Below are 105,000 nucleotides of genomic sequence, written 5' to 3' on the forward strand. Positions count from 1 at the left end.
AGATGCCTATATGACTAAGTGTCCAGTTCCTGTTGATGATGTTTCCTATTGAGGCAGTTAGATGCCTATATGACTAAGTGTCCAGTTCCTGTTGATGATGTTTCCTATTGAGACAGTTAGATGCCTATATGACTAAGTGTCCAGTTCCTGTTGATGATGTTTCCTATTGAGACAGTTAGGTGCCTATATGACTAAGTGTCCAGTTCCTGTTGATGATGTTTCCTATTGAGGCAGTTCGATGCCTATATGACTAAGTGTCCAGTTCCTGTTGATGATGTTTCCTATTGAGACAGTTAGATGCCTATATGACTAAGTGTCCAGTTCCTGTCGATGTGTTTTTGTTTTTGTTGGGACAGAATACTGTAGAGCAACGTGTACAAGCGAGGCCCTTAGTTGCCATGGCAACGCTGGCAGCTCACTCACAGGGATGTGCTGTAGCTGTGTGTCCATAAATTAGCAAAGCCCCACCAAAACACACTTTGTTTTTAATGAACAACGCAGCGCTGTCGGTAGTTCAGAGGGTCTCTTCACTCTCTCTATTGCTCTCTCTATTGCTCTCTCTATTGCTCTCTCTATTGCTCTCTCTATTGCTCTCTCTCTCTCGTTCTCTCTCTGTCTCTCTGTCTCAGTCTCTCTCTCTCTCTCTCTCTGTCTCTCTCTCTCTCTCTCTCTCTCTGTCTCTCTCTATATCGCTCTCTCTGTCTCTCTCTATCGCTCTCTCTCTGTCTCTCTCTCTTTCTCTCTGTCTCAGTCTCTCTCTATCTGTCTCTCTCTCTCCATGCTTGCTTGTTAAATGTGTTAAATGTTCAATTAAAAGCACTTTGTTTTGTACTCTCCAAGTGCACAGAATATATTTTGTATATCTACAGTATGACAACAACGCACTGCTTCTCTGTGAGGTATTTCTATGCTCTACTCTCCACGTGAACAAGAGATCTACTCTCCACGTGAACAGAAGAGATCTACTCTCCACTTGAACAAGACATCTACTCTCCACGTAAACATTTACATTTACATTTAAGTCATTTAGCAGACGCTCTTATCCAGAGCGACTTACAAGAGATCTACTCTCCACGTAAACAAGAGATCTATTCTCCACGTAAACAAGAGATCTATTCTCCACGTAAACAAGAGATCTATTCTCCACGTAAACAAGAGATCTACACTCCACGTGAACAAGAGATCTACTCTCCACGTGAACAGAAGAGATCTACTCTCCACGTGAACAGAAGAGATCTACTCTCCATGTGAACAGAAGAGATCTACTCTCCACGTAAACAGAAGAGATCTACTCTCCACGTGAACAAGAGATCTACTCTCCACGTAAACAAGAGATCTACTCTCCACGTAAACAAGAGATCTACTCTCCATGTAAACAAGAGATCTACTCTCCATGTGAACAGAAGAGATCTACTCTCCACGTGAACAGAAGAGATCTACTCTCCATGTGAACAGAAGAGATCTACTCTCCCCGTGAACAGAAGAGATCTACTCTCCACGTGAACAAGAGATCTACTCTCCACGTGAACAAGATATCTACTCTCCATGTGAACAGAAGAGATCTACTCTCCACGTGAACAAGAGATCTACTCTCCACGGAAACAAGAGATCTACTCTCCACGTGAACAAGAGATCTACTCTCCACGTGAACAAGAGATCTACTCTCCACGTGAACAGAAGAGATCTACTCTCCACGTAAACAGAAGAGATCTACTCTCCACGTGAACAAGAGATCTACTCTCCACGTAAACAAGAGATCTACTCTCCACGTGAACAGAAGAGATCTACTCTCCACGTGAACAGAAGAGATCTACTCTCCATGTGAACAGAAGAGATCTACTCTCCACGTAAACAGAAGAGATCTACTCTCCACGTGAACAAGAGATCTACTCTCCATGTAAACAAGAGATCTACTCTCCACGTAAACAAGAGATCTACTCTCCATGTGAACAGAAGAGATCTACTCTCCACGTGAACAGAAGAGATCTACTCTCCATGTGAACAGAAGAGATCTACTCTCCACGTGAACAGAAGAGATCTACTCTCCACGTAAACAGAAGAGATCTACTCTCCACATGAACAAGAGATCTACTCTCCATGTAAACAAGAGATCTACTCTCCACGTAAACAAGAGATCTACTCTCCATGTGAACAGAAGAGATCTACTCTCCACGTGAACAGAAGAGATCTACTCTCCATGTGAACAGAAGAGATCTACTCTCCACGTGAACAGAAGAGATCTACTCTCCACGTGAACAAGAGATCTACTCTCCATGTGAACAGGAGATCTACTCTCCACGTGAACAGAAGAGATCTACTCTCCACGTGAACAAGAGATCTACTCTCCACGTGAACAAGAGATCTACTCTCCATGTGAACAGAATAGATCTACTCTCCACGTAAACAAGAGATCTACTCTCCACGTGAACAAGAGATCTACTCTCCATGTGAACAGAAGATATCTACTCTCCACGTGAACAAGAGATCTACTCTCCACGTAAACAAGAGATCTACTCTCCACGTGAACAAGAGATCTACTCTCCACGTGAACAGAAGAGATCTACTCTCCACGTGAACAGAAGAGATCTACTCTCCATGTGAACAGAAGAGATCTACTCTCCACGTAAACAGAAGAGATCTACTCTCCACGTGAACAAGAGATCTACTCTCCACGTAAACAAGAGATCTACTCTCCACGTAAACAAGAGATCTACTCTCCATGTGAACAGAAGAGATCTACTCTCCACGTGAACAGAAGAGATCTACTCTCCATGTGAACAGAAGAGATCTACTCTCCACGTGAACAGAAGAGATCTACTCTCCACGTGAACAAGAGATCTACTCTCCACGTGAACAAGAGATCTACTCTCCACGTGAACAGAAGAGATCTACTCTCCACGTGAACAAGAGATCTACTCTCCACGTGAACAAGAGATCTACTCTCCATGTGAACAGAAGAGATCTACTCTCCACGTGAACAAGAGATCTACTCTCCATGTGAACAGAAGAGATCTACTCTCCACGTGAACAAGAGATCTACTCTCCACGTGAACAAGAGATCTACTCTCCATGTGAACAGAAGAGATCTACTCTCCACGTGAACAAGAGATCTACTCTCCACGTAAACAAGAGATATTGGGATACATATGTATATTTGTACAGACTGCAGTGACCATGCAGGTTTTATATTGCTGGCAGGTTGAATGTATCACACTGTCATAAGCTGCCTGCATATCTGTGTGAGATCTTGGTCTGGGAGACAGACAGCATATGTCTGTTCCCTCTGCTGGCACGGAACCCAGAGGCTTTTCATCCATCGGTCGGTAAAGATAGAGGGAGACGGAGAGATAAAGGAATTGAATAAAGGAAATCCCTCGATGAAAGAAACAGAGAGACCGAAACGGGGAGGACTGAGAAACGGAAACAGACCGAACATTGGGATAGGTAGAAAGAAGGCCTGAAGATGTGATCTGCGTGTGTGTTACCCTTGATGAAAGCAGGAGACAAAGCTCCGCTTCTGTTGCCTTGACGACGGGACTTATTAGGTAACTGAACTGTGTTGCCATGGCACGTGTCTCCACGGTGTGATGCAGCCCTGTCCTGACAACACCCACTACCAAACCAACACTCACTCACCAGCTCCCTGAGAGAGAACATGGAAGGAGAGGACAGCTCTACAGTAGAGTGTCTGGAACTCTCTCTCTGTGTGTGTGTGTGTGTGTGTGTGTGTGTGTGTGTGTGTGTGTGTGTGTGTGTGTGTGTGTGTGTGTGTGTGTGTGTGTGTGTGTGTGTGTGTGTGTGTGTGTGTGTGTGTGTGTGTGTGTGTGTGTGTGTGTGTGTGTGTGTGTGTGTGTGTGTGTGTATTTGCCTTTTTTTTCACAGACTGTGAACTCATTGAAAAATGTTTTTTATACCCTGTCACGTTCTGACCTTTATTTCCTTTGTTTTGTATTTATTTAGTATGGTCAGGGCGTGAGTTGGGGGGGCAGTCTATGTTTGTTTTTCTATGATTTGGGTATTTCTATGTTTCGACCTAGTATGGTTCTCAATCAGAGGCAGGTGTCATTAGTTGTCTCTGATTGAGAATCATACTTAGGTAGCCTGGGTTTCACTGTGTGTTGGTGGGTGATTGTTCCTGTCTCTGTGTTTGCACCAGATAGGAATGTTTTGAGTTTTCACATTTCTTGTTTTTGTTAGTTTGTTCATGTGAAGTGATTTATTAAAGCATGAATCAAAACAACCACGCTGCGCTTTGGTCCGCCTCTCGTTCAGATGAAGAAAACCATTACAAACCCATTCGATGTTCCCCACTGTCTGGTGGCACTAGATTTGTTTGGTTGTCCTGGCAGCAAGATCTGTTTGGTTGTCCTGGCAGCAAGATATGTTTGGTTGTCCTGGCAGCAAGATCTGTTTGGTTGTCCTGGCAGCAAGATCTGTTTGGTTGTCCTGGCAGCAAGATATGTTTGGTTGTCCTGGCAGCAAGATCTGTTTGGTTGTCCTGGCAGCAAGATCTGTTTGGTTGTCCTGGCAGCAAGATCTGTTTGGTTGTCCTGGCAGCAAGATATGTTTGGTTGTCCTGGCAGCAAGATCTGTTTGGTTGTCGTGGCATCAAGATCTGTTTGGTTTTCCTGACAGCGAGATCTGTTTGGTTGTCCTGGCAGCGAGATCTGTTTGGTTGTCCTGGCAGCGAGATCTGTTTGGTTGTCCTGGCAGCCAGAACTGTTAGGTTGTCCTGGCAGCAAGATCTGTTTGGTTGTCCTGGCAGCAAGATCTGTTTGGTTGTCCTGGCAGCGAGATCTGTTTGGTTGTCCTGGCAGCGAGAACTGTTTGGTTGTCCTGGCAGCCAGAACTGTTAGGTTGTCCTGGCAGCCAGATCTGTTTGGTTGTCCTGGCAGCCAGATCTGTTAGGTTGTCCTGGCAGCCAGAACTGTTAGGTTGTCCTGGCAGCCAGATCTGTTAGGTTGTCCTGGCAGCCAGATCTGTTAGGTTGTCCTGGCAGCCAGATCTGTTAGGTTGTCCTGGCAGCCAGATCTGTTAGGTTGTCCTGGCAGCCAGAACTGTTTGGTTCTCCTTTGGTTGTCCTGGCAGCCAGATCTGTTAGGTTGTCCTGGCAGCCAGATCTGTTAGGTTGTCCTGGCAGCCAGATCTGTTAGGTTGTCCTGGCAGCCAGATCTGTTAGGTTGTCCTGGCAGCCAGATCTGTTAGGTTGTCCTGGCAGCCAGATCTGTTAGGTTGTCCTGGCAGCCAGATCTGTTAGGTTGTCCTGGCAGCCAGATCTGTTAGGTTGTCCTGGCAGCCAGATCTGTTAGGTTGTCCTGGCAGCCAGATCTGTTAGGTTGTCCTGGCAGCCAGATCTGTTAGGTTGTCCTGGCAGCCAGATCTGTTAGGTTGTCCTGGCAGCCAGATCTGTTAGGTTGTCCTGGCAGCCAGATCTGTTAGGTTGTCCTGTCAGCCAGATCTGTTAGGTTGTCCTGGCAGCCAGATCTGTTAGGTTGTCCTGGCAGCCAGATCTGTTAGGTTGTCCTGGCAGCCAGATCTGTTAGGTTGTCCTGGCAGCAAGATCTGTTAGGTTGTCCTGGCAGCCAGATCTGTTAGGTTGTCCTGGCAGCCAGATCTGTTAGGTTGTCTTGGCAGCCAGATCTGTTAGGTTGTCCTGGCAGCCAGATCTGTTAGGTTGTCCTGGCAACCAGCCAAGTCATTGTGTGCTGGACAGCTGATGCCATTACATATCTGAGAAACTAGTGTTGTATAACCAACAACCAACTAGTGTTGTATAACCAACAACCAACTAGTGTTGTATTACCAACAACCAACTAGTGTTGTATAACCAACAACCAACTAGTGTTCTATAACCAACAACCAACTAGTGTTGTATAACCAACAACCAACTAGTGTTGTATAACCAACAACCAACTAGTGTTGTATAACCAACAACCAACTAGTGTTGTATTACCAACAACCAACTAGTGTTGTATAACCAACAACCAACTAGTGTTGTATAACCAACAACCAACTAGTGTTGTATAACCAACAACCAACTAGTGTTGTATAACCAACAACCAACTAGTGTTGTATAACCAACAACCAACTAGTGTTGTATTACCAACAACCAACTAGTGTTGTATTACCAACAACCAACTAGTGTTGTATTACCAACAACCAACTAGTGTTGTATTACCAACAACCAACTAGTGTTGTATTACCAACAACCAACTAGTGTTGTATTACCAACAACCAACTAGTGTTGTATAACCAACAACCAACTAGTGTTGTATTACCAACAACCAACTAGTGTTGTATAACCAACAACCAACTAGTGTTGTATTACCAACAACCAACTAGTGTTGTATTACCAACAACCAACTAGTGTTGTATTACCAACAACCAACTAGTGTTGTATTACCAACAACCAACTAGTGTTGTATTACCAACAACCAACTAGTGTTGTATTACCAACAACCAACTAGTGTTGTATTACCAACAACCAACTATTGTTGTATAACCAACAACCAACTAGTGTTGTATTACCAACAACCAACTAGTGTTGTATTACCAACAACCAACTAGTGTTGTATAACCAACAACCAACTAGTGTTGTATAACCAACAACCAACTAGTGTTGTATTACCAACAACCAACTAGTGTTGTATTACCAACAACCAACTAGTGTTGTATTACCAACAACCAACTAGTGTTGTATTACCAACAACCAACTAGTGTTGTATTACCAACAACCAACTAGTGTTGTATTACCAACAACCAACTAGTGTTGTATTACCAACAACCAACTAGTGTTGTATTACCAACAACCAACTAGTGTTGTATTACCAACAACCAACTAGTGTTGTATAACCAACAACCAACTAGTGTTGTATTACCAACAACCAACTAGTGTTGTATAACCAACAACCAACTAGTGTTGTATTACCAACAACCAACTAGTGTTGTATTACCAACAACCAACTAGTGTTGTATTACCAACAACCAACTAGTGTTGTATTACCAACAACCAACTAGTGTTGTATTACCAACAACCAACTAGTGTTGTATTACCAACAACCAACTAGTGTTGTATAACCAACAACCAACTAGTGTTGTATTACCAACAACCAACTAGTGTTGTATTACCAACAACCAACTAGTGTTGTATAACCAACAACCAACTAGTGTTGTATTACCAACAACCAACTAGTGTTGTATAACCAACAACCAACTAGTGTTGTATAACCAACAACCAACTAGTGTTGTATAACCAACAACCAACTAGTGTTGTATAACCAACAACCAACTAGTGTTGTATAACCAACAACCAACTAGTGTTGTATAACCAACAACCAACTAGTGTTGTATAACCAACAACCAACTAGTGTTGTATAACCAACAACCAACTAGTGTTGTATAACCAACAACCAACTAGTGTTGTATAACCAACAACCAACTAGTGTTGTATAACCAACAACCAACTAGTGTTGTATAACCAACAACCAACTAGTGTTGTATAACCAACAACCAACTAGTGTTGTATAACCAACAACCAACTAGTGTTGTATAACCAACAACCAACTAGTGTTGTATAACCAACAACCAACTAGTGTTGTATAACCAACAACCAACTAGTGTTGTATAACCAACAACCAACTAGTGTTGTATAACCAACAACCAACTAGTGTTGTATTACCAACAAACCAACAACCAACTAGTGTTGTATAACCAACAACCAACTAGTGTTGTATAACCAACAACCAACTAGTGTTGTATAACCAACAACCAACTAGTGTTGTATAACCAACAACCAACTAGTGTTGTATAACCAACAACCAACTAGTGTTGTATAACCAACAACCAACTAGTGTTGTATAACCAACAACCAACTAGTGTTGTATAACCAACAACCAACTAGTGTTGTATAACCAACAACCAACTAGTGTTGTATAACCAACAACCAACTAGTGTTGTATAACCAACAACCAACTAGTGTTGTATTACCAACAACCAACTAGTGTTGTATAACCAACAACCAACTAGTGTTGTATAACCAACAACCAACTAGTGTTGTATAACCAACAACCAACTAGTGTTGTATAACCAACAACCAACTAGTGTTGTATAACCAACAACCAACTAGTGTTGTATTACCAACAACCAACTAGTGTTGTATAACCAACAACCAACTAGTGTTGTATAACCAACAACCAACTAGTGTTGTATAACCAACAACCAACTAGTGTTGTATAACCAACAACCAACTAGTGTTGTATTACCAACAACCAACTAGTGTTGTATTACCAACAACCAACTAGTGTTGTATAACCAACAACCAACTAGTGTTGTATAACCAACAACCAACTAGTGTTGTATAACCAACAACCAACTAGTGTTGTATAACCAACAACCAACTAGTGTTGTATTACCAACAACCAACTAGTGTTGTATTACCAACAACCAACTAGTGTTGTATTACCAACAACCAACTAGTGTTGTATAACCAACAACCAACTAGTGTTGTATTACCAACAACCAACTAGTGTTGTATTACCAACAACCAACTAGTGTTGTATTACCAACTAGTCCAACTGACCAGTCTGTTAGCTCCAACTGACCAGTCTGTTAGCTGCAACTGACCAGTCTCTGTTAGCTCCAACTGACCAGTCTGTCAGCTCCAACTGACCAGTCTGTTAGCTCCAACTGACCAGTCTCTGTCAGCTCCAACTGACCAGTCTGTTAGCTCCAACTGACCAGTCTGTTAGCTGCAACTGACCAGTCTCTGTTAGCTCCAACTGACCAGTCTGTCAGCTCCAACTGACCAGTCTGTTAGCTCCAACTGACCAGTCTCTGTCAGCTCCAACTGACCAGTCTGTTAGCTCCAACTGACCAGTCTGTAACCTCCAACTGACCAGTCTCTGTTAGCTTCAACTGACCAGTCTCTGTTAGCTCCAACTGACCAGTCTCTGTTAGCTCCAACTGACCAGTCTCTGTTAGCTCCAACTGACCAGTCTCTGTTAGCTCCAACTGACCAGTCTGTTAGCTCCAACTGACTAGTCTGTTAGCTCCAACTGACCAGTCGCTGTAAGCTCCAACTGACCAGTCTGTTAGCTCCAACTGACCAGTCTGTTAGCTCCAACTGACCCGTCTCTGTTAGCTCCATCGGACCAGTCTCTGTTAGCTCTAACTGACAAGTCTCTGTTAGCTCCAACTGACCAGTCTGTTAGCTCCAACTGGCCAGTCTCTGTTAGCTCCAACTGGCCAGTCTCTGTTAGCTCCAACTGACCAGTCTGTTAGCTCCAACTGGCCAGTCTCTGTTAGCTCCAACTGGCCAGTCTCTGTTAGCTCCAACTGACCAGTCTGTTAGCTCCAACTGGCCAGTCTCTGTTAGCTCCAACGGACCAGTCTCTGTTAGCTCCAACTGACCAGTCTGTTAGCTCTAACTTACCAGTCTCTGTTAGCTCCAACTGACCAGTCTCTGTTAGCTCCAACTGACCAGTCTCTGTTAGCTCCAACTGACCAGTCTCTGTTAGCTCCAACTGACCAGTCTGTTAGCTCCAACTGACCAGTCTGTTAGCTCCAACTGACCAGTCTCTGTTAGCTCCAACTGACCAGTCTCTGTTAGCTCCAACTGACCAGTCTGTTAGCTCCAACTGACCAGTCTGTTAGCTCCAACTGACCAGTCTCTGTTAGCTCCAACTGACCAGTCTCTGTTAGCTCCAACTGACCAGTCTGTTAGCTCCAACTGACCAGTCTGTTAGCTCCAACTGACCAGTCTGTTAGCTCCAACTGACCAGTCTGTTAGCTCCACCAGATCAGTTTGTGTTGTCTTCTCTTAGCCTGGTCACACCAGATCAGTTTGTGTTGTCTTCTCTCAGCCTGGTCACACCAGATCAGTTTGTGTTGTCTTCTCTTAGCCTGGTCACACCAGATCAGGTTGTGTTGTCTTCTCTTAGCCTGGTCACACCAGATCAGTTTGTGCTGTCTTCTCTTAGCCTGGTCACACCAGATCAGTTTGTGCTGTCTTCTCTCAGTCTGGTCACACCAGATCAGTTTGTGCTATCTCGCCAACCCCTATTGTCTGGGACCAGGCAAGTAATCTCCTGTCTTGTTATCTGACTGACTGACCACTATCTCCTCTCCTCTCTCCTCTTCAGTCATTCGCCTGCTCTCCTGTGTGTGGAACGAACATGGAATGTGTCGGGACGGTTCTGAGGACAGACGTCAGACGTCAACCACAGTCCATTCCTGCCCTCGGGGCCTCTTCCGATTGGCTGTGGAGCTGGTCACTCAATGGCGTCGTGTGCTGTGAGAACAGGCGAAGAGAAGTCTACAGAGGACGTGGAGATAGAACAAGCTACACTAGTATGAAACTAGCGCGTTTGAGCTAGCTTATCAGGCCTGTACCCGGGCAACATGGCCGCTTCTGCCACAGATTCAAACCCAATGTCCTTTCTATTGTATTAGCTCTATGGCAGAGGAAAGCCAGCTGGGTTTGTGGCGTGAGAGTAATATGCATTGATAAGCAATGAATCATGGTAATTCAGTCTCTGAGAGTAATATGCATCGATAAGACATGAATCATTATAATTCAGTCTCTGAGGGATGTAGTCTCTGTGAAAAATCTGGGAGGAGGAAATTGTAAATGATGTCAAGTATGTGGGTTGAAGCTGAGCAAAATAAACAAAGCAGTAATAAAATCTTTTTTTTTTGTGGTAGGGGGGGGGGCAGAGTAACACAAAACATTATGCACGTTTTGAATTTAGTATGAACTGTAGATAATAATACCCTTTGTAACTTAAAAAAAATATATACATATATATGGATGGCACACTGCCTCAGTTCCAGGAGCCCATACACAGAAAGCAGCCTGGAGTAGGAGTGCTGATCTAGGATCAGTTTAGCCTTTTAGGTCAGAATTAATAATATTACATGGACTGGGGGGGGGGGGGGGGGGGGGGGGGTCTGTTCCCAGATCAGCAGTCCTACTCTGACCAGGTCTGTATTGACACAGTAAAAACACCCTAATAAATATTGTTGTGGTGAGTGATGTATAGTCGGGGACAGAAGCCAACATTTTTCCCACGCCGGGCCAGAGCAGCCCGTCCCATTCATGGATATGTCACATTCACAGGTGGCGAATCGCATCTCTGCATGTCTGGCAGACATATCAGTGTGGATGACGGATCACCACCTCAAGCTGAACCTCGGCAAGACGGAGCTGCTCTTCCTCCCGGGGAAGGACTGCCCGTTCCATGATCTCGCCATCACGGTTGACAACTCCATTGTGTCCTCCTCCCAGAGCGCTAAGAACCTTGGCGTGATCCTGGACAACACCCTGTCGTTCTCAACTAACATCAAGGCGGTGGCACGTTCCTGTAGGTTCATGCTCTACAACATCCGCAGAGTACGACCCTGCCTCACACAGGAAGCGGCGCAGGTCCTAATCCAGGCACTTGTCATCTCCCGTCTGGATTACTGCAACTCGCTGTTGGCTGGGCTCCCTGCCTGTGCCATTAAACCCCTACAACTCATCCAGAACGCCGCAGCCCGACTGGTGTTCAACCTTCCCAAGTTCTCTCACGTCACCCCACTCCTCCGCTCTCTCCACTGGCTTCCAGTTGAAGCTCGCATCCGCTACAAGACCATGGTGCTTGCCTACGGAGCTGTAAGGGGAACGGCACCTCAGTACCTCCAGGCTCTGATCAGGCCCTACACCCAAACAAGGGCACTGCGTTCATCCACCTCTGGCCTGCTCGCCTCCCTACCACTGAGGAAGTTCAGTTCCCGCTCAGCCCAGTCAAAACTGTTCGCTGCTCTGGCCCCCCAATGGTGGAACAAACTCCCTCACGACGCCAGGACAGCGGAGTCAATCACCACCTTCCGGAGACACCTGAAACCCCACCTCTTTAAGGAATACCTAGGATAGGATAAGTAATCCTTCTCACCCCCCCCCTTTAAGATTTAGATGCACTATTGTAAAGTGACTGTTCCACTGGATGCCATAAGGTGAATGCACCAATTTGTAAGTCGCTCTGGATAAGAGCGTCTGCTAAATGACTTAAATGTAAATGTAAATGTAAATGATATGATTGGGGGGGTTCGGGTAGATGGATACACAAGACACATACGTCTGGTACAAGTCCATACGTCCCTCCCCTGACCCCCCGTAACAAGTCCATACGTCCCTCCCCTGACCCCCGTAACAAGTCCATACGCCCCTCCCCTGACCCCCGTAACAAGTCCATACGTCCCTCCCCTGACCCCGTAACAAGTCCATACGCCCCTCCCCTGACCCCCGTAACAAGTCCATACGCCCCCCCTGACCCCCCGTAACAAGTCCATACGCCCCTCCCCTGACCCCGTAACATGTCCATACGCCCCTCCCCTGACCCCCCGTAACAAGTCCATACGCCCTCCCCTGACCCCCCGTACCAAGGCTGCATGTCAGATGAACAAGTCCATACATGATGCGTATGACCCTATGACCCCCCTCTCCCCTCCCATGTCTTCCCAGAACGTACTGTACGTCTAGCCCAAGTCCAATACATGATGCGTATGACCCTATGACCCCCCACTCCCCTCCCATGTCTTCCCAGAACGTACTGTACGTCTAGCCCAAGTCCAATACATGATGCGTATGACCCTATGACCCCCTCTCCCCTCCCATGTCTTCCCAGAACGTACTGTACGTCTAGCCCAAGTCCAATACATGATGCGTATGACCCTATGACCCCCCTCTCCCCTCCCATGTCTTCCCAGAACGTACTGTACGTCTAGCCCAAGTCCAATACATGATGCGTATGACCCTATGACCCCCCTCTCCCCTCCCATGTCTTCCCAGAACGTACTGTACGTCTAGCCCAAGTCCAATACATGATGCGTATGACCCTATGACCCCCTCTCCCCTCCCATGTCTTCCCAGAACGTACTGTACGTCTAGCCCAAGTCCAATACATGATGCGTATGACCCTATGACCCCCCCTCTCCCCTCCCATGTCTTCCCAGAACGTACTGTACGTCTAGCCCAAGTCCAATACATAATAATATAATATAATAATATATGCCATTTAGCAGACGCTTTTATCCAAAGCGACTTACAGTCATGTGTGCATACATGATGCGTATGACCCTATGACCCCCCCTCTCCCCTCCCATGTCTTCCCAGAACGTACTGTACGTCTAGCCCAAGTCCAATACATGATGCGTATGACCCTATGACCCCCCTCTCCCCTCCCATGTCTTCCCAGAACGTACTGTACGTCTAGCCCAAGTCCAATACATGATGCGTATGACCCTATGACCCCCTCTCCCCTCCCATGTCTTCCCAGAACGTACTGTACGTCTAGCCCAAGTCCAATACATGATGCGTATGACCCTATGACCCCCTCTCCCCTCCCATGTCTTCCCAGAACGTACTGTACGTCTAGCCCAAGTCCAATACATGATGCGTATGACCCTATGACCCCCCTCTCCCCTCCCATGTCTTCCCAGAACGTACTGTACGTCTAGCCCAAGTCCAATACATGATGCGTATGACCCTATGACCCCCATCTCCCTCCCATGTCTTCCCAGAACGTACTGTACGTCTAGCCCAAGTCCAATACATGATGCGTATGACCCTATGACCCCCTCTCCCCTCCCATGTCTTCCCAGAACGTACTGTACGTCTAGCCCAAGTCCAATACATGATGCGTATGACCCTATGACCCCCCTCTCCCCTCCCATGTCTTCCCAGAACGTACTGTACGTCTAGCCCAAGTCCAATACATGATGCGTATGACCCTATGACCCCCTCTCCCCTCCCATGTCTTCCCAGAACGTACTGTACGTCTAGCGCAAGTCCAATACATGATGCGTATGACCCTATGACCCCCTCTCCCCTCCCATGTCTTCCCAGAACGTACTGTACGTCTAGCCCAAGTCCATACATGATGCGTATGACCCTATGACCCCCCCTCTCCCCTCCCATGTCTTCCCAGAACGTACTGTACGTCTAGCCCAAGTCCAATACATGATGCGTATGACCCTATTGGGATATTATGTTTTGGTGATTTTGCCCAGCCCTACATCCATATCCACACACACACACACACACACACACACACACACACACACACACACACACACACACACACACACACACACACACACACACACACACACACACACACACACACACACACACACACACACACACACACACACACACACACAAGCTCCCTCAAGCTACACACAATACCCCATAATGACAAAGCAAAAACAGATTTGTAGAAATGTTTGCTAAAAAAAATATTATTCAGATCCTTTACTCAGTACTTTGTTGAAGCACCTTTGTCAGTGATTACAGCCTGAGTCTTCTTGGGTTTGACGCTACAAGCTTGGCACACCTGTATTTGGGGAGTTTCTCCCGTTCTTCTCTGCAAATCCTCTCAAGCTCTGTGAGATTGGATGGGGAGCATCGGTGCACAGCTATTTACAGGTCTCTCCAGAGATGTTCTCTCGTGTTTAAGTCCAAGCTCTGGCTGGGCCACACAAGGACATTCAGAGACTTGTCCCGAAGCCACTCATTTTCTTGGCTGTGTGCTTAGGGTTGTTGTCCTGTTGGAAGGTGAACCTTCACTCCAGTCTGAGGTCCTGAGTGCTCTAGAGCAGGTTTTCATCTCTCTGTACTTTTTCACCGTTCACCTTTCCCTCGATCTTGACTAGTCTCCCAGTCACTGCCGTTGAAAAACATCCCCACATCCCTATCCCTATGCTTCACCGTAGGGTAAGGTGCCAGGTTTTCTCCAGACGTGACGCTTGGCATTCAGGCCAAAGAGTTTAATCTTAGTTTTATCAGACCAGAGAATCTTGTTTCTCATGGTCTGAGAGTCCTTTAGGTGCATTTTGTGCAAACTCCGAGTGGTCTGTCCTGTGCCTTTTACTGAGGAGTGGCCTGATTGGTGGAGTGCTGCAGAGATGGTTGTCCTTCTGGAAGGTTCTACCATCTCCACAGAGGAACTCTAAAGCTCTGTCAGAGTGACCATCGGGTTCTTGGTCACCTCCCTGACAAAAGCCCTTCTCCCCCTGATTGCTCAGTTTTGCCGAGCGGCCAGCTCTAGGAAAAGCCTAGGTGGTTCCAAACTTCTTCCATTTAACAGTGATGGAGGCCACTGTGTTCTTGGGGATCTTCAATGCTGCAGAAATGTTTTGGTACCCTTCCCCGGATCTGTTCCTTGACACAATCCTGCCTCGCTGATCTACGGAGAATTCCTTAGACCTCATGGCTTGTTTTTTGCACTGACCTGCACTGCCAACTGTGTGACCTTATATAGACAGGTGTGAGCCTTTCCAAATCATGTCCAATCAATTGAATTTACAACAGGTGGACTCCAATCAAGTTGTAGAAACATCTCAAGGATGATCAACGGAAACAGGATGTACCTGAGCTCAATTTCGAGTCTCATAGCAAAGTGTCTGAATATGTATGTCAATCAGTTGTATTTCTGTTTTTTTATTTGTAATAAATTAAAAAGAGTTTTCACTTTGTCATTATGGGGTATTGTGATGTCATTATGGGGTATTGTGATGTCATTATGGGGTATTGTGTGTAGATTGATGAGGAAAACATTTATTTAATCAATTTTAGAATAAAGCTGTAGAGATCATACAGTTAGCAGAATATGCTACAATTTCGTTGTGTAAGTTTATCTGTGCAAGGAAATGACGATTTGAGACTGGTAGGGAGCTTAAAAACATTGATGACACTGACATATGAAATTATCAACATAATCGACCAGATTGACATAAAAAGAAGATGAACAAAGAACCTTCTTCAAAAAAGAAATCAACACACTGAAAAATGATGATGTGCTTTTTTTATTTCATTTTTTTCTCCACTATTTATTGTACAAGTCTGACTCTGAACTGGTCAGAACTGGTCTGAACTGGTCAGAAAACAATACACAGAAATCCTTAAACAACAAACCAGTTGAAATGATCACTGAAGGGAACGAACACCTTGTTTGTTTTTAATTAAATAACTATACGCACAAAATGTATGTTGTTCAAACCAAACACACACTGTTCCCGTGTCACAAAGCAGCATTTAGTGGCCTGTTTGTGGTGTTAATGATTCTGTTATAAAGGATTACTGCTGGGTCGTATTCATTAGAGCATGCAACGGAAAACGTTTCAAAACATTTTACAACGGAAACACATGTGGTTTTATCATTGGACAATGTGAAGTCCCTCCACGTTTCACTCTGTCTACTTCCGTTTGCTTCCTAATGAACACGACCCTGTTGTTTGGTCCATGATGGACACCATAGTTTCCTCCCATTGTGCTCAGTGAGTTCCATTGGCAGCCATTGGTCCAGCTGTGTTCTGTCAGGAAGCACATCGACATCAGTAGGCAGTGTTTTTGTAGTTGGTTTCATAAAAAAATGTTGGTCCCTTAATAACCACTGGATAACTAGTGTATTTAATATTACAAAGGGTGTAAATTGGTTGATAACACTTTTACTTAAAGCCTGCAGGTATAATGCATTATGACGTGGTTATACAGCAATGTCTTATCATCACTTTTACTTAAAGCCTGCAGGTATAATGCATTATGACGTGGTTATACAGCAATGTCTTATCATCACTTTTACTTAAAGCCTGCAGGTATAATGCATTATGACGTGGTTATACAGCAACGTCTTATCATCTCATTGTGACCAAATAAGTCATTTAGAGTGGGTTGTATATATTACACATACAGAAACACAAGATGGTATAAGCCTTATAATGAGACATTATAAAAGTGCATATATGCTTATAAAGAAGCAATGAAGTATTATCCCTGCAGACAGTAGGCGAAGTATTACCAAATTTATGTTTTTACAACCAAATGACTAGTACTTTTTTAAATGATTACTTTTTGTATGTTATTCACCTTTGAATGTCTATACACGTTCAGTTTGTTATACTGCCTTGCCTGCCTGTTATTATTTGTTTTGAATGTCTATACACGTTCAGTTTGTTATACTGCCTTGCCTGCCTGTTATTATTTGTTCTGAATGTCTATACACGTTGAGTTTGTTATACTGCCTTGCCTGCCTGTTATTATTTGTTTTGAATGTCTATACACGTTGAGTTTGTTATACTGCCTTGCCTGCCTGTTATTATTTGGTTTGAATGTCTATATACGTTGAGTTTGTTATACTGCCTTGCCTGCCTGTTATTATTTGTTTTGAATGTCTATACACGTTGAGTTTGTTTTACTGCCTTGCCTGCCTGTTATTATTTGTTTTGAATGTCTATACACGTTGAGTTTGTTATACTGCCTTGCCTGCCTGTTATTAGTTGTTCTGAATGTGACCCTAACAGTGGAACAGTTTGCTTCCAGAAGCTCTTCTATTATTACTGACCATCGACGTGACTGACAGCTGAACGACCACACTGACTGGACGATTCGATAAAACAGAGGCACTTTTTCACTACGATGAGCGACAATATTCTGGCTATGATTTAAGGTTAGGTTGGTTTTTACCTATTAAGTGCCCTCAAATGCTAAAAGTAAAAAATAAAATAAAAAAAACATTTAAAAAATGTGTGTTGCACATGATTGTCTGTTGAAAATGTAGGGTGACTGTAGCTAACTTGGTATTTTCATCCTACAGACATGACATTGAATAAGAAGATGTACTCGATGTTACTCAACTGCAATCTTATGTTGATACTTGATATGCATAAATGTGTGTGGCATTTTCTATCAGGAAGTTAGCCCTAAAGGGGGATTTGCTTAACCAGCAGATCTGGTCGCTGTAATGCCTTGGCTTAGTGATCAACAGAAGAGGAATTTGTGGTGTGTTTTTATTAATAATGATATTGAATGTTATTGTGTTTGGTCTCCTATGTGCATATACAGTATTTCATATATTGTGTTTGGTCTCTTATATACAGTATTTAGTTCCTAACTTTGATATATTCAATTATAATGAAAGGAATGTTGAAAGTTCACAGGCGCAACCAGTGCAAAAGGCTATTATTGTTGTTAATAATATTTTCATTATTGTTATTATTAATATTATCCTGATTGTTATTATTATTATTATTAATGGTATTATTATTATCATTATCGTTATTGTTATTATTCATATTCTCCCCATTGTCATTATTATTGTTATCATTAATAGTATTATTATTATCATTAGCGGTATTGTTATTATTTATATTAATATTATCCCCATTATTATTATGGTCATTATTAATATTATCATTAACATTATTATTGTTATTTTTAATAGTAGTATTATCATTAGTGTTATTGCTATTATTAATATTATTATCATCATCATTGGTATTATTACCATTATTGTTCATTGTTATTATTAATTTTAGCATTATCATTATTGTTATTATTGATTTTATTATTATCATTATTATTAATATTATCATTATCATGATTGTTATTGTTATTATTAATATTATCCCCATTCTATTATGGTCATTGTTAATATTATTATTAACATTATTATTGTTATTATTAATATTATAATTATTATCATTAGTGTTATTGTTATTATTGGTATTATCATTATCATTATTGTTATTCTTAATATTATCCCCATTCTTATTATGGTCATTGTTAATATTATTATTAACATTATTATTGGTATTATTAATATTATAATTATTATCATTAGCGTTATTGTTATTATTGATATTATAATTATAATTATTGTTATTGCTATTATTAATATTACTATTATTATCATTATCATTGTTATTATTAGCATTATTGTTAATTGCTATTATTAATGTTATCATTGTCTTTATTGATATTATTAATATTATTATTATCATTATTGTTAATAATATTGTCCTCATATTATCCTCATTTTGGGAGGCGGCGTAGACTAGTGGTTAGAGCGTTGGACTAGTAACCACAAGGTTGCAAGATCAAATCTGACAAGGTACAAAATCTGTCATTCTGCCCGTGACCATCATTGAAAATAAGAATCTGTTCTTAACTGATTTGCCTAGGTAAATAAATATGAAGACTTGCAGATCATTTTTTGGGGAAGGGGGGATAGAAATACAATCTCATTAAAGAATCTCATTCTAGAATCTCATTCTAGTTCTATGGATATATAAAGGATCTCATTCTAGAAGCTCATTAAAGCATCTCATTCTAGTTCTATGGATATAAAAAGAATCTCATTCTAGTTCTATGGATATAAAAAGAATCTCATTCTAGTTCTATGGATATAAAAAGAATCTCATTCTAGTTCTATGGATATAAAAATAATCTCATTCTAGTTCTATGGAAATAAGTCATTGAAGTAAACACGTTCTCTTTTAAAAAAACAGAAGCAGCACACAAATATTTGTTAATCACTCCCAAAAACATTTAAGAGTACGAGTAGTAGTACACAACTTCTGCACACAAAAGCGTATATACAGGCACATACACACCGAAAAATAGGCACAGAGCATTACAGCACATTACAGCACAATAACCAGTCACAGATACTGAGCTACATGAGGCTTGACGACAACACTCCCTCTGTACTACACCGATGCTGAGTTAGGATGTGTCTTAAAACAAAATGGCACCCTATTCCCTATGTAGTGCACTGCTTTTGACCGAGGGCCTGCATACAGTAGGTGGGAATAATCCTGTTCAAAAGTAGTGCCCTACATAGGGAATGAGGTGCCATTTGGTTTGTGATGTACATGTTGCCAGTGTAACACCCATTTGTTAAAAACTGCTAATTTTATACACACAACAAACAAGGCTACTGTATTATCAGATGGGGGGCTGGTGTTGCGGTGAGGGGGTCTTATTATGGGACAGACATATCGTGGTGGGAACACCATGGTTCATTACACAAACTGAGTCTGATGCTGCTGGTCTGCTCCGAGGCTGTCGCTGGGTGGTCTCTACAAACATATCAAAAACAAAACAACACAGACAATTATTACAACAAATGACATATTTGTGATGGAGATGGTTGATAGGTAGACTTGGATATCTCTACTAGAACAGTGTAGAGGACAGGTAGACTAGGATATCTCTACTAGAACAGTGTAGAGGACAGGTAGACTAGGATATCTCTACTAGAACTGTGTAGAGGACAGGTAGACTAGGATATCTCTACTAGAACAGTGTAGAGGACAGGTAGACTAGGATATCTCTACTAGAACAGTGTAGAGGACAGGTAGACTAGGATATCTCTACTAGAACAGTGTAGAGGACAGGTAGACTAGGATATCTCTACTAGAACAGTGTAGAGGACAGGTAGACTAGGATATCTCTACTAGAACTGTGTAGAGGACAGGTAGACTAGGATATCTCTACTAGAACAGTGTAGAGGACAGGTAGACTAGGATATCTCTACTAGAACTGTGTAGAGGACAGATAGACTAGGATATCTCTACTAGAACAGTGTAGAGGACAGGTAGACTAGGATATCTCTACTAGAACTGTGTAGAAGACAGGTGGACTAGGATATCTCTACTGGAACAGTGTAGAGGACAGGTGGACTAGGATATCTCTACTAGAACAGTATAGAGGACAGGTGACTAGGATATCTCTACTAGAATAGTGTAGAGGACAGGTGAACTAGGATATCTCTACTAGAACAGTGTAGAGGACAGGTGGACTAGGATATCTCTACTAGAACAGTGTAGAGGACAGGTGGACTAGGATATCTCTACTAGAACAGTGTAGAGGACAGGTGGACTAGGATATCTCTACTAGAATAGTGTAGAGGACAGGTGGACTAGGATATCTCTACTAGAACAGTGTAGAGGACAGGTAGACTAGGATATGTCTACTAGAACAGTGTAGTGGACAGGTGGACTAGGATATCTCTACTAGAACACTAGAGGACAGGTGGACTAGGATATCTCTACCAGAACACTAGAGGACAGGTGGACTAGGATATCTCTACTAGAACAGTGTAGAGGACAGGTAGACTAGGATATCTCTACTAGAACAGTGTAGAGGACAGGTGGACTAGGATATCTCTACCAGAACAGTGTAGAGGACAGGTGAACTAGGATATCTCTACTAGAAGAGTGTAGAGGACAGGTGGACTAGGATATCTCTACCAGAACAGTGTAGAGGACAGGTAGACTAGGATATCTCTACTAGAACAGTGTAGAGGACAGGTAGACTAGGATATCTCTACTAGAACAGTGTAGAGGACAGGTAGACTAGGATATCTCTACTAGAACAGTGTAGAGGACAAGTAGACTATGATATCTCTACTAGAACAGTGTAGAGGACAGGTAGACTAGGATATCTCTACTAGAACACTAGAGGACAGGTAGACTAGGATATCTCTACTGGAACAGTGTAGAGGACAGGTAGACTAGGATATCTCTACTGGAACAGTGTAGAGGACAGGTAGACTAGGATATCTCTACTGGAACAGTGTAGAGGACAGGTAGACTAGGATATCTCTACTGGAACAGTGTAGAGGACAGGTAGACTAGGATATCTCTACTGGAACAGTGTAGAGGACAGGTAGACTAGGATATCTCTACTGGAACAGTGTAGAGGACAGGTAGACTAGGATATCTCTACTAGAATAGTGTAGAGGACAGGTAGACTAGGATATCTCTACTAGAACAGTGTAGAGGACAGGTAGACTAGGATATCTCTACTAGAACAGTGTAGAGGACAGGTGGACTAGGATATCTCTACTAGAACAGTGTAGAGGACAGGTAGACTAGGATATCTCTACTAGAACAGTGTAGAGGACAGGTAGACTAGGATATCTCTACTAGAACAGTGTAGAGGACAGGTAGACAAGGATATCTCTACTAGAACAGTGTAGAGGACAGGTAGACTATGATATCTCTACTATAATAGTGTAGAGGACAGGTAGACTAGGATATCTCTACTAGAACAGTGTAGAGGACAGGTAGACTAGGATATCTCTACTGGAACAGTGTAGAGGACAGGTAGCCTAGGATATCTCTACTAGAACAGTGTAGAGGACAGGTAGACTATGATATCTCTACTAGAACAGTGTAGAGGACAGGTACACTAAGATATCTCTACTAGAACAGTGTAGTGGACAGGTAGACTATGATATCTCTACTAGAACAGTGTAGTGGACAGGTACACTAGGATATCTCCACTAGAACACTAGAGGACAGGTGGACTAGGATATCTCTACCAGAACACTAGAGGACAGGTGGACTAGGATATCTCTACTAGAACAGTGTAGAGGACAGGCAGACTAGGATATCTCTACTAGAACAGTGTAGAGGACAGGTGGACTAGGATATCTCTACCAGAACAGTGTAGAGGACAGGTGAACTAGGATATCTCTACTAGAACAGTGTAGAGGACAGGTGGACTAGGATATCTCTACCAGAACAGTGTAGAGGACAGGTAGACTAGGATATCTCTACTAGAACAGTGTAGAGGACAGGTAGACTAGGATATCTCTACTAGAACAGTGTAGAGGACAGGTAGACTAGGATATCTCTACTAGAACAGTGTAGAGGACAGGTAGACTAGGATATCTCTACTGGAACAGTGTAGAGGACAGGTAGACTAGGATATCTCTACTGGAACAGTGTAGAGGACAGGTAGACTAGGATATCTCTACTGGAACAGTGTAGAGGACAGGTAGACTAGGATATCTCTACTGGAACAGTGTAGAGGACAGGTAGACTAGGATATCTCTACTGGAACAGTGTAGAGGACAGGTAGACTAGGATATCTCTACTGGAACAGTGTAGAGGACAGGTAGACTAGGATATCTCTACTAGAACAGTGTAGAGGACAGGTAGACTAGGATATCTCTACTAGAACAGTGTAGAGGACAGGTAGACTAGGATATCTCTACTAGAATAGTGTAGAGGACAGGTAGACTATGATATCTCTACTAGAACAGTGTAGAGGACAGGTGGACTAGTATATCTCTACTAGAACAGTGTAGAGGACAGGTAGACTAGGATATCTCTACTAGAACAGTGTAGAGGACAGGTGAACTAGGATATCTCTACTAGAACAGTGTAGAGGACAGGTGAACTAGGATATCTCTACTAGAACAGTGTAGAGGACAGGTGAACTAGGATATCTCTACTAGAACAGTGTAGAGGACAGGTGGACTAGGATATCTCTACCAGAACAGTGTAGAGGACAGGTAGACTAGGATATCTCTACTCTAACAGTGTAGTGGACAGGTAGACTAGGATATCTCTACTAGAACAGTGTAGTGGACAGGTGGACTAGGATATCTCTACTAGAACACTAGAGGACAGGTGGACTAGGATATCTCTACCAGAACACTAGAGGACAGGTGGACTAGGATATCTCTACCAGAACACTAGAGGACAGGTGGACTAGGATATCTCTACTAGAACACTAGAGGACAGGTGGACTAGGATATCTCTACCAGAACACTAGAGGACAGGTGGACTAGGATATCTCTACTAGAACAGTGTAGCGGACAGGTGGACTAGGATATCTCTACCAGAACAGTGTAGAGGACAGGTGAACTAGGATATCTCTACTAGAACAGTGTAGAGGACAGGTGGACTAGGATATCTCTACCAGAACAGTGTAGAGGACAGGTAGACTAGGATATCTCTACTAGAACAGTGTAGAGGACAGGTAGACTAGGATATCTCTACTAGAACAGTGTAGAGGACAGGTAGACTATGATATCTCTACTAGAACAGTGTAGAGGACAGGTAGACTAGGATATCTCTACTAGAACACTAGAGGACAGGTAGACTAGGATATCTCTACTGGAACAGTGTAGAGGACAGGTAGACTAGGATGTCTCTACTGGAACAGTGTAGAGGACAGGTAGACTAGGATATCTCTACTAGAACAGTGTAGAGGACAGGTAGACTAGGATATCTCTACTAGAATAGTGTAGAGGACAGGTAGACTATGATATCTCTACTAGAACAGTGTAGAGGACAGGTAGACTAAGATATCTCTACTAGAACAGTGTAGAGGACAGGTAGACTAGGATATCTCTACCAGAACAGTGTAGAGGACAGGTAGACTAGGATATCTCTACTGGAACAGTGTAGAGGACAGGTAGACTAGGATATCTCTACTGGAACAGTGTAGAGGACAGGTAGACTAGGATATCTCTACTAGAACAGTGTAGAGGACAGGTAGACTATGATATCTCTACTAGAACAGTGTAGAGGACAGGTAGACTAAGATATCTCTACTAGAATAGTGTAGAGGACAGGTAGACTAGGATATCTCTACCAGAACAGTGTAGAGGACAGGTAGACTAGGATATCTCTACTGGAACAGTGTAGAGGACAGGTAGACTAGGATATCTCTACTGGAACAGTGTAGAGGACAGGTAGACTAGGATATCTCTACTAGAACAGTGTAGAGGACAGGTAGACTAGGATATCTCTACTAGAACAGTGTAGAGGACAGGTAGACTAGGATATCTCTACTAGAACAGTGTAGAGGACAGGTGAACTAGGATATCTCTACTAGAACAGTGTAGAGGACAGGTGAACTAGGATATCTCTACTAGAACAGTGTAGAGGACAGGTGAACTAGGATATCTCTACTAGAACAGTGTAGAGGACAGGTGGACTAGGATATCTCTACCAGAACAGTGTAGAGGACAGGTAGACTAGGATATCTCTACTCTAACAGTGTAGTGGACAGGTAGACTAGGATATCTCTACTAGAACAGTGTAGTGGACAGGTGGACTAGGATATCTCTACTAGAACACTAGAGGACAGGTGGACTAGGATATCTCTACCAGAACACTAGAGGACAGGTGGACTAGGATATCTCTACCAGAACACTAGAGGACAGGTGGACTAGGATATCTCTACTAGAACACTAGAGGACAGGTGGACTAGGATATCTCTACCAGAACACTAGAGGACAGGTGGACTAGGATATCTCTACTAGAACAGTGTAGAGGACAGGTGGACTAGGATATCTCTACCAGAACAGTGTAGAGGACAGGTGAACTAGGATATCTCTACTAGAACAGTGTAGAGGACAGGTGGACTAGGATATCTCTACCAGAACAGTGTAGAGGACAGGTAGACTAGGATATCTCTACTAGAACAGTGTAGAGGACAGGTAGACTAGGATATCTCTACTAGAATAGTGTAGAGGACAGGTAGACTATGATATCTCTACTAGAACAGTGTAGAGGACAGGTAGACTAGGATATCTCTACTAGAACACTAGAGGACAGGTAGACTAGGATATCTCTACTGGAACAGTGTAGAGGACAGGTAGACTAGGATGTCTCTACTGGAACAGTGTAGAGGACAGGTAGACTAGGATATCTCTACTAGAACAGTGTAGAGGACAGGTAGACTAGGATATCTCTACTAGAATAGTGTAGAGGACAGGTAGACTATGATATCTCTACTAGAACAGTGTAGAGGACAGGTAGACTAAGATATCTCTACTAGAATAGTGTAGAGGACAGGTAGACTAGGATATCTCTACCAGAACAGTGTAGAGGACAGGTAGACTAGGATATCTCTACTGGAACAGTGTAGAGGACAGGTAGACTAGGATATCTCTACTGGAACAGTGTAGAGGACAGGTAGACTAGGATATCTCTACTAGAACAGTGTAGAGGACAGGTAGACTAGGATATCTCTACTAGAACAGTGTAGAGGACAGGTAGACTAGGATATCTCTACTAGAATAGTGTAGAGGACAGGTAGACTATGATATCTCTACTAGAACAGTGTAGAGGACAGGTGGACTAGTATATCTCTACTAGAACAGTGTAGAGGACAGGTAGACTAGGATATCTCTACTAGAACAGTGTAGAGGACAGGTAGACTAGGACATCTCTACTAGAACTGTGTAGAGGACAGGTAGACTAGGATATCTCTACTAGAACAGTGTAGAGGACAGGTAGACTAGGATATCTCTACTAGAACTGTGTAGAGGACAGGTAGACTAGGATATCTCTACTAGAATAGTGTAGAGGACAGGTAGACTAGGATATCTCTACTGGAACAGTGTAGAGGACAGGTAGACTAGGATATATCTACTAGAACAGTGTAGAGGACAGGTAGACTAGGATATCTCTACTGGAACAGTGTAGAGGACAGGTAGACTAGGATATCTCTACTGGAACAGTGTAGAGGACAGGTAGACTAGGATATCTCTACTGGAACAGTGTAGAGGACAGGTAGACTAGGATATCTCTACTAGAACAGTGTAGAGGACAGGTAGACTAGGATATCTCTACTAGAACTGTGTAGAGGACAGGTAGACTAGGATATCTCTACTAGAATAGTGTAGAGGACAGGTAGACTAGGATATCTCTACTGGAACAGTGTAGAGGACAGGTAGACTAGGATATATCTACTAGAACAGTGTAGAGGACAGGTAGACTAGGATATCTCTACTGGAACAGTGTAGAGGACAGGTAGACTAGGATATCTCTACTGGAACAGTGTAGAGGACAGGTAGAGGATAGGTCTAGGATATCTCTACTGGAACAGTGTAGAGGACAGGTAGACTAGGATATCTCTACTGGAACAGTGTAGAGGACAGGTAGACTAGGATATCTCTACTGGAACAGTGTAGAGGACAGGTAGACTAGGATATCTCTACTGGAACAGTGTAGAGGACAGGTAGACTAGGATATCTCTACTGGAACAGTGTAGAGGACAGGTAGACTAGGATATCTCTACTAGAACAGTGTAGAGGACAGGTAGACTAGGATATCTCTACTAGAACTGTGTAGAGGACAGGTAGACTAGGATATCTCTACTAGAATAGTGTAGAGGACAGGTAGACTAGGATATCTCTACTGGAACAGTGTAGAGGACAGGTAGACTAGGATATATCTACTAGAACAGTGTAGAGGACAGGTAGACTAGGATATCTCTACTAGAATAGTGTATGGCGGCGGGTGGTGGAATGACAGTAAATAAAATGCGTTCTGCTTGTCATCATGGTAAAGGTGTCAGTTTGACCATGTATCTCACATGCTTGTCATCATGGTAAAGGCGTCAGACGGAGGGAGATGTACTGTTTGTTTCCTAAAGGCTGGATTGTTGAGAATGTTGACACTCATGCCCACATCATGCTGTTGTTGTGTCACAGGTTCAGTCAGTAGTTGCCATGCTTTGTTTGGACATTGTGTCATGCTCCCATGGAAGCACTGTTTGACCCCACACCCATGTACCATAGGCTATACAACGGCCTAGCTAAATGCTAACGAAAAGGTTACAAACATGAATGCATGTTTTGTCTGTTAAATAAAAAAACACAGTCTAAAACACTGTTGTATACAAAATTTATTTCATGCAATGATTTTTTAAATGTACATTTGGTATTTGAATACTTTTCTTTTGCATAATGTAAAATACATGCTCCCCCCCCCCAACCCCCCACCCCCCCAAAAAAACATACTGTACTGTACTGTACTGGACCCTTATATAATTGCATTACGTACGAACATATAGTTCACCTGTATCTCTTTTGATATTTAATCTTCACAAGGGTTTTAACAATTAACATCAAGCACCACCACAGAAGAGTCATGATCAGACAAAAGGAAATGGAAAGCCCAAATAAAGCAGGATATATCTTTTATTAGGATTTCATTTGTCTGATAAATAAGTCAACTCGAGACTTGATAAAGTGCTTTTTCTCTATGTTTTACTGCCTAAGTACAGGTGTAAACGATATATCATCATGTCTGCAGACTGTGTATCATTATGTATCGTTAAACTGCAAACCAGTTCATATTATCTCACTAGTAAATCTTAATGAAGTCTGGTATATTAAGTCAAGTGTTACTCTTTTGAAAGTAGGTTCCTATATAAAAAATGATTTCCTAAAACCACACAGTAAGTAAACAATACATGAATTTGGGAAAGGCAAAACATGGCAGCTACATGAATAGTTCTGCTATGAGTCTCTTGCTATAGGATAAGCTGCTTCAGAATGTGTATAATAGAAGAAGAAGAAGCTTTTGAAAAGAACGCAACATGTTTTTCCTACGTGTGACACAGTTAGCTTCTCGTTGAACATAATCTCATGCAACACATGCAAATGAAACGTAAAAGTTTAGTTTCTGTTGACAAAAACGCATCATCATCATCACTAGTCTCAGAAAAATTATCTTTATAGAATCATCATCATTCTAGATCTCTTCATTATTCTAGAATCATCATCATTCTAAATCTCTTGCTCATTCTAGAATCATCATCAGATCTCTACTCATTCCAGATGTGAAATCTACTCTCAGAGATATAAAGTCTTTGTCTCATCATACACATCCTGTATTCCGAACTTCACTTTGCAACAAGGAAATACTTAATGGGAGATACTCAACAACCTCCTGTGTCCCAAATGGCACCCCATTCCCTATAAAGTGCACAACATTTGACCAGGGCCCATAGGGTCTCTGGTCTAAAGTAGTGCACTATGTAGGGAATAGGGTGCCAGTAGTGCACTATGTAGGGAATAGGGTGTCATTTGGGACACCAGCAAACAGCAGGCAGCTGTTCGCTGCCAATAAGTAAAACCATAGCTTCAGCATCATAAACATTTTAAAGCAGGGGTTAAATACATCTTATGAAATTGTCTTTATTTCACAAGTTTTGTTATAAAAAAAGCAGATGATAAAGTTGTTAATATAGAACGAAGTATGAGAAATCAAAAACAACAGAGCAACAGGCAATGATAGAAAGGTAGAACAAATAGACAATAGGGGATAATATCCTGTAGAATCACATATCAGACTAGTATATCATCAATGCTTTACTGGAGCTATCTCTGCCTCTGAACTAGGCAATCCATGCAAAGAGGCCCGTGTGACAATGTACTGGAGCTGCTGAGACTCCCATGCTAAGACCTTGTCTTGGGAGCAGTTGTACCATTATTTCAATTTGGAGATAAATTGGAGACGGGAAAAAAAAAGAAAAGCAAAAAAGGAACGCGGGAGTAAGGGCAAGAGTAAAACCAAAGAGAGGAGAGAGCAGTAGAGAGAGGGGAGAGCAGTAGAGAGAGGGGAGAGCAGTAGAGAGAGGGGAGAGCAGTAGAGAGAGGGGAGAGCAGTAGAGAGAGGGGAGAGCAGTAGAGAGAGAAGAGAGCAGTAGAGAGAGGAGAGAGCAGTAGAGAGAGAAGAGAGCAGTAGAGAGGAGAGAGCAGTAGAGAGGAGAGAGAGGGGAGAGCAGTAGAGAGAGAAGAGAGCAGTAGAGAGAGGAGAGAGCAGTAGAGAGAGAAGAGAGCAGTAGAGAGAGAAGAGAGCAGTAGAGAGGAGAGAGCAGTAGAGAGGAGAGAGAGGGGAGAGCAGTAGAGAGAGAAGAGAGCAGTAGAGAGAGGAGAGAGCAGTAGAGAGAGGAGAGAGCAGTAGAGAGAGAAGAGAGCAGTAGAGAGAGAAGAGAGCAGTAGAGAGAGGGGGAGCAGTAGAGAGAGGGGAGAGCAGTAGAGAGAAGAGAGCAGTAGAGAGAGGGGAGAGCAATAGAGAGAGAAGAGAGCAGTAGAGAGAAGAGAGAGCAGTAGAAAGAGGAGAGAGCAGTAGAGAGAGAAGAGAGCAGTAGAGAGGAGAGAGAGGGGAGATCAGTAGAGAGAGGGGAGAGCAGTAGAGAGAGGGGAGAGCAGTAGAGAGAGGAGAGAGCAGTAGAGAGAGGGGAGAGCAGTAGAGAGAGGAGAGAGCAGTAGAGAGAGGGGAGAGCAGTAGAGAGAGGGGAGAGCAGTAGAGAGAGAAGAGAGCAGTAGAGAGAGGAGAGAGCAGTAGAGAGAGGAGAGAGCAGTAGAGAGAGGGGAGAGCAGTAGAGAGAGGGGAGAGCAGTAGAGAGAGGGGAGAGCAGTAGAGAGAGAAGAGAGCAGTAGAGAGAGGGGAGAGCAGTAGAGAGAGGAGAGAGCAGTAGCGAGAGGGGAGAGCAGTAGAGAGAGGGGAGAGCAGTAGAGAGAGAAGAGAGCAGTAGAGAGGAGAGAGCAGTAGAGAGGAGAGAGAGGGGAGAGCAGTAGAGAGAGGGGAGAGCAGTAGAGAGAGAAGAGAGCAGTAGAGAGGAGAGAGCAGTAGAGAGGAGAGAGAGGGGAGAGCAGTAGAGAGAGGGGAGAGCAGTAGAGAGAGAAGAGAGCAGTAGAGAGGAGAGAGCAGTAGAGAGGAGAGAGAGGGGAGAGCAGTAGAGAGAGGGGAGAGCAGTAGAGAGAGAAGAGAGCAGTAGAGAGGAGAGAGCAGTAGAGAGGAGAGAGAGGGGAGAGCAGTAGAGAGAGGGGAGAGCAGTAGAGAGAGAAGAGAGCAGTAGAGAGGAGAGAGCAGTAGAGAGGAGAGAGTGGGAGAGCAGTAGAGAGAGGGGAGAGCAGTAGACAGAGAAGAGAGCAGTAGAAGGAGAGAGTTCAGAGAATGGAGGGAGGGGGAGAGCAGTAGAGAGAGAAGAGAGCAGTAGAGAGGAGAGAGCAGTCCAGAGGATGAGAGGGGAGAGCAGTAGAGACATGCTGGGAGAGCAGTCCAAGAGCTTGGGAGAGCAGTTGGAAAGGAGAGAGCAGTAGAGAGAGGGAGAGCAGTAGAGAGAGGAGACAAGCAGTGAAAGAGAGGGAGAGCAATAGAGATGGGGAGAGCAGTAGAGAAGGGAGAGCAGTAGAACAGGAGATAGCAGTAGAGAGAGGGGAGAGCAATAGAGATGGGGAGAGCAGTAGAGAGATGGGAGAGCAGTAGAGAGAGGAGATAGCAGTAGAGAGAGGAGAGAGAAGTAGAGAGAGGAGAGAGCAGTAGCGAGAGGTCAGGTCACATAGTGATAGGATTTGTCCAGAAACAACCCCTAGAGATCTGAGAGGATTGGAGAGGTGTAACTACGCAATAAAATATGGTGACAACTCCACCTTGCCCTCTGATAGGCTAGGTGGCGCTATCACCATATTGCCTACACCTATCCAATCCTCTCAGATCTCCACAAGTGTCTAGTGGGTTGTCCGCGGCTACCGTTAGGGGTTGATTCTGGACAGAGCCAAAGTGTCCTGGTGAACCATGCCAGAGTTCAGAGAATGGATGGGATGGGGGAGTGGGAGTGCTGGATGAGACAGGATGGACTGCAGGGTAGCGCGGCAACGCAGGAGGACGACACTCCAGAGGTGTCATGGCCGCCCAGGCCACTCACGCTCATGCCAGACATGCTGTTTAGGGCGCTCCAAGGCTTGTCATAACCTTCAGTTGGAAAACAGAGAGTGTTTTGAGTACAGTACAGTGCAGCATGTTTTGAGTACAATGCACTGAAAGATTTGAGTACAGTACACTGAAGATTTTAAGTACAGTACACTGAAGGTTTTAAGTACAGTGCACTGAACATTTTGAGTACAGTACATTGCAGTGTTTTGAATACAGTACACTGCAGTGTTTTGAGTACAGCACATTGCAGTGTTTTGAGTACAGTACACTGAAAGTTGAGTACAGTGGACTGAAAGTTTAGAGTGTTGTACATTGCAGTGTTTTGAGTACAGTACACTGAAAGTTGAGTACAGTACACTGAAAGTTTTGACTATAGTACATTGCAGTGTTTTGAGTACATCACATTGCAGTGTTTTCAGTACAGTACAATGCAGTGTTTTCAGTACAGTACACTGAAAGTTGAGTACAGTGGACTGAAAGTTTTGAGTATAGTACATTGCAGTGTTTTCACGACAGTACATTGCAGTGTTTTCACTCAAGTACAAGCCAATACATTTCTGAGAATGTGTCAACATTTCTTTGTATTTCTTACAACCTGTTGCTTTCTTGTTTTAGTTTTTCTCCAAACACAAAAGTCAACAGATTTCAGTTAGTCAGTGAGGTCAACGAAAGCATTATTGTCCATGAATTACATGAGATAGTTTAGCTGCATGCAAAGTCTGGTACTGGAATGGTTTAGAAGAGCAGACAACAAGTTGACAGACACCTACGCCACTTGGTACTGGAATGGTTTAGAAGAGCAGACAACAAGTTGACAAACACCTACGCCACCTGGTACTGGAATGGTTTAGAAGAGCAGACAACAAGTTGACAAACACCTACGCCACCTGGTACTGGAATGGTTTAGAAGAGCAGACAACAAGTTGACAAACACCTACGCCACCTGGTACTGGAATGGTTTAGAAGAGCAGACAACAAGTTGACAAACACCTACGCCACCTGGTACTGGAATGGTTTAGAAGAGCAGACAACAAGTTGACAAACACCTACGCCACCTGGTACTGGAATGGTTTAGAAGAGCAGACAACAAGTTGACAAACACCTACGCCACCTGGTACTGGAATGGTTTAGAAGAGCAGACAACAAGTTGACAAACACCTACGCCACCTGGTACTGGAATGGTTTAGAAGAGCAGACAACAAGTTGACAAACACCTACGCCACCTGGTACTGGAATGGTTTAGAAGAGCAGACAACAAGTTGACAAACACCTACGCCACCTGGTACTGGAATGGTTTAGAAGAGCAGACAACAAGTTGACAGACACCTACGCCACCTGGTACTGGAATGGTTTAGAAGAGCAGACAACAAGTTGACAGACACCTACGCCACCTGGTACTGGAATGGTTTAGAATAATATCCTGGCAGCTACAGTATACTGGAGAAGATCCTGGCAGCTACAGTATACTGGAGAAGATCCTGGCAGTTACAATATATTAGAGAATATCCTGGCAGCTACAATATATTGTAGAATATCTTGGCAGCTACAATATATTGTAGAATATCTTCGCAGCGACAATATATTGGAGAATATGTTGGCAGCTACAGTATATTGGAGAATATGTTGGCAGCTACAGTATACTGGAGAATATCTTGGCAGCTACAATATATTGTAGAATATCTTCGCAGCGACAATATTTTGGAGAATATGTTGGCAGCTACAGTATATTGGAGAATATCTTGGCAGCTACAATATATTGGAGAATATCTTGGCAGCTACAATATATTGGAGAATATCTTCGCAGCGACAATATATTGGAGAATATCTTGGCAGCTACAATATATTGGAGAATATCTTGGCAGCTACAATATATTGGAGAATATCTTCGCAGCGACAATATTTTGGAGAATATGTTGCCAGCTACAATATATTGGAGAATATCTTGGCAGCTACAATATATTGGAGAATATCTTGGCAGCTACAATATATTGGAGAATATCTTGGCAGCTACAATATATTGGAGAATATCTTGGCAGCTACAATATATTGGAGAATATCTTCGCAGCGACAATATTTTGGAGAATATGTTGGCAGCTACAGTATACTGGAGAATATCCCGGCAGTCTGCTACAGTATATTGGAGAATATCCTGGCAGTCTGCTACAGTATATTGGAGAATATCCTGGCAGTCTGCTACAGTATATTGGAGAATATCCTGGCAGTCTGCTACAGTATATTGGAGAATATCCTGGTAGTCTGCTACAGTATATTGGAGAATATCCTGGTAGTCTGCTACAGTATATTGGAGAATATCCTGGCAGTCTGCTACAGTATATTGGAGAATATCCTGGCAGTCTGCTACAGTATATTGGAGAATATCCTGGCAGTCTGCTACAGTATATTGGAGAATATCCTGGTAGTCTGCTACAGTATATTGGAGAATATCCTGGCAGTCTGCTACAGTATATTGGAGAATATCCTGGTAGTCTGCTACAGTAAATTGGAGAATATCCTGGCAGTCTGCTACAGTATATTGGAGAATATCCTGGCAGCTACAATATATATTTTTTATTTTTTTATTTTACCCCTTTTTCTTGCGATAAGACAAGGATTTCCTGAACAGGCAGTTAACCCACTGTTCCTAGACCAGTTAACCCACTGTTCCTAGACCAGTTAACCCACTGTTCCTAGACCAGTTAACCCACTGTTCCTAGACCAGTTAACCCACTGTTCCTAGACCAGTTAACCCACTGTTCCTAGGCCGTCATTGAAAATAAGAATTTGTTCTTAACTGACTTGCCTAGTTAAATAAAGGTAAATAATTAGTAGTGCAGATATACAATGCAGCTACATACACCTTACAGCCAGTAAAAACACAAAACATACACAACAACACCTTCTTCACAAGCAAGCATTTTATTTCATGTAAAAATTATAAATTTGGGTTGTCTCGTCTTGTGCCTCTTGTTTTTCGTCATGAAAGCCTTTCCACCAAGAGAGTGGGGCTCTCTCTTCATCATAGCCGCAACGCCACCTCCAAAAGGATTGCGTTAAAATACAAGTGGTGTGCTTTATTCTATTCAATGGCAGGATGCTAAGACTCCCTCTAAGCATTTAACCCCCTTCAGGCCTGCCGAAGGGAATGTTACCGTCTGTCTTGATGTATTATGTATCTCATTTTTAAAAAGGCCAAGGGATCCTTGGTGTCTGATTACGTGTTCAAATACTGGGTATGCATCCCAAACTGCACCCTATTCTCCTTTTAATCGTGCACTTCTTTTGATCGGGAGCTCTGGTCAAATGTAGTGCACCATATAGAGAATAGGGTGCCATTTTGGGACACAGGACTTGTCCCTTTGCACCACCTGAATCTGATGGTCTCGTGGGCTATTCAATAATTCCCAGTAATGTCCTGCCCTGACGACCTAGGGTGTGGTGGGTGCTGCCCTGGGAGTTTAAAGAGTTGGTTGACGACCTAGGATGTGGTGGGTGCTGCTCTGGGAGTTTAAAGAGTTGGTCAACGACCTAGGATGTGGTGGGTGCTGCTCTGGGAGTTTAAAGAGTTGGTTAACGACCTAGGATGTGGTGGGTGCTGCTCTGGGAGTTTAAAGAGTTGGTTGACGACCTAGGATGTGGTGGGTGCTGCTCTGGGAGTTTAAAGAGTTGGTTGACGACCTAGGATGTGGTGGGTGCTGCTCTGGGAGTTTAAAGAGTTGGTCAACGACCTAGGATGTGGTGGGTGCTGCCCTGGGAGTTTAAAGAGTTGGTTAACGACCTAGGATGTGGTGGCTGCTGCTCTGGGAGTTTAAAGAGTTGGTTAACGACCTAGGATGTGGTGGGTGCTGCCCTGGGAGTTTAAAGAGTTGGTTGACGACCTAGGATGTGGTGGGTGCTGCCCTGGGAGTTTAAAGAGTTGGTTAACGACCTAGGATGTGGTCGGTGCTGCCCTGGGAGTTTAAAGAGTTGGTTAACGACCTAGGATGTGGTCGGTGCTGCCCTGGGAGTTTAAAGAGTTGGTTAACGACCTAGGATGTGGTCGGTGCTGCCCTGGGAGTTTAAAGAGTTGGTTGACGACCTAGGATGTGGTCGGTGACGACCTAGGATGTGGTCGGTGCTGCCCTAGGAGTTTAAAGAGTTGGTTAACGACCTAGGATGTGGTTGGTGCTGCCCTAGGAGTTTAAAGAGTTGGTTAACGACCTAGGGTCTGAGGAATGTAATTGTTATTCTTACATTTTCTTTTGTTCTGTATTTTGATTGTTGTTTTGTTTCACATTGTATTCGATTGTTGTTTTGTTTCACATTGTATTCAATTGTTGTATTACTGTGATCAGGGAACCCTTGAGAATGAGATCCTGGGTTTTCCCAGAATGCAGCAGTGTGTGTGTGTGTGTGTGTGTGTGTGTAGGGCTGGGCAATATCACCAAAACATGATATCCCAATATGTTTCTCATTTTGGGCAGTAGTGTGGTATTCTATGTTCCAGAATAATACAAGCTTGGAATATGTTTTATCAATAGTGCATGTTCCTTATATGGTAACACATTAGTTCTACGTATTAAAAAAAAAAATCCATACCGGTATGTGGATCCATACATGTATACCAGTATTCACAATATATTGCCAAGCCCTATGTGCGTGTTTGTGTGTTGCACGTGCACATGCGTGTGCGTGTGTGTCTGTGTGTGTGTCTACACATGCATGCGCGTCTGTCTGTGTGTCAGGTTAGCGGTTTTCGTCATGAATATTGTTCTGGAAGCAGCTCCGCAGAATCACTAGCTAATACAGCCACAAAGTCATCAAATCAGATTTTAAGCCTAATGCATAACCCTAACCTTAAAGGGGAAAATTCAACTTCATTTTCATTATCTCCAGTATCACTCCAACATATGTCAAAATGTCACGTTTCTATGTTTTGTAGTCAAAAAGATAGAGGAATGTTTACACCTTCCTCTATCCAATGACATTCATCTGTGTGAATCATGATATTTTAACCAATTATGAGGAGGTATTGCCTACTAATTGGTTGTGATGTCATTGGAGATACTATTATTTAGAAATGCGCCATTTTCACATTAGTTGATGTTGGGAAGGTGCTGGAGATGAATGAATCTGATTTTTTTTTTTTAAATACCAACAAGCACATTTTTATTTTCATATATGTTTTACAATGAGGCCAATTTTAACTTTGCAGCTGGCCTATCTAAGTGGAAATCGCTCAGTTCTGGCTTCAGGACAAGACTCGTGACAATAAAGGTCAACCTGCATCTGTGTGTGTTGGGCCACAGGTTGACGATGTATAATGAATAATCAAGTCGTAGGGAATGCAACACGTTTGATAAGGGCCTGTGCTTGGCTGTTACAGTACGTAACTCTCCTCCCTCCTCCCCATGTGTGGTTGGGCTGTATTTGGCTGTTACTGTAGGTGTACGTACCCCTCCTGACTCTACCCCCTGTGTGGTTGGGTCGTTCTGCAGCTGTGGTGACAAGACAACAAGGCCGTTCTCTCTCACTGGGGCTGAAGATCTCCTCTGGCGAGATGGCCTGGTCTATATGAGGACAGTCCTCATTGGCTAGAGCTGCATTGGCCGCCTCCCCATTCAGCTTGGAATCTTCAGACAAACACACAGGAGATTCCATAGAAATAGAAATAGAATTAGAACAGGAGATTCTATAGAAACAGAACTAGAATTAGAACAGGAGATTCCATAGAAACAGAACTGGAATTAGAACAGGAGATTCCATGGAAATATGACTAGAATTAGAACAGGAGATTCAATAGAAATATAATTAGAATAGGAGATTTCATAGAAATAGAATTAGAACAGGAGATTCCATAGAAATAGAATTAGAACAGTAGATTCCATGGAAATAGAATTAGAACAGGAGATTCCATAGAAACAGAAATAGAATTAGAACAGGAGATTCTATAGAAATAGAAATAGAATTAGAACAGGAGATTCCATGGAAATAAAATTTTAATTAGAACAGAAGATTCCATAGAAACAGAAATAGAATTAGAACAGGAGATTCCATGGAAATAAAATTTGAATTAGAACAGGGGATTCCATAGAAACAGAAATAGAATTAGAACAGGAGATTCAATAGAAATAGAATTAAAACAGGAGATTCCATAGAAATAGAAATAGAATTAGAACAGTAGATTCCATAGAAAAATAATTAGAACAGGAGATTCCATAGAAACAGAAAAAGAATTAGAACAGGAGATTCCATAGAAACAGAAATAGAATTAGAACAGGAGATTCCATAGAAATAGAAATAGAATTAGAACAGGAGATTCCATAGAAATAGAAATAGAATCAGAACAGGAGATTCCATGGAAATACAATTTGATTTAGAACAGAAGATTCCATGGAAAAACAATCAGAACAGGAGATACCATGGAAACAGAATTAGAACAGGAGATTCCATTGAAACATAATTAGAACAGGAGATTGCATGGAAATAGAATCAGAACAGGAGATTCCATGGAAATAGAATCAGAACAGGAGATGCCATTGACACATAATTAGAACAGGAGATTCCATAGAAATATATTTAGAACAGGAGATTCCATGGAAATAGAATTTAAACAGGAGATTCCATGGAAATAGAATCAGAACAGGAGATTCCATGGAAATAGAATTAGAACAGGACATTCCATGGAAATAAAATTTAAACAGGAGATTCCGTGGAAATAGAATTAGAACAGGAGATTCCATGTAAATAGAATTAGAACAGGAGATTCCATGGAAATAGAATCAGAACAGGAGATTCCATTGAAACAGAATTAGAACAGGAGATTCCATGGAAATAGAATCAGAACAGGAGATTCCATTGAAACAGAATCAGAACAGGAGATTCCATTGAAACATAATTAGAACAGGAGATTCCATGGAAATAGAATCAGAACAGGAGATTCCATGGAAATAGAATCAGAACAGGAGATTCCATAGAAATATAATTAGAACAGGAGATTCCATGGAAATAGAATTCATGGAAACAGAATCAGAATTAGAACATGAGATTCCATGGAAACAGAATCAGAATTAGAACAGGAGATTCCATGGAAATAGAATCAGAACAGGAGATTCCATGGAAACAGAATCAAAACAGGAGATTCCATGGAAATAGAATCAGAACAGGAGATTCCATGGAAATAGAATCAGAACAGGAGATTCCATGGAAATAGAATCAGAACACCTAGAAGAATAAATCTGGGAGATACAGACAACAGAATCAAACACTGATCAAATAAAGCATTTTAGGAAATTCTGCTGTTCCAACTGCCAAACAAAAGACTAGAGTCGATGAATGCAACAAGTAGAGATATGGGCATCCAATTCAATTCAATACAAAGTTATGTATTCCCTGGGAAGCTAACCTCCAATCGATGCTGAGGTCTGGCTAAAGTTAACAATATGTGGTTTAGAAACAAACCACTATATTGCCAGTTTAATTATCCCACCTTGAACATCTCATAAAATGGGATACAAAAGCTTTGTCAAGTGCTACATTCTATACTGCACATATCCTAGCATGCTATCATATCCTAGCATGCTATCATATCCTAGCATGCTATCATATCCTAGCATGCTATCATATCCTAGCATGCTATCATATCCTAGCATGCTATCATATCCTAGCATGCTATCATATCCTAGCATGTTTCAAATAAAATATTACTGACTCAATCAATTATAATAGCACTGATTTGGACAGTCAACAGTATGATTTGAAGCATGCTGCATTAGGGTATTACAGTGTGAACAGTAGTATTAGTGCGTAATGGTGCATGGACTCAGATGGTTAGTGGGTGTAGTGCTGGGTGTATGGATGGTATTTTAGTATGGTACGTGGGATGGTGTCAATGTGAAAAAAAACATCTTAGCCTAAAACATCAACCCACTTGACAAGTAGTACCCTGGTACCTCAGTAAAAGCCTGGTACCTCAGTAGCAGCCTAGTACCTCAGTAGAAGCCTAGTACCTCCGTAGCAGCCTAGTACCTCAGTAAAAGCCTAGTACCTCAGTAGCAGCCTAGTACCTCCGTAGCAGCCTAGTACCTCCGTAGCAGCCTAGTACCTCAGTAAAAGCCTAGTACCTCAGTAGCAGCCTAGTACCTCAGTAGCATCCTAGTACCTCAGTAGCATCCTAGTACCTCAGTAGCATCCTAGTACCTCAGTAGCATCATAGTACCTCACTAGCATCCTAGTACCTCACTAGCATCCTAGTACCTCACTAGCATCCTAGTACCTCAGTAGAAGCCTAGTAGCTCAGTAGAACCTGTGAGTGTAATCAATGATCAGTACTAATGTATCATATAGGTGCTAAAACAGGGCTGCCCAACCCTGTTCCTGGAGAGCTACCCTCCTGTAGGTGTTACTCCAACCCTGTTCCTGGAGAGATACACTCTTGTAGGTTTTACTCCAACCCTGTTCCTGGAGAGATACACTCTTGTAGGTTTTACTCCAACCCTGTTCCTGGAGAGATACACTCTTGTAGGTTTTACTCCAACCCTCTAGGTTTTACAGGGTTGGAGTAAAACCTACAGGAGGGTCTCTCTCCAGATACAGGGTTGGGGTAAAACCTACAGGAGGGTAGCTCTCCAGGAACAGGGTTGGAGTTAAAACCTACAGGAGGGTAGCTCTCCAGGAACAGGGTTGGAGTTAAAACCTACATGAGGGTAGCTATCCAGGAACAGGGTTGGAGTTATAACCTATAGGAGGGTAGCTCTCCAGGTACAGGGTTGAGTAGCCCTGCTCTCTCACACCTTTGTAATAGCACTGCAATTTCTACAGTAACAACATTGTTGTTATTGATTCCAAATTATTACATGGTAACAATTATTAACTTTGTACCGGAACTTTAGTTTACAGAATCCCTTACATACCTTTAAATTAACTTAACCAGGTAAGTTGACCGAGAACACATTCTCATTTACAGCAACGACCTGGTGTATAGTTAGAGTGGAGGGAATGGGGGATGAATGAGCCAACTGTAAGGGGAGGGGGGATGATTAGGTGACCATGATGGTATGAAGGCCAAGTTGGGAATTTAGCCAGGACACCAGGGTTAACACTCCTACTCTTACGATAAGTGCCATGGGATCTTTAGTGACTACAGAGATTCAGACACCTGTTTAACGTCCCATCCAAAAGACAGCACCCTACACAGGGAAATATCCCCAATCACTGCCCTGGGGCATTGGGATATTTCTTTAGACCAGAGAAAAGGGTGCCTCCTACTGGCTCTCCAACACCACTTCCAACACCATCTGGTCTCCCATCCTGGGACCAACTAGGACCAACCCTGCTTAGCTTCAGAAGCAAGCCAGCAGCATCTGGTCTCCCATCCTGGGACCAACTAGGACCAACCCTGCTTAGCAGAAGCAAGACAGCAGTGGGATGCAGAGTGGTATGCTGCTGATCAAATTACCTTGATATAAGGCTTAATAGTCATCACCATCCTCATCATCACACGTGACAGATCTATAGAGGTGTGTGACACTGATGCAGACGCCAGACAGGATTTGTGAGTTCTAGGAAGGGTGTGAGTTCTGAGAAGGGTGTGAGTTCTGGGAAGGGTGTGAGTTCTGGAAAGTGTGTGAGTTCTGGGAAGGGTGTGAGTTCTAGGAAGGGTGTGAGTTCTAGGAAGGGTGTGAGTTCTAGGAAGGGTGTGAGTTCTGGAAAGTGTGTGAGTTCTGGGAAGGGTGTGAGTTCTAGGAAGGGTGTGAGTTCTGGGAAGGATGTGAGTTAATAATATAAATATAATATATGCCATTTAGCAGACGCTTTTATCCAAAGCGACTTACAGTCATGTGTGCATACATTCTACGTATGGGTGGTCCCGGGGATCGAACCCACTACCCTGGCGTTACAAGCGCCATGCTCTACCAACTGAGCTACAGAAGGACCACACATAAAGGGTGTGAGTTCTAGGAAGTGAGTGTGAGTTCTAGGAAGGGTGTGAGTTCTAGGAAGGGTGTGAGTTCTAGGAAGGGTGTGAGTTCTAGGAAGGGTGTGAGTTCTGGGAAGGGTGTGAGTTCTGGGAAGGGTGTGAGTTCTAGGAAGGGTGTGAGTTCTAGGAAGGGTGTGAGTTCTGGGAAGGATGTGAGTTCTGGGAAGGATGTGAGTTCTGGGAAGGGTGTGAGTTCTATGAAGGGTGTGAGTTCTATGAAGGTGTGAGTTCTAGTTCTGGGAAGGGTGAGTGAGTTCTAGGAAGGGTGTGAGTTCTAGGAAGGGTGTGAGTTCTAGGAAGGGTGTGAGTTCTAGGAAGGGTGTGAGTTCTAGGAAGGGTGTGAGTTCTAGGAAGGGTGTGAGTTCTGGGAAGGATGTGAGTTCTAGGAAGGGTGTGAGTTCTAGGAAGGGTGTGAGTTCTAGGAAGGGTGTGAGTTCTAGGAAGGGTGTGAGTTCTGGGAAGGGTGTGAGTTCTGGGAAGGGTGTGAGTTCTGGGAAGGGTGTGAGTTCTGGAAAGTGTGTGAGTTCTGGGAAGTGTGTGAGTTCTAGGAAGGGTGTGAGTTCTAGGAAGGGTGTGAGTTCTAGGAAGGGTGTGAGTTCTGGGAAGGGTGTGAGTTCTGGAAAGTGTGTGAGTTCTGGGAAGGGTGTGAGTTCTAGGAAGGGTGTGAGTTCTGGGAAGGATGTGAGTTCTGGGAAGGATGTGAGTTCTGGGAAGGATGTGAGTTCTGGGAAGGGTGTGAATTCTAGGAAGGGTGTGAATTCTAGGAAGGGTGTGAGTTCTGGGAAGGATGTGAGTTCTAGGAAGGGTGTGAATTCTAGGAAGGGTGTGAGTTCTGGGAAGGGTGTGAGTTCTGGGAAGGGTGTGAGTTCTGGGAAGGGTGTGAATTCTAGGAAGGGTGTGAATTCTAGGAAGGGTGTGAGTTCTGGGAAGGATGTGAGTTCTGGGAAGGATGTGAGTTAATAATATAAATATAATATATGCCATTTAGCAGACGCTTTTATCCAAAGCGACTTACAGTCATGTGTGCATACATTCTACGTATGGGTGGTCCCGGGGATCGAAACCACTACCCTGGCGTTACAAGCGCCATGCTCTACCAACTGAGCTACAGAAGGACCACAAAGAAGGGTGTGAGTTCTAGGAAGGTGTGAGTTCTAGGAAGGGTGTGAGTTCTAGGAAGGGTGTGAGTTCTAGGAAGGGTGTGAGTTCTAGGAAGGGTGTGAGTTCTAGGAAGTTCTAGGAAGTGGTGTGAGTTCTGGGAAGGATGTGAGTTCTAGGAAGGGTGTGAGTTCTAGGAAGGGTGTGAGTTCTAGGAAGGGTGTGAGTTCTGGGAAGGGTGTGAGTTCTGGAAAGTGTGTGAGTTCTGGAAAGTGTGTGAGTTCTAGGAAGGGTGTGAGTTCTGGGAAGGATGTGAGTTCTGGGAAGGGTGTGAGTTCTAGGAAGGGTGTGAATTCTAGGAAGGGTGTGAGTTCTGGGAAGGATGTGAGTTCTGGGAAGGATGTGAGTTCTGGGAAGGGTGTGAGTTCTATGAAGGGTGTGAGTTCTATGAAGGGTGTGAGTTCTAGGAAGGGTGTGAGTTCTAGGAAGGGTGTGAGTTCTAGGAAGGGTGTGAGTTCTAGGAAGGGTGTGAGTTCTAGGAAGGGTGTGAGTTCTGGGAAGGATGTGAGTTCTAGGAAGGATGTGAGTTCTAGGAAGGGTGTGAGTTCTAGGAAGGGTGTGAGTTCTAGGAAGGGTGTGAGTTCTGGGAAGGTTCTAAGGGTGTGAGTTCTGGGAAGGGTGTGAGTTCTGGGAAGGGTGTGAGTTCTGGAAAGAAGGTGTGAGTTCTGGGGGAAGTGTGTGAGTTCTAGGAAGGGTGTGAGTTCTAGGAAGGGTGTGAGTTCTAGGAAGGGTGTGTGAGTTCTAGGAAGGGTGTGAGTTCTGGGAAGGGTGTGAGTTCTGGAAAGTGTGTGAGTTCTGGAAAGTTCTGGGAAGGTGTGAGTTCTAGGAAGGGTGTGAGTTCTGGGAAGGATGTGAGTTCTGGGAAGGGTGTGAGTTCTATGAAGGGTGTGAGTTCTATGAAGGGTGTGAGTTCTAGGAAGGGTGTGAGTTCTAGGAAGGGTGTGAGTTCTGGGAAGGGTGTGAGTTCTGGAAAGTGTGTGAGTTCTGGGAAGTGTGTGAGTTCTGGGAAGGGTGTGAGTTCTGGGAAGGGAAGGGAAGGGTGTGAGTTCTAGGAAGGGTGTGAATTCTGGGAAGGGTGTGAGTTCTGGGAAGGGTGTGAGTTCTGGGAAGGATGTGAGTTCTGGGAAGGGTGTGAGTTCTGGGAAGGGTGTGAGTTCTAGGAAGGGTGTGAGTTCTAGGAAGGGTGTGAGTTCTAGGAAGGGTGTGAGTTCTAGGAAGGGTGTGAGTTCTAGGAAGGGTGTGAGTTCTAGGAAGGGTGTGAGTTCTGGGAAGGGTGTGAGTTCTAGGAAGGGTGTGAGTTCTAGGAAGGGTGTGAGTTCTAGGAAGGGTGTGAGTTCTAGGAAGGGTGTGAGTTCTGGGAAGGTGTGAGTTCTGGGAAGGGTGTGAGTTCTGGGAAGTGTGTGAGTTCTGGGAAGTGTGTGAGTTCTAGGAAGGTGTGAGTTCTGGGAAGGGTGTGAGTTCTGGGAAGGGTGTGAGTTCTAGGAAGGGTGTGAGTTCTAGGAAGGGTGTGAGTTCTGGGAAGGGTGTGAGTTCTGGGAAGGATGTGAGTTCTGGGAAGGATGTGAGTTCTGGGAAGGGTGTGAGTTCTGGGAAGGGTGTGAGTTCTAGGAAGGGTGTGAGTTCTAGGAAGGGTGTAGGAAGGGTGTGAGTTCTAGGAAGGGTGTGAGTTCTAGGAAGGGTGTGAGTTCTAGGACGGGTGTGAGTTCTGGGAAGGGGAGTTCTGGGAAGGGTGTGAGTTCTGGGAAGGGTGTGAGTTCTAGGAAGGGTGTGAGTTCTGGGAAGGGTGTGAGTTCTGGGAAGGGTGTGAGTTCTGGGAAGGGTGTGAGTTCTGGGAAGGGTGTGAGTTCTAGGAAGGGTGTGAGTTCTAGGAAGGGTGTGAGTTCTAGGAAGGGTGGAAGGAAGGGTGTGAGTTCTAGGAAGGGTGTGAGTTCTGGGAAGGGTGTGAGTTCTGGGAAGGTGTGAGTTCTGAGGAAGGGTGTGAGTTCTAGGAAGGGTGTGAGTTCTGGGAAGGGTGTGAGTTCTAGGAAGGGTGTGAGTTCTAGGAAGGGTGTGAGTTCTAGGAAGGGTGTGAGTTCTAGGAAGGGTGTGAGTTCTAGGAAGGTGTGAGTTCTAGGAAGGGTGTGAGTTCTAGGAAGGGTGTGAGTTCTAGGAAGGGTGTGAGTTCTAGGAAGGGTGTGAGTTCTAGGAAGGGTGTGAGTTCTGGGAAGTTCTAGGAAGGGTGAGTTCTGGGAAGGATGTGAGTTCTGGGAAGGGTGTGAGTTCTGGGAAGGGTGAGTTCTGAGTTCTGGGAAGGGTGTGAGTTCTAGGAAGGGTGTGAGTTCTAGGAAGGGTGTGAGTTCTGGGAAGGGATGTGAGTTCTGGGAAGGTGAGTTCTGGGAAGGGTGTGAGTTCTAGGAAGGATGTGAGTTCTAGGAAGGAAGGGTGTGAGTTCTGGGAAGGGTGTGAGTTCTGGAAAGTTCTGGGAAGGGTGTGAGTTCTGGGAAGGGTGTGAGTTCTAGGAAGGTGTGAGTTCTGGGAAAGTTCTGGGGGTGTGAGTTCTGGGAAGGAAGGGTGTGAGTTCTGGGAAGGGTGTGAGTTCTAGGAAGGGTGTGAGTTCTAGGAAGGGTGTGAGTTCTGAGTTCTGGGAAGGGTGTGAGTTCTGGGAAGGATGTGAGTTCTAGGAAGGGTGTGAGTTCTAGGAAGGAAGGGTGTGAGTTCTAGGAAGGGTGTGAGTTCTAGGAAGGGTGTGAGTTCTAGGAAGGGTGTGAGTTCTAGGAAGGGTGTGAGTTCTAGGAAGGGTGTGAGTTCTGGGAAGGGTGTGAGTTCTAGGAAGGGTGTGAATTCTAGGAAGGGTGTGAGTTTTGGGAAGGGTGTGAGTTCTGGGAAGGGTGTGAGTTCTAGGAAGGGTGTGAGTTCTAGGAAGGGTGTGAGTTCTAGGAAGGGTGTGAGTTCTAGGAAGGGTGTGAGTTCTAGGAAGGGTGTGAGTTCTGGGAAGGGTGTGAGTTCTGAGGGAAGGGTGTGAGTTCTGGGAAGGGTGTGAGTTCTGGGAAGGGTGTGAGTTCTAGGAAGGGTGTGAGTTCTAGGAAGGGTGTGAGTTCTCTGGGAAGGAAGGAAGGGTGTGAGTTCTATGAAGGGTGTGAGTTCTAGGAAGGGTGTGAGTTCTAGGAAGGGTGTGAGTTCTAGGAAGGGTGTGAGTTCTAGGAAGGGTGTGAGTTCTGGAAGGGTGTGAGTGTGTGAGTTCTGGGAAGGGTGTGAGTTTTGGGAAGGGTGTGAGTTCTGGGAAGGATGTGAGTTCTGGGAAGGTGTGAGTTCTGGGAAGGGTGTGAGTTCTAGGAAGGATGTGAGTTCTGGGAAGGGTGTGAGTTCTAGGAAGGGTGTGAGTTCTAGGAAGGGTGTGAGTTCTAGGAAGGGTGTGAGTTCTAGGAAGGGTGTGAGTTCTAGGAAGGGTGTGAGTTCTAGGAAGGGTGTGAGTTCTGGGAAGGGTGTGAGTTCTGGGAAGGGTGTGAGTTCTGGGAAGGGTGTGAGTTCTAGGAAGGGTGTGAGTTCTAGGAAGGGTGTGAGTTCTAGGAAGGGTGTGAGTTCTAGGAAGGGTGTGAGTTCTAGGAAGGGTGTGAGTTCTAGGAAGGGTGTGAGTTCTAGGAAGGGTGTGAGTTCTAGGAAGGGTGTGAGTTCTAGGAAGGGTGTGAGTTCTAGGAAGGGTGTGAGTTCTAGGAAGGGTGTGAGTTCTAGGAAGGGTGTGAGTTCTAGGACGGGTGTGAGTTCTAGGAAGGGTGTGAGTTCTAGGAAGGGTGTAAGTTCTAGGAAGGGTGTGAGTTCTGGGAAGGGTGTGAGTTCTGGGAAGGGTGTGAGTTCTAGGAAGGGTGTGAGTTCTAGGAAGGGTGTGAGTTCTAGGAAGGGTGTGAGTTCTGGGAAGGGTGTGAGTTCTGGGAAGGGTGTGAGTTCTAGGAAGGGTGTGAGTTCTATGAAGGGTGTGAGTTCTAGGAAGGGTGTGAGTTCTGGAAAGTGCATTACTCATGGTCATACTCCATATCTCCCTCTTTACTCCCCTTCTCAGAGTCTCAATCTGTAAGTCATACAGTCATTGATCCTTGAATGAGAGATTCATTTGTTTAAATCCGATGTGGCTGAGTCATCTGATTGAGACTGGAGAGGGAGGGTGTCTACAGACAAACAGTGAGACAGCAGAATGATGATGGGAAGTTGCAGGACAGTTGAGAACAGAGAACAGATAAGAGAGGAAGAGGACAGAGAAGAGAGAAGAGAGGAAGAGAACAGAGAAGAGAGGAAGAGAACAGATAAGAGAGGAAGAGGACAGAGAAGAGAGTTGAGAACAGAGAACAGAGAAGAGAGGAAGAGAACAGAGAAGAGAGGAAGAGAACAGAGAAGAGAGGAAGAGAACAGAGAAGAGAGGAAGAGAACAGAGAAGAGAAGAGAGGAAGAGGAACAGAGAACAGAGAAGAGAGGAAGAGAACAGAGAAGAGAGGAAGAGGACAGAGAAGAGAGGAAGAGGACAGAGAAGAGAGGAAGAGAACTGAGAAGAGAGGAAGAGAACAGACAAGAGAGGAAGAGGACAGATAAGATAGTTGAGAACAGAGAACAGAGAAGAGAGGAAGAGAACAGAGAAGAGAGGAAGAGGACAGAGAACAGAGAAGAGAGGAAGCGGACAGAGAACAGAGAAGAGAGGAAGAGGACAGAGAAGAGAGGAAGAGAACAGAGAAGAGAGGAAGAGGACAGAGAACAGATAAGAGAGGAAGAGGACAGAGAACAGAGAAGAGAGGAAGAGGACAGAGAAGAGAGGAAGAGAACAGAGAACAGAGAACAGAGGAAGAGAACAGAGAACAGATAAGAGAGGAAGAGGACAGAGAAGAGAGGAAGAGTACAGAGAAGAGAGGAAGAGGACAGAGAAGAGAGGGAGAGGACAGAGAAGAGAGGAAGAGAACTGAGAAGAGAGGAAGAGAACAGAGAAGAGAACAAGAGAACAGAGAACATAGAAGAGAGGAAGAGAGGAAGAGAACAGAGAAGAGAGGAAGAGAAGAGCGAAGAGAGGAAGAGAAGAGCGAAGAGAGGAAGAGAACAGAGAAGAGAGGAAGAGAACAGAGAAGAGAGGAAGAGAAGAGAGAAGAGAGGAAGAGAACAGAGAAGAGAGGAAGAGAACAGAGAAGAGAGGAAGAGAAGAGCGAAGAGAGGAAGAGAACAGAGAAGAGAGGAAGAGAACAGAGAAGAGAGGAAGAGAAGAGAGAAGAGAGGAAGAGAAGAGAGAAGAGAGGAAGAGAACAGATAAGAGAGGAAGAGAACAGAGAAGAGAGGAAGAGAAGAGACAAGAGAGGAAGAGAGGAAGAGAACAGAGAAGAGAGGAAGAGAACAGAGAAGAGAGGAAGAGAAGAGAGAAGAGAGGAAGAGAAGAGAGAAGAGAGGAAGAGAACAGAGAAGAGAGGAAGAGAACAGAGAAGAGAGGAAGAGAACAGAGAACAGAGGAAGAGAACAGAGAACAGAGAAGAGAGGAAGAGAACAGAGAAGAGAGAAGAGAGGAAGAGAACAGAGAACAGATAAGAGAGGAAGATGACAGAGAAGAGAGGAAGAGTACAGAGAAGAGAGGAAGAGGACAGAGAAGAGAGGAAGGGGACAGAGAAGAGAGGAAGAGAACTGAGAAGAGAGGAAGAGAACAGACAAGAGAGGAAGAGGACAGAGAAGAGAGGAAGAGGACAGAGAAGAGAGTTGAGAACAGAGAACAGAGAAGAGAGGAAGAGAACAGAGAAGAGAGGAAGAGGACAGAGAACAGAGAAGAGAGGAAGAGGACAGAGAACAGAGAAGAGAGGAAGAGGAAGAGGACAGAGAAGAGAGGAAGGACAGAGAACAGAGAAGAGAGGAAGAGGACAGAGAAGAGAGGAAGAGAACAGAGAACAGAGGAAGAGAACAGAGAACAGATAAGAGAGGAAGAGGACAGAGAAGAGAGGAAGAGAACTGAGAAGAGAGGAAGAGTACAGAGAAGAGAGGAAGCGGACAGAGAAGAGAGGAAGAGAACTGAGAAGAGAGGAAGAGAACAGAGAAGAGAAGAAGAGAACAGAGAACATAGAAGAGAGGAAGAGAGGAAGAGAACAGAGAAGAGAGGAAGAGAACAGAGAAGAGAGGAAGAGAACAGAGAAGAGAGGAAGAGGACAGAGAACAGAGAAGAGAGGAAGAGAAGAGAGGAAGAGAGGAAGAGAACAGAGAAGAGAGGAAGAGAAGAGCGAAGAGAGGAAGAGAAGAGCGAAGAGAGGAAGAGAACAGAGAAGAGAGGAAGAGAACAGAGAAGAGAGGAAGAGAACAGAGAAGAGAGGAAGAGAACAGAGAAGAGAGGAAGAGAACAGAGAAGAGAGGAAGAGAACAGATAAGAGAGGAAGAGAACAGATAAGAGAGGAAGAGAACAGAGAAGAGAGGAAGAGAAGAGACAAGAGAGGAAGAGAGGAAGAGAACAGGGAAGAGAGGAAGAGAACAGAGAAGAGAGGAAGAGAAGAGAGAAGAGAGGAAGAGAACAGAGAAGAGAGGAAGAGAACAGAGAAGAGAGGAAGAGAACAGAGAACAGAGGAAGAGAAGAGAGAAGAGAGGAAGAGAAGAGAGAAGAGAGGAAGAGAAGAGAGAAGAGAGGAAGAGAAGAGAGAAGAGAGGAAGAGAAGAGAGAAGAGAGGAAGAGAACAGAGAAAAGAGGAAGAGAAGAGAGAAGAGAGGAAGAGAAGAGAGAAGAGAGGAAGAGAAGAGAGAAGAGAGGAAGAGAAGAGAGAAGAGAGGAATAGAACAGAGAAGAGAGGAAGAGAACAGAGAACAGAGGAAGAGAACAGAGAAGAGAGGAAGATGACAGAGAACAGAGAAGAGAGAAGAGAGGAAGAGAACAGAGAAGAGAGGAAGATGACAGAGAACAGAAGAGAGAAGAGAGGAAGAGAACAGAGAAGAGAGGAAGATGACAGACAACAGAGAACAGAGAAGAGAGGAAGATGACAGAGAACAGAGAACAGAGAAGAGAGGAAGATGACAGAGAACAGAGAACAGAGAAGAGAGGAAGAGAACAGAGAAGAGAGGAAGAGGACAGAGAAGACTGTCCTCCTTTAGTTTACAGTTTAGAAAGACATCTATCATGGTGGTCTATAAGACAGACTGTCGGCCTATAGACATCTACCATGGTGGTCTATAATACAGACTGTCAGCCTATAGACATCTACCATGGTGGTCTATAATACAGACTGTCGGCCTATAGACTTCTACCATGGTGGTCTATAAGACAGACTGTCAGCCTATAGACATCTACCATGGTGGTCTATAATACAGACTGTCGGCCTATAGACTTCTACCATGGTGGTCTATAATACAGACTGTCAGCCTATAGACATCTGTCATGGTTTCTTACCTGGAAACTGTACTTCAAAGACGTCGTCGTGTGTCAGAGCCATGTTTTGAGCCAGAGCCAAAACGGGGTGGACTAAGTTCGGGCTTTCAGGAAGGAGCGGTGCCTTATGGGGCGTTGGAGGAGAGTTGATGCTGGACTTATAGTAGTTGGGTGATCCTGGTTGGGGTGCTCGCGGGATATGCTTGTTCTTCTTCTTTGGTAGCTTCTGCTTCGCCATGGCCAAGGAGTAATACATTCCAAAGTTGTTGACGATCACGGGGACGGGCATGGCGATGGTCAGTACACCCGACAGGGCGCACAGCGCGCCGACAAGCATCCCCGACCACGTCTGGGGGTACATGTCGCCGTAGCCAAGGGTCGTCATGGTAACGACGGCCCACCAGAATCCGATGGGGATGTTCTTGAAGTGCGTGTGATCGCTGGCGCGCGGGTCGGTCGGGTCCGCTCCCATCCGTTCGGCGTAGTAGATCATCGTGGCGAAGATGAGGACTCCGAGGGCGAGGAAGATAATGAGGAGGAGGAACTCATTGGTGCTAGCCCGTAACGTGTGACCCAGAACCCTCAGGCCCACGAAGTGACGGGTCAGCTTGAAGATACGCAGGATCCTGACGAACCTCACCACCCTCAGGAACCCCAGAACATCCTTAGCCGCTTTAGACGACAGCCCACTCAGCCCGACCTCCAGGTAGAACGGTAAGATAGCCACGAAGTCGATGACGTTGAGAGCTTTCTTCATGAACTCCATCTTGTCCGGACAGAATATGACTCGCATCATGAACTCAAAGGTAAACCAGACCACGCAGACGCCCTCGATATAGGTGAGATAGACCACCGTCTCCGTCTCCTGGTACACATGCTCCACCGTCACGTTGTCCACCAGCTCCAGCTCGGTGCGGTTCACGATGGGGTTGAAGAACTCGTGGGTCTCCAGGCAGAAGGTGGAGATGGACACGAGGATGAAGAACAGAGAGGCCAGGGCTATCCACTGTGGAGGAGGGAGAAAAGAGAGGAAGGGAAAGAGAGAACAAGGGAAAGAGAGATTATTAGTTGAAGGTTGTGACATAAGGACTTCATAATACAGTTATAAGCAGTGCAGAGATGTACAGAAGATGGAGATGGACACCAGAGAGAGAGAGGGGAGGAGAGAGGGAAAGGGAAAGGGAGGGGAGGTAAGAGAGAGGGGAGGAGGGACAGGGGAGGGAGGAGAGAGAGGGAGGGGAGGTAAGAGAAAAGGGGAGGAGAGAGGGAAAGGGGAGGAGAGAGAAAAGGGAGGGGAGGTAAGAGAGAGGGGAGGAGGGACAGGGGAGGGAGGAGAGAGAGGGGAGGTGAGAGAAAGGGAGGGGAGGAGAAAGGGAAAGGGGAGAGAGGGAGGGGAAAGGGAGGGGGAGGAAAGAGAGGGGAGGGGAGGAGGGGAGACAACCCTCTCTCTCCCCCTCCTCCCCTCCCCTTTCTGTCTCTCCACCCATCTCTCTCTCCAACCCTCTCTCTCCCCTCTCCTCCCCTTTCTCTCTCCTCCCCTCTCTCGGTCCTCCCCTCCCTCTCTCCCTCCTCCCCTCCCTCTCTCCATCTCCTCCCCTTTCTCTCTTCTCCCCTCCCTCCCTCCCTCTCTCTCTCTTACTCCCCTCTCCTTTCTCTCTCCTCCCCTCCCTCCCTCTCACTCTCCTCCCTCTCTCTCTCTTCTTCCCTCCCTCCCTCCCTCTCTCTCTCTCTTACTCCCCTCTCCTTTCTCTCTCCTCCCCCCTCCCTCCCTCCTCACCTCCCCTTTCTCTCTCCTCCCCTACCTCCAACTCTCCCTCCTCCCCTCCCCTTTCTCTCTCCTCCCCTCCCCTCCCCTCCCCCTCTCCCTCGTCCCCTCCCCTTTCTCTCCTCCCCCTCCCCTTTCTCTCTCGTCCCCTCCCCTTTCTCTCTCGTCCCCTCCCCTTTCTCTCTCCTCCCCTCCCCTTTCTCTCTAAATCTCCTCCCTCTCTCTCCTCCCCTCCCTCTCTCTTCTCCCCTCCCTCCCTCTCTCTCTCTTACTCCCCTCTCCTTTCTCTCCTCTCCTTTCTCTCTCCTCCCCTCGCTCCCTCTTTCCCTCCTCCCCTCCCCTTTCTCTCTCCTCCCCTCCCCTCCCTCTCTCCCTCGTCCCCTGCCCTTTCTCTCTCCTCCCCTCCCCTTTCTCTCTCCTCCCCTCCATTACAACACTGATGTGGACTGGACAGACCGTATTACAGGGGAGGAGAGAGAAAGGGGAGTGGAGGAAGAGAGAAATATACATTTTTATTTGTACAACGTACTCTTATGTATACCATGTATTGATTGACATTGGTACAACAGGGAGGTTATAACAGTCTGTCCAGTCCACATCAATGTAACAACAGGGAGGTTATAACAGTCTGTCCAGTCCACATCAATGTAACAACAGGGAGGTTATAACAGTCTGTCCAGTCCACATCAATGTAACAGGGAGGTTATAACAGTCTGTCCAGTCCACATCAATGTAACAACAGGAAGGTTATAACAGTCTGTCCAGTCCACATCAATGTAACAGGGAGGTTATAACAGTCTGTCCAGTCCACATCAATGTAACAGGGAGGTTATAACAGTCTGTCCAGTCCACATCAATGTAACAGGGAGGTTATAACAGTCTGTCCAGTCCACATCAATGTAACAACAGGAAGGTTATAACAGTCTGTCCAGTCCACATCAATGTAACAGGGATGTTATAACAGTCTGTCCAGTCCACATCAATGTAACAACAGGAAGGTTATAACAGTCTGTCCAGTCCACATCAATGTAACAACAGGGAGGTTATAACAGTCTGTCCAGTCCACATCAATGTAACAGGGAGGTTATAACAGTCTGTCCAGTCCACATCAATGTAACAGGGAGGTTATAACAGTCTGTCCAGTCCACATCAATGTAACAGGGAGGTTATAACAGTCTGTCCAGTCCACATCAATGTAACAGGGAGGTTATAACAGTCTGTCCAGTCCACATCAATGTAACAGGGAGGTTATAACAGTCTGTCCAGTCCACATCAATGTAACAGGGAGGTTATAACAGTCTGTCCAGTCCACATCAATGTAACAACAGGGAGGTTATAACAGTCTGTCCAGTCCACATCAATGTAACAACAGGGAGGTTATAACAGTCTGTCCAGTCTCTCTTGTTACAGAGGCTGCATCCCAAATGGCACCCTATTCCCTATATAGTGCACTACTTTAGACCAGGGCCATATTCCCATCAATGTAATAGAGGACTACCTTTGACCAGGGCTCTTTCCAGTCTCCTCAATTAGAATGATAGATGATAGATGTGATCTACTCCTCCATTAGGATGATAGATGATAGATGTAATCTACTCCTCCATTAGGATGATAGATGTAATCTACTCCTCCATTAGGATGATAGATGATAGATGTAATCTACTCCTCCATTAGGACGATGGATGATAGATGTAATCTACTCCTCCATTAGGATGATAGATGATAGATGTAATCTACTCCTCCATTAGGATGATAGATGATAGATGTAATCTACACCTCCATTAGGATGATAGATGTATTCTACTCCTCCATTAGGATGATAGATGTAATCTACTCCTCCATTAGGATGATAGATGTAATCTACTCCTCCATTAGGATGATAGATGTAATCTACTCCTCCATTAGGATGATTGGTTTTAATCTACTCCTCCATTAGGATGATAGATGATAGATGTAATCTACTCCTCCATTAGGATGATAGATGTAATCTACTCCTCCATTAGGATGATGATGATAGATGTAATCTACTCCTCCATTAGGATGATAGATGTAATCTACACCTCCATTAGGAGGATGGATGTAATCTACTCCTCCATTAGGATGACACCTCCATTAGATGACAGATGTAATCTACTCCTCCATTAAGATGATAGATGTAATCTACACCTCCATTAGGATGACAGATGTAATCTACTCCTCCATTAGGATGATAGATGTAATCTACTCCTCCATTAGGATGATAGATGTAATCTACTCCTCCATTAGGATGATTGGTTTTAATCTACTCCTCCATTAGGATGATAGATGATAGATGTAATCTACTCCTCCATTAGGATGATGGATGATAGATGTAATCTACTCCTCCATTAGGATGATAGATGTAATCTACTCCTCCATTAGGATGATGGATGATATATGTATTCTACTCCTCCATTAGGATGATAGATGATAGATGTAATCTACTCCTCCATTAGGATGATAGATGTAATCTACTCCTCCATTAGGATGATAGATGTAATCTACACCTCCATCAGGATGATAGATGTAATCTACTCCTCCATTAGGATGATAGATGTAAGCTACACCTCCATTAGGAGGATGGATGTAATCTACTCCTCCATTAGGAGGATGGATGTAATCTACTCCTCCATTAGGATGATAGATGTAATCTACTCCTCCATTAGGATGATAGATGTAATCTACTCCTCCATTAGGATGACAGATGTAATCTACACCTCCATTAGGATGACAGATGTAATCTACTCCTCCATTAGGATGATAGATGATAGATGTAATCTACTCCTCCATTAGGATGATAGATGTAATCTACTCCTCCATTAGGATGATAGATGTAATCTACTCCTCCATTAGGATGATAGATGTTGTTATGCAGGTGAATGAGGACCTAAAAGCGACTTGGCGAAAACAGAGTCTTTATTCCAGTAAAGGAAATAGGCAATACTCCTAGACAAATCGGAGCAGAAAACAAAACATAAAAAACTAATTCCACTCGTAGTGACGAGGACAGACTGGAGACTCGACCATAAACTGTAGGTTGCCTCGGGAAGGCACCGACCGTAGCAGACTCAGACACCTGCTCACACGCAGCATCTGAGGGAAACAAGACACGACAGGGCGAGACAAAGACACAGCACGGCGAACAATATACAAGGATCCGACAGGACAGAAACGGAAGACAAGGGGAGAAATAGGGACTCTAATCAGAGGGCAAGATACGGAACAGGTGTGAAAAGATTAGATGATTGAGTAGGGGAATAGGAACAGCTGGGAGCAGGAACGGAACGATAGAGAGAAGAGAGAGAAGGAGGGAGAGAGAAAAAGGGAACGAACCTAATAAGACCAGCAGGGGGAAACGAACAGAAGGGAAAGCAAAATGACAACACAATATAAGACAAAACATGACAGATGTAATCTACTCCTCCATTAGGATGATAGATGTGATCTACTCCTCCATTAGGATGATGGATGATAGATGTAATCTACACCTCCATTAGGATGATAGATGTAATCTACTCCTCCCTTCGGATGATAGATGATTGATGTAATCTATACCTTCATTAGTAGAAATGGACTAAAACCTTTCTGTTTCAACACAGAGAAAATGTGTCCTTTCCCACGGCAGTAATGACAATCTGACGGATACTGTAGAAATGGGATGAAACCTTGGAGGTGACTTCTCTGGGTTGATTTGTCGCGTAGCTTTGTTTGTTTGTTTGTGTTTGTGGGTGCTTTGTTTGTTTGTTTGTGTTTGTGTGTGCTTTGTTTGTTTGTGTTTGTTGGTGTTTGTGGGTGCTTTGTTTGTTTGTGTTTGTGTTTGTGTGTGCTTTGTTTATTTGTTTGTGTTTGTGGGTGCTTTGTTTGTTTGTGTTTGTTTGTGTTTGTTTGTTTGTGGGTGCTTTGTTTATTTGTTTGTGTTTGTGGGTGCTTTGTTTATTTGTTTGTGTTTGTGGGTGCTTTGTTTGTTTGTTTGTGTTTGTGGGTGCTTTGTTTGTTTGTTTGTGTTTGTGGGTGCTTTGTTTGTTTGTTTGTGTTTGTGGGTGCTTTGTTTGTTTGTTTGTGTTTGTGGGTGCTTTGTTTGTTTGTGTTTGTGGGTGCTTTGTTTGTTTGTTTGTGTTTGTGGGTGCTTTGTTTGTTTGTGTTTGTGGGTGCTTTGTTTGTTTGTGTTTGTTTGTGTTTGTGTTTGTGGGTGCTTTGTTTGTTTGTGTTTGTTTGTGTTTGTGTTTGTGGGTGCTTTGTTTGTTTGTTTGTGTTTGTGGGTGCTTTGTTTGTTTGTTTGTGTTTGTTTGTGTTTGTGTTTGTGGGTGCTTTGTTTGTTTGTTTGTGTTTGTTTGTGTTTGTGGGTGCTTTGTTTGTTTGTTTGTGTTTGTTTGTGTTTGTGTTTGTGGGTGCTTTGTTTGTGAAGGTAGTTATGTGTCAACACAAACTCATCTGCAAGAACTGCAGCTTTTCTCAAGTGTAAGACCCTTGTGCTCATAAATGTAGGTCTCAACCCTTTTGTTTGAAGGCAATTCTCGAACTGCTCTAGAAGTATTTAAATCCTCAAGGTCCTAAACCTCTTGAGAACCACACCGTCTGATCAAATAGACCTGCTTGCTCCCTTGCGAACTCGACATGGCATTGTTATTCTGTTTTTTTTTGTAATTTAGGGAACTGTTGTCTGTATGCCTCTGGGACCAACTCGTAAACCAGAAGGATAACAGTTGAAACAGTGTCATAATCTGAACTCTGGTCAAGAGATAAAGTGACTTTCTGAGCCTTTCCCGCCAGAACACTTTGACCTTCCCACCAGAACACTTTGACCTTCCCACCAGAACACTTTGTCTTTCCCACCAGAACACTTTGTCTTTCCCACCAGAACACTTTGTCTTTCCCACGAGAACACTTTGTCTTTCCCACCAGAACACTTTGTCTTTCCCACCAGAACACTTTGTCTTTCCCACCAGAACACTTTGTCTTTCCCACCAGAACACTTTGTCTTTCCCGCCAGAACACTTTGTCTTTCCCACCAGAACACTCTGTCTTTCCCACCAGAACACTCTGTCTTTCCCACCAGAACACTCTGTCTTTCCCACCAGAACACTCTGTCTTTCCCACCAGAACACTCTGTCTTTCCCACCAAAACACTTTGTCTTTCCCACCAGAACACTTTGTCTTTCCCACCAGAACACTTTGTCTTTCCCACCAGAACACTTTGTCTTTCCCACCAGAACACTTTGTCTTTCCCACCAGAACACTTTGTCTTTCCCGCCAGAACACTTTGTCTTTCCCGCCAGAACACTTTGTCTTTTCAGAACACTTTGTCTTTCCCACAGAACACTTTGTCTTTCCCACCAGAACACTTTGTCTTTCCCGCCAGAACACTTTGTCTTTCTTTGTCTTTCCCGCCAGAACACTGTCTTTCCCACCAGAACACTGTCTTTCCCACCAGAACACACTGTCTTTCCCACCAGAACACTTTGTCTTTCCCACCAGAACACTTTGTCTTTCCCAGAACACTGTCTTTCCCGCTAGAACACTTTGTCTTTCCCGCCAGAACACTTTGTCTTTCCCACCAGAACACTTTGAACAGAACACTTTGTCTTTCCCACCAGAACACTTTGTCTTTCCCACCAGAACACTCTGTCTTTCCCACCAGAACACTCTGTCTTTCCCACCAGAACACTCTGTCTTTCCCACCAGAACACTTTGTCTTTCCCGCCAGAACACTTTGTCTTTCCCACCAGAACACTTTGTCTTTCCCACCAGAACACTTTGTCTTTCCCACCAGAACACTTTGACCTTCCCGCCAGAACACTTTGTCTTTCCCGCCAGAACACTTTGTCTTTCCCGCCAGAACACTTTGTCTTTCCCGCCAGAACACTTTGTCTTTCCCGCCAGAACACTTTGTCTTTCCCACCAGAACACTTTGTCTTTCCCACCAGAACACTTTGTCTTTCCCACCAGAACACTTTGTCTTTCCCACCAGAACACTTTGTCTTTCCCACCAGAACACTTTGTCTTTCCCACCAGAACACTTTGTCTTTCCCACCAGAACACTTTGTCTTTCAGAACACTTTGTCTTTCCCACAGAACACTTTGTCTTTCCCACCAGAACACTTTGTCTTTCCCACCAGAACACTTTGTCTTTCCCACCAGAACACTTTGTCTTTCCCACCAGAACACTTTGTCTTTCCCACCAGAACACTTTGTCTTTCCCACCAGAACACTTTGTCTTTCCCACCAGAACACTTTGTCTTTCCCACCAGAACACTGTCTTTCCCGCCAGAACACTGTCTTTCCCACCAGAACACTGTCTTTCCCACCAGAACACTGTCTTTCCCACCAAAACACTTTGTCTTTCCCACCAGAACACTTTGGAGGAGCAGTGACTATTTAGGGAGGTGTGTCACGTTCTGACCTTTATTTCCTTTGTTTTGTATTTATTTAGTATGGTCAGGGCGTGAGTTGGGTGGGCAGTCTATGTTTGTTTTTCTAGGTTTTGGGTATTTCTATGTTTCGGCCTAGTATGGTTCTCAATCAGAGGCAGGTGTCATTAGTTGTCTCTGATTGAGAATCATACTTAGGTAGCCTGGGTTTCACTGTGTGTTTGTGGGTGATTGTTCCTGTCTCTGTGTTTGCACCAGATAGGACTGTTTAGGTTTTCGCACATTTATTGTTTTGTTAGTTATTTCATGTCTAGTTCCTTTATTAAAGAACATGAATAACCACCACTCTGCATTTTGGTCCGCTTCTCCTTCACCACAGGAAAACCCTTACAAGGTGGCAATCCACTCAAACAGAGTAAAATATATATCCACCTCCTTTTTATTGAAAGGCGGTACAAGCCGGCTGTTCCGACCAAGATCAAACTCTGTTGAGGGTGCAGGATGGCCTGACTGGATTCGGAGTATATCTCAGTCAAATGGCACACTCACATTCATGATCCCCTTTCGTTGTGCTCTAGCTCGAATGTGCTTGTGCTCAACCCCTCTTTTTTACGCTGCTGCTACTCTCTGTTTATCTTATAAGTATAGTCACTTTAACTATACATTCATGTACATACTACCTCAATTGGGCCGACCAACGAGTGCTTCCGCACATTGGCTAACTGGGCTGTCTGCATTGTGTCCCACCCACCAACCCACCAACCCCTCTTTTACGCTACGGCTACTCTCTGTTCATTATATATGCATAGTCACTTTAACCATATCTACATGTACATACTACCTCAATCAGCCTGACTAACCGGTGTCTGTATGTAGCCTCACCTCCGTTATAGTTGGTTAGGAGCCCGTAAAAATGGCAGCCATCCCCTCCTGCGACATTCAGATCATCAGGGTGGATGTCATTGACAGGAACTCTACCACAAAAGTTTCTTTTGAACACTGACTTATCTGGGCACAGCAGAGCGTCAGAGTAGGTGATTAGAGTGACTACCATGCTCATGGGAAACAAGATCTCGGACGAGTCCCCCCTTTTGTTTCCCCCGGCAAGAACCAAATACTGTCGCTAAAACAGAAAGGGGAAATAACAAAAAGTCACTGTCAACAACCAAAATGAAACAGGTGGGTTTTTAGGAGGGGGGTTCTGAAAAACACTCATGGGGGTGTCCACTGAAAGTTGCCTAGCAACAACAACTGGAGCCTAAAAAGACGGCCACTAAATGTGCCTATAAATTTGCACAAAAAAAATCCCACACCAAACTTAAAGACAAGAAGCAAACGGAAAAATAGTGGAAGCAAAATGAAAATCAGACAAAGGAATGTTTTCTAGAAATCAAAATAGGGCAACCAAAGGATCTTTACACCTTCCCACTAATGAGATAGCCACCAGCACAGGTGTACCACATACTGACTAACGAGGTGACGACAATCGGTGCGCCCTACATGCTAACGAGCTATACGTGCTGAAGTCCAACCTCAAAATATAAAATGGAAAAACCAAAGCCTGTAACAAATGAAATTAATAGAATAATCACAAAAATGCAAACCCCTCCCACCTGGCACCACAGACAGGCTAAAGAAAAGACTCAAACCCCTCCCACCTGGCACCCCAGACAGGCTAAAGAAAAGAGCGAAACCCCTCCCACCTGGCACCCCAGACAGGCTAAAGAAAAGAGCGAAACCCCTCCCAACTGGCACCACAGACAGGCTAAAGAAAAGACTCAAACCCCTCCCACCTGGCACCCCAGACAGGCTAAAGAAAAGAGCGAAACCCCTCCCACCTGGCAACAGACAGGCTAAAGAAAAGACTCAAACCCCTCCCACCTGGCACCCCAGACAGGCCTGGCACCCCTCCCACCTGGCACCCCAGACAGGCTAAAGAAAAGACTCAAACCCCTCCCACCTCGCACCACAGACAGGCTAAAGAAAAGAGCGAAACCCCTCCCACCTGGCACCACAGACAGGCTAAAGAAAAGAGCGAAACCCCTCCCACCTGGCACCTCAGACAGGCTAAAGAAAAGACTGAAAGTCTTTGAAAGATTTCAGTAACTGAACCCAAACCTGGTACCCATAGAGATAGATACGTATATGTTTCAGCCAGCCAGCCAGCCAGGCAGACTAATGGAATGAATGATACATCTGGGAGGGGGAGGGGTGTGTGTGTGTGTGTGTGTGTGTGTGTGTGTGTGTGTGTGTGTGTGTGTGTGTGTGTGTGTGTGTGTGTGTGTGTGTGTGTGTGTGTGTGTGTGTGTGTGTGTGTGTGTGTGTGTGTGTGTGTGTGTGTGTGTGTGTGTGTGTGTGTGTGTCTCTGTTGCTAAGTGAGACAAGTCAGGGTATGATTGAAACTGAGTGGTGCTTGATACTCCAGCGAGTAAATGCAACACACACACACACACACACAATTAGCGTGCCATACTCACATACAGTACAGAGAATACCATGCAAATTACCCCCTTCCCTTTAGCATAAGGTAATTCAGTTGATACTATAAAAATGCTACTTAAAATGAGTCATGTTTGGCATAATAACACATAGTAAATAACATGCAAATCACCCCTTAAACTTTAGCATCACTTGGAGTAAGTACCATGGATCGTTTACATCAAATGATGTATATAAACCCTGGATGACTGACAGGGGCGCTGTATTGAAGCCAACGTGCAGCCATCTTGGTATTCCTCTATATACAGTGCCTTGCGAAAGTATTCGGCCCCCTTGAACTTTGCGACTTTTTGCCACATTTCAGGCTTCAAACATAAAGAGATAAAACTGTATTTTTTTTGTGAAGAATCAACAACAAGTGGGACACAATCATGAAGTGGAACGACATTTATTGGATATTTCAAACTTTTCCTGATCCTCACTGAACTTCTGGAGAGAGTTTGCTGCACTGAAAGTAAAGGGGCTGAATAATTTTGCACGCCCAATTTTTCAGTTTTTGATTTGTTAAAAAAGTTTGAAATATCCAATAAATGTCGTTAAAAGTAATTTCCTCACCATCTTAAATAAGCATGCCCCTTTCAAAAAGTATAGAACTAAGAACAGATATAGCCCTTGGTTCGCTCCAGACCTGACTGCCCTCGACCAGAACAAAAACATCCTGTGGCGTACTGCATTAGCATCGAATAGTCCACCGCGATATGCAACTGTTCAGGGAAGTCAGGAACCAATACACACAGTCAGTTAGGAAAGCAAATTATACTTTTTCAAACAGAAATTTGCATCCTGTAGCTCTAACTCCAAAAAGTTCTGGGACACTGTAAAGTCCATGGAGAATAAGAGCACCTCCTCCCAACTGCCCACTGCACTGAGGCTAGGAAACACTGTCACCACTGATAAATCCATGATAATCGAGAATTTCAATAAGCATTTCTCTATGGCTGGCCATGCTTTCCTCCTGGCTACCCCTACCCCGGCCAACAGCTCCAAACCCACAGATTCTCCTTCACCCAAATCCAGATAGCAGATTTTCTGAAAGAGCTGCAAAACCTTGACCCGTACAAATCAGCTGGGCCAGACAATCTGGACCCTCTCTTTCGAATTATCTGCCGTCATTGTTGCAACCCCTATTACTAGTCTGTTCAACATCTCTTTCATATCGTCCGAGATTCCTAAATATTGGAAAGCTGCCGCGGTCAGACCCCCCTTCAAAGGGGGAGACACTCTCAACCCAAACTGTTACAGACCTATATCCATCCTGCCCTGCCTTTCTAAAGTCTTTGAAAGCCAAGTTAACAAACAGATCACTGACCATTTCGAATCCCACAGTACCTTCTCCGCTGTGTAATCTGGTTTACGAGCTGGTCATGGGTGCACCTCAGCCACACTGAGGTACTAAGGTACTAAACGATATCATAACCACCACCGATAAAAGACAACAATGTGTAGCTTTCGACTCTCTCAATCAATGGTCCTTCTGTAGCTCAGTTGGTAGAGCATGGCGCTTGTAACGCCAGGGTAGTGGGTTCGATTCCCGGGACCACCCATACGTAGAATGTATGCACACATGACTGTAAGTCACTTTGGATAAAGGCGTCTGCTAAATGGCATATATATTATTATATTAATCACCATATTGTTATCGGCAGACTCAACATCCTTGGTTGCTCTAATGACTGACTCGCCTGGTTCACCAACCAGTTCTCAGACAGAGTTCAGTGTGTCAAATCGGAGGGCCTGTTGTCCGGACCTCTGGCAATCTCTATGGAGGTACCACAGGGTTCAATTCTCGGGCAGACTCTTTTCTCTGTATATATCAATGATGACGCTCCTGCTGCGGGTGATTCCTTGATCCACCTCTACGAATACGACACCATTCTGTATATATCTGGTCCTTCTTTGGACACTGTGTTAACAAACCTCCAAACGAGCTTCAATGCCATACAACGGTCCTTCTGTGGCCTCCAACTGCTTTAAACCCTAGTAAAACTAAATGCATGCTCTTCAACCGATCACTGCCCGCACCCGCACGCCTGACTAGCATCACTACTCTGGACGGTTCTGACCTAGAATATGTGGACATCTACAAATACCTAGTTGTCTGGCTAGACTGTAAACTCTCCTTCCAGACTCACAAACTCTCCAATCCAAAATTAAATCTAGAATTGGCTTCCTATTTCACAACAAAGCCTCCTTCACTCACGCTGCCAAACAAACTCTCGTAAAACGGACTATTCTACCGATCCTCGACTTCGGCGATGTCATTTAAAAATTTGCCTCCAACCCTCTACTCAGCAAAATGGATGCAGTCTATCACAGTGCCATACGTTTTGTCACCAAAGCCCCATATACCACCTACCACTGCGACCTGTATGCTCTTATTGGCTGGCCCTCGCTACATATTTGTCACCAGACCCACTGGCTCCAGGTCATCTATAAGTCTTTGCTAGGTAAAGCTCCGCCGTATCTCAGCTCACTGGTCACCATAACAACACCCACCCATAGCAAGCACTCCAGCAGGTATATCTCACTGGTCACCCCCAAAGTCAACACTATATTAGAGCCGAAGTTAAGCTTCACGGTCGTTTCCTTGTTTTGTTTTGTCTTTGCTACATTTTCTATAAATAAAAGGAATATGTACGCTCACCATGCTGCACTTTGGTCCACTTCTTATGACTCCCGTGACACAATGAAAGAAAACCATCTAAATATGTTCATATTTGTCTTTTTTAATCTACCAGTTGGTGCTGAAAAAAATCTGATTTTCTAGACTATTCTTGGCAAATTTGTGTATGGATCATTGTAAAGAAAAATGGAGAGCGTTTACACACAAAATATATCAATGAATCAAAATCATTAAATATTGGAAGGTGGTAAAAGTCTACAATAAGGAGTTGAACAATAGTCCTATAAAATCTACCATAATCCTCACTAAATCACAGAACTGTATCACAAAGATCCAGTTATTGTGAGCCATGCGCCAGGCTCCAGGTTTCAACCTGCTACGTGTGGTCTGAGTTCCAGAACGTCCTAAATTAAATCGCACAACGTTAGCCTGATATGAACCACTAATGCTAGTGACCCTCGGGAACAACTGTTTGAATGTTAAACCCATAACAACAACTACACAGGACGTGACGGGGGAAAAGAAAGGTCAACGGAATAGAATGGAATGATGCTAAATGTAGGCTACAAATTAAAGAAAACTAACACTTATAGTAAATAAATGTCTGTTGGTATTACTGACGATGGCTAATATTTAACATGACACAAATTGTTAAATTTTAAAAACCGCAGAAAATCCCAAGCATATAATTAGAACATTCCAAAGCGCATGCACCAATTTGACAGAAGACTATATCTTGGGTTTCCAAATTTCATCCACGCAAATTACGAGGGCAGAAAAAAATGTACAATTCTGAATAACGGTAGAGCTATTTATAGTCTAATTCACCGTGGAAAAGGGTCCGCAATGCATGTCACGTTGATTTTACTTTCAGTTTGCTTTCATATGACTGACTGTAGTAATCTACGGTAAAACAATTATTTTTATTCACAATCCCCTCCTACCAAACAGATTACTAATTTTACCTAGCTCTTATCAATAGCTCGTGTCAAATTAAAATAAATTAGATGCTTTTTACACTTGGAAGAGGGCAAATTCGTTCGCTCGACCTAATTCATTGTTCCAATCGCGCGTAAAAAGTGGTGGAATTATGAGGGAATGAGATCCAAGGTCAGAATACAGTGTTTCTGTAGGACACGCCTCCTCCTCCACCTTCATGTATTTGATCTCCACCCCCTAAATGAATAGCAGGTGAATAACATGCTACTCTCATGCTTAAATTCGAGGTCAGAAAACGCGTAGAGAGAAAAGTCTATTAAAAAAAAGGGGGAATTTATGTATCATTTATTGCGTGCTCGGGCCCTATGTAGGGAATAGGGTGGTATTTGTGAGTCAAGCAGTGTTTCAGTCAAATTGCCTTGGTCTTGATTGGGTTTGTCAGTTCCAGTCATTATATTTCTATGCGTATAGGGTAAGGAAGCAGCAGCACATCCATTAAACCAGAAAACAACATCATCATCAACCATTCATTACACACACACACACACGCACACGCACACGCACACGCACACGCACACGCACACGCACACGCACACGCACACGCACACACCTCTCTACAGCTTCTGTGTCTCTCCTGTAATATTCTCATGATGGACCAGATGGAACTGAGCGTTAGGCCTCGCAGTGTCCCAAATGACACCCTATGGGCTCTGGTCAAAAGTAGTGCACTATATAGGGAATAGGGTGCTATTTGGGACAGTCTCCTGAACATCCAATCCATTCTGTCTGATTCCATCACAAATAGTCATTCAGGGTTTACGTTACAAATCAGTCAGGCCCACGATCAGAACTGAAATAAATCAGTCAGGCCCACCATCAGAACTGAAACAAATCAGTCAGGCCCACCATCAGAACTGAAATAAATCAGTCAGGCCCACCATCAGAACTGAAATAAATCAGTCAGGCCCACCATCAGAACTGAAATAAATCAGTCAGGCCCACCATCAGAACTGAAATAAATCAGTCAGGCCCACGATCAGAACTGAAACAAATCAGTCAGGCCCACCATCAGAACTGAAACAAATCAGTCAGGCCCACCATCAGACCTGAAACAAATCAGTCAGGCCCACGATCAGAACTGAAATAAATCAGTCAGGCCCACCATCAGAACTGAAACAAATCAGTCAGGCCCACCATCAGAACTGAAACAAATCAGTCAGGCCCACCATCAGACCTGAAATAAATCAGTCAGGACCACGATCAGAACTGAAAAATCAATGTTTCACTCCCCTTGACAATTGTCAAAGATATTGACATCGGGCACCCCTAAAGAGATAACGTAAAATTTCAATCCTAAAACGTGCGCGTTGTGGTCAGTTTAGGGCAAAGATGGATATTCTAAAAAGTTTCCCTTGAGCTGCTTTGTTTTGACAAAATCACTGTTCAATGGACTTTTCTGTTCAAAAGACTGTTTAATGCTGTTCAAAGGACTGTTTAATGCTGTTCAAAGGACTGTTTAATGCTGTTCAAAGGACTGTTTAATGCTGTTCAAAGGAATGTTTAATGCTGTTCAAAGGAATGTTTAATGCTGTTCAAATGAATGTTTAATGCTGTTCAAAGGACTGTTTAATGCTGTTCAAAAGAATTTACTGCGGTTCAAAAGGACTGTTTACTGCTGTTCAAAGGACTGTTTAATGCTGTTCAAAAGAATTTACTGCGGTTCAAAAGGACTGTTTCAACTAATGACATAAATGACTATTTGTAGTTTTAAAGCAGGCCATGCTGCCTGTTGCTTAACAGTGAACACAGTACAGCATCATATGTAACACTTTCAGTGCTTCCAATGAGATCAAGGTTTCTTTCATGTTAGCACTTCAGATACGTCCCAAACAGCACTCTATTCCCTATATAGTGCCCTAATTTTCACCAGAGGCCATGGAACCCTATTCCCTATATAGTGCCCTAATTTTCACCAGAGGCCATGGAACCCTATTCCCTATCTAGTCACATGGCTACCCAGACTACTCACATTCCCCCTCCCCCTCCCCTCTCCACATCAATGCCACTCTCTGTTGTCATCTATGCATAGTCACTTTAATTAACTCTACCTACATGTACATACTACCTCAACTAACCGGTGGCTCCACACATTGACTAGGCAACCCCCTGTATACATTGTTATTTTTTACTGCTGCTCTTTAATTACTTGTTACTTCTTTCTCTTAATCTTATCCAGATTTTTTAAACTGCACTGTTGGTTAGGGGCTCGTAAGTAAACATTTCACCTGTTGTATTTGGTGCATGTGACTAATAAAATGTTATTTTATATGTATATATAAGGAATAGGGTGAGATTTGGAATTACAACCCTCATTCCCAGCGATGTCCTTGTGATTCCTTGCCACAGAGGATCAACTCTGACCCTTCTGCCTTGTAGTTGAGTTTATCAGCTCGTAGGCAACATACAGTGTCTTCAAAAAGTATTCAGACCCCTTGACTTTTTCCACATTTTGTTACGTTGTAGATTTTTTTCCTCATTAATCAACACACACTACCCCATAATGACATCACAATACCCCATAATGACATCACAATACCCCATAATGACATCACAATACCCCATAATGACATTACAATACCCCATAATGACATTACAATACCCCATAATGACATTACAATACCCCATAATGACATTATAATACCCCATAATGACATTACAATACCCCATAATGACATTACAATACCCCATAATGACATTACAATACCCCATAATGAAAAAAAACCTAAACATTTAAAAATATATATATTTTCAAATGTGACACTACAAGTTTGGCACACCTGTATTTGCAAACAAACAGACTGAAACAGGGTGAGGGACCTACCTGGGACGTGTCCATTTTAAAACGTTAATGCCCCAATGAACACTACCCGGTATTGCTAATCCCAGTTGATGTTTCTAGGAGTGACAGGCATTAGGCAGCCCCTTGCATTAGGCAGCCCCTTACATTAGGCAGCCCCTTACATTAGCTGGGAGTGACAGGCATTAGGCAGCCCCTTACATTAGGCAGCCCCTTACATTAGGCAGCCCCTTGCATTAGGCAGCCCCTTACATTGGCTTGGCGTGACAGGCATTAGGCAGCCCCTTACATTAGCTTGGCGTGACAGGCATTAGGCAGCCCCTTACATTATGCAGCCCCTTACATTAGCTGGGAGTGACAGGCATTAGGCAGCCCCTTACATTAGGCAGCCCCTTACATTAGCTGGGAGTGACAGGAATTAGGCAGCCCCTTACATTAGCTGGGCGTGACAGGCATTAGGCAGCCCCTTACATTGGCTTGGTGTGACAGGCATTAGGCAGCCCCTAACATTAGCTTGGCATGACAGGCATTAGGCAGCCCCTTACATTAGCTTGGCGTGACAGGCATTAGGCAGCCCCTTACATTAGCTGGGCGTGACAGGCATTAGGCAGCCCCTTACATTAGCTGGGAGTGACAGGCATTAGGCAGCCCCTTACATTAGCTGGGAGTGACAGGCATTAGGCAGCCCCTTACATTAGCTGGGAGTGACAGGCATTGGGCAGACCCTTACATTAGCTGGGAGTGACAGGCATTAGGCAGACCCTTACATTAGGCAGCCCCTTACATTAGGTGGGAGTGACAGGCATTAGGCAGCCCCTTGCATTAGGTGGGAGTGACAGGCATTAGGCAGCCCCTTACATTAGCTGGGAGTGACAGGCATTAGGCAGACCCTTACATTAGGCAGCCCCTTACATTAGGTGGGAGTGACAGGCATTAGGCAGCCCCTTGCATTAGGTGGGAGTGACAGACATTAGGCAGCCCCTTGCATTAGGCAGCCCCTTACATTAGGTGGGAGTGACAGGCATTAGGCAGCCCCTTGCATTAGGTGGGAGTGACAGGCATTAGGCAGCCCCTTACATTAGCTGGGAGTGACAGGCATTAGGCAGCCCCTTACATTAGCTGGGAGTGACAGGCATTGGGCAGACCCTTACATTAGCTGGGAGTGACAGGCATTAGGCAGACCCTTACATTAGCTGGGAGTGACAGGCATTAGGCAGCCCCTTACATTAGCTGGGCGTGACAGGCATTAGGCAGCCCGTTGCATTAGGCAGCCCCTTACATTAGGCAGCCCCTTACATTAGCTGGGAGTGACAGGCATTAGGCAACCCCTTGCATTAGTTGGGAGTGACAGGCATTAGTCAGCCCCTTGCATTAGGCAGCCCCTTACATTAGCTGGGCGTGACAGGCATTAGGCAGCCCCTTGCATTAGGCAGCCCCTTACATTAGGCAGCCCCTTACATTAGCTGGGAGTGACAGGCATTAGGCAGCCCCTTACATTAGCTGGGATATGACAGGCATTAGGCAGCCCCTTACATTAGGCTGGGAGTGACAGGCATTAGGCAGCCCCTTGCATTAGGCAGTCCCTTACATTAGGCAGCCCCTTACATTAGCTGGGAGTGACAGGCATTAGGTGGGGCAGCCCCTTGCATTAGGTGGGAGTGACAGGCATTAGGCAGCCCCTTGCATTAGGTGGGAGTGACAGGCATTAGGCAGCCCCTTGCATTAGGTGGGAGTGACAGACATTAGGCAGCCCCTTGCATTAGGCAGCCCCTTACATTAGGTGGGAGTGACAGGCATTAGGCAGCCCCTTGCATTAGGTGGGAGTGACAGGCATTAGGCAGCCCCTTGCATTAGGTGGGAGTGACAGGCATTAGGCAGCCCCTTGCATTAGGTGGGAGTGACAGACATTAGGCAGCCCCTTACATTAGGCAGCCCCTTGCATTAGGCAGCCCCTTACATTAGGTGGGAGTGACAGGTATTAGGCAGCCCCTTGCATTAGGTGGGAGTGACAGGCATTAGGCAGCCCCTTACATTAGGTGGGAGTGACAGGCATTAGGCAGCCCTTGCATTAGGCAGCCCCTTGCATTAGCTGGGAGTGACAGGCATTAGGCAGCCCCTTACATTAGCTGGGAGTGACATGCATTAGGCAGCCCCTTACATTAGCTGGGAGTGACAGGCATTAGGCAGCCCCTTGCATTAGGCAGCCCCTTACATTAGGTGGGAGTGACAGGCATTAGGCAGCCCCTTACATTAGCTGGGAGTGACAGGCATTAGGCAGCCCCTTGCATTAGGCAGCCCCTTACATTAGCTGGGAGTGACAGGCATTAGGCAGCCCTTGCATTAGCTGGGAGTGACAGGCATTAGGCAGCCCCTTACATTAGCTGGGAGTGACAGGCATTAGACAGCCCCTTACATTAGCTGGGAGTGACAGGCATTAGGCAGACCCTTACATTAAGTGGGAGTGACAGGCATTAGGCAGCCCCTTACATTAGCTGGGAGTGACAGGCATTAGGCAGCCCCTTGCATTAGGCAGCCCCTTACATTAGCTGGGAGTGACAGGCATTAGGCAGCCCTTGCATTAGCTGGGAGTGACAGGCATTAGGCAGCCCCTTACATTAGCTGGGAGTGACAGGCATTAGGCAGCCCCTTGCATTAGGCAGCCCCTTACATTAGCTGGGAGTGACAGGCATGAGGCAGCCCTTGCATTAGCTGGGAGTGACAGGCATTAGGCAGCCCCTTACATTAGCTGGGAGTGACAGGCATTAGGCAGTCCCTTACATTAGGCAGCCCCTTACATTAGCTGGGAGTGACAGGCATTAGGCAGCCCCTTGCATTAGGTGGGAGTGACAGGCATTAGGCAGCCCCTTGCATTAGGTGGGAGTGACAGACATTAGGCAGCCCCTTACATTAGGTGGGAGTGACAGGCATTAGGCAGCCCATTAGCTGGGAGTGACAGGCATTAGGCAGCCCCCATTAGCTGGGAGTGACAGGCATTAGGCCCCTTACATTAGGTGGGAGTGACAGGCATTAGGCAGCCCCTTGCATTAGGTGGGAGTGACAGGCATTAGGCAGCCCCTTACATTAGGTGGGAGTGACAGGCATTAGGCAGCCCCTTGCATTAGGCAGCCCCTTACATTAGGTGGGAGTGACAGGCATTAGGCAGCCCCTTACATTAGCTGGGAGTGACAGGCATTAGGCAGCCCTTGCATTAGGCAGCCCCTTGCATTAGCTGGGAGTGACAGGCATTAGGCAGCCCCTTACATTAGCTGGGAGTGACAGGCATTAGGCAGCCCCTTACATTAGCTGGGAGTGACAGGCATTAGGCAGCCCTTGCATTAGGCAGCCCCTTACATTAGGTGGGAGTGACAGGCATTAGGCAGCCCCTTACATTAGCTGGGAGTGACAGGCATTAGGCAGCCCCTTGCATTAGGCAGCCCCTTACATTAGCTGGGAGTGACAGGCATTAGGCAGCCCTTGCATTAGCTGGGAGTGACAGGCATTAGGCAGCCCCTTACATTAGCTGGGAGTGACAGTCATTAGGCAGCCCGTTGCATTAGGCAGTCCCTTACATTAGGCAGCCCCTTACATTAGCTGGGAGTGACAGGCATTAGGCAGCCCCTTGCATTAGGTGGGAGTGACAGGCATTAGGCAGCCCCTTGCATTAGGCAGCCCCTTACATTAGCTGGGCGTGACAGGCATTAGGCAGCCCCTTGCATTAGGCAGCCCCTTACATTAGGCAGCCCCTTACATTAGCTGGGAGTGACAGGTATTAGGCAGCCCTTGCATTAGGCAGCCCCTTGCATTAGCTGGGAGTGACAGGCATTAGGCAGCCCCTTATATTAGCTGGGAGTGACATGCATTAGGCAGCCCCTTACATTAGCTGGGAGTGACAGGCATTAGGCAGCCCCTTGCATTAGGCAGCCCCTTACATTAGGTGGGAGTGACAGGCATTAGGCAGCCCCTTACATTAGCTGGGAGTGACAGGCATTAGGCAGCCCCTTGCATTAGGCACCCCCTTACATTAGCTGGGAGTGACAGGCATTAGGCAGCTCTTGCATTAGCTGGGAGTGACAGGCATTAGGCAGCCCCTTACATTAGCTGGGAGTGACATGCATTAGGCAGCCCCTTACATTAGCTGGGAGGGACAGGCATTAGGCAGCCCCTTGCATTAGCTGGGAGTGACAGGCATTAGGCAGCCCCTTACATTAGCTGGGAGTGACAGGCATTAGGCAGACCCTTACATTAAGTGGGAGTGACAGGCATTAGGCAGCCCCTTACATTAGCTGGGAGTGACAGGCATTAGGCAGCCCCTTGCATTAGGCAGCCCCTTACATTAGCTGGGAGTGACAGGCATTAGGCAGCCCTTGCATTAGCTGGGAGTGACAGGCATTAGGCAGCCCCTTACATTAGCTGGGAGTGACAGGCATTAGGCAGCCCCTTACATTAGCTGGGAGTGACAGGCATTAGGCAGCCCTTGCATTAGCTGGGAGTGACAGGCATTAGGCAGCCCCTTACATTAGCTGGGAGTGACAGTCATTAGGCAGCCCGTTGCATTAGGCAGTCCCTTACATTAGGCAGCCCCTTACATTAGCTGGGAGTGACAGGCATTAGGCAGCCCCTTGCATTAGGTGGGAGTGACAGGCATTAGGCAGCCCCTTGCATTAGGCAGCCCCTTACATTAGCTGGGCGTGACAGGCATTAGGCAGCCCCTTGCATTAGGCAGCCCCTTACATTAGGCAGCCCCTTACATTAGCTGGGAGTGACAGGCATTAGGCAGCCCCTTGCATTAGGTGGGAGTGACAGGCATTAGGCAGCCCCTTGCATTAGGTGGGAGTGACAGACATTAGGCAGCCCCTTGCATTAGGCAGCCCCTTACATTAGCTGGGAGTGACAGGCATTAGGCAGCCCCTTGCATTAGGTGGGAGTGACAGGTATTAGGCAGCCCCTTGCATTAGGTGGGAGTGACAGGCATTAGGCAGCCCCTTGCATTAGGTGGGAGTGACAGGCATTAGGCAGCCCCTTGCATTAGGCAGCCCCTTACATTAGGTGGGAGTGACAGGCATTAGGCAGCCCCTTACATTAGCTGGGAGTGACAGGCATTAGGTAGCCCTTGCATTAGGCAGCCCCTTGCATTAGCTGGGAGTGACAGGTATTAGGCAGCCCCTTACATTAGCTGGGAGTGACAGGCATTAGGCAGCCCCTTACATTAGCTGGGAGTGACAGGCATTAGGCAGCCCCTTGCATTAGGCAGACCCTTACATTAGGTGGGAGTGACAAGCATTAGGCAGCCCCTTACATTAGCTGGGAGTGACAGGCATTAGGCAGCCCCTTGCATTAGGCAGCCCCTTACATTAGCTGGGAGTGACAGGCATTAGGCAGCCCTTGCATTAGCTGGGAGTGACAGGCATTAGGCAGCCCCTTACATTAGCTGGGAGTGACAGGCATTAGGCAGCCCCTTGCATTAGCTGGGAGTGACAGGCATTAGACAGCCCCTTACATTAGCTGGGAGTGACAGGCATTAGGCAGACCCTTACATTAAGTGGGAGTGACAGGCATTAGGCAGCCCCTTACATTAGCTGGGAGTGACAGGCATTAGGCAGCCCCTTGCATTAGGCAGCCCCTTACATTAGCTGGGAGTGACAGGCATTAGGCAGCCCTTGCATTAGCTGGGAGTGACAGGCATTAGGCAGCCCCTTACATTAGCTGGGAGTGACAGGCATTAGGCAGCCCCGTGCATTAGGCAGCCCCTTACATTAGCTGGGAGTGACAGGCATTAGGCAGCCCTTGCATTAGGCAGCCCCTTGCATTAGCTGGGAGTGACAGGCATTAGGCAGCCCCGTACATTAGCTGGGAGTGACAGGCATTAGGCAGCCCCTTACATTAGCTGGGAGTGACAGGCATTAGGCAGCCCCTTGAATTAGCTGGGAGTGACAGGCATTAGACAGACCCTTACATTAGCTGGGAGTGACAGGCATTAGGCAGCCCCTTACATTAGCTGGGAGTGACAGGCATTAGGCAGACCCTTACATTAGCTGGGAGTGACAGGCATTAGGCAGCCCCTTACATTAGCTGGGCGTGACAGGCATTAGGCAGCCCCTTACATTAGCTGGGAGTGACAGGCATTAGGCAGCCCCTTGCATTAGGCAGCCCCTTACATTAGCTGGGCGTGGCAAGCATTAGGCAGCCCCTTACATTAGCTGGGAGTGACAGGCATTAGCTGGGAGTGACAGGCATTAGCTGGGAGTGACAGGCATTAGCTGGGAGTGACAGGCATTAGGCAGCCCCTTACATTGGCTGGGAGTGACAGGTGTTTGATTTCAGCTCATAAGGCAGCACCTACATTAGCAGTCTTTGCCAGGACAGACAATGAACATGATTCTGGCCTATAGGGATGATCACTGATGCTTGTTTGGCCCTGGTTTGCTAAGGTTGGCTAATCCCTGTTGATGTATGTTGATGCTCCTGGGGAGTCAAAGCTGTAAGGCAGCGCTCTACATTAGCAGCATTTACCAGGCCAGTCACTGAACATTCAGGTTTTGCCTATAGAAATACAATTATTAGATAATGACTAGATTATGTTTCTATGTTCTTGTTCTGGTTGGCTAATTCCAGGCTGTTAATGTCTCTAGGAGTGACAGGGCAGACAGAGGGATGACAGTGGAAGGAGGCAGGTAGCCTAGCGGTTAAAAGCGTATGGGCCAGTAACTGAAAGGTCACTGGTTCGAATCCCTGGGCCAACTAGGTGACACCAACAACAACAAAAAATCTGTTGATGTGCCATTGAGCAAGGCACTTCACCCTAGTTGCTCTGGATAAGAGGATCTGCTAAATGAGTGGTAAGGGGGTTCCACTGTGATGTGAATAATACAGTCTGTAATTAACAGACATTGATCTAATTAGCCACATGCTGTGCTCTGTCAAACTTCAATCCACTGAGATTTTGTCTTGCTCACACTGAAATTGGTACGGGCGGCTTGAGTGTTGGGCAGGCCAGTAACCGAAATATCTCCGGTTCAAATCCCTGAGCTGACATGGCGGGAAATCGGTGTTGGGGGGGGGTGCTACCTCTGTCGGTCCATGTGCCCTTGAGCAAGGCACTTAACCCTAATTTGCTCCAGGGTCGCTGTACTACTATGACTGACCCTGTAAAACAAACACATTTCACTGAACCTATCATTTAAAAAATATATGTATTGGCTTTCACACTGAAATATATGGGTGATGTAGGCTCCTCTCATTGTGTTTAATAATCACCACTCATCAACTCATCTCCCCTGTCTACCACACAACAACTACCAGTAAGACATGACCAATCAATTAACAACTCATCTCCCCTGTCTACCACACAACAACAGCCAGTAAGACATGACCAATCAATTAACAACTCATCTCCCCTGTCTACCACACAACAACAGCCAGTAAGACATGACAAATCAATTAACAACTCATCTCCCCTGTCTACCACACAACAACAACCAGTAAGACATGACCAATCAATTAACAACTCATCTCCCCTGTCTACCACACAACAACAACCAGTAAGACATGACCAATCAATTAACAACTCATCTCCCCTGTCTACCACACAACAACAACCAGTAAGACATGACCAATCAATTAACAACTCATCTCCCCTGTCTACCACACAACAACAGCCAGTAAGACATGACCAATCAATTAACAACTCATCTCCCCTGTCTACCACACAACAACTACCAGTAAGACATGACCAATCAATTAACAACTCATCTCCCCTGTCTACCACACAACAACTACCAGTAAGACATGACCAATCAATTAACAACTCATCTCCCTGTCTACCACACAACAACAACCAGTAAGACATGACCAATCAATTAACAACTCATCTCCCCTGTCTACCACACAACAACTACCAGTAAGACATGACCAATCAATTAACAACTCATCTCCCCTGTCTACCACACAACAACAGCCAGTAAGACATGACCAATCAAATAACAACTCATCTCCCCTGTCTACCACACAACAACTACCAGTAAGACATGACCAATCAATTAACAACTCATCTCCCGTCTACCACACAACAACAACCAGTAAGACATGACCAATCAATTAACAACTCATCTCCCCTGTCTACCACACAACAACAACCAGTAAGACATGACCAATCAATTAACAACTCATCTCCCCTGTCTACCACACAACAACAACCAGTAAGACATGACCAATCAATTAACAACTCATCTCCCCTGTCTACCACACAACAACAGCCAGTAAGACATGACCAATCAATTAAAAACTCATCTCCCCTGTCTACCACACAACAACTACCAGTAAGACATGACCAATCAATTAACAACTCATCTCCCCTGTCTACCACACAACAACTACCAGTAAGACATGACCAATCAATTAACAACTAATCTCCCCTGTCTACCACACAACAACAGCCAGTAAGACATGACCAATCAATTAACAACTCATCTCCCCTGTCTACCACACAACAACTACCAGTAAGACATGACCAATCAATTAACAACTCATCTCCCCTGTCTACCACACAACAACAGCCAGTAAGACATGACCAATCAAATAACAACTCATCTCCCCTGTCTACCACACAACAACTACCAGTAAGACATGACCAATCAATTAACAACTCATCTCCCCTGTCTACCACACAACAACAACCAGTAAGACATGACCAATCAATTAACAACTCATCTCCCCTGTCTACCACACAACAACAGCCAGTAAGACATGACCAATCAATTAACAACTCATCTCCCCTGTCTACCACACAACAACAGCCAGTAAGACATGACCAATCAAATAACAACTCATCTCCCCTGTCTACCACACAACAACTACCAGTAAGACATGACCAATCAATTAACAACTCATCTCCCCTGTCTACCACACAACAACAGCCAGTAAGACATGACCAATCAATTAACAACTCCAACAATTTCAATAGGAACTGCTACTCACTTAATAATCCACTGTATTTCTGACCAGAACTGGGTTGTGTATTTGTACCTATAATAACAAATTCTTATAAAGCGGGTGATTACATCAAGAGTGTTAACTGCATGTTGATTGGCCCCGTGCCCGGCTCACCTAATCCTGTAATTACACCAATCACCATGTTACACAGCTGCAGGAGCAACGTGAGGTGAAACATTTTTTTTTTAAAGTATTATCATTGCCATCAAGTGATATTGGACCAGGGCCATGTCAAAAGGAACCTGCCCGTGAAAACAAGTCCAAGTCTCTCACCTCTCCAACTTGTGTTCTGTGTCAGTCTAAAGAGCTGCCTTTAGGTAGACTACATGTGGCTGGTGGACACACTTCAAAGTTGTGCATACATTCGCCCCAATAGGTCCACAGACGATGCAATCGCCATCGCACTGCACACTGCCTTACCCCATCTGGACAAGAGGAATAGCTATGTAAGAATGCTGTTTATTGACTATAGCTCAGCATTTAACCCCCAGGTGGTGAAGGTAGGAAACAACACAGGGGCCCCTCAAGGGGGCCCCACAAGGGTGTGTGCTCAGCCCCCTCCTGTACTCCCTGTTCACCCATGACTGCGTGGCCACGCACGCCTCCAACACAATCATCAAGTCTACAGGAAGGAGGTGAGGGTCCTGGTGGAGTGTTGCCAGGAAAATAACCTCTCACTCAAAGTCAAAACGAAAGAGCTGATCGTGAAAACAGCAGAGGGAGAACCCCGCTATCCACATCAACGGGGCCGCAGTAGAGAGGTTGAAGAGCTTCAAGTTCCTCGGTGTACACATCACTGACAATCTGAAATGGTCCAGCCAAACAGACAGTGTGGTGAAGAAGGAGCAACAGCGGCCTCTTCAAACTCAGGAGGCAGAATAAATTCTGCTTGGCCACTAAGACCCTCACACCCTCACAACCTCACACCATCACACCATCACACCCTCACACCCTCACACCCTCACACCGCAAGGCTCTCCAGAGGGTGATATGGCCTGCCCAACGCATCACCAGGGGCCAGGTTCCTGGATGAACCCCCCCTTCAGACGTTTGAAAAACACAAATAAATAAAACCATAATATTTAAAACTATATAAATATAAAAATGTATCCAAAAATAAGACTCATAAATAGCAAAAAGAAGTAAGAAAGACAAATAAAAACAAATTTGTGTTGATTTGGCACTGGAGCATCAATACATTATCCATCCCCCAACACTGTCAACCAAGAGTCGAGACTACATTACCCATCCCCCAACACTGTCAACCAAGAGTCAAGACTACATTACCCATCCCCCAACACTGTCAACCAAGAGTCAAGACTACACTACCCATCCCCCAACACTGTCAACCAATAGTCAAGACTACATTACCCATCCCCCAACACTGTCAACCAAGAGTCAAGACTACATTACCCATCCCCCAACACTATCAACCAAGAGTCAAGACTACATTACCCATCTCCCAACACTGTCAACCAAGGGTCAATACTACATTACCAATCCCCCAACACTGTCAACCAAGAGTCAAGACTACATTACCCATCCCCCAACACTGTCAACCAAGAGTCAAGACTGCATTACCCATCCCCCAACACTGTCAACCAAGAGTCAAGACTACATTACCCATCCCCCAACACTGTCAACCAAGAGTCAAGACTACATTACCCATCCCCCAACACTGTCAACCAAGAGTCAAGACTGCATTACCCATCCCCCAACACTGTCAACCAAGAGTCAAGACTAAACCAATTCACCTTGGTGGTGTGCAGACTGGTTTTATATTATTATTAACGATTTCACACAAACCAGAAAATAAAGCAACAATATGTCTGTGAAACTATATATTCATAGTATTATGAATTAATTGTGGTTTATTTGGTAGCATTTCGAGGTGTGACTGATTTGACTAATTACATTAGTACTGTACAAAGTCAGATGTGCGCTATTTGATTGATTCCACCCCCCCCCCCCCCCTTACCTCGGGCTTCCAATGGGGAGACCTGAGGTCAACCTAGCCCCGCCCCCTACCTCGGGCTTCCAGTGGGAAGACCTGAGGTCAACCTAGCCCCGCCCCCTACCTCGGGCTTCCAGTGGGGAGACCTGAGGTCAACCTACCCCGTCCCCTACCTTGGACTTCCAGTGGGAAGACCTGAGGTCAACCTACCCCCACTCCCCTCCCCATCTCGTACTTCTGAGTGGGAGACCTTCCCAGGCAGTAGCCTGCCTAGCTCATAAACTAGAATCAGGGCTCCCACTCTGACAAGGTTAATTGACCCACAGTCCCACAGTCCCACAGTTCCACACGGTGACATGATATCATTGATGTGACGTGCAAATGAGCGATAGAAAACCGATCGCGCAAATGTCACCATTCTGATTTTTTTTTGTGCGGCCGTCCTGTGCCGCCCCTGGCAAGATGCCACCCTGGGCGGCTGCCCATGTCACCTATACCTAAATCCGCCACCGCCAGGGGCACACTGCCTGCCCTCCAAGACACCTACAGCACCCAATGTCACAAGAAGGCCAGAAAGATCATTAAGGACATCAACCACCCGGTGCCACAGCCTGTTCACCCCGCTACCATCCAGAAGACCATCAAGGACATCAACCACCCAGTGCCACAGCCTGTTCACCCAGCTACCATCCAGAAGACCATCAAGGACATCAACCACCCGGTGCCACAGCCTGTTCACCCAGCTACCATCCAGAAGACCATCAAGGACATCAACCACCCGGTGCCACAGCCTGTTCACCCAGCTACCATCCAGAAGACCATCAAGGACATCAACCACCCGGTGCCACAGCCTGTTCACCCAGCTACCATCCAGAAGACCATCAAGGACATCAACCACCCGGTGCCACAGCCTGTTCACCCAGCTACCATCCAGAAGACCATCAAGGACATCAACCACCCGGTGCCACAGCCTGTTCACCCAGCTACCATCCAGAAGACCATCAAGGACATCAACCACCCGGTGCCACAGCCTGTTCACCCAGCTACCATCCAGAAGACCATCAAGGACATCAACCACCCGGTGCCACAGCCTGTTCACCCAGCTACCATCCAGAAGACCATCAAGGACATCAACCACCCGGTGCCACAGCCTGTTCACCCAGCTACCATCCAGAAGGTTGGTACAGGTGCATCAAAGCTGGGACCGAGAGACTAAAAAACAGCTTCTATCTACCACCCGGCTACTAAACCCTGCACCTTAGAGACTGCTGCCCTATATACATAGAATCACTGGTCACTTTAATAATGTTTACATACGACTTTACTCATTTCATATGTATATAATGTATTCTATTCTACTGTATTTTAGTCAATGCCACTCTGACATTGCTCATCCTAATATTTATATATTTCTTTATTCCAGCATTTTACTTTTAGATTTGTGTGTATTTGTCACGGTCGTCCTCCTCTTCATCTGAAGAGGAGAGGCGAGAAGGATCGGAGGACCAATATGCAGCGTGATATGTGTTCATGTCGAATGTTCAATTAAAGAAAGAACGGAACACTGAAACACTATACAAAAACAGTAAACAAAATAACAACCGTGAAGCTAATGAGAGCTGCGCTGAAACAAGTCATCAACATAGACAATCACCCACAAACAAACAGTGCAACCCAGGCTACCTAAGTATGATTCTCAATCAGAGACAACTAATGACACCTGCCTCTGATTGAGAACCATACTAGGCCGAAACATAGAAATACCCAAATCATAGAAAAACAAACATAGACTGCCCACCCAACTCACGCCCTGACCATACTAACTAAATACAAAACACAGGAAAATAAAGGTCAGAACGTGACAGTATTCTTGTGAATTGTTAGATACTACTGTACTGTTGGAGCTAGAAACACAAGCATTTCTCTACACCCACAATAACATCTGCTAAATATGTGTATGTGACCAATAACATCTGCTAAATATGTGTATGTGACCAATAATATCTGCTAAATATGTGTATGTGACCAATAATATCTGCTAAATATGTGTATGTGACCAATAATATCTGCTAAATATGTGTATGTGACCAATAATATCTGCTAAATATGTGACCAATAACATCTGTTAAATATGTGACCAATAACATCTGCTAACCATGTGTATGTGACCAATAACATCTGTTAAATATGTGTATGTGACCAATAACATCTGGTAGACATGTGTATGGACCAATAACATCTGATAAATATGGACCAATAACATCTGTTAAATATGTGTATGTGACCAATAACATCTGATAAATATGGACCAATGACATCTGATAAACATGTGTATGGACCAATAACATCTGATAAATATGGACCAATAACATCTGATAAACATGTGTATGGACCAATAACATCTGATAAATATGGACCAATAACATCTGATAAATATGGACCAATAACATCTGATAAACATGTGTATGGACCAATAACATCTGATAAATATGGACCAATAACATCTGATAAACATGTGTATGTGACCAATAACATCTGGTAGACATGTGTATGGACCAATAACATCTGATAAATATGGACCAATAACATCTCATAAACATGTGTACGTGACCAATACAATGTGATTTGATTTGAACATCCACCCAGCCAGGTATTCAAACCAAACTAACTGCCAACATCCCAAGTATTCTCATATTGCCAACCTGGGTTGACGTCAATTCAGAATTGAACTCAATTCAAACAATGGGAGCAGAATTTGAATAGAATTTGAATTGAAAGAAGTAGAATGTAATTCAAATCAATTCAAATAAGACATGAAACATCTCATTCATTCCACAAAATATTTTACCAAAAAGATATGCCACGTATTTATTAAGCAACAAATACACCATTTCAAATATTAGTTTGATAATAACTTAAAGATGTCACACACTATTGTTTATTTGTCATGAGATGTTAGATTCCCTTCCATAATGCAGTATTTGCTCTAGTGCATTCTGGGAAATGTATTCCGATATTTAAAAACATTAAGGGAATTATTAATTATTGTAGACAACACACAACATGATCTTGGAATATTTCCAGACCACTTTAATTATTTAAAATAGTTTTAAGAGAATACGTTTTAAAAATGAAAACGTTTTAACCTTATGCTACATGGTATTGGTAACCCCATACATGTTATCAAAATAAACATTACTATGGTGATGTGTTGAATAAATAAGCTATTTGAATTTCATTGAATCAAATTATACTTCCTTTTAATTCAAATTCTATTCAAAATTCTGATTCCCGTGGGGTGTGGCCAATTAAAAGACCAATTACAATTCTATAATTTAAATGGAATTAAAGAACTATTCACAACTCAACATTCCACTCTGGGATTCTATTCTCATGTCCAGGAGTAGCCTGCTGGTTGGCGCTGTCTTGTATACTTCAATGTCCATTGTCACACTTACCAAGACAGCACAGGCAGATCTGGCACCAGAATACAGATCTGGCACCAGAATACAGATCTGGCACCAGAATAGTCCAGGAGATCTCAGCCCAAAGACCCGCTGGACTCATAATGCTATTCAAAATCAGACACATTTTCTCTGTTTGCTTACGGGCATCGTTTAAATCAACACACCGTGGGGGTCTCATGTCCAAGAGGTTCTGGTTACAAAGACCTGTAGTACTTTTTCACACTGCTGTTCCAATCTGAACCATAGGCCAAATGTGCTGTCTTTGAACTTTTCTTTTTCACATGGTCCTTTACGGCACTGTTCCAGGAACCATTGTGGATGCTTAACTAGGCCAATGCAGTACAGCTCAGCTTGGCTCGGCTCAGCTCAGCTCAGCTCAGTAAGGTGAAAGGGATATGGGAGTCATGATAGGATGCAGACAGCTTCCTTTGTTTGCTGACATCTAGGAAGTTAATGTAGGCTAGTGGTTATTGGCCTGGTTCTAAATGCCATCTGTCAAATCAGAGGATTCATTGGTCAATATTTCCTCCTGCCTACCTCACTGTTAAAAACAGACTCCTGCTGTGGAGCTCCCTGAGGAGTCCCTGGGGAGTAGACTCGTCTACCGTCTCAAGGTCACTCTCACACAGACCCTCTCCACATCACATGGCTAGAGACACTATCAATCTCCATCTCAATCTCTCATTCATTTATAATTCAAAACATATCCATCATTGTGCTTAACATCAACTGGAGAAGGAACGTGTACGTGTATAAACATGGTGAGGACAGAGGAGAAATCTCTTTCCTACTTACCCGTGCGTATTTAGAGGAGTAGGGGTCTTCAAACAGAGCCCACATGCGTTTCTGCCAGCGGCCCCAAACCCCCCTGCCTTGGCATCTGGAGAATCCCCCTGTGCCAGCCTCCTTGTCATCTCATCAGCCTCATCACCAACGCCGTCCCCCTGGTCGGCTGCAATCTCCGGGTCTGGATCATCGTTACCAGTCAGGTCGAGCAGGGCCCCCCCGCCAAAACTATCAAGTGCCTCTTCCGCCTCCCGATGCTGGCTATAGGTCATCCAACAGCACGGCTCCACGTCCGTCTCGTCGATGCCCCAGAAGGCCAGTTCCTCCTCATACAGTGGTCCGCAGACATCGGCAGGGCAGTGAAGTTTACCTGTCCGGTAATAATTAAGGATATGGGCGAAAACACCCGGGTGGCGGTCGAAGAAGAATTCCTCATGTTTGTCATCCCAGTCGAAGTGGCTAGGCGCGTCGGGTTCGGCGAGCCAGGATAAACGGGTGCCGGGCAGGGTACGCAGGGTACCGCGATATGTCTGATGTTTGATACCTCCCACGTTTATCACAATGCGATCCTTCTCGTCGCTCAAGCCCATTGCGTCCCTTAGGCATGTCTCCAGTAAGTTCCCGGCATCACAACGGCAACTCTAGGAGCACCGCACGCCTCAACGGGAGGGAGGGAGGGAGAACTTTCGCAAGTGCAACACATGCACACCCGGGATTACCAGGGGATGGGGGGAGGGGGGGGTGGTGGGGGGGCAGTAGGATGCTATAGGAAATAGAACAATGCACAAAATAAATCTGCTGCTGCTATTACAGACTACAGACCCTCAAACAATACACGTATAGACCTAATTTAGCACATATTCCCACTGATAATGCCAGATGCTCCAACGGTTCTCCAACCTGTCACGGAAATCAATCACCAGCCAGACCTACTGGAGGGGAGAACATATAATTGCACAAATGATTGTAGTCAATGGCTTCCCATAAACAATGGACGTCACATCGTAGTGGTATACATCCGAGAGATAAAGATGATGATATAATTGTTTTGTTTTTCTTTTTCTCCAAATCCAACGCAATGACTCTCCTCCTGTTGTGGTGGTTTTGGTATAACCTGTTTATGACATCCACGGGCAGTAAGGTGACTGCTGTGCCAAGGGTGACTGCTGTGCCAAGGGTGACTGCTTTCCGTGGTTCTGAAAGGACAGCACCAGTCTCTCTCTCTCCCTCCTCTCCGAGACACCCTCCTTGCTATTCAGACTGCTACCCTTCCTCTCATGTATCTACTGTCGCTTACCCCCTCCCTAAAAGAACACAGAAAAATCCAGTTTTCCGTTGAACGAAACCGATAACTGTAAAGATCAGGCGCCGCGCCTTTTATTCTCACGCAGGTGTCTGTATGTTAATCTTCAGCCGGTAATTGTTGTTTTCGTGTATGCATTTTGACGGACCGATGCGAGTGATTCCCTCGTGCTTAGAGCCTGCAGGAGGGCGAGCAGTCAACCGTGTTCACTGGTGTGAAGTCTCAAGAAGATAAACGACGGAAGGCAAGAAGGCACGCGCACGTCCTATGTTTTCTGTATTTGTGTGCTCGCGGTGGGTAAGGATTCTCTTTAGAATTGTCACGAACTCTCAACAACGTTGGTTCTGGAAACACCGTAGAGGAAGAAGACGAGGGAGTAGGACTGTCAGTCAAGAGACTCACAATATGTCTAAAAAAAACAAACACCGAAAATATAAGCTAACAATACATCATTGTTGACAGCTGGTTCCCTCTCTTCCTAGTTTCACCTCGTCTCAAATGACATGGAGCATGCCAGGTCATCACCATTGTTCTGTTTTAATTGTCAGTCATGGAGTTCATGCGTTCACTGATTTGTTTGCGTTATTTGCCAGCGAGGCAGCCCCACCCCTTTTCCATCCTTAAGTTCTTTATTTGTCACAGTAGACTTAAGTATTTTGGACCGTTGTCCGAACCGACAGTCTGACGTAGTCAATAGGTTTTTATTTTGAGGGCATGCTAGATAAGACCCTTATACCATTAGGCCAAACGCCTAATCCCATCCTACATCAAACAAGGAAATAAATGTATGTAAATGAATCAAATCAAACTCTATTTATAGAGCCAATTTCGTACAGGGGATGCATTTCATAGTGTTTAACGAAATATTACGCTCAACATTTTTTTAAATGTAAATGAATATAAACAAAAAAAACAAAGAGTTTATGCAAATGTGTTCCCTTTTTATACAACGTGATTTTGTATGAACAGAGACAGACAACTGGTGTCACAACGGCCTCCGATTTCAATTCCCTCTCTCCGCCGTATGGTAGGAAAAAAATCGTTATGATGTCATTATGCTCATTGCCAACAGAGATAGTGATATTGCCCATGAACACTGAACAACAATATAAACGCAATATGCAACCATTTCAAATATTTTTACTGAGTTTAAGTTCATATAAGAAAAATCAGTCAAAATAAATTCATTAGGCCCTAATCTATGGATTTCACATGACTGGGAATACATTCATTAGGCCCTAATCTATGGATTTCACATGACTGGGAATACATTCATTAGGCCCTAATCTATGGATTTCACATGACTGGGAATACATTCATTAGGCCCTAATCTATGGATTTCACATGACTGGGAATACATTCATTAGGCCCTAATCTATGGATTTCACATGACTGGGAATACATTCATTAGGCCCTAATCTATGGATTTCACATGACTGGGAATACATTCATTAGGCCCTAATCTATGGATTTCACATGACTGGGAATACATTCATTAGGCCCTAATCTATGGATTTCACATGACTGGGAATACATTCATTAGGCCCTAATCTATGGATTTCACATGACTGGGAATACATTCATTAGGCCCTAATCTATGGATTTCACATGACTGGGAATACATTCATTAGGCCCTAATCTATGGATTTCACATGACTGGGAATACATTCATTAGGCCCTAATCTATGGATTTCACATGACTGGGAATACATTCATTAGGCCCTAATCTATGGATTTCACATGACTGGGAATACATTCATTAGGCCCTAATCTATGGATTTCACATGACTGGGAATACATTCATTAGGCCCTAATCTATGGATTTCACATGACTGGGAATACAGATATGCGCATTTGTTGGTCACAGATAACGTTAAAAAAAATGTAAGTATGGGCGTTGGATCAGAAAACCAGTCTGTATCTGGTGTGACCACCATTTGCCTGATGCAACGTGACACATCTCCTTCACATAGAGTTAATCAGGCTGTTGATTGTGGAACGTTGTCCCACTCCTCTTCAATGGCTGTGCGGAGTTGCTGGATATGGGTGGGAACTGGAACACGCTGTCGTACACGACGATCCAGAGCATCCCAAACATGCTCAATGGGTGACATGTCCGGTGAGTATGCAGCTCATGGAAGAACTGGGACATTTTCAGCTTCCAGGAATTGTGTACAGATCCTTGTGACATGGGGCCGTACATTATCATGCTGAAACATGAGATGATGGCGGTGGATGAATGGCACGACAACGGGCCTCAGGATCTCGTCACGGTATCTTTGTGGGTTCAAATTGCCATTGTTAAAATGGAATTGTGTTCATTGTCTGTAGTTTATGCCTGCCCATACCATAATCCCGCTGTCACAATGGGGCACTCTGTTCACAACATTGACATAAGCGAAATGCATTGCCCAGTGAAGTCGATTTTATTTAAGCTCATGAAACATGGGACCAACATTTAGTTCCCTGTAGGCTACCTCAGTCATCTTAGTGCCTCCTCAATATTACTATGACATTGCACTAGGTGTGCGAACTTGAGTGTTTAGCAACCCAAAAGTTGCATGTTTGTATCTCATCATGGACAATATTAGCTACTTAGCAACTACTTACTACTTTTCAGATACTTTGCAACTACTTAGCATGCTAGCTAACCCTTCCCCTAACCTAACCCTAACCCCTAAGCCTAGCTAACGTTAGCCACAACTAATTGGAATTTGTAACATATACACTACCATTCCAAAGTTTGGGGTCACTTAGAAATGTCCTTGTTTTTGAAAGAAAAGCTATTTTTGTGTCCATTAATATCAAATTGATCAGAAATACAATATAGACATGGTTAATGTTGTAAATTACTATTGTAGCTGGAAACGACAGATTTTTTAACGGAATATCTACATAGGTATACAGAGGCCCATTATCAGCAACCATCACTCCTGTGTTCCAATGGCACATTGTGTTAGCTAATCCAAGTTTATCGTTTTAAAAGGCTAATTGATCATTAGAAAACCCTTTTGTGATTATGTTAGCACAGCTGAAAACTGTTGTCCTGATTAAAGAAGCAATAAAACTGGCCTTCTTTAGACTAGTTGAGTATCTGGAGAATCAGCATTTGTGGGTTCGATTACAGGCTCAAAATGGCCAGAAACAAATAACTTTCTTCTGACACTCATTAGTCTATTCTTGTTCTGAGAAATTAAGGATATTTCAATGTGATAAATTGCCAAGAAACTGAAGAACTTGTACAACGCTGTGTACTACTCCCTTCACAGAACAGCGCAAACTGGCTCTAACCAGAATAGAAAGAGGAGTGGGAAGACCCGGTGCACAACTGAGCAAGAGGACCAGTAGAATGTCTAGTTTGAGAAACAGACACCTCACAAGTTCTCAACTGGCAGCTTCATTAAATAGTACCCGCAAAACACAAGTCTCAACAGTGAAGAGGCATCCCCCGGGATGCTGGCCTTCTACGCAGAGTTGCAAAGAAAAATCCATATCTCAGACTGGCAAATAAAAATAAAAGATTAAGATGGGAAAAAGAACACAGACACTGGACAGAGAGATGGCTTTTTCTTTGCAACTCTGCCCAGAAGGCTAGCATCCTTGATTTGGATGAAGATTTTTACTTCAATCATACTGCTCACCTCCGGGGCAGGGCCTAATTCCAGACACTCGGAAGAGAGAAAGACGGCGATATAGAGGTCAAAGTGCGGGCACCATGATGAAACTATGGAGGCCAGTAAAATGAACTGCCTCTACCCTCTCTACAATTGGCGAATGTATGAAACATTGGACGAGCTCCGTTTGAGACTATCCTATCAACGGGACCTGAAGAACAGTAACGTCCTACCTTTCTTGGAAACTTGGCTGAAGAAGGTCATAGGTAATATTCCAGCTGGTTTTTCTGTGCAGTGGCAGAACAGAACGGTAGCATCAGGTAAGCTCAAGGGTGTGTCTCTTTGTTAACAACAGCTGGTGTGTGCTTGCTGATCTCTAATATTAAGGAAGTCTTGAGGTTCTGCTCGCCTAAGGTAGAGTATCTCATGATAAGCTGTAGACCACACTATTTACCAAGAGAGTTTTAATCTATATTTTTTGTAGCTGTCTATTTAACACCACAAACCGATGCTGACACTAAGAGCACACTCAACGAGCTGTATAGAGCGATAACCAAACAAGAACATGCTCATCCAGAGGTAGAGCTCCTAGTGGCCGATGATTTTATACAGGAAAACTGAAATCCGTTTGACCTCATTTCGACCAGCATGTCAACTGTGCAACCAGAGGCGAAAGATCATCTTAACTACACACACAAAGAAGCATACAAATCTCACCCTCACTTTGGCAAATCTGACCATAACTTTATCCTCCTGATTCCTGCTTAAAAGTAAATACTCAAACAGGAAGTACCAGTGACACGCTCAATACAGAAGTGGTCAGATGAAGCCAATCCTAAGCTACAAGACTTTTTCCTTTAGCACATACTGGAATATGTTCCAGGACTCATCCAATGGCATTGAGGAGTTTACCACATCAGTCACCGGTTCATTAATAAAGTGCATCAACGATGTTGTCCCTAAAGTGACGATACTTAAATATCTCAACCAGAAGCCATGGATTACAGGCAACATCTGCACTGAGCTAAAGGCTAGAGCTGCTGCTTTCAAGGATTGGGACACTAAACTGAACACTTAGAAGAAATCCTGCTATGCCTCCGACAAACCATTAAACAGGAAAAGTGTCCATACAGGACTAAGATCGAATCCTACTACACCAGCTCTGATGCTCGTCAGGTGACAGGGCTTGCAAACTATCACGGATTACAAAGGGAAACCAGCCAAGAGCTGCTCAGTGATGCAAGCCTTCCAGGCATACAAAGTGCCTTTTATACTCGCTTTGAGGCAAGCAACACTGAACCATGTGTGAGAGCACCAGCTGTTCCGGACAACTGTGTGATCACGCTCTCCATAGCCAATATGAGTAAGACGTTTAAACAAGTCATTATTCACAAGGCTGCAGGACCAGACGGATTACCAGGACACGTACTCAGAGCATGAGCTGACCAGCTGGCAAGTGACTTCACTGACATTTTCAACCTCTCCCTGACCCAGTCTGTAATAACTACATGTTTCAAGCATAGCACCATAGTCCCTGTGTCCAAGAACTCCAAGGTAACCTGTCTAAATGACTATCGCCCCTTAGCACTCACATCTGTAGCCATGAAATGCTACCCTGGACCCACTCCAATTCGTATACCGCCGAACAGATCCACAGATGACGCAATCGATATTGCACTCAACACTGCCCTTTCCCACTTGGACAAAAGGAACACCTACGGTAGAATGCTGTTCAATGACTACAGCTCAGTGTTTAACACCGTAGTGCAGTCCAAGCTCATCACTAAGCTAAGGATCCTGGGACTGAACCCCTCCCTCTGCAACTGGATCCTGGACTTCCTGACAGGCCAGCCCCAGGTGGTGAGGGTAGGCAACAACACATCCACCACACTGATCCTCAACACGGGGGCCCCTCAGGGGTGCATGCTTAGTTCCCTCCTGTACTCCTTGTTCATACTTACTGTATGACCTGGCAAAGATATACAGGCGTGCCATGAACACTTTCCGGCATCTAGTTGATCTAGGGTGTAAATCATTAGTTAATCAACAGTTGCAAACAATAGTTTCTATTGGACAAATTCAGGTATGTTTATCCCCATTTCTGTGTCTCCTTCCATTTAAGAAATGTTTTTCAACAGAATGGGCAGAATGAATATACCCCGGGTCGAGCCTAAACACAGTTCACTTCCATAGCAGCCAAGTTGTATTCTGTCTCGCATCTATGCGCTCTCCTCCTCTCACCTTTTCCCTTCGTTTGTGGACTTCAATTCACAAGACATCAGCTGTATGTGACTAGGTGAAAAAACCTTTCCAAGCCAAAACATATAACCGCTAAACACGGCCTACATAGTTGTCACCATATTAGCTAAAGTAACGTCATAGTCAACATAGCTACTATAACTAATGTATTAGTAAACCTGCTACAATCATGCAGTAATGTTAGTGTACAGTCAGTAAGCAGTTACACCGGTGGGCCCCGTTGACAAAACATTTTTAAAACCAAAAGCTTACATTGGAAGAGTTCCAGTGTTGTGTTGGATAGTTATAGCCAGCTAGCTAACATAGCATCCCTCTGTTATAGCCAGCTAGCTAACATAGCATCCCTCTGTTATAGCCAGATAGCTAACATAGCATCTCTCTGTTATAGCCAGCTAGCTAACATAGCATCCCTCTGTTATAGCCAGCTAGCTAACATAGCATCCCTCTGTTATAGCCAGATAGCTAACATAGCATCTCTCTGTTATAGCCAGCTAGCTAACACAGCATCCCTCTGTTATAGCCAGCTAGCTAACATAGCATCCCTCTGTTTGAGCAGAGTGTTTGAGTAGGCTAAACTAGCTAGCTGCATTTGTTATCTAAGTAGGTGAAGCTGAAAAAAAAAATGTAATCGCTCTCTCTTGCTTCTCCTTTTTTGAAAAAATTAATTTGTTAAAAACTGTTCAACAACACACCATATTTTATGCACTGCAGTGCTAGCTAGCTGTATCTTATGCTTTCAGTACTATATTAATTATCTGATCCTTTGATTGGGTGAACAACATGTCAGTTCATGCTGCAAGAGCTCTGATAGGTTGGAGGACATCCTCCGGGAAGTTGTCATCATTACTGAGTAGTCTATGGATGGGGGTGAGAACAATGAGCCTCCTAGGTTTTGTGTTGAAGTCAATGTTGGACGACATAAGCTAGCTGGCCTCAGCTACACCATGGTGCTACCCTACAGAGGGATGTTGAGGCTACTGAAGACCATTGCAAAACAGTGTGTTTTAATCAATTATTTGTTGATGTGAATATATATATAAAAAAGGATAACTTTAACATTTTACAGTTTTTATTTACAGTGGGGCAAAAAAGTATTTAGTCAGCCACCAATTGTGCAAGTTCTCCCACTTAAAAAGATGAGAGAGGCCTGTAATTTTCATCATAGGTACACTTCAACTATGACAGACAAAATTAGAAAAAAAATCCAGAAAATCACATTGTAGGATTTTTCATGAATTTATTTGCAAATTATGGTGGAAAATAAGTATTTGATCAATAACAAAAGTTTATCTCAATACTTTGTTATATACCATTTGTTGGCAATGACAGAGATCAAACGTTTTCTGTAAGTCTTCACAAGGTTTTCACACATTGTTGCTGGTATTTTGGCCCATTCCTCCATGCATATCTCCTCTAGAGCAGTGATGTTTTGGGGCTGTTGCAGGGCAACACAGACTTTCAACTCCCTCCGAGGATTTTCTATGGGGTTGAGATCTGCAGACTGGCTAGGCCACTCCAGGACCTTGAAATGCTTCTTACGAAGCCACTCCTTCATTGCCCGGGCATTTCATCTTCAATGCCCTGGCTGATGGAAGGAGGTTTTCACTCAAAATCTAATGATACATGGCCCCATTCATTCTTTCCTTTACACGGATCAGTCGTCCTGGTCCCTTTGCAAAAAAACAGCCCCAAAGCATGATGTTTCCCCCCCTATGCTTCACAGTAGGTATGGTGTTCTTTGGATGCAACTCAGCATTTTTGTCCTCCAAACACGACGAGTTGAGTTTTTACCAAAAAGTTATATTTTGGTTTCATCTGACCATATGACATTCTCCCAATCTTCTTCTGGATCATCCAAATGCTCTCTAGCAAACTTCAGACGGGCCTGGACATGTACTGACTTAAGCAGGGGGATACGTCTGGCACTGCAGGATTTGAGTCCCTGGCGGCGTAGTGTGTTACTGATGGTAGGCTTTGTTACTTTGGTCCCAGCTCTCTGCAGGTCATTCACTAGGTCCCCCCGTGTGGTTCTGGGATTTTTGCTCACCGTTCTTGTGATAATTTTGACCCCACGGGGTGAGATCTTGCGTGGAGCCCCAGAGCGAGGGAGATTATCAGTGGTCTTGTATGTCTTCCATTTCCTAATAATTGCTCCCACAGTTGATTTCTTCAAACCAAGCTGCTTACCTACTGCAGATTCAGTCTTCCCAGCCTGGTGCAGATCTACAATTTTGTTTCTGGTGTCCTTTGACAGCTCTTTGGTCTTGGCCATAGTGGAGTTTGGAGTGTGACTGTTTGAGGTTGTGGACAGGTGTCTTTTATACTGATAACAAGTTCAAACAGGTGCCATTAATACAGGTAACGAGTGGAGGACAGAGGAGCCTCTTAAAGAAGTAGTTACAGGTCTGTGAGAGCCAGAATTCTTTCTTGTTTCTAGGTGACCAAATACTTATTTTCCAACATAATTTGCAAATACATTAATTAAAAATCCTACAATGTGATTTTCTGGATAAAAAAAAAAATTGTCTGTCATAGTTGAAGTGTACCTGTGATGAAAATTACAGGCCTCTCTCATCTTTTTAAGTGGGAGAACTTGCACAATTGGTGGCTGACTAAATACTTTTTTGCCCCACTGTATATGAAATTCTCTGAGCAGGATGGTCCTCCCCTTCCTCCTCCTGCGGAGCCTCCACGCCTACTAGCTGATAAACTAAACTGTATATCAAAAGGGTCAGAGTTGAGCCTCTGTAGCTGTGGCAGGGAGGCAGGAGGACGTCGCTGGGAATGATGTCTGTATTCCAAATGGCACTCTATTCCATATATAGTCCACCACCAACAGAGCCCTAGGCCTATGGTCTAAATTAGTGCACTATATAGGGAATAGAGTGCTGTTTGGGACGTATCTGAAGTGCTAACATGAAAGAAACCTTGATCTCATTGGAAGCACTGAAAGTGTTACATATGATGCTGTACTGTGTTCACTGTTAAGCAACAGGCAGCATGGCCTGCTTTAAAATTACAAATAGTCATTTTTGTCATTAGTTGAAACATTCCTTTGAACCGCAGTAAACAGTTCTTTGAACAGTGATTTTGTCAAAACAAAGCAGCCCAAGGGAAACTTTAGAGAATCCACCTTTGTGCTAATTCTTCCAAAGGGTTTTTAGTGGTTTGTTTCTAATTTCATTCAGTGTGTGGATCACTGTTTTAGGATGGAAATTGTACTTTTGTTCCCATTCTGATCGTGGGCCTGACTGATTTGTTTCAGTTCTGATGGTGGGCCTGACTGATTTATTTCAGTTCTGATCGTGGGCCTGACTGATTTGTTTCAGTTCTGATCGTGGGCCTGACTGAATTATTTCAGTTCTGATCGTGGGCCTGACTGATTTGTTTCAGTTCTGATGGTGGGCCTGACTGATTTATTTCAGTTCTGATCGTGGGCCTGACTGATTTATTTCAGTTCTGATCGTGGGCCTGACTGATTTGTTTCAGTTCTGATCGTGGGCCTGACTGATTTGTTTCAGTTCTGATGGTGGGCCTGACTGATTTATTTCAGTTCTGATGGTGGGCCTGACTGATTTATTTCAGTTCTGATGGTAGGCCTGGGTTTTTAGCAGTTTAATTAAATGTATTCCGTGCGGGCAAGGGAACCACACCTGTAAAGCCATTTACACACCTGCATAAGATACGTCTCAATACCAACTACTGAGAAGAGCGTAGGAAAGGCATTTCCTAAGTCTGAATCGGGCCCAATGTGCACTACTGTTAACCGGAACCCTATGGGCTTTGGAGAGTAGTGCACTATATAGGGAATAGGGTGCCAGCCCTGGTCAAGAGTAGTACACTATATAGGGAATAGTGTGCCAGCTCTGGTCAAGAGTAGTGCTGAGCACGCAACGGGGCTGAAGTGGAGCGGGTCGAGAGCTTCAAGTTCCTTGGTGTCCAGCTCGGCGGCAGGGTAGCTTAGTGGTTAGAGTGTAGAGGTGGCAGGGTAGCCTAGTGGTTAGAGTGTAGAGGTGGCAGGGTGGCCTAGTGGTTAGAGTGGAGAGGCGGCAGGGTAGCCTAGTGGTTAGAGTGGAGTAGCGGCAGGGTAGCCTAGTGGTTAGAGTGGAGAGGCGGCAGGGTAGCCTAGTGGTTAGAGTGTAGAGGTGGCAGGGTAGCCTAGTGGTTAGAGTGGAGAGGTGGCAGGGTAGCCTAGTGGTTAGAGTGTAGGGGAGGCAGGGTAGCCTAGTGGTTAGAGTGGAGAGGTGGCAGGGTAGCCTAGTGGTTAGAGTGTAGAGGTGGCAGAGTAGCCTAGTGGTTAGAGTGTAGAGGTGGCAGGGTAGCCTAGTGGTTAGAGTGTAGAGGTGGCAGGTAGCCTAGTGGTTAGAGTGTAGAGGTGGCAGGTAGCCTAGTGGTTAGAGTGTAGAGGTGGCAGGGTAGCCTAGTGGTTAGAGTGGAGAGGTGGCAGGGTAGCCTAGTGGTTAGAGCGTTGGACTAGTAAACGAAAGGTTGCAAGTTCGAATCCCCGAGCTGACAAATACAAATCTGTCGTTCTGCCCCTGAACAGGCAGTTAACCCACTGTTCCTAGGCCGTCATTGAAAATAAGAATTTGTTCTTAACTGACTTGCCTGGTTAAATAAAGGTTAAAAAGAAAGGATCAATTGTGGTCCAAAACACACCAACACAGTCATAAAGAAGGCCCAACAATGCCTCTTCCCCCTCAACAGGCTGAAAATATTTGGCCATAGGTACTCAGATCCTCAAAAAGGTTCTACAGCTGTATCTTGACTAGTTGTGTCACTGCCTGGTATGGAAACTACTTGGCATTTGACCTCATGGCACTACAGAGGGTAGTGCATACGGCCCAGTACATCACTGGGGCAGAGCTCCCTGCCATCCAGGACCTCTATACCAGGCGGTGTCAGAGGAAGGCCTTAAGAAATTGTCAAAGACTCCAGCCATCCAGGGGTGGGCATTTACAGTCCTCAGTCCACCTGATTGGTGTCACAGTTTTGTCCCAGCCCCAGCTAACACACCTGACTCCAATAATCACCGCATCATGATCTTCAGTTTAGAATGGCATTTGATTAATCATCTGTGTCTTGCTAGGGATGTAGAAAAAGTGAAACCAAGTGACACCCTTGGAGTTGCCCACCCCTGTCATAGACGGTTCTCTGCTACTGCAAAGCAAGTGGTACCGATGCACCAAGTCTGGAAACAACAGGCTCCTTAACAGCTTCTACCCCCAAGCCATAAGACTGCTGAACAGTTAATCAAATGGTCACTGGACTATTTACATTGACACCCACCATTATAATATTTGTTTGACTCTTGCACTGGCTCTATGCACACTCACACACTCTGCTGCGACTCTGTTTATTATGTCTCCTGATTACCTTTGACCCCCACCGACATTTACATGATTTATTACCTCAATTACCCCGTACCGCCTGCACATTGACTCAGTACTGGTACTCCTCGTATGTAGCCTGGTTATTTTATTGTGAGGAAGTAGCAAGCATTTTTGAAATGGTCTGTTTGAGATACAAGTTTGAGGTGGGGTTTTTGAAGTGTTTTTTTTTTCCTCGTCGAGTTAGCCTTGGCCACAAATACGAGTATAGGATAAGTCAACATTATTTGGGTATGAGTTAACAGAATATGAACTTTTAAAAGTGAGATTTTTTCCCTGAACAGTTTAAAACGGTAAAATTTTCCTCTCAGCCTCATGACAAAATGTGTAGAGTAGCAGGAAATGTATTTTAAAACTGCAAAACGTTGTCTCATAGTAACATTTGAAGAATAGCACGAGACGAGCTATAAAACAGCACATTTATCTCTGCCCCGTGGCAAATCTTTAAAGGTGCAAAAATCACATCCTTCCAATTATACTGTGTTTTAAAAAATAACCCTCAATACACCCCTCAAAAGAGGCATAAAAAGTCATGTCAAAATGTGCAGAATTGCCGGAAATCTAATTTTAAAATATCAACAACAAAAAATCTGGGTGAAGGACCTCCCGGACACCCCGTTTACCATGCCCACAGGAAGTGGGGGGCTCCTCGAGTTTGAGGAACGGGCCAGTCGGCGAAGGTGGAAATCTTGAATGATGTTGAGATCCAGAATGTCCTCCACCGGAACACAACAGCGCTCCTCTGGACCGTACCCCTGCCAGTCCACCAGGTACTGGAGCCAACCCCCACGACGTCAGGAGTCCAGTAGGAATCTGACGGCATAGGCGGGACTTCCTTCGACTTCCAGGGGAGGCAGAGAGGGGTGTTGTGGGGAACAGCCTCAGCTAAGGGACCTGGAACCACCAGCCTGAGGATAATATAATAATAATAATATATGCCATTTAGCAGACGCTTTTATCCAAAGCGACTTACAGTCATGTGTGCATACATTCTACGTATGGGTGGTCCCGGGAATCGAACCCACTACCCTGGCGTTACAAGCACCATGCTCTACCAACTGAGCTACAGAAGGACAAGGGAGACATGAAAGGAAGGTGAGATACAGTAGTCACTTGGGAGCTGTAATCTATGTCACCTTGTTGACCCTCCGGAGAACCTTGAACGGCCCCACAAACCGGGGACTCAGCTTCTTGCAGATGCGATCACCAGGATGGAACACGGGTTCTTCCCTGCGGCTGCGATCCGCCTGCTCCTTCTGATGATGGACGGTGCGCTGGAGTCTCACGTGGGCATTGCTCCATACTTCTTCTGCGCGTCTGAACCACTCATCCACCGCAGGAGCTTCGGTCTGGCCCGGTGTCCACGGAGTCAAGGCCGGCTGTTAGAGGGTAACACACTGGAAGTGAGTCAGCCCAGTGGAGGATTGATGTAATGAATTCTCATCGTACTCCACCCAGAGAATGAATCGGTCCCACTACTCAGGAACCTTCCTAGCTCCTGGTTCATCCTCTCCACCTGCCTGTTAGACTGAGGCTTATACCCGGAAGTGAGGCTGACGTGACCCTGAGCTTCTCCATGAAGGCTTTCCATAAGCGTGATGTGAATTGGGGGACACGGTCGGACACGATGTCTACCGGAAGGCCATAATACTGGAAGACCTGCTGGAGGAGGGAAGGAGAGAAGGAGAGAAGGAGGGAAGGAGAGAAGGAGGGAAGGAGGGAAGGAGAGAAGGAGGGAAGGAGAGAAGGAGAGAAGGAGAGAAGGAAGGAAGGAGAGAAGGAGGGAAGGAGAGAAGGAGAGAAGGGGAGAAGGAAGGAAGGAGAGAAGGAGGGAAGGAGAGAAGGAGAGAAGGAGAGAAGGAGAGAAGGAGGGAAGGAGGGAAGGAGAGAAGGAGAGAAGGAGGGAAGGAGAGAAGGAGAGAAGGAGAGGAGGGAAGGAGAGAAGGAGGGAAGGAGAGAAGGAGAGAAGGAGGGAAGGAGAGAAGGAGGGAAGGAGAGAAGGAGGGAAGGAGAGAAGGAGAGAAGGAGGGAAGGAGGGAAGGAGAGAAGGAGAGAAGGAGGGAAGGAGAGAAGGAGGGAAGGAGGGAAGGAGAGAAGGAGGGAAGGAGAGAAGGAGGGAAGGAGAGAAGGAGAGAAGGAGGGAAGGAGGGAAGGAGAGAAGGAGAGAAGCGACGAGGGTATCGACGCTCCCAAAGTAGGCCATCGTGATGAGTGCGTCCAAGGACAGGTTGTTGTCGTCTCGACATGCCAGTTCAGTCTGGATCTCCTTGCGCAGTCCTCTTCTGAAAATCTTACAGAGCGCCGGCTCATTCCATCAGCTGGATGCTGCTACTGTCTGGAAGGTGAGTGCATCTTATCATCCTGCCGTAGTTGAAATAGGTGCTCACCTCCCTCTCTAACCTCCAGTGGATGATCGAAGATACCACTGAACAGAGCCTTGAACCCCTCACACGATTCCAGCACCTCCTCTCCTCTCTCCCAGACGGCCGAAGTTTGGTATGCAACATCTGCATACCAAACATTTGAACTCAATCCGTTTAGTTGGGAATATGTATTTTGATCTTGTTGAGATATACCTCACCAAGTAGCTTACAGAGTTGTTTTGAGTGATGTGCAGTGAGCGAAATTTTAGAGCAAATGATGACAACAAAGTGTCAATCACCATTCAATAACCATTCAATCACCATTCAATAACCATTCAATCACCATTCAATCACCATTCAATAACCATTCAATAACCATTCAATAACCATTCAATAACCATTCAATCACCATTCAATCACCATTCAATCACCATTCAATCACCATTCAATCACCATTCAATCACCATTCAATAACCATGTGTTTTAGTGTCAATCGAAGCACATACGTTGTCTAGTGGTATGCTGTACAGTACTATTCTATTATATCTGGTTCTGTTATGTAGTTTACTGTCGTCATGAGATCTTGCAGACATTGATTCTTGCAGACATTTTGATATGGCTCCAATGGGTGGAAAATAAATCCATATTTGTTTACTTGTTGAATACTTGTTTGTAATGGCATAACTAACAAGCAACCTTACCAAAAAAGGTTTTAACAACTGGGCAACTTAGCAGTTTTAACAAAAATGAACAAAAAATTCCAGCCACTATACCCTACCAACCACTATACCCTACCAACCACTATACCCTACCAACCACTATACCCTACCAACCACTATACCCTACCTACCACTATACCCTACCAACCACTATACCCTACCAACCACTATACCCTACCAGCCACTATACCCTACCTACCACTATACCCTACCAACCACTATACCCTACCTACCACTATACCCTACCAACCACTATACCCTACCAGCCACTATACCCTACCTACCACTATACCCTACCAACCACTATACCCTACCAACCACTATACCCTACCAGCCACTATACCCTACCTACCACTATACCCTACCAGCCACTATACCCTACCTACCACTATACCCTACCAACCACTATACCCTACCTACCACTATACCCTACCAGCCACTATACCCTACCAGCCACTATACCCTACCAGCCACTATACCCTACCTACCACTATACCCTACCAACCACTATACCCTACCAGCCACTATACCCTACCTACCACTATACCCTACCAGCCACTATACCCTACCTACCACTATACCCTACCAACCACTATATCCTACCAGCCACTATACCCTACCAGCCACTATACCCTACCAACCACTATACCCTACCTACCACTATACCCTACCAGCCACTATATCCTACCAACCACTATACCCTACCAACCACTATACCCTACCTACCACTATCCCCTACCAACCACTATACCCTACCAGCCGCTATATCCTACCAACCACTATACCCTGCCAACCACTATACTCTACCAACCACTATACCCTACCAACCACTATACCCTACCAACCACTATACCCTATCAACCACTATACCCTACCAACCACTATACCCTACCTACCACTATACCCTATCAACCACTATACCCTACCAACCACTATACCCTACCTACCACTATACCCTACCTACCACTATACCCTACCAGCCACTATACCCTACCTACCACTATACCCTACCAACCACTATATCCTACCAGCCACTATACCCTACCAGCCACTATACCCTACCAACCACTATACCCTACCTACCACTATACCCTACCTACCACTATACCCTACCAACCACTATACCCTACCAGCCGCTATACCCTACCAACCACTATACCCTACCAACCACTATACCCTACCAACCACTATATACTACCGACCACTATATGACTCAGCTATTCCTGACTTCTATAGCCTATAAGATGATAAGAGAGCCCATGCCCTGCTGTCAATGTCTATACCACTTGGTGGGCATCACCCTATTCTACCACCCTCACCACTTGGTGGGCATCACCCTCTTCTACCACCCTCACCACTTGGTGGGCATCACCCTGCTCTACCACCCTCACCACTTGGTGGGCATCACCCTATTCTACCACCCTCACCACTTGGTGGGCATCACCCTGCTCTACCACCCTCACCACTTGGTGGGCATCACCCTGCTCTACCACCCTCACCACTTGGTGGGCATCACCCTGCTCTACCACCCTCACCACTTGGTGGGCATCACCCTGCCCAACCACCCTCACCACTTGGTGGGCATCACCCTCTTCTACCACCCTCACCACTTGGTGGGCATCACCCTATTCTACCACCCTCACCACTTGGTGGGCATCACCCTATTCTACCACCCTCACCACTTGGTGGGCATCACCCTGCTCTACCATCCTCACCAATTGGTGGGCATCACCCTATTCTACCACCCTCGCCACTTGGTGGGCAGCGCCCTTCTCTCCATGTCTATACCACCTCAGTCTCCAGTCTGGCTTACACACATTAGTAGAAGGAGGAGTTTCTCGAGTAGAAGGAGGACAGACCTCGAGTTCCTCTGTCACAGATGTTAAGTTGCTATAAAGGAGGAGAATCTCTTAACGGTCCTTCTTCTTAGAATCTTGGACATAATCTTGGTATCACGCGTGCACCTTAATAATTAATTTATCTTTTTAAGAACGGACCTGAACACTCAAGCATCATGACAGTAGTGGGCTGCACATTGTGCATTAAATTTATGCTATTTTTCTTTAATTTTGTTTTCTGGGTGAGTTGAGACTTTTTAAAATGTTTTTTTTTTTAAATTTCGCTCGTCATTTTTAAACGATGTTACTTTATATGGATTATTATCGACACATTTCTTCAATCTGTGGTCGATAAAAGTGCATCTTAAATGTTTTAAATCTTCTTAAATTTTTTAGCTTGTTGCAGAACTTAAGTCATAGTCCAACTGTTGTGATTACCAACCTGTCTATTTCAGATCAGCCACAGAGTATCACTGAGGTACTGATGAGCTCCTATTCAATACTACTTTCATATAGGTATATATCCTATGAGACTATATCACAAACTGTTATATCGTGTGAGGTTCTCTCGTAGGATAGGCCTATATTTTTCAATGATCCAACTGAAGATTTGTGTGAAAGCTGTAGTGGCTCAAAATAGTTAGCCTGTCCTAAAGGAGATACCATACACTTTTCAATAATTCACTTTTCAATAATTCCCTACACAAAACACATACAATCCAACAACAATTGGATTGTAGAATTTATATATTGATACATAAAAGCCTATTATTTTACTGTTGCTCACAACAGAAACACGGAGATAGTTTGTGCGTGTGTGTGTGTGTGTTGTAGTAGGAAGCATGCGAGTGTGACTCCATCCAGTTTTTACCAGATGTTCCAGGCAAATGGGGAGCAGACCTGCATGGCTTCAAATAGTACTTGGAATCATTCCGATACTTTCAGCGCTTGCTTCAGTTTGCCTGATGAGCCAGGAGGACTGGGTATGCTTTAAAAAAGCTATTCTATTGTTTCCATTGCACCAAATATTCTCAATCAAACTAAGTAAAAGTATTTGAAATGTTTTCAATTACCATTTGAACCCAGGTCTGATTTGGAAGATTGGGGGGGAGGGAATATTTATTTTTATTGACATTTCCTTTGTTCCGACATGCTTCCTTTTTCAAATGAACTGCAGTAGCTAAGATGTTGTGACTCTAATGGTTTGCTCAGGATCAGGCTCAAATGAAGAGTCTCGTTCCAAAACTCTATATATACATTTTTCAGAAATGTTGGTAAATTAGCTTTTTATTGTTTTGAAGAATTTAGGAAGTAGATTTGGCGTGTTTTTTCACTATATATAATCATGACATGGGGTTGTTCAATGACTGACATGAATTCATTTGAAATATATCACTTGATGGTTTCATTTCCGAGAGACAAAATAATCATGTTTGTTTGCAAAAAAAGCTAAATATCTGCCTCACTCTCAGAGAAATAAGTAGCACTGCTAGGTTTTACACAGTCAAATGGAACAATTAACTACATTTTCAATAAAGAACTGTACAAATGATATAAATATATATATATATATATTTTTTTTTTAATGAATCAATACATTAATATGAGATCTGTATGTAAAACATTTACATTTGACATTTCTAATTTAGCAGATGCTCTTACCCAGAGTGCCTTACAGTTAGTGCATTGATCTTAAGATATCTAGGTGAGACAACCACATATCACAGTCTAATATACAGGATACAAACATTACATTACAGCTAAACAATCGATATACAGTATAGTGTTTTGCAAAACATTATTATTATTATTTTAATTTTAATACACATCTAAAATCTATAAATAAAACCTCCTGAGAACAGTAATATTTTTACACACACATGAAGGTACATAAGCAATCATTTCTTACGGAAAGAAACAACAATGTGAAAAATTGCTGGATTACAGAGTTTTGGATCTAACTCCCCCAAATGTAGAATTACTTGGTATGATGTAGTCTACGGTCAAAGTATGTTCACTTGGTAGTGTTGAGGCTGGAGAGGCTTGTTGGTACCCAGTGTGATTCTGCAAAAAAAAATTCCCCCTCTTGCTTTTTATTCAACCCTATTTTAGGGGTGGGGGGACTCCTTGTCATTAAAAGTCACACAGCATATCCTGGAGCCTAGCTTCTCTGTGATATACTGTTGTTTTTACTGGTGAGCTGCTAGAATGGCAGTCTCCTCTCTCTCTATAACTCTCTTCACACTGGGGATTCCATTTCCTGCTTATTTGGAGAGGACAACGGAGCTACAAGCTAGGTTTTCACCAACACTGACAGAGGGTGACTGTAGGAGAGGGTGACTGTTGGAGAGGGTGACTGTAGGAGAGGGTGACTGTTGGAGAGGGTGACAGATTGGAGAGGGTGACTGTTGGAGATGGTGACTGTTGGAGAGGGTGACTGTTGGAGAGGGTGACTGTTGGAGATGGTGACTGTTGGAGAGGGTGACTGTTGGAGAGGTTGACTGTTGGAGATGGTGACTGTTGGAGAGGGTGACTGTTGTCACAGAGTGCTTTATAGTACACCCCCCCCGCCCCCTGGCATAGACCCCAAAGAGCAAGCAGGGGTACAGCAGAGAAGACAAAACTAACAGGAAGACTGTGTAAACTGACTCTCTGTCTGTCTGTCTGTCTGTCTGTCTGTCTGTCTGTCTGTCTGTCTGTCTGTCTGTCTGTCTGTCTGTCTGTCTGTCTGTCTGTCTGTCTGTCTGTCTGTCTGTCTGTCTGTCTGTCTGTCTGTCTGTCTGTCTGTCTGTCTGTCTGTCTGTCTGTCTGTCTGTCTGTCTGTCTGTCTGTCTGTCTGTCTGTCTGTCTGTCTGTCTGACAGTTGGCTGGAGGTGTGATATTGGGAGTGGCTCTATGGCTTCGTCATGACAACCAGACCAGCAGTCTTCTCATGCAGCAGTTTGAAGATCAGCAGGCTCCCAGCACCTTCTATATCAGTAAGTATCTACAAACCATTTCAATATTGTTGTTGTTTCAATATCTGAGTGTGAACCCTGGGGTGTGTTGAGTTGTGTCCCACCCCTAGGGGTGTGTTGGGTTGTGTCCCACCCCTAGGGGTGTGTTGGGTTGTGTCCCACCCCTAGGGGTGTGTTGGGTTCTGTGTGTGTGTCTCCCAGGTCCTGCAGAGTCAAGGTCTACTGAATTATTTCACCCATCACTTACTTCTCTCTCAGCGTCTTCTACCTCTGACCCCTAGTGCACACTTACAAATATACATGGTAATATACAGTACATGGTAAATATACATGGTAATATACAGTAAATGGTAAATATACATGGTAATATACAGTACATGGTAAATATACATGGTAATATACAGTACATGGTAAATATACATGGTAATATACAGTACATGGTAAATATACATGGTAATATACAGTACATGGTAAATATACATGGTAATATACAGTACATGGTAAATATACATGGTAATATACAGCACATGGTAAATATGCATGGTAATATACAGCACATGGTAATATACAGTACATGGTAATATACATGGTAATATACAGTACATGGTAAATATAGATGGTAATATATAGTAATATAATATACAGTACATGGTAAATATACATGGTAAATATACATGGTAATATACAGTACATGATAAAAAGTCATGGTATTATACAGTACATGGTAAATATACATGGTAATATACAGTACATGGTAAATATACATGGTAAATATACATGGAAAATATACAGTACATGGTAAATATACATGGTAATATACAGCACATGGTAAATATGCATGGCAAATATACAGTACATGATAAATATACATGGTAATATACAGTACATGATAAATATACATGGTAATATACAGTACATGGTAAATAGACATGGTAATATACAGTACATGGTAAATATACATGGTAATATACAGTACATGGTAAATATACATGGTAATATACAGTACATGGTAAATATACATGGCAAATATACAGTACATGGTAATGTAGTTGGTAATATACAGTACATGGTAAATATACATGTTAAATATACATGATAATATACAGTAATAGAATATACAGTACATGGTAATATACAGTAATATAATATACAGTACATGGTAATACACAGTAATATAATATACAGTACATGGTAAATATACATGGTAATATACAGTACATGGTAAATATACATGGTAATATACAGTACATGGTAAATATACATGGTAATATACAGTACATGGTAAATATACAATACATGGTAAATATACATGGTAATATAAAGTACATGGTAAATATACATGGTAATATACAGTACATGGTAACATACAGTACATGGTAAATATACATGGTACATATACATGGTAATATACATGGTAATATACAGTACATGGTAAATACACATGGTAATATACAGTACATGGTAAATATACATGGTAATATACAGTACATGGTAAATATACAGTACATGGTAATATACATGGTAAATATATATGGTAATATACAGTACATGGTAAATATACATGGTAAATATATATGGTAATATACAGTACATGGTAAATATACATGGTAAATATATATAGTAATATACAGTACATGGTAAATATATATGGTAATATACAGTACATGGTAAATATACATGGTAAATATATATAGTAATATACAGTACATGGTAAATATACAGTACATGGTAGATATACATGGTAAATATATATGGTAATATACAGCAAATGGTAAATGTACATGTTCTGAACGTTTTCAAAGGTCTGTGTGTTGGCTTCTTCTATTTTGTTAGTTGTGGTAGTAAAATGTACACACTGTACGCCCATTAATTCAAACTTCTCCACTCCCATCCTTACCGCAGCTAAGTGTACAGAGAGGATAAAACTATTTTTATATCAGAGAACAAACCAACCCAACCCAGCAGGGCTCACTGATGATTGGAAGGGTACGGCGGCAGGGTAGGCCCACCCAAAGGAACATCAAGAGAGGCTTTCTTCTCTCCTACCCCTCAAACACACGCCCTTGCATAATTCAAATAAACCTTGTACATCTGGGCTTGTTATAAATTAGAGTTGAGAGAGGATGTTTTTAGCTTGCCTGGAACAGCAAACTGGTGTTTATGTAGGAGAATATATAAATATACACCGACTCCTAGGCTCCCCTCCTACCAGACCGGCTGAACTAGTTAGTTATTGCTGCAAGGGCAGTGTGTCCGAGCTTTCTCAGACTGTGTGTCTTGGGGAAGTAATCTGTAATTGTCGTCTGTCTTTTTGTGAAGGTGGACTCTGTAGTTGATTCGGTCAGACTAGTGGGTGGAGAGGGTTGAAGAAGTGCCGCTGATGATTAAAGCCTTGATGTTGACCTGCTATATGTCATTTAAACATTTTTTTAAACAGAATATTTGATTGGCAGAATAATTTGAGTCTGGGGTTATAGTTATCAACTATTAATCAAATAATTTACACAACATGCAGCCGTTCCCTCTCTCAGCAGGGTGTGTGTGTGTGTGTGTGTGTGTGTGTGTGTGTGTGTGTGTGTGTGTGTGTGTGTGTGTGTGTGTGTGTGTGTGTGTGTGTGTGTGTGTGTGTGTGTGTGTGTGTGTGTGTGTGTGTGTGTGTGTGTGTGTGTGTGTGTGTGTGTGTGTGTGTGTGTGTGAGAGAGAGACAGACTCCGTGAGCATAGTTTTGTTATTGAGAAAGCCTATGGTGACCTATGTGCCCAATGCC

The 105,000-nt window shown here is 44.4% G+C and overlaps 1 protein-coding gene and 1 pseudogene across 1 annotated transcript in view; one reads left to right on the top strand and one right to left on the bottom strand.

Moving 5' to 3' along the window:
- Positions 1–30,569: 30,569 nt before the first annotated feature.
- On the bottom strand, positions 30,570–83,647 carry LOC124037469 (annotated as a pseudogene).
- A 15,660-nt stretch (positions 83,648–99,307) lies between these two features.
- The window catches only part of LOC124037470 (CD81 antigen-like), a 21,009-nt gene continuing 15,316 nt past the window's right edge, over positions 99,308–105,000 (top strand). The window contains exons 1-2 of the mRNA XM_046352207.1: positions 99,308–99,518; positions 102,140–102,254. Of these exons, the coding sequence (XP_046208163.1) occupies positions 99,453–99,518; positions 102,140–102,254 (181 nt within the window). The 5' untranslated portion in view covers positions 99,308–99,452. The remainder of the gene's footprint in view (positions 99,519–102,139; positions 102,255–105,000) is intronic.

This window comes from Oncorhynchus gorbuscha, linkage group LG06 (genome assembly GCF_021184085.1).
Source record: "Oncorhynchus gorbuscha isolate QuinsamMale2020 ecotype Even-year linkage group LG06, OgorEven_v1.0, whole genome shotgun sequence".
NCBI classification, from domain to species: Eukaryota; Metazoa; Chordata; class Actinopteri; order Salmoniformes; family Salmonidae; genus Oncorhynchus; species Oncorhynchus gorbuscha.